We start from the raw sequence: 144,179 nt of genomic DNA on the forward strand, positions 1-144,179 counted from the left end.
CATGCTAGGCTGTATCTTAGTTGCATTTCATGCATGTCATGCATATTGCATCGTGTTCGGAATAGGAGTTAGCCCGGGCACGGGAAACGAGGTGCGTTTCGTACTCTGAGTGACGGAACGTGTCTCAATTCCCCAGTCACCGACACTCCGGATCATCCATGATGGAGTTAGGTCTTGTTGTGTTTTCATGTGCATTCATCTCATATTAAATTGCGCAATTCGGCTCCTCGGCCATCATGCATCGATATGCGTGATTGGTGGCACGAGGATCGAGGAACGCATATATCTGTGAAAATACATTGCTATGCCCCTTTCCTGCTCTCTGTTGCAGCAAAATGAAGAATCAGCAACTTTTCGGAGCTTGGCACGTTTTCCAAGGATAACTGCTAAACAGAGGCTAATTGGGGCATCCCGGTAGATTTCCGCGCAAGACGACCCGGACATGCATCATCCATCAAAAGCAAGGCAGTCCCTGGCTTGCACGCCAGTTCTATTTACTTTCTTAGTTAATTCATTAATTAATTAGGAATTTGTATATTATTTGGACTGTAATATTTGGACTGTAATATTCTTTCATTCGGGACTGTATATTTATTCGGACCCTCTGCGCGAGGGCACAACTGTAATAAGTGTGCGTGTGTGTGTGTTGTATGTCTTCCAACCCCACGTCTTTCTCCCTTTTATTTATCCGCTTATGATGGTTAGATTAGGGCATATTTCAATTAGCATACAGTATGACAGCATGTTTGCATCATTCATCTGTTTTGCATGCACCGGGCTCGGCGCATCATACTAACTGCATTTGTATTTCAATTCCAAATTGAATACATGATAGTTGTAGCATTCCATATACCATCTTAGAATAGCCGAGCCTGCTGTTATTGCATTTTTGCATGTGTTGCATTAGGCATTTCTGTATACTTAGGATTCATGCATGATTTCTAATGAGTCTTTGTTTTGGCTTGGAGTACCCGGTGAGCTTTATGCTTTAGCATCCTTGCATGCGTGTGAGTGATTGCCATGAATAGCATGCTTACCATGAGGCAATATGCTTATGTGATATAACTGCCTGAATACCTGTGGGTGAAGGTTGGGTTACTTGGATTGGAATAAATCATCAACTGTTTGTTTCAAGCCCACTAGATAGTGGCAAAACCATCTTTTCCAAGCCCACCTGCGGGTGGCAAAATCTGCATTTTAAGCCTACTTACGAGTAGCAAACCATCTCTCAAATAAACGAACATGAAATGTTTTGTTCCAATTCGGGCGACCCAGTCTATACTTATATGCTGTGTGCATCACATAGTAACCTAGGCTAATAACCGGAATAAGAACACACAAAGTTTTCAAAAATAGATATCACGGTTAGTAGAGGCCGATCTTTGATCGGGCGAGCGGGGGTGCTCACGAAGTGACCTTCCCCAATCGTACCCAAGTTCCCGAGCCTAGGCAACTTTGGTGATGACGGACACGTGGCCTTTTGGCACCGAGTCAAGGTTTCCTAAATTTCCCAAAATAAAATATTTAGGTGGCGACTCTGTATCTGGCAAAGCAGTCCATGTTTGGCACTTCTTTCAAAAATCTGTTTTCTCAAAACGATTTGCCAGATTTGGACTCTTTGGTTCAGACTTAGAACCGTGACACAAATCGAGTCCGAGCTGTAGCGAGGTCCCCCCGCGGGCTTGTTACAATTTTCTTCGAAGATTCATTTCTAATATTGCAGGAAAAACTAAAGTATTTTCCTCCTTGTTAAGGCTAGAAGATGAAGAGGAGTTTGTGTGGATAACAAAGCATCTAACTGTTTTTGAAGGAATCAAAGCCAAGTTGGCCAACCCTCTGGTGCTGATGCCACCAAAGGGTGATAAGCCCTTGAAGTTGTACATAGCTGCAGCAGAGGATTCATTGGGAGCTTTCTTAGCCCAAGACAATGAAGAAGGCAAAGAGCAAGATGTTTATTACCTTAGTAGGTTTCTAAATTCTTGTGAATGTAAATACCCAGCTACAGAAAAGTTGTGCCTTACATTGTATTTTGCTGCAATGAAATTAAGATACTATCTTTTGCCTACAACTGTTTTGGTAATTGCAACCACAAATTTGGTTAAATATATGTTATCTAGACCCATGTTGAGGGAAAGAATTGGCAAATGAATACTAGCTTTATCAGAATTTCATCTAGAATATGTCCCCCAAAAGGCAGTAAAAGGACAAGTTTTAGTTAATTTTTTGACAGACCATCCATGTCAAACAGAAAGCCAAGAGATAATGGAACTTGGTATGGCTAGTGTTGAACCATGGCAAATGTGGTTCGATGGATCAAAAGCCAATGGTTTAATTGGAATTGGTATAGTAATTAAGTCACCACAAGGAGTAGAAACCACGCATGGTTTCAGAGTGGATGAAATTAATTGTTTCAATAATCAAGCTGAATATGAAGCCTTAATAATGGGACTGGAAATACTTATTGGATTATAAGCTCACGCAGTTGACATATTTGGAGATTCTCAATTGGTAGTTAACCAGGTGAAAATGATTTTCAAATGTCAAAATATAAGCATGTTGTCATACTATGTTGTTGCATTACATCTGCTTTCTCAATTTCAGATAGCAAATGTAACTCATTGTAGACACCCCATTTTTGATCGTCCTCAAGACTTAGACGTCACCATTTGAACACTCGATGATCATCCATGTTCGTGTTCGTTTTGAGTTCCCGGAGGTCTCGGCTACGCGCCTTGCCTCAGGATCTCTTAACTCGGTTGTCTTGTGCTTGGTTTGACCAAACACTTGTTGGTTTTTGCTTTGGAAGGTAGAGAATGGCTTGTTGGCCATCCCCACGCCTCACCGACCACGGCTTGAGGCCACCGGCCGTGTCTTCTTGCCACCGGCCATTGGTGATGGCCGGTCGGCACTTTGTGTGGTCGGCTGACCATTTATTTGGCCGATGGACTCATTTTCTGGCCAGTACCACCTTTTTGCCTTTTTCAGGCATTATGCATGCCAGCTGTGCCAGCTGGAGTGCACGGATTTATCCATACAAGTGTATGGAGGAATTACACCCTTTGCACCCTTTTGGTCCTAGCTTCCTCAAGAAGCTTGGACCCTTTGCTCAAGCTTCTTGAGGAAGCTTGACCTTTTGTCTTAGCTTCCTCAAGAAGCTTGGACCTTTGGGTTAGCTTCCTTAAGAAGCTTGACCTCCTTGACTCTTTTGTTTAGCTTCCCTTAGAAGCTTCAAGCCTTCATCTTCCTCTATATAAGAGGACCCTCCTCTTCCTTTGAAGAGGTTCAGCAAAACTAGAGATAATACATATATATCTGATATATAAACCACTCTCTCTCTATATCCCCCTCTCTCTCTTCATTTGTGTGTGTTTGAGAGTTCAAAAATGTGTTTTGTTCTTAGTTTTGCACTAAGATACATAGTATTACACAATACTTCGGTTCTTGAGGTGTTGAGAGATTGTTCTTGGAGGTTTTGGGTTGGTTTTGATCAGAAAAAGGGGCTGGACTCGCTGTTCTTCAAGTGTTCTTCAAGGGTGAGTATAGTTGTTTTATATTCCCCATTCTTGCACTAGTTTTTAACCTATCTTGCATACTGATTTAAGCTTTGTGTATAACTGAAAAAAGTCTTGTATTTTCATGCTTAAGATCTTTCATTAAGGTCTCTTTTGTGTTTGAGGTCGACCTCCCTCTCTTAGGCCTTGTTTGGCCCCTTTTGTGCCTTCTTTTGTTGAGCTTTGGAACCTTTTGCGTATTGGCCTTCTCACCACTGAAATCCAGTGGATTTTCAGTGGTGGTGAAGGGGTCTTGAAGTCTTTCATGGGGGAGGGACACCCTTCTCCCTTGGTCTCTCATTTGTTCATTTTTTTGGCTCACAAGGGTAGCATGCATGCTTAGTTGTTTTTGGCTCCATTTCAGAGATTTTTGGATGTTATTTGGTGATATTATATCACTGTTTTTGGTCATATTAATGGTCCATTTTATGCATTATATGCTTGCCTTGTAATCTCATGTTTTGGTCTAATATGTATTATGTTATGAGATGACATTCTAGCATGATTTTGGTTTGGTTCCAAGAAGGTTTTAGCATTATTTTGCCATGCTTAAAGTCTATTGGGTACTGATTTGGCCATGCTTTACATGATTTGTATAGCCTCCATGCATTTTGGCTTGTGAGCCTTGGGTGTGTAAGTCATAAGCATGTTTTAGTTGGGCTATTTCAGTGATTTGGAGTCACTTATTATGCCATTTCAGTTCATGTTTTATGCTTACATAATTGCATTTGTTACCCTTTCAATGCCTTGAAGAAATGTGGTCTTATGCTCCATGTTTGGGGCTTTTGTGCATGCCTATGTGTTTGAGGCTTTGGGCTACCATATCAAAGGTTTTTGGGGCTCATTTTTGCATGATAAAACTCTATTTTGCATTGAAAAATCCATGCCATGTTTGCTTGGGGTAGGTATTAAGTAATGCTTTCTTTGTGGCCTTGAATGTCTTCTATCTCTCACCCATTCCCTAGCATGTTTTGGCATCATCCTTTGCATGCTTTTCAGAGTTTAACATGAGTGCTTAATATCCATTTTTGTCACCTTTGAGTGTTCTTGAGAGTTGCCTTTCATGCCTTAGTCTTAGGCCCTTCGGTTGGCATGTTTATTTTGCATGATTGGCACCATTATTTTAGTATTCTTGGCCACTGTTTTGGGATGGGCTGAGGCCTTCCTATCTCGGTTTAAGTCCATCTTTGTATAGAATCGCATGTTTGATATGTTGCATTGCTTTGGTATCAGGCTTGCGTTGTATCATGTTTGCACATTTGCATATTGTTTAGCTAGTTGCATTTCATATCCTAGCTTGCATGATAGATTGCATGGCATTGCATCTTGCATGCTTGGCACATTGCATTTGGCATGTTCATTACCTTAGTCCCATATGGCATACTTGAGCTACTTCGCATGTTTGAGCCATGCTGCATACATGCATTACATTTTGCTTGGTTTGGGGTGTCAAACCAAGCAAGAGGGGTGAGGTGTGTTCGTACTTCAAGTGACGAAACACGTCTCAACCCTCGGTCGCCAATGCCCTTGATCTCAACATGATAGGGCATGAGGCATTCATTTGTTTTGTCACATGCATTTACATTGATTTGCAAGCTTGGTACCTTTGGCCATCATGCATCGAAATGCGTGATTGGTGGCCCGAGGACCAAGGGCCACACTCCCTTGAGTCCATAGCATGATTGGGAGAGTGACCATGCACACATTGCTTTGAAATTTCCATTCCATGCACTGTCTGTCCTCTACTGCTGTCAAAACAGGGTTCTGCAGGAAGGAATGGCCGGCCGGCCACTTACAGTGCCGACCGGCTACCAAAGTCCAGCCGGTGGTTCAATTTTTAGCCGATGGCCACATCCTCATAGCCGGTAATGCTCTATCACGGCCGGTGGCATCCCACAACACTCAGGGAGTTATTTAGAAGGGTCCTAGAAACTTTCATAATTTTCAGAGGAGTAAGGCAGTGTAAACAGAGGCAACAGTGGCATGGTACCGGGTTTCCTAGCAAGGCGAGTCAAGCATGCATCATCCACGCATTTCGAGGCAGAGCTGCGGCGGTCTCTTTAGTTTCATATTTAGGCTTTTTTTTGTTATTAATTTGTTAATTAATTAGAAATTTTGTAATAATTAATTAGTTAGGATAGTTAATTCATTATTCGACCTGTATTATTATTTCGGACCCTCCGAGCAGGGGCAATTCAGTAATAAGTGTGCGTGCGTGTGTGCGTGTCTTCCAACCCCATTTCTTTCTCCCTTTTACTTATCTGCTTTCAATGGTTAGTATTAGGGCATATTTAAATTAGCATATCTTATGCTATGCATGCGTGCATCCATACATTTGTCTTGCATGCATCGGGCTCGGCACATCATACTAACTGCATAGTATTTCAATTCCGAGTTGAATACGTGTTAGCTATAGCATCATCATATGCCATCTTAGAATAGCCGAGCCTATTGTAGTTACATCTTGCGTATGTTGCATTAGCCATCTTAACATGAACTAGGATCATGCATATGATTACTAATAAGTTTCTGTTTTGGCTTGGAGTACTCGGTAAGTGTTTATGCTTTAGCATCCTTGCATGCGTGTGAGTGACTACCATGACAGCATACTTACCATGAGGCTACTTGTTTATGTGATATAACTGCTTGAATGCCTGTGGGTGGAGGTTGAATTACCTGAATTGGAATAATGCATTAACTGTGCGTTTTAAGCCCACTAGATAGTGGTAAAACCATCTTTTCTAAGCCCACTTGAGGGTGGAAAAACCTGTATTTTTGCCTACTTGCGAGTAGCAAATCGTTTTCAAAACAAACATGAAATGTTTTTTTCCAATTCAGGCGACCCAGTCTATACTTGTTTTGCTGCGCGCATCACATAGTAATTCTAGGCTAATAACCGGAATAAGAACGCGTAATTTTTTCAAAACTCGATATCATGGTTAGTAGAGGCCGGTCTTTGGATCAGGCGAGCGGGGGTGCTCATAGTTGACCTTCCCCAATCGTACCCAAGTTCTTGAGCCGAGGCAACTTTGGTGATGACGGACACGTGGCCTTAGCCAAACGAGTCAGGGTTTCCTAAATTCCCCCAAAATAAAATATTTAGGTGGCGACTCTATATCTGGCAAAGCAGTCCATGTTTGGCACTTCTTTCTAAAAAATCTATTTTCCAAAACGATTTGTCGAATTTGGACTTTTTGATAATTCATCTGTCTTGCATTGCACTTTGTGAGATTAGATACAGGACTGTGACAATTTGAGTCCGAACTGTAGTGAGCCCAATATGAACAAAACGGGATTTCCCTCCCGGGACGTTCGGGGACGATATTACAGTTTCTGGCGACTTTACTAGGAAGTTAGAGAGCTTGACTCGAACTCATGGTATCCTGTTTTGATTATACTTATGTGTTTCTTTGCATTGCATGTGCATTGGTGTGCCTAAGTCACAGTGTTTTCCGTCTGCTATTCCTGAACGATTTGCCGGAGGCTCGCTTCGAGAAGCGTGCCATAAGGCTGACCGGTTACAGGCTCTGCCACGATGGGAACACAAAACCCGGTTGTCACCGGGGTGCCCTTCTTGACCATTCGACCTAGTGCATATTCAGAATCCATAGTGACCATTCTAAGCTAGGACAGGTTGCTTACCTGATTATAGGTTGTTTGAAACCACTGCGTGTGTAGTGAAACCCTAGCTCCTGACAAAGTAGGACAGGGAAACCCTACCCCAACATAGGGATGTTTTGGCTCTCACTTGTTTGTTTTGTGCTTTAGAGTTGGGCTCTACAAGAATGTATGTATCAGCTCACAAGTTTGGGTATCAGGCCTGCGGGCACCAGTTCAGTATTTTGGGAATCAGTTATCTGCGGGTATCAGATTCAGTTTTCGGGAACAGTGATTCGGGGACAATAATCAGTATTGAGGAATAGTGTATTCAACTTATCAACCGTGTGTTGTAATGCCCAACTGTGTGTTATATGTTTATTTTACGCTATTATGCTGTCCGTTTGTCTGGTTATTTATTTCCTTATTATTGCTTTATTTATCTTTTTGGTAGGTAGTTTAGCACAATTACTTCCGACCCAGCAGATATTTCCCAAGCACTCTGGACTAGAGGTCGCCGACTTAATTGATTTGAGGATCTGGTCGACGGACAACCAATGTTTTATTCTCTACCCCCGGTTATCAGAGAAAGGTCAAGAAGACGCAGTGTATCCGAGCAGAGATTGCCAGAGCAGTGGTCAACCCTACTAGTGGACAGTCAGGCCGAGGCCTCAGTTTTCACCACAGAAAGGGAATATATACCGGTAATTCAATCAGAGCAGAGTAGTATGGCAAGCTTAGAGGAGATGGTGCGCCAGCTCCAAGAGAGCATGAAAACTATGCAGCAAGACGCTGTCCGACAGGTAGAGTTCGCCAAACAACAGGCCACGATTATAACTGAACAAGCAGAGTTAATCATAAGGCTATAGCAGCAAGCCGAGGCATTTGCCTCACATCAAGCTCCTCCCTCACCAAGGGTTCCGATACTCGAGGAGACACCAAATGTCCAGAATATCCAAAAGGATACAAACATTCCAATGGGGCCGGCTCCGCCACCGATTCTACCGCAATTATCCAAGGCGCCCACGCTTACCAATGTACCGGATTCTCCCTTCGAGTTCGAAGTGGACCCCATAACATTAAAGCTGAGCAAGCTGGAAAAGATGTTTAAGAAATCCCAGGGAGTCAAGACCATCCCAGATATTGAGGATGGGTATACCGACGCAGCTGTGACGCTACCGGACCGATTCAAGATGCTGCATATTGACCGATTTGATGGGTCCGGGGACCCCATGGTGCACCTGAGGTTGTTTTTAGATATCTTAAGGCCGATGGGCCTCACCAGACTACAGAAGCTATCTTTGTTCGGCCAGACCCTGTCAGGTGTGGCGGCCATCTGGTACACCAAATTAGAAAATGATGTTAAGAGAAACTGGGATGAGTTGGCCGAGGCGTTCATTGCACAGTACTCATATAACACGTAAATCGAGATTATGACCTGTGATCTCGAGACGACAAGGCAGGAGCCTAAGGAGAGTTTTTCGGAGTTCGTAACCAGATGGAGGGCCAAGGCCTCAATGATGACCCTAAGGCCCACCGATAAAGATCAAATTCGGATGATTGTGCGCAATCTCCAGCCTAAGCTGATGCAGAAAATGATCGTGCTCCCCTTCCCTACCTTTTCAGATCTGCATGAGATGGGAGTACAGATTGAGGATGCCTTGAAACAAGGCTTGATCGACAATGACAGAGAGCAACCTAGGAGAACCTTTAACCGCAACACTAATGCAGGCCCGAGCAGCGCTACAACTACAAGAGCCTCAGAAGTGAGCATGGTCACCACCATTCCCCCTCTAAGAACCATGGCAGCTATGCCATTCTCCGGTGCGTCCGGAAGCAATATGCAAACAGCCAAATACCCGCCCAAAAATCAATGAACCTTCACTCCACTATATATGCCCCTGTCCAAAGCTCTAGGGGTTTTAATCAGAAAAGGGCACTTGAAGCCCCTAGAGCCGTGGCTATTGCCGGAAAAACTTCCCCCTACCCACAACCCAACCAAATATTGCGTATTTCGCCAACAGCACGGTCATGACACCGACCAATGCTTCCGATTATGTCGTGAGATCCAAGATCTCATTGATAATTGGGTGATTGTGCCTCCCGAAAAACCCAATGTCACAACAAACCTCTCCCACCGCACCACCAAGCTCCACCTCCCAAAAGAATCAACTTTATCCAGATTGGGGTCGTGTCTTACGATCGTAGCATATATATCACCCCATCCCACCTACCCAAGCCGGAGGTGCTCCTTCCTAACTGCACTGACTTGTGTATGTTGGACATCTTCAGAGCCCAACCTGAACCAATGGTGGTGACTGTCGAAGACAGAACAAGGGAGATTTCAGAGGAGAATGGGATTGTTGAGTCAGAATCTGAGGAATCTGGGAGTTTTTCCGGAGAGATGTACAGTCCGAGTGACTACATTTTGTCGGTAGGCCAGGATAGATCAAGTGTGGAATTGCCAGAAAGGGCAGAGCTTTGTGTCATACAGGGGGATAGATTTGATCAGAGATCAGAGGACTTAGCGGCTGTGGAAGGGGACTTTGCTGACCTCCAATTTTTCAACGAACAAGGCCCAGGGGACATGACCGTCAACTGGTCAGATTTCGAGGAATCAGTAGAGGTTACCCGGTGGCTTGATGACCTACCAAACATTGTCGAAGAATTTCAGTTGGAACGGGGCCCGTCATAGGCAAGGACATCAGTTGTGGCCGGAAGGGCCGAGGATCGGAGTGCATCGCCAGAGAGCGCCAGTGTTAAGAATTTCACTCGGGATCTGGGCACTTTGAATACGGGAATTATGAAACAGACAGCTGTACTGACGCAGTTGGAACAAGAAAGGTTTGAGGATTCTGAGAGAATCAGAAAAGCTAAAGCCCATGAGAGGACTGAAAATACTGTGAGTACAAGGACAGTAGAAACGGAGCCGGACAGGTGTCTGTCGGTTGCTGATGGAATGTGGTGGGAGGACGATGATTTATGTCATGCCCACACGAATGAGGATTGGGGGAGCAATCAACCAGACGATACCTGGTATATTGGTGAAGTCGACCATATGACTAGGAGTGGACGGTATTTCAAGCCTCCACACCTAGATCAGCCAGAGGCGTCTGGGAAAGATAAGGAGGCAGAGAAGCAAAAAGAGAAGCAACTTGAAGATGAGGCTGTACTGAAACAGTTGAAAAAGATACAAGCAGACATCTCTATCTGGGGATTGCTTATGGCATCGCGGGTGCATCGATAAGCTGTCTTATCGGCCATGGACAAGGCCAAGCTCGCAATAGACACCACGCCTGAACAACTGGTGGGCTTAGTTTTTCCAGGAGGAGCTACCCTAATGTTGGCTTTTTCCGACAAGGAATTGCCACCTGAGGGTGTGAACCATAACAAGCCACTCTACATCTCTGTGGAGTATAAAAACAAATGGATACTCGTGGTACTTGTCGACACAAGGTCCGCCATCAATGTGTGCCCGGCAAGAACTGCATATGCAATCGGTTTAAAAACCATGGACTTTGTGCCAACAGCCCAGGTGATTCGGGCATATGACAACACGAGTAGAGAAGTAATGGGAACAGTGAAAATTCAGACCAAGGTTGGCCCGAGACAGCATGAGATAGACTTTCACGTCCTAGAGGTTCCCGCCACTTTCAATCTACTCCTGGGATGGCCGTGGCTGCACCAGGTAAAGGCAGTTTCGTCCACCTTGTATCAGATGGTGAAATACCCCCATGGGAAGGGAGTAGCCATTGCTTTTGGAAATTCGTCGATCCATCCACCACCAGAAGTATCTACGCCAGTTTTGGAAATTGAGCACGGTATTGAGGGTGTTCATGTCAGGTTTTACCCTTGCCGAGGCCTAGGTTGTACAAAATATTTTGGCTGTTAATGAGGAGTTGTATGTCAATGCTCAATCAGTGTACCTCATGAACAAGCTCCAACACATCCCCGGGATGGGATTGGGATAGAGCGACCAGAAGGGCATCGCAGCATTGGCCGAAGTGCCACACAACCCGCATACCTTTGATTTGAGTTATCTGTCCACCAAAGAGGATTGGTTAAGGAAAGGCAAGGAGATGACTGGGAGAGCCAGAGCGAAGCAGGCAGGGAAGCCTTTTGAGCTAATGCACCGGCCCATCCAAGGTACCCTAAGTGGACGCTTCGTCCGAGAGAGGGAGGACTTTTTGTTTTGTGGCTTCCCAGAGCCGTGGCTGAATACGGAGAGGAAGCGCGTGCCAGGTTTTGAGATCTTTTTTGACCTGCAATTATCTGGGGATGATGTTGCCGAAGAGCAGACATACCCAACAGTTGAGGTTAAGCAGAGCAAGAAAGTGGAGTCTGAGGACGTCGAAAGTGAAATGGGGATAGCGTTGGCATGTCTACTTTCAGATCCTCCGATCGAACAAAAATGCTTAGGGGATAACTTCTCGATGTTCATGATCGAGAATGAAACGGCTGCAGGCCTACCAGCAAACATTTTGGATGCATCCATCGCACCTTCTCTCATTTGGCATTATGAAGAGGGATTTTTGTCAAGCAGCACCGGGTCAGGTAGTGAGCCGGAATCTGATTCAACCGAGTCTTGTGAGTCGGAATCAGGTTCCAGCTCGACTGAGTTTGAGTCGAGTAATCCTGGGGATGATAACCCGGATGCCACAGTCCTGTCTAGGTTGTCTTTTTCTTTCTCTTTTGAGTTTGTTGTAACAGAAGAATCGAACGGTTTGGATGTGCTTAATGAGAATGATATGGATGTGGTTTTTGAGTACTTTTCTGTGCCCTTGATTTATTGCATTAACTCAGACTTCCAAAATTTTGATGAAAACGACGAGCAAGAAATTCCTCCGGTTTTGCGACGCTTAATTGAACAAGAGCAGGAAAGATTTGTTAAACCTTTAGTTGATGAAATCACTACTGTGAATGTTGGTACTGAGAAGGACCCGCGGCTGGTCCAGATCGGGTTCACGTTGTCTTTAGAGGAACGCGAGCGCTTAGTCGCTTTATTAAAAGATTTCAAAGATGTTTTCGCGTGGTCCTACGACGACATGCCTGGAATCGATCCTGAGATTGTACAGCACCGGATCCCTCTTGACCCCAAAGCCCGACCCATCAAGCAGAAACTTAGAAGGATCCGCCCGGACTGGGCCCTTAAGATTAAGGAAGAGGTCACCAAGCAAATTGACGTAGGGTTCCTGCTGGTTTCTGAATACCCGACTTGGTTGGCCAACATCGTTCCGGTGCCGAAGAAGGATGGCAAGATCAGGGTATGCATGGATTTCAGGGATTTGAACAGAGCTAGTCCGAATGACGACTTTCCCTTACCGCATATCGATGAGTTGGTGGTCTTCACAGCGGGGCATGCTTTACTTTTGTTCATGGATGGCTTCTAAGGCTACAATCAAATAGTGATGGCACTTGAAGATCGAAAGAATACTGCTTTCACTACCTCGTGGGGGACATACTGCTACAGAGTAATGCCGTTTGGGTTGACGAATGCTGGAGTTATATATCAACAAGCCGCGACCACGATATTACACGACATGATCCACAAAGAGGTTGAGGTGTACATGGACGACATGATTGTTAAGTCCAAAGAAAGAGAGGGCCACTACACCGCCTTGCAAAAGTTCTTCCAAAGGATCAGAGAATTTCGGTTGCGACTGAATCCTCAGAAGTGTACGTTTGGTGTTACAGCGGGAAAAATGCTAGGGTTTCTGATTACACAGAGAGGTATCGAAGTCGACCCTTACAAAATCAAGGCCATCTTAGAAATGCCACCACCAAGGACTGAAAAGGAGGTGCGAGGCTTTCTAGGTAAAGTGCAATTCATAAGACAGCTTATCTCAAAATTAACCCTGACTTGTGAACCACTTTTTGGCCTCCTGAAGAAAGGAAAGAAATTCCAATGGGACGGCCGATGCCAAGCTGCTTTTGAACAGATCAAGAAATACTTACAGAACCCACCCGTGTTGTCACCGCCAGAGTCGGGGAGACCGTTGATTTTGTATCTTTTAGTAACTGAGACTACAATGGGCTGTATGCTCGCGCAAGAATCAAAGGACAAGGTGGAGAAGACTGTCTACTATCTGAGCAAGAAGATGCTCAAGTATGAGACTCGCTACACACCGTTGGAAAAGGCTTGCTTAGCCTTGGTATGGGCTACCAAGAAGCTGTGGCACTACCTGTTAGCTTACTCTATAATGTTGGTTTCAAGATTAGATCCCATCAAATATCTTTTCGAGAAATCGGTACTTACGGGTAGGCTAACTCGTTGGTTGCTATTGCTCTCTGAATTCGATCTAAAATATGTGACGCGCAAGTCAGTCAAGGGAAGAGCAGTAGCAGAATTCTTAGCCGATCGTCCAATGGAAAGGGGTGAAACAGTTGAGTACTTATTCCCAGATGAGGCCATTTTGCATATCGACGATGAAACTTGGACGATGTACTTTGACGGAGCATCAAACCAGTACGGGTATGGGATAGGGGTGTTGCTGATAGCACCCGACAATTCCCGTATCCCTCTAGCCTTCAAACTCTGGTTCGAAGCCTCGAACAACGAAGCAGAATATGAGGCATACATTGCCGGTCTAGAAGCAGCCCTGGAACTAGGGGCAAAGTGGTTGGACGTCATCGAGGACTCGAACCTTGTTGTGTCTCAAGCAAAAGGAGACTGGAAAGTCAAAGAAGAAAAGATGATAATGTACCACCAGACCTTGGACTTGTTAATTCCTCGGTTTAAGAAGCTAAATTTCGCTCATCTATTAAGAGAGAACAACAGGTTCGCAGATTCACTAGCAACTCTATCTTCCATGATAGACATCCCGTTTGGAGTCCGGATGCGTCCGATCATCATTGACCAGAAGTTTGCGCCAGCGTATGAATCAATTGCTGCCATAGATGAGGTTTAGGACGAGAACCCCTGGTATTACGACATTTGGAACTTCTTGGAGAAGGAAGTGTATCCACCAGGGGCAAATGCCAAGGACAAAAGGGCAATCAGAAGAATGGTCGTTCAGTTTATCATCTGTGGGGGTAAGCTATATAAGAGAGGTCATTTGGAAATGCATAAGCTGTGCGTAGAAGCCGAAGAATCGAAGCGCCTAATGGAGGCCATCCATGGAGGGGAATGCGGAACACATATGAACGGGGTAATGTTAGCTCGGAAGATTCTCTAACAGGGTTACTATTGGTCCACCATGGAGGAGGATTGTATCGGCTTTGTTCGGCGATGCCACAAATGTCAGATCCATGCAAACCGCATGAACATCCCGCCGTCGAAGCTGTACAACATGACTTTGCCATGGCCATTTTCAGTTTGGGGAATCGATGTGATCGGGGCTGTCACTCTGAAGGGGTTGAATGGGCATGAGTTCATTATGGTCGCAATAGATTATTTCACGAAGTGGGTTAAGGCCTAGTCTTATGCGGTGTTGAAGGCTTCGCACGTTGCAAAGTTCATCAGAAATAACATCATCTATCGCTACGGAGTCCCAAATGATATAATTTCAGATAACGGTTCCCACTTCAAGAAGGAAGTGATTGACTTGTTAGAGAAATACAACATGGCTTTTCATAAGTCATCTACATACCGGCCGCAAATCAATGGAGCAATTGAGGCCGCCAACAAGAACATCAAACACATACTGCAGAAGATGGTGGAAACCTACCGGGATTAGCCAGATAAGCTGTCGTTTGCTCTGTGGGGCTACTGGACCTCAATTAGGACTTCTACTAGAGCGATTACGTATTCATTGGTTTATGGGATGGAGGCCGCTCTACCTATCGAGATTGAAGTTTCGTCATTGCAAGTACTGGCCGAGTGTCAGATGGCCGAAGCAGATTGGTAGCAGAGCAGATTTGAAGAACTCATGCTCTTTGATGAGAGAAGACTGAAAGCACTGTACCATGTTCAAGGTCATCAGCGCAGAATTGCCCAAGCTTTCAACAAGAAGGTTAAGTCTAGGAATTTGAAGGAAGGAGATTTGGTGCTTAAGGACAACCGAGCTCCCATCCACGACCCTAGAGGCAAGTTCAGACCCAATTGGACGGGTCTCTACATCATCAAGTCTATCTGGTCAGGTGGAGCTGTGGTTCTGATGGACCTAGATGGCCTAGAGTTCTCCCAACCAATCAACATGGACAAGTTGAAGAAATATTACCCCTGAGAGGCTCGCTAGGCCGAAAACCCGAAAGGGCGACCTAGGCAAAAATTAGAGCATTGAAAAAATTTGAAATAATAAAAACTGAGCTCGCAAGGTTGAAAATCGGCAAAGGGCGGCATTGGCAAAAGTTAGAGCGTAAAAGGAGAGTGAAAACACCCGAGTGAACCCAAGCCTGAATTATATAAGGTTTGGTTCCCATCTTTGGGATACGTAGGCAACTTCATCCTGAAGTTCAGCCATAAACTTTTCCCCGATCAACTTTGTCCATTTGATCATCTCGGTCATCTTTGTCTATTCAGCATTCAAGAGTTCGTTTGTGATCTCCGGTACAGCGCTATTCAGACTAGGGGCAACTTTCTAGTTGCTGGGATCTGGGGTTGTGCATCTCAGTGACAGATCTCAGGCGTGTCCAGTTCTAATCCATATTGAAAATGGTTTTGAAAAGTTTTGATAAAAGTTGACTTTGTTCAAATTAACCTTTTTACAACTTAGACCATTTTTGGACCAAAGCGGAAAATTTTCAGTACCCACAACCTTCAATTTCATTGATTTCAATACAGAGTTCTCCTGCTCTTGCATACAAATTGAAGTTGCTTTTTATTACATTCATAAAGAAAACTTGAAAGTGCTAATAAAGCAATAAATCCGGGGCATAGAGAAGTCAGGTGTTCCTGCACCCCTTCCCAGAGCTGGTCGAAGCCTCTGATGCCAAGCTGGGCCCAATCTGTGCCTCTTCATTGAGCCAATCTGTGCACTTATCAGACAAAGTGCAACTGAAAGTGGAAGCGGGGGCCAGGAGCTCTCTAGTTCCCCACACCGTGGCATATCGAGCAAGCTGTGCACCTCGGACCAGAAATGCAACTGGGTACTCTATCCCCTCTAGCGGGCAAATATGGTCATGGCCGAACTGGCGCTGGAACCGGAATAGGAAGTAGAACACATAGTGCGTTAAGCCAATCAACCGAATCCCAGTCTGCCGGGACATGTTGTAGCCCATTGCCGGTAAATTGAGCCAATGACACCGCCAAGCAATGCGGTCTGCAGACAAACTGCACATCCAGTCGAACCACCAGCCCTCATCAAGGGCATTGACTAAGCGCTGCCAGAAGAAGTAGCCACGAGCTGAGTATGCTGGGCAAGAGTCCACAACCTGTAACTTGTCCATCAACCACACCTGGGAAGGGATGAAAAACGAGAGAATAAAGAATAGAGAGATGTACGTTGAGAGAAAAGTGAGAAAAGGGTTTTGTGAGAAAAATCGAGCCTGAGGCCCGAGTGATGTGAGCAAATACATATGTGAGATTGGGTGGGAAACATTACCTGCAACAGTAGCGGACTCCCCGCAAATCTGGTCGTCTCTCGGCAATAAAAGGCATCCAAGCCCATCAACGTCTCAACCAGAGTCATGGCAATATAGGTCTTGCCCTCTTTTAAGCCTGGGGCAACCTCGATCAACCAGACACTAGACCCTCCGGAGCCTGAGGCAAGCAAAAAGTAAGATAACATGCACAAATAGAGGGCGTGTCGCCGAAAGCCCTGCCAATGATGGTCGCCGCGGTCACCGGCATTAGAAAACCGGCAAATCAAACTCGGAACATCCAGCATTCCGTCACAAATCAAAGAGCGAGCATCGTGCATCGTGAGCCCACATATTCGCCCTAAGGCTTGGGCGTGGCCGAAACGAAGCTGAGGCAAGACTTCTTCGTTGCGCTCAGATTCCATCAAAGCTTGGAAATCCTTGAAGGTAGGACATACCTCTTGCCCGCCAAAGCTAAAGACATGTGTTACTGGGTTCCAAAACCTTGCCACGGCATGAAGGAACGGAAAGTGCAGCGGGGTACGACTCAGAGTGAATAGTGCATTTATGTCGAAGCTCTGGAAATTCAGCTTTTCCGAGCCATCCAAGTTGGCAATCCAAGCCATGAGATTCTGGGCAAGAAACTCTTCCATTTGGAGCAAATCAGTGTTGAATTGAGAAAAACTACGAAGCTGAGGCCTTTTGTAGAGGATAAGGTGGGTGAAGGACAGGTGTCAACATTCTGGTGGTTCTTGCCATTTTTGACCGGCCGGCCATAAATAGTGCTGACCGACTGCCATGTTTGGCCGATCGGCTAGTTATAATGGCCGGTGGCCATTTATTGTGGCCGGTGACCTCTTTATTTGGCCGGTGGCCTTCCCTCCTATCCTCAGAGTTATCTATCTGCTGAAAATGCTGAAAACTTGTGACTGGTTCCACTTCCAGTATCTTTAGTGATTGATTTTGCGGAGTCATGTCTATTGGCTTATCGAGTTGTTGTATATTTGCTTATCGAGTTGTATTTCACTCTCTTTAAGTCTTTGCTTTGCTTATCGAGTTGTACTCGCACTTGGTTAGCTTATCGAGTTTCTTTGTTTTGCTTATCGAGTTGTAAGTCGGTTCACTACCTAATTATTACGATGCAAGTGCTTAATTTTCAAACGAAGTTCAATTTCATTCACATTGTTATGTGATGCCACGCGATGCGATGCGTAGAAAGTACAAATGTAACACCTTTTTGAACAAAATAGTTGTTTCATTTCCATCATGTCTTTGCAAAAATATACAATCTTGAAAAAGTAAAACCTACCTGAGGCAGTGCAATGTGCTTAAAACTAACAGTAGTAAAGGAAAGTAAAGCAAAAGGAGAGCAGGGTAGCAGAGTGTCTAGATTAATACCGGTGGCCTCCTCTTGTGATCGATGCACCTCCCGCGCCTTTGTTCGGGTCAATTATACGGTTTGGCACCTTCATTACTCGAGATAATACAAGAAAGTGCGCTTTGGAATGTTAACTGGTCTTCGTGTTGACCTCGAGCCATGTCTTCTGTGTGTGATGCTCGGTGCGCGCAAAGTGTATCCTTTCCCGTATCCTTTTATCTGGCGAGTTCCGCATGTCACTATAATAAGCACGCTCGTTACGCGTCTTGCTTTCAACAAATGCCTCGTCTCGATTTGGTTGCATCTCAACAAATGCGAGTAGCATGCCTTCACTATACTTATGCTAAACATGTGTTCATACCTTGCTTGCTTCACACATTACATGCGTTTCTGCGTGTGCTTTAGTTATATGTGTTTATGCATCTCACAGGAGGTTACACATTGCTTGCGTTAACCCGCATGCTTTACTTACATGTGTTCAAGTTCCTTTTATACACATTGCATGCGTTGTCGCGTTATGCTTTACTTACATGTGTTCAAGTTCCTTTTATACACATTGCATGCGTTGTCGCGTTATGCTTTACTTACTTGTGTTCAAGTTCCTTTTTATACACATTGCATGCGTTGTCGCGTTATGCTTTATTTACATGTGTTCACGTTCTTTTTATACACATTGCATGCGTTGTCACATTATGCTTTACTTACATGTGTTCAAGTTCCTTTTTATACACATTGCATGCGTTGTCACGTTATGCTTTACTTACATGTGTTCAAGTCCCTTTTTATACACATTGTATGCGTTGTCGCGTATGCTTTACTTACATGTGTCTACATCTTCATACATTGTGCACGCTGTCACGTGTTCTTCACTTACATGTGTTTATAGCATTGTTATGCCTACCCCAGATCGCATTGTTATGCGTCCTACTCGACTTGCGTTGTCACGCAGCTTCAGATTGCATTGTTATGCATACTGCTACCGATATTGTACCTGTTAAGTTTTCTTTCTCTTATAGGCACGATATTGTATGAACGGTTCATTTGAAGCTGGCGCGACCAGACGAACCGCACAGGTATTGTATTCTCCGCGTGAAATGTAGCGAGAATTACATAATTCTCTTACATCCTTTCTGCATTGTAATGTAGTTGGATTTATGTTAGATTGCTTAAAACTATTGCATTTATTGTATGTATATGCTTCGTTACATCTTTCTTTACATGATCATAAGTTATGCTCGGCTTTGTGCAATGTCATGCATTTTGCCCCAGCCTTCAGGCGCATATCTTTGCTTGCAGCTTGTATGCTTTGTCTAAGACTTCGGCCTTGTCAAAAATGGGTCGTGTCTGGGCTTTGACATTCACTCCCATCATTGTTATGACTTTTGAGTTCTGTCAAAGAGGGGCAACTGTAGACACCCCATTTTTGACCGTCCTCAAGACTTGGACGTCACCATTTGAACACTCGGTGATCATCCATGTTCATGTTCGTTTTGAGTTTCCGAAGGTCTCGGCTACGCGCCTTGCCTCAGGATCTCTCAACTCGGTTGTCTTGTGCTTGGTTTGACCAAACACTTGTTGACTTTTGCTTTGGAAGGTAGAGAATGACTTGTTGGCCATCCCCACGCCTCACCGGCCATGGCTTGAGGCCACCGGCTGTGTCTTCTTGCCACCGGCCATTGGTAATGGCCGGTCGGCACTTTGTGTGGTCGGCCGACCATTTATTTGGCGAATGGACTTATTTTTTGGCCGGTACCACTTTTTTGCCTTTTTCAGGCATTATGCATGCCAGCTGTGCCAGCTAGAGTGCACGGATTTGTCCTCCATACACCTTATGGAGGAATTGCACCCTTTGCACCCTTTTGGTCCTAGCTTCCTCAAGAAGCTTGGACCCTTTGCTCAAGCTTCTTGAGGAAGCTTGACCCTTTGTCTTAGCTTTCTCAAGAAACTTGGACCTTTGGGTTAGCTTCCTTGAGAAGCTTGACCTCCTTGACCCTTTTGTTTAGCTTCCCTTAGAAGCTTCAAGCCCTCATCTTGCTCTATATAAGAGGACCTTCCTCTTCCTTTGAAGAGGTTCAGCAAAACCAGAGACAATACATATATATCTGATATATAAACCACTCTCTCCCTATATCCCCCTCTCTCTCTTTATTTGTGTGTGTTTAAGAGTTCAAAAGTGTGTTTTGTCCTTAGTTTTGCACTAGGACACATTGTATTACACCAGGACACATTGTATTACACCATACTTCGGTTCTTGAGGTGTTGAGAGATTGTTCTTGGAGGTTTTAGGTTGGTTTTGATTAGAAAAAGGGACTGGACTTGCTGTTCTTCAAGTGTTCTTCAAGGGTGAGTATAGTTGCTTTATATTCCCCATTCTTGCACTAGTTTTTAACCTATCTTGCATACTGATTTAAGCTTTGTGTATAACTGAAAAAATTCCTGTATTTTCATGCTTAAGATCTTTCATTAAGGTCTCTTTTGTGTTTGGGGTCGACCTCCCCCTCTTAGGCCTTGTTTGGCCCCTTTTGTGCCTTCTTTTGTTGAGCTTTAGAACCTTTTGCGTATTGGCCTTCTCACCACTGAAATCCAGTGGATTTTCAGTGGTGGTGAAGGGGTCTTGAAGTCTTGCATAGGGGAGGGACACCCCTCTCCCTTGGTCTCTCATTTGTTCATTTTTTTGGCTCACAAGGGTAGCATGCATGCTTAGTTGTTTTTGGCTCCATTTCAGAGGTTTTTGGATGTTATTTGGTGATATTATATCACTGTTTTTGGTCGGATTAATGGTCCATTTCATGCATTATATGCTTGCCTTGTAATCTCATGTTTTGGTCTAATATGCATTATGTTATGAGATGACATTCTAACATGATTTTGGTTTGGTTCCAAGAAGGTTTTAGCATTATTTTGCCATGCTTAAGGTCTGTTGGGTACTGATTGGGCCATGCTTGCCATGATTTGTATAGCCTCCATGCATTTTGGCTTGTGAGCCTTGGGTGTGTAAGTCATAAGCATGTTTTAGTTGGGCTATTTCAGTGATTTGGAGTCACTTATTATGCCATTTCAGTTCATGTTTTATGCTTACATAATTGCATTTGTTACCCTTTCAATGCCTTAAAGAAATGTGGTCTTATGCTCCATGTTTGGGACTTTTGTGCATGCCTATGTGTTTGAGGCTTTGGGCTGCCATATCAGAGGTTTTTGGGGCTCATTTTTGCATGATAAAACTTTGTTTTGCATTGAAAAATCCATGCCATGTTTGCTTGGGGTAGGTGTTAAGTAATGCTTTCTTTGTGGCCTTGAATGTCTTCTATCTCTCACCCATTCCCTAGCATGTTTGGCATCATACTTCGCATGCTTTTTAGAGTTTAACATGAGTGCTTAATGTCTATTTTTGTCACCTTTGAGTGTTCTTGAGAGTTGCCTTTCATGCCTTAGTCTTAGGCCCTTCGGCTGGCATGTTTATTTTGCATGATTGGCACCATTATTTTAGTATTCTTGGTCACTGTTTTGGGATGGGCTGAGGCCTTCCCATCTCAGTTTAAGTGCATCTTTGTATATAATCGCATGTTTGATGTGTTGCATTACTTTGGTATCAAGCTTGCATTGTATCATGTTTGCACATTTGCATATTGTTTAGCTAGTTGCATTTCATATCCTAGCTTGCATGATAGATTGCATGGCATTGCATCTTGCATGCTTGGCACATTGCATTTGGCATGTTCATTACCATAGTCCCATATGGCATACTTGAGCTACTTCGCATGTTTGAGCCATGCTACATACATGCATTACATTTTGCTTGGTTTGGGGTGTTAAACCAAGCAAGAGGGGTGAGGTGTGTTCGTACTCTAAGTGACGAAACACGTCTCAACCCTCGGTCGCCGATGCCATTGATCTCAACATGATAGGGCATGAGGCATTCATTTGTTTTGTCGCATGCATTTACATTGATTTGCAAGCTTGGTACCTTTGGCCATCATGCATCGAAATGCGTGATTGGTGGCCCGAGGACCAAGGGCCACACTTCCTTGAGTCCATAGCATGATTGGGAGAGTGACCATGCACACATTGCTTTGAAATTTTCATGCCATGCACTGTCTGTCCTCTACTGCTGTCAAAACAGGGTTCTGCAGGAAAGAATGGCTGGCCGGCCACTTACAGTGCCGACCGGCTACCAAAGTCCAGCCGGTGGTTCAATTTTTGGCCGATGGCCACATTCTCATAGCCGGTAATGCTCTATCATGGCCGATGGCATCCTACAACACTCATGGAGTTATTTAGAAGGGTCCTGGAAACTTTCATAATTTTCAGAGGAGTAAGGCAGTGTAAACAGAGGCAACAGTGGCATGATACCGGGTTTTCGAGCAAGGCGAGTCAAGCATGCATCATCCACGCATTCCGAGGCAGAGCTGCGGCGGTTTCTTTAGTTTCATATTTAGGCTTTTTTTTGTAATTAATTTGTTAATTAATTAGAAATTTTGTAATAATTAATTAGCTAGGATAGTTAATTCATTATTCGGCCTGTATTATTATTTCGGACCCTCCGAGCGAGGGCAATTGTATAATAAGTGTGCATGCGTGTGTGTGTGTCTTCCAACCCCATTTCTTTCTCCCTTTTACTTACTTGCTTTCAATGGTTAGTATTAGGGCATATTTAAATTAGCATACCTTATGCTATGCAGGCGTGCATCCATACATTTGTCTTGCATGCACCGGGCTCGGCGCATCATACTATCTGCATAGTATTTCAATTCCGAGTTGAATACGTGTTAGCTATAGCATCATCATATGCCATCTTAGAATAGCCGAGCCTATTGTAGTTACATCTTGCGTATGTTGCATTAGCCATCTTAACATGAACTAGGATCATGCACATGATTACTAATAAGTTTCTGTTTTGGCTTGGAGTACTCGGTAAGTGTTTATGCTTTAGCATCCTTGCATGCGTGTGAGTGACTACCATGACAGCATACTTACCATGAGGCTACTTGCTTATGTGATATAACTGCTTGAATGCCTGTGGGTGGAGGTTGAATTACCTGAATTGGAATAATGCATTAACTGTGCGTTTTAAGCCCACTAGATAGCGGTAAAACCATCTTTTCTAAGCCCACTTGAGGGTGGCAAAACCTGCATTTTAGCCTACTTGCGAGTAGCAAATCGTTTTCAAAACAAACATGAAATGTTTTTTTCCAATTCAGGCGACCCAGTCTATACTTGTTTTACTGCGCGCATCACATAGTAATTCTAGGCTAATAACCGGAATAAGAACGCGTAATGTTTTCAAAACTCGATATCATGGTTAGTAGAGGCCGATCTTCAGATCGGGCGAGCGGGAGTGCTCATGGCTGACCTTCCCATACCCAAGTTCCCGAGCCAAGGCAACTTTGGTGATGACGGACACGTGGCCTTAGGCAAACGAGTCAAGGTTTCCTAAATTCCCCCAAAATAAAATATTTAGGTGGTGACTTTATATCTGGCAAAGCAGTCTATGTTTGGCACTTCTTTCTAAAAAATCTGTTTTCCAAAACGATTTGCCAGATTTGGACTCTTTGATGACTCATCGGTCTTGCATTGCACTCTGCAAGGATCGTGACAATTTGAGTCCGAACTGTAGTGAGCCCAATATAAACAGAACAGGATTTCCCTCCTGGGACGTTCGGGGACGATATTACACTCATGTCCCAAGATTCTTGAATAATAAAGCTAATGATGTGGCTCAAAAAGTTTCGAATTTCAAGAGAAGGGATAATACTCGAAGGGATATAAACCAAACAACATATCAGAAAGTAATATCACCCTTGAATAAAAGGAATGTGGTCCTGGAAGTCAATCATAATGACTTACAAGAACAAGATTGGAGGCATCCAATAATGCAGTATCTGGCTGGCCCATCTTCGAAAGCCAGCGGAAAAAATAAATTGCAGTCTATGCGATACATAATGTATGGTAATGCTCTTTACAAAAGAGGGGGAGATAGATTATTATTAGAATGTTTAGGCCTAAAGGAAGCATTGATAGCTATGGCTGAGGTTCATGAAGGCATCTGTGGTGCTCATTAGCTTGATGTGAAGACGAGATGGCTGCTTCGAAGGCATTCCTACTATTGGCCAACTATCCTTAAAGACTGCATAGAATATGCAAGAGGTTGCCAGGCATGCCAAAAGCATTGCACAATAAGGCACGCGCCCATAACTGACCTGCATGCAGTTGTGAAGCCTTGGCCATTTAGAGGATGGGCCATGGATATGATGGGGAAAATACACCCACCCTCTTCGAAGCATCATTATTTCATCTTAATGGCCACTGATTACTTCACTAAGTGGGTTGAAGCTAAGCCATACAAGGCTGTAGACCAGACTGAAGTCATTGGATTCATTAAGGATTTAATCCATAGATTTGGTATCCCATAGACTATAACTGTTGATAATGGGACTGTATTTGATGGGAAAATGATAAAGTCTTTTGTGGCAGAGTTTGGAATTAGCCTTGTTAATTCCACCATCTATTATGCACAAGCCAATGGTCAAGCTGAATCATCCAATAAGTCTTTAAAAAAAGGAATACAAAAAGTTGTGGAAGACAATCCTAGAGATTGGCATAACTTATTATTGGATGTATTGTGGGCCTATAGAACTTCTCCAAGGTCAAGTATAGGAATCACTTCTTATGCCTTAGTATATGGGCATAATGCAGTGCTACCTGTGGAAATTAATGTTAAGTCATTGAGGGTGAGATGTCAAGACCAGTTAGATCTTGAGCAATACCATCAGAGTATGTGCTTGGAGTTAGAAAGTATAGATGAAGCTAGAATTCTAGCATTAAATAGCATTTTTTTCCAAAAGAAGAAAGCAGCCAAAAACTATAATAAGAAAGTCAAACACATTGGTTTTGATGAAGGTGATTTGGTATGGAAGACAATACTTCCAATAGGGATTAAAAGCCATAAGTTTGGCAAATGGTCACCTAACTGGGAAGAACCATATCAAGTTCATAGAGTCCTACCTTTTGGAGCATACCATTTGAGAAATTTGAATGGATATGTACATCCCAAAAAGATTAATGGCAGATATTTGAAGCCTTATTATCCAACCGTATGGGAAACACAAGGAATAGAATAAGTGCCAAACAAAAGAACATGAGAACACTTCAATGATAAATAAGAATTTATTTCATAAAGAGTCAAATACATGTAGCCATAGATTGGCCCAAAAGTCAGTACAGTGTTTAAATTGTTCTTTTACAATATATGCTCTATTCTTGAGGGATGGAAATAATTGAATGGCTGTAGTCATTTCTTGCTTTCGATTAGCTAGCTCTTGATTAGTGATTTGCAGCTTGGTAGTAGTTCGATTCAAAGCTTGGTTAACTGCTGATAATTCTTCCTCAAGTTGAGCGTTTTTTTCCAACAATTGGGCGACAAGGGAATGTTGTTCTTTCAGTTCTGACACTTCAACATGAACTTTAGAAACAAAACTCTGATCTCTCAGCAACTTCTCCTCTGTAGCCTTAGCAACATGACAGATGTAGATGTAAAAATCTATGGTGGTTGCTGCTTGAGATAAATGACTTGAAACGGTCATGCCGAATTGTTTAATAATCTTACAACACTGCAGGAAGCCATTTTTTATTGTAGGTCTTTGTAAGGCTTCAAAAGGAATCCTCGAAAAGGTTATAAGCAACTCTAGACAGCTGTCCAAGTCTATCGAAGGCAAGGAAGTCTTACCACTGGAGGAAGAGCTCTTAAAAATTTCTAGCAGAGAATCAGCTAGAACTAATGGCTCAGTCTCATTGCTAGTCATTGGAGAGGTGGAAGGTATGTCAGAAAGACTAGCAAGTCTAGCCTCAAAGATATCCACCTCATCCATTGACATGGAAGGTGCAGGAAGAGCTCTGGTAGAAGGACGAAATAACTGCATAAGAATAGAAGAAGTATGTGGAGTATCCGTAGCAGTCTCTATAGTTTTGGCTACCAGTTGGTCAAGAGAAGAAGGACTGGAGCTAGGCAAAGATAATGAATGACGGATTAGAGAGCTACCAGTACCTTCTCTATAAGAATCAGCTACCATCAAAGATGAAGTGACAGCTGGAATTTCCTTAAAAGGGGGAGGAGAAGTAAAGCTCGAAAGAGAATCAAATTGAGTAAAATCAAAAGACAAGTGAGGGAGATACGAACTTAAGCCAGAAGAAAGAGGAGCTGGAATACTTAGCCTCAAGAAGGGTATGGAAAATATAGGGCCAAGAAGTGGGAGAATTATTGGAATAGACTCCACATCCTAAGGTTGTTCAACTTCAACTGAAACTGATGGTGTCCTTATTGGAAGAATATGCAAAGTAGTTGTTGCTGCAAAAAAAGAAATACAAAACAATGTTAAGTTTCAATATTAACAATTTGGGAAAAGAAAGTGGAGACATGAAAGGAAATTACTGGTTCCGGAGATAGTGGCAATAACGGGAGAATTACGGAGGGAATAATGCTCGGCAGTGTGTTGCATTCTCACTGTTTCCCTTTGGGTTGCATCAGTGGTAGCTGCTTCATCCCTTAGTAATTGTTGCTGTCGCCCAGGCTCCACATTTCGAGGTTGTTCAACTTCAACCGAAATTGAAAGAGTCCTTATTGGGAGGATAGGCACAGTAGTTGTCATTGCAAAAGAAGAAATACAAAGTAATGTCAAGTCTCAATACCAAGAATTTGACAAGAGAATAAAAGAATAGAGGTATGAAAGAAGTTACTTGTTTCAGAAGTGGTAGCAATGATGGGAGAGCTACGAAGGGAATAATGCTCAGCAATGTGCTACATTCTCGTAGTTTTCCTTTGGATTGCATCAGCAGCAGTAGCTTCATCTCTTAATAGTTGCTGTTGCCGCCTTGTTTCAGCTCTTTGAAAAACAATTATTTCTTTGGAATGTTCCTCCTCTACTGCTTTGGCAGCTGCCTCATGAGTGGGGTCTTCGACCAAATCAGAAGGAAAGACAGTCATCTTCTTTCTCTTTTTTCTCTGTAATGGTATTTCCTGCTCTTTCTCAATCTCTCTCTCTTCAATCCGAGATTCAGACTCTTCAGGAGTGAGTATTAGCTTCATTTTCTTTTTCTGCTGATGTTTATCCTTGAGAGTAGTTAGAGCTTCAGCTCTCTTAGGAGATTCTTCTTGTGGAGACCCTACACCAAGAGGTATAAATGTAAAGGAAACAAACAAAAGAGTCTAAAAGAGAAGAAACCTGAAAATACATACCTTTTTTTGAAGCAACCTTGGTAACTCTAGCAGAAGGGAGTGAGGCTGCAGGAACAGTCTTGGCAGCTGTGGAAAGAGAGGGAATGTTCTCGACTCCTGTTGGTTTAGCCTTAGAAGGCACACCTAGTCCTATCAGTAAATCATGAGAATGTATAGCTAGATGTACTTCCATATTGGCTGTTCACCAATTTTGAAATCTCTTTAAAGCTAAACCAAAGGGGATGACGGGTGTAAATTTGAATTCACTCAAGTTTTTCAACAGCTTAAATGTTGCCTCTTCTAGTTTGGATTTGGTACTTTTAGATCTTTGGCTGTGAGATGGACATTCGAGAGACTGCAGAATGGAATGAGAATTCATTGAGTAAGCCCAAATTGTCTGGCAAACTGAGAAGGGCAATATACCTCAAATATGCATTTGTAGGCTCGAGGGTTTAAAGTACCAATGACCAATTCCCTCGGCAACAAAATGGAAGCCCACATATCTTTGTGTGGTGGGATGGAACACTCTTTATCAGCCAAGAATGTTTGCAGCCAAGTTGGTCATTTGTTGGCATCAAAGGGGCAAAAGAAGGTGGCAGTTGGAGAAATAGGAAGTTGATGAAAAAAGGTAAGGTAGTAGGCAAAGGAAGCAGGATAAAGTGCAACTCTAGCATACTTTTCTCCGTAAGTACTAGGGTCTTGAACTAAAAACTTCAAGCACTTAGGATGCAGGTTAGTAAAGTATGTAAAGAGCCAAAGTTGAAGAACCCAGAGAGGGCCTCCCTGATTGATGTCGAGAGGTCTTTCACAAAATTAGGAGCAGGCTCTATAGACATGGCCTAAAAGGTAAGGGCCAAGGCTATTCGTTTTTTCGAAACAAGGGCCTTCGCAAGTGGGGCGAACTCAGGCATGATCCGCTGAGATGATGTACAAAAGAGAAATTTACACAACTAATATAAAATAAAGGAAAAGAGTTCTCGATCTCTCACGGGGCCTTCCATTTTATTTTCAGCTTTTACAAAATCACTGAAGGAGGAATTTAAGAGTGGAAGGGAAAAATTAACAGAAAGGTCTGGGTAGCTGGGTGTAAAAGGAGTACCAAGTGGTGAAAGCCCTAAGAGATGGCAGATATCAAGAACGGTGGGGGCCATCATGCCACACCGAAATTGAAAAAAATTAAAAGCCATGTTCCAAAAGCAAAGAGCAACAGGAATCAAAAAAGAGTCTTCAGGAATGATAAACCTGGAAAGACGAAAGGGCGTCGAGAATACAGAGCTCTTGCAGGTCACATTCTCTTACAGGCACAACTCTGTCATACCACTCATCCCATTCAGCCCTCAATGTCGGCCAGCAACGATGAGGTCAGTTCATTCTCCAATTTCCCCAGTTGAGCCCCCCTTCATAGAGAAGAAAGTGGTCCTCCAAACGAGGATATAAAGCTGGAAGTTGAGCGGGAGCTTCTCGAAAGATGAGACCTAGGACATATTCTAGTTTGTCGCTATGGCGAGGAACAAAGAGGCGTCCGTCTATGGCACTTGACCCATCAGTTGTAAATTTGGCGATCTCTTCCTCAATGCATCGTTTTAAAGCCATGGTTGGGCTTATACGTTCGCCAATTGGTACTTTCAGAGAAGAAGAATCCATTGGTGGCAAGCAGCAAGGAAGAGAGGGTTAATAGAGGGGAAGGGTTTGTGTGTTGAGCAAACGAGTGAATTCAGAACACGAAATAAAAAGGGTTCTAAAACCTTTGTGTCTGGAAAATATATTGTGGAATTCGTAAAGAAGTACTAAAAGTACGGATGCGAAGAGTTTCCCTCAATATTGATAATTTCTTGAGGGAAATACATCTCAAATACTAATGTCAGCTTCGAAATAAAATATTTGGCTTCGAAGCCAATTTTTGGTGCTAAAATGAAATGACAAACGGCTTCGAATGTCGAAAGCTTACTTCGAAGCACATTCCATGCCTCACGGTGAAAGAGTGTTTAGATATTTGCTTACTTCAAAAGGATTAAGAACCTATTTTATGGATTCTTGGTGAAAAATAAATCCTTCGAAACAAAACTTGAGATCCCTTAAGGATGGAAATTGTTGTTCGAAGTATCAAAACCAATAGTTGGTTTTACACAAAAGAGATTGCTTTTTCGAATTAAAACAGTGCAGTCCTTGAGAGGGGCTTCCATATTTTTGAAAGTATGGACTGTTGTTTGAAGCAAAAATGGTCAATTTAAAACTGATTGATCGTGCTAACCATATGACCATATGTTGGATATGATTAAAACAAGCTTTAAGGGGCAAGATTGTTAAATTCGAAGCACTGATTTTAAATGAAAACCAGCAAAAGTTGTCAACTATATTCCATGAATTGGAAAAGTTTATGTTGGTTTTTCAGTGTTTTATTTGAGATGATTGAATCTAGATTCGAAGGATGAGATTGTTGAGTTCGAAGCCCTAAATTTGCTTGTAAAGACAACGGAAATAAAGTCAAGCCATGCCAAACAAAGAGAAAAGTCTTAGCTGTATTAAAACAAAAGCAATTACATCAAAAGGCCCTCTTTGGGTACAAATTCGAGTTCATAAAAGTAAGGAATAAAATAAATAACAAGATCATAGAATTTGGTCCAGCTATGGTCAATAAATTTCTGTTCCTTTTTTATTCTATCTTCTATTTTCTCCAGGCTTGGTTGCTGAAGTTGATGTGCTCTTACTTGATAAAAAGAGTTCTTCAGCCTTTATTTCAAACGCTGTTTCTTTTAACCCTTGTTCCAGCTCATCCATATCTAAGTCATCCCAGTACACAGAGTTTTTATTCTTGAAGTCATCATATTCTTCGATGAGGTTCTCTGCTTCGTACTGGGTATGAACTTGAAGGGATGAAAGTTGATTCAAAGATTAGGTGGTGGCCACAGAAGTCCGGTGCCAATGAAGAAGCAACGAGAGTTGGTCCAAAAACATTTGGAGTTCTGCTTGGGCAATGGGATTGAGGACGTGACCCCGAGTCATAACATCACAAGCCCGTCGAAGGTTCTTGAGAGGGACATCGTCTTCAAGAACATTGAAAGGCAAGTGAGAAAAAGCCGCAAGCAGAAGTTGGGCTTGCTTTCGCTGAGCTGGAGTAGGGGGGGTGGAGGCTTGTAAGGGGGAAAAACCTTGTCTGCAGAGAGGGTAAGCCTCAGTCTCTCTATCTAGCGAGAATTTTGCGAAGGAGGAGGTATAGAAGCTTCCATTTCGAAAGAAGGAGGAAACTAAGGGGCATTAATACAATCAAGCCAATCAGAAGAGCAAAGCCTCGCTTTCTGGGCTAAGAACGATGGGTTATACCCTTGTGCCTCTTCTAGGAGTCGGGTAGCTTGTACTATCTTTGTAGGCACATAGGATGTGTACCATGCTATAGGTAGATTGTCCTCTAAACTGTGTCGGCGGTCGATGGGCACGTAAGGATAAACCACCGAACTTCGAGCATCAGAAGGGAATTCTAGAGGATCAGTGAACTCGACAAAGTGATGATTAACTCGCTCCCTTAACTCACATACCTCAGGTTCTGACCAGCTTCTCCAACCAGAAGCCCCAGAGGAAGAAGAAGCCACAGCCTCATCCTATGTAGAAGATTGTGAATTAGAAGAAGAGCTTCCAAGGTCCATTTTTGCAAAGTTTTGGGTTAATCAATCAATAGAAGAGAGAATTGATTTGGCCATAAAAGATGCATCAGTCTATTCGAATACTAAGATGGTGGGGATGTTCAATGGATTAAAAGAGAATTTAATGCAAATGATAAATGACAGTTGCATTTCTGGAAGAATGCAAAGCCCATGCACATTCTAAGACGTGGATAAAAGACCTTAATCCACTAATATCACCAAGTATTGGGTATATTAGTGCGGGGGGTAATGTTGGTTACATATTTTGTATGAGCCAATTATAATTCAACGTGTGACAGAATAAGGGCAATACGGGAAGACTATTCAAGTCTTCAATCATAATCACACATGTGGCAGTCAGCATTGGTTATAATGGATTTGCGTAACATTGGATTGGCAAAGGGATTTAAGATGACGTGGCTTCAACGGTTACACACATTTAAATTTAAAATCAGGAGGGAAGCCTAACTGCAGGTATTGGCATAATGGAGCTAACTATAAGGCAACATGATCAGCGATCATGGAGGAGCGTTTCAACGGTTAGAAGTGTAGTTCGATGGTTATCCTTGAGAAGTATAAATAGCAGAGAAAGTCCCAGAAAAAGCCCCAGACTCAGTCCATAAAACCAGTTTTATCAACTTTATTTCTTTTCCAGTTTTTACATTTCCTGTTGTTTACATTGCTGTACTTTAAAATTCATGCACTGCACTTCGTTCATAGGAGTAGTTTCAAGTAGATTGTTGCTGTAAACCTCTACGAGGCTGAATTGGATCATTGTAAGTCTTTCATTTTTACTTAATGAAATGCTGCAATTGTTCTTCATTTAATCATTGTCAGTTAATTCTCCTAAGTAAAGCCACCAGTAAAAGTCCTCTTCATTGAGGCTGAAAGAACTAAAACACAATCGCCTGATAATTGGTTGACAATTAAATTTCTGTAAGGACTGATTAATCCTTGCTGGCATGCTCAAAATTACTGTAATAACCTTCGAAAGCCAAAAAGCCAACAATATTATGAATAATAATTCATAATTAATGAAAATTAAATGATATAATAAATAAATGAGTGAAAATAAATATTAAATCTAAATTTTTTTAGAGAAAGTTAGTTTAAGGTCTCTACCCCATTTTTAGTAATAGATAAGGTCTACAATATTATTTTGTGATGTCAAAGGTCCCTCAACCCTGACCTCATATATCACAGAGAAATTGATTCTCTTTCATGCCAACTTCCAAACCCCCCCTCTCTCTCTCTCTAACTCCATGGGAGCTCATCGATCTTTGGGACTTCGTTCATTGATCTCAACGATCATTCCTCTTCTTTTGACCTACAATGCTTACTCCTTCTACCTTCTTGGTGTCACTCCTCTGGACTTTGACAATGTCACTTCTCTCTCTCTTTCTTTCTCTTATTTTGAATTCACTATGTGTCAGTATGGTCTAGAATTCCATATTCTGCGCTTTCTCTGCTCTTTTTCTATTTCAAAAATATTTGATTTGCATCTATTTCTCATATCTTTGTTGGTAGTAATCTCACATTATCAAAAATTGATTACTGGAGGACGGCTGAACCCTAGCCAACTACAACATCTCGAAGGAGTCTACCTTTCACCTAGTGCTCCGCCTCCGCAGTAACACAAAGAAGCGCAAGAAAAAGACCTATACCGAGCCTAAGAAGATCAAACACAATAAGAAGAAGGTCAATCTCGTAGTTTTACAGTTCTACAAGATTGATGACTTCGGCAACGTTCAGAGGCTGAGGAAAGAGTGCCCTAACGTTGAGTATATGAGTAAATCAGATTGAATTTTCTCTGGACTGTGTGAATTTTCTTTGGATGTGTGAATTTTTTCTGGACTATGAATTTTCTCTGGATGTGTGAATTTTCTCTATGCCAACTTAGTTTTCATACCTGTGTTGGCATAGAGAAAACCTAAAAGCTAAGCAGGTGTCCAATAGAAACCCATATTCATGTTTGTTCTTTTATATACATATATATCCAAAAATTTGAGCCTTGTATTTTTGTTAATATAATTCAAAAACATTTAACGATTTATTCACCAGTTCAGTTTGTTAAAGTATAAACATTTACATATATACATACAATCAATGAAAAATCAAAAACAAAAAATACAGATTGTGTGTATTTTGGTTTGATGTAGAAGTACTCACCCATGGTGTGATTTGAAGTAGATATAATTTCTCTCATTATTTGTAATTTTGTAAATTTTCTCTCATTGTAGTCACTGTATGAATTTTCACATTGTGGGATTTTGGAGAGTGGGAAGTCCAGAGAAATTCTTTAGATCGAGTTTTCTTTGGATTGATGTTGAGGGATCTTAAATATTATAAAAATATTGAATATCTTTTATGCTATAAAATCCTAATATTAGGAACCCTAAAAGAAATCTCTATTTTTTTATTATGTTAATTTTATTATATCAAAAAATTAAAGAATATATATATTTAATAAACATAATCAGAGTGAAAGCGAGTTAAAATATCGTGAGTGAAGCAAAATTTATTCCCAACCCACTTCCTCGTCAGGATGGAAAAAAATTTGGGGAAACAAGGCAAGATGCAGAGTGGCAAAAAAAGTTGTCATTTATAATTCCAATACATATTTGTATATTTTAATTTTTTCTCATATTTTATATATATATTTTTATACACTTTCCAACATCAACAATAAGTAGTGTGTTTGGTTTTAATTTTTTAAATTCAGTTTTTTAAAAATTGAAATTTTTATTTTTTGTATTTTTTTTATATTTTTAGTGAATATTTTTAAAATTTTAAGTAATTTTTTTATTTTTTTAGATATACCTTACTTAGATGTATTTAAATAATAAAAAAATAGTGAAAAAATATTTAAAAAAATTAATAAATACAAAAAATACGAAAAATGTATTAAATTTTTGTATTTTTTTATATTTTTGGTATTTAATGAATTTTTAAAATATTTTTGTTCACAAATATTATATTTTTTAAGTATATTTATGTTAAGTATTTCTAAAAATTAAAAAAAATTATTTAAAATATTAAAAAAATACAAAAAATAAAAAAATAAAATTTTCTAAAAAATAGGGATTTTTATTGATAAGTCCAATTTAGAAGTGTTTTAACCCAAGAAGTCCATGAAGGAATTTTTTAACCCATTTAGTCCCATGTATGTATAGTTTTATTCCATAAAGTCCATTTTCTTGATTTACACTATTTTCTTGGACACTTATGCCTTTATATTTAATTTTGATACCCTTATAAATATTTTTTCAACGATTAGCAATTTAATGATGTGAACATTTATATTTTAAAATTCACATTTATAGGAATGTAAATTGGCCCGTGAGCGGCCCGCAACCCGTCGGCGAGCCAGGGCGAGCCCGGCCCGTTGACAATGTGAATATTCACATTGACATGTTAAAATTCACATTAATAGGAGTGTAAAATTGGCCCCCGTCCCATGGCGGCGCGAAACCCGCTCGTGGCCTATGGGCGGCCCAAGGCGGGCCCGGTTCGGCCCGTTGACAATGTGAATATTCACATTGACATGTTAACATTCACATTGATAAGAGTATAAAATTGGGCCACGGCCCATGGGGGCCAAAAGCTCGCCCGCAGCCCGGGGCAGGCCCGGCCCGGCCCGGCCCGTTGACAACGTGAATATTCACATTGACATGTTAACATTCACATTGATAGGAGTGTAAAATTAGCCCACGCCTCGTAATGTGAATGTTCACATTGACATGTTAACATTCACATTGATAAGAGTATAAAACTAGACAGAGCCTAGGGCGGGCCCCACTCAGCCAGACCCGGCCCATTGACAATGTGAATATTTACATTGACATGTTAACATTCACATTAATAGGAGTGTAAAATTGGCCCCCGTCCCGTGGCGGCGCGAAACCCGTCCGTCGCCCATGACGCGGCCCGGAGCGGGCCCGGTCCGGTCCGTTAATAATGTGAATATTCACAATGACATGTTAACATTCACATTGATAAGAGTATAAAATTGGCCCGCGGCCCATGGACGGCCAAAAGACCGCCCGTTGCCCGAGGCGGGCCCGGCCCGGCCCGGCCCGTTGACAATGTGAATATTCACATTGACATGTTAACATTCACATTGATAAGAGTGTAAAATTGGCTCGTAGCCCGTGGGCAGCCCGAAACCCGACCGCAGCCCGGGACGGGCTTGGCTCGACCCGTGACAATGTTAATATTCACATTGACATGTTAACATGCACATTGATAGGAGTGTAAAATTAGCCCGCGCCCCGTGGCTGCCCGAAACCCGTCCACGGCCCATGGGCGGCCCGGGACTGGCCCGGTCCGGCCTGTTGACAATGAGAATATTCACATTGACATGTTAACATTCACATTGATAAGAGTGTACAATTGGCCCATGACCCGTAGGCAGCCCGAAGCCCGACCTCGGGCCAGGGCGGGCCCGACCCGTTGTCAATGTGAATATTCACATTGACATGTTAACATTCACATTGATAAGAGTGTAAAATTGGCCCGCAACCCGTGGGCGGCCCGAAGCCCGATCGCAGCCCGATGCGGGCTTGGCCCGACCCGTGACAATGTGAATATTCACATTGACATGTTAACATTAACATTGATAGGAGTGTAAAACTTGTCCGCTGCCCGAAACTCGCCCGCGGCCCAGGGTAGGCCCGGACCCAAACCCGGGCCACCCCAGGCCGCCCACAGGCTTCGGGCCGCCCATGGGACGCGAGTCAATTTTACACTCTTATCAATGTGAATGTTAATATGTCAATATGAATATTCACATTGTCAACAGGCTGGGCCGGGCCCGCCTCGGGCTGCCCACGGGCCATGGGCGTGTTTCGTGCAGCCACGGGACACGGGCTAATGTTACACTCTTATCAATGTGAATGTTAACATGTCAATGTGAATATTCACGTTGTCAACGGGACGGGCCCGTGTCGACCCGGGGCCGGGCTTCGGGCTGCCCACAGGTCACGGGCTAATTTTACACTCTTATCAATGTTAATGTTAATATGTCAATGTGAATATTCACATTGTCAACGAGCTGGGCCGGGCCCGCCCTGGTCAGCGGGCGGGCTTCGGGCCGCCCACGGGCCACGGGCCAATTTTATACTCCTATCAATATGAATGTTAATATGTCAATGTGAATATTCACATTGTCAACGGGCCGGACCGGGCTCCCCCGGGCTCGCCCATGGGACACGAGTCAATTTTACACTCTTATCAATGTGAATGTTAATATGTCAATGTGAATATTCACATTGTCAACAGGCCGGGTCGGGCCCGCCCTGGGCCGCCCACTGGCCGTGGGCTAGTTTCAGGCAGCCACGGGGCGCGGGCTAATTTTATACTCTTATCAATGTGAATATTAACATGTCAATGTGAATATTTACATTATCAACGGGTCGGGCCGGGCCCGCCCAGGGCAACCCACCAGCCGCAGGCGGGTTTCGGGCCGGCCACAGGCCGCGGGCTAATTTTACACTCCTATCAATGTGAATGTTAACATGTCAATGTGAATATTCACATTGTCAACGGGCCGGGCCGGGCCCACCCCGACCAGGGCCCGGGCCCGGGCTTCGGGCTGCCCACGGGTCATGAGCCAATTTTACACTCTTGTCAATGTTAATGTTAATGTTACTATGTCAATGTGAATATTCATATTATGAACGGGCCGGTTCGAGCCCGGCCCGGGCGACGAGTTGGTTTCGAGCCGCCCACGGGCCGCAGGCCAATTTTACACTCCTATCAATGTGAATGTTAACTTGTCAATGTGAATATTCATATTATCAACGGGCCGGGTCGGGCCTATTTTTTTGGCTTGTGGGCCGGCCCGGCCCGACTCGAATTTTTCCGGGCACCCACGAGGATCGATATGAGCCGGGCCCCTACACATTGACGATATAAACATTTATATTGACGGTGTGAACATTCACATTAAGGGTATTTTTGTAATTATGTCACCCATAAGACTTATTGAAACATAAGAAAATAATGTGAACTAAATGGAACATAAGTAGATGAAAAGGGTATTTTGGTCTTTTTATCTCAAATTGGACCTAATGGAATAGTAAAAAAGTATATGGGTTGGATGAAATAAAACTCCTAGAAAATGGATTTATCAAAAAAGCTCCCTAAAAAATATTTCCTAAAAACCAAAACCAAAATTCTATTTTTTTTTTGGAAGCATATCCCTGAATATAAAGTCCTAATTTTTGTTTTTTTTTTTTGTTTTTTTTGAAGCATATCGCTAAATATAATAAGTCATAAAAATTACGTATATATGTAGTCAACCATATATATATAGTCAACCGGTAATATAATAGTCAGATCCTAGCTCGTGTAAATTGCGCATTGCGACTCTCTCTCTCTCTCTCTCTGATTCGCGATCTCAAAGGTATGAACTTGCCATCATCTATTAGGGTTTATTAAATCCAGTTACAATAAATTATGGTTCAAATCTTCCTCTAATCTTTCATATATTAGGGTTTTATGAAAATACCCGTTTGATTTATTTATTTCAATCCTCATGCGCGTTTTGCTGTTGTTGGGCTCCGCTGATATATATCTGTATGTGTAACTATATATGGATGAGTATTTGGGTTAATTATATCTATGTGTTTATATTGGGCATTGAAGAAGTTGTGTTTGAAAGATTATTATTGAGTTCAAAGATTTGGATTCTGATATACTGGCTTGTTGTCATTAGGGGAAGTTTTAATTTAAGCTTATAGTGTATATAGTTGTTTAGTGATGCTTACAAGTGGAACTTCACAATATATACCCGTGCTGGAATTTAATAGCTTTGTTATTTTCGTATCCTGTGGGTGATTTGTTTTCTTACAATTGGTGCTATAGTTTCTATAATGGTGTAAAAATTGTTGTTTTCTATAGTGATGGTCATTACAAGCGGAACTTCATGATCGTGTCAGACAGTAACAGTTTTGTTGTGTTTGTATCATGTGGGTGATTTGTTTTCTTGGAATTGGTGCTATAGTTTCTATAATGGGGGAAAATTTGTTGTTTTCTATAGTTTTTCAATGATGATCTTGCACTTACAAGTTGAACTTCACGATATATAGCCGTGCCTGAAATTAATAGCTTTGTCCTTTTCGTATCATGTGGGTGATTTTTATTTTCTTGTAATTGGTGCTATAGTTTATATAATGGGGTAAAGTTGTTTTTCATAATGGGCCAGGTCATGGGTGGAAAGAAAGTTATCGCTATATGTCAATCGGGCGGTGAATTTGAGACAGATAAAGATGGCTCATTGTCTTATAGAGGTGGGGATGCTCATGCTATGGAAATTGAAGAGCATATGAAGTATAAAAATTTCAAGGTGGAGGTGGCAGAGATGTTCAATTGTAATCTTGGTAATATTTCCATCAAATATTTCCTCCCAGGTAACAAAAAGACACTCATCACGATCTCCAATGAAAAGGATCTCAAGCGCATGATCAAATTCCATGGTAACTCCGACACTGCTGATATATATGTCTTGACTGAAGAAGTGGCTGCCGCTGATGTCTCAAACATGCCTGCCAGTAGGTAGTCTTCTTGCTGTCTAACATGGGATTTAAATGTTATTGTTTTTGGATGTAACATTGGGAACATTTGATCTTGCAGGTCGAGTCATACAACTTTGTCTGAATCAGGGGTTCTAGTTGATGCCCCCCTCAGTGTTGTAGAGGACGATGTGGATAACACAACCCAGCCTGCTGACCTGCTCGATGCATCATTTGTCATCCTAGATGATACTGCCCATGTCGATGACTGTATTGATTTACCCACTGAAATGCCTCTACCCCTTTGTGTTGGTTTCAATGATGAGAAGCATATTAGAGCTGCACAGCAGTGGCAGAATACTATCACGGGTGTTGGCCAAAGATTCAATAGTGTTCATGAATTTCGTGAGGCCCTACGTAAGTATGCTATTGCGCATCAGTTTGCTTTTAAGTATAAGAAGAATGACAGTCATCGTGTGACTGTCAAATGCAAAGCAGATGGTTGTCCATGGAGAATTCATGCGTCAAGGTTGTCAACAACTCAATTAATTTGTATTAAGAAGATGAATGCCACACATACATGTGAAGGGGCTGCTGTGACAACAGGGCATCAGGCAACAAGAAGTTGGGTTGCAAGTATAATCAAGGAGAAACTGAAAGTTTACCCTAATTACAAGCCAAAAGATATTGTCAATGACATTAAACAGGAATATGGAATTCAGCTAAACTACTTTCAGGCATGGCGCGGGAAAGAGATTGCTAAGGAGCAGCTCCAAGGTTCATATAAGGAGGCATACAGTCAGTTACCCCTTTTCTGTGAGAAGATAATGGAGACAAATCCTGGTAGTTTAGCTACTTTCACCACTAAGGATGACTCAAGCTTTCATCGCCTCTTTGTATCATTTCATGCCTCTTTGTATGGCTTCCAACAGGGTTGCCGGCCTTTACTTTTCCTTGATAGCGTGTTCTTAAAGTCAAAATACCAAGGCACATTGTTGGCGGCAACAGCTGCTGATGGGGATGATGGCTTTTTCCCTATTGCTTTTGCTGTAGTAGATGTGGAAACTGACGATAACTGGCATTGGTTTTTATTACAATTGAAATCTGCATTGTCAACAGCTCAGAGCATAACATTTGTGGCAGATAGAGGGAAGGGGATAAAGGAGTCAATCACTGACATATTTTGTGACGTGGATGTGCAGCATGGATATTGTATACGTTATCTTTCAGAACAACTTATTACAGACTTAACGGGGCAATTTTCTCATGAAGTGAAGCGTCTCATGGTCGAGGATTTTTATGCTGCTGCTTTTGCACCTAGGCCCGAAGGCTTCCAAAGGTGTGTTGAAAGCATTAAAAATATTTCACTAGAAGCTTATAATTGGGTGATGCAAAGTGAGCCTGTGCACTGGGCAAATGCATTCTTCCAGGGTGCAAGATATAACCATTTGACGGCAAACTTTGGAGAGTTGTTCTACAGTTGGGCATCAGATGCACACGAATTACCAATAACCCAGATGGTTGATGCAATACGGGGTAAGATTATGGAGTTGATTCATACAAGACATACAGATTCCAACCAATGGTTGACGAGGCTAACCCCATCCATGGAGGAAAAACTAGAGAAAGAAAGCCTTAAAGTACGTTCGCTTCAAGTGTTAATATTAGCTGGTAATAGGTTTGAGGTCCGTGGCGAATCTATTGAAGTTGTCGATATTGATCACTGGGATTGCAGTTGCAAAGGGTGGCAGCTTACTGGTTTGCCATGCTGCCATGCCATTGCTGTCATCAGTTGCCTCGGTCGTAATCCATATGATTATTGTTCTAGATACTTTACAGCTGATGGCTACAGATTAACATATTCAGAGTCAATACATCCTGTTCCCAATGCAGAGAGGCCCATGCAGAAGGATTCTTCTCAGGGTGCGGTGACTGTAACCCCACCTCCCACTCGTCGTCCACCAGGCAGGCCTACCACTAAGCGATTTGGATCACAAGATGTTATCAAACGTCAACTCCAATGCAGTAGATGCAAGGGTGCTGGGCACAACAAATCAACTTGCAAAGAGTTTTGTTAGAGTGCGGAACTATGTAAGTAAATATCTTATTTTTCTTTCCCCTCAGTCAGATAAACTTTCTCTATGTATCTGTTTTCAGCTCAGCGGCATTGTAACAAAGTTGCATTGCAATTTGGTTCCATGCTCCTACATACTTCTTTGTCTTTGTTGTGTATTGGTTTGATATAAATTCAATTCATTATCTATTTGCATTGCAGATCCATGGCTTGCCCAGAAATATGTTGTGGTTTGTAGGAACTAGGAACATATGCAAGCTTTCTCCTGGTTTTAATTTTGGATTTATCTAACTGACAATGCATTATTTTTTGTTTTTGAGTACATGTAATAAGCACCAATTTTGTGAATAATGTATTGGTGAGGGTACAATAAAAAATTTGACTTGTCACTTGGTGTGTATGACACATGGACATGTGTGTCTATGCTTCCTAAGCCTACACCCATTTTAGGCATCTGCCAACCCTTCGGCAGACTCAATGATCGGATTCCTCCTTTGCCCTTCACAACTTGTGTGGTCCTCATCTGTGATGAAGACATCAAAACAACCCAAAACCAATTGAATTCACATTCTGTAGTGATTCCAAACAAACATGGAATATGATAGAATTCTACTAATCCCCCACCTAATCAAGGGCATTCTAAATGTGGGATAGGATATGTAATCCTGAGGGATTGGTAATGCTAGTATTATTGGTGTCAGAACTAATAGTCTCATGTAATCCAATCTAATGAAACAAACAGAACATCAAGTCCATATATTGTATGAATTTCTAATTCCATGATGCAAAAGGCATTCAAGATGGTTTGTCGAAGTTAGGGATGAGCTTGTAAGATTTTTGAATGTTTTATGTATAATCAATTGTGTATAATACAAAGAGTACAACCAAGTTATATAGACCTAATCTAAAAAAAGAAATAAGAATAAATTTATATTCTTACAATCAATCTAATATTCACATAATCAATCTAATATATTTACATAATTAGCATAATATTCTTATACCTCTGCTCAAACTCGAGGTGTTTTAGCAGAAAATACTGAGAGTTTGCCAAGAAGGAGTAGAAAATGAGCAGTGGTGTAAGTCTTGGTAAAGAAGTCAATAAGTTAAAGTGTCGAAGAGACGAAACAAAGCGAGATGGAACCAGATTGCAGATGTTGACGAACAAAATGATAATCAATTTTAATGTGCTTCGTTCGCTCATAGAAGATAGTGTCATGGGCAATTTGAATAGCACTATGATTGTCACAGTAAAGAGAGGTCGGAGAAGACTGAGGTACACCCAAATCAGATAAGAGACAACGAAGTCAAACAATCTCAGCAGTGGCATGAGCCATAGCACGGTAGTCAACCTTGGTAGTGGAACGTGCAATAACAGCCTCTTTCTTGAACTTTCAAGGAATCAAGGAATCACAAAGAAACATGCGAAAGCCAGAAGTAGACTTGTGATCAGTAACATCACCGGTTGAATCAAAATCAGCATAGGCAACCAAGTCGAAAGAGGAAGTGGAAGACAATAGTAAGTCCTGAAGTATAGTACCCTGGAGATAGTGAAGAATGTAAACCAAAGCAGCGAATGTGTAGAACGAGGAGCAGAAACGAACTGGCTAACCACACAAATAGCATAGGCAAGATCAGGGCGAGTGACAGTCAAATAAACTAAGCAATCCATAAGCTCTCGATATAAAGTAGGATCATCCAGAAGGACACCATCAAGTTAAGCCTCATATTAAGTTCAAATGCAGACAGTTCATCCTCCATAGCTTGAACCCAATTAGGATCCTGACAGGCCTTCTTGTAAGATTAGGGTTCTAAATAAGAGTGAATAGTAGATAAAAAAGTGCAGTATAAAGGAGAAAAATATGTTTTGAGTAAAACCAAGTTGGACTACCTGTTTACGGATGCGAATGGGATATTTACGGTTGGTAAGATTAGAGTCATCAGAGGCAGGAGGATTACCGTAGGGGTAGAGACAACTGGTGGAGGGAGAGCTTTGCAACGAAAATAGACTAACAACGGAGGATGATGAGGAGATGGAGATGGAGGAGAAGGAGAAGAGGGAACAGACTCGGGAGCCAGTGGAGAGGGATTCAGGTGGAGTGGTGGTAGAGGGGACAAGCTCATGGGAAACAGTAGGGATGTATTCATCTGGAGGGACCTCAGAAGGAAATGGATCAATGTGAACCAAATCTTCTTTGGAAACTGGTGTAGTGATAGGAAGAAGTTGAAAATAAGATAGACATTTGAGAAATGCAACATGGCGAGAGACATGAAGGCGATGTACTCATGGGAAATAGTAGAGGAGGGACCTCAGAAGGAAATGGATTAATATGAACCAAATCTTCTTTGGAAACTGGCATAGTGATAGGAGGAAGTTGAAAATAAGATAGACGTTCGAGAAAGGCAACATGGCGAGACATAAAAGCGACAAGAAACAGGGTCATAACAACGATAACTTTTATGGGTAAGACTTTAGTCCAAAAAGACACAAAATAGACCGGGCACTAAGTTTGATCCTGTCTTCATAGAGAAGGACAAAACAAGCAGACCAAGAAACACGCAGGAGGGAGTAATTGGGAAGTTAGAAGAACATAATATCATGAGGGAAACGACCAGAGAGTAGGGGAGTAGGCATATGGTTTAGCAAAAATGTAGCAGTGAGAGCTGTTTCATCCCAAAAAGGGGCCGGATTAAAGGCAGAGAAAAGGAGAGACCTAGCTGTTTCAAGAAGATGACGGTGTTTATGCTCAGTGCAACCATTTTGGATGGGTGTATCAGTACAAGAAGTTTGGTGTAGGGTACCCAAATTGGCCAAATACTCACATAACTCAGTTTTAAAATATTTCCCACCCAAGTCAAACCGTAACAATTTAATGGTAGCCTCAAATTGTGTAGTGATCATAGACTAAAAGGTATGGTATATTTGGTAGAAGTCAGATTTATAAGTCATAAGATAAATCCAAGTATAGGGGGTGCAATCATCAACAAAAGACACGTAGTATGCAGAACCCCTTTAGTGAGAACATGTGAGGGTCCCCAAACATTAGTATGCGCAAGAGAAAAAAAAAAAAACAAAAATAGAGGTACTTTTATTAATTGGTAAAGCTGACATTTTGACAAGTTTACACTCCCAACATTCATCAATTTGAGTAGGTGAAATTTTACCTAACTATCCTGACTGGGCTAAAGATCGTAAGTGGTTAATAGACAAATGACCTAGGCGAGAATGCCATAAATAAAATTGACTCGACTGAGAATCTAATTGAAATGAGGAAAGTGCAACTGGAGAGGTGGATAGAGGGAGATGCAAACTTGCTATCACATAGAGATCTCCAACTCTACGACCTATCCCAATATGCTTCTTAGACACCCGATCCTGCACACAACAGACAAAAGAGGAAAAGATGACACCAAAACTAGAAGCATCAAGTTGACAAATAGATAATAAACTGACAGATAGCTGAGGAACATAAAAAATAGAGGGAATAGTAACCGTAGACATGGCAAAAGGTAAGACAGACCCAATAGATAGAACAAGCATACTAGACCCATTAGCAGTATTAACAATACTAGGAGAGGGAAGGAAGATACAGTTTTGAAGTAAGGAAATGTGAGGAGTCATATGATGAGAGGTACTAGAGTAAAAAAACTAGACAAAAGAGGAGATACTTGAAGAGGATCCAAACCAACCTGAATAAAGAGAGGTAAGAGCAGTTGTAGATGGGGATGGTTGAGAGGTGGACAAGAGATTTTGAAGTTGAGCAATTTGGGCACTCAAGGAAGTCATGTTAGGATCTGAAGTCGGAGTAAATGCAGTATAAGCGGCGGGGGGCTGAAAATTATTTTGAGGAGCTCGGGATTGTGATTGAGATTGTTGAGAAGATGCACGTCCCTTCTTGGGATAGTTGTACTTCCAATGCCTCTTTTAATGGCAAAAAGCACACTCATCTTAAGTTAGGGCCCCTTCTTGGGCATTGCAGTGGCCTGAAGCTGATAAGGAGGGGTAGATATCAGTGGATGTTGATTAGGAGCTAGGAAGACAGATAGAGACGAAGTCTGACTGGCCGTCATAAGACGAGTTTCCTCGAAGAGGAGCTTACGAACAATAGCATCTATAGAGAGATGAGGAGATCAATGAAGGATGCCACTGTAGATAGTCTCATATTGAGGGAAGAGAGCTGTTAAGAATTGCACTAGATGACCCTGCTCTTGAAATTTAACATAAGCATCTAGAACCTTGAGGCTAGATGGTTCCATAAGAGCTAACTGATCCTAGAGACATGTCATCTCAATATAGAAGTCCTGAATGGACTGATCCCGCTGACTAGCACCTTGAATAGCTGTTTTCAATTTATATCGCTTGGCAAAGTTAGACTGCTGATAAACACCTTGTAAATAGTCCCACACTTCCTTCGCAGTGTTATATTTAGAGAACATCATTCCAATACAGTCATCCACAGAATTATGAAACTAGGTCAGAACTTGGGCATTATCACAATTCCAAGTATTATAGGAAGTTAGATATCCTTCTTTTTTAGGTCTGATGGACGGAGAACAGAACTAGAAATGTAACCCCACTTTTTCTGACCAAGATTTTTTTTTTTCATAACACTGGCCCAGTAGGCATAATTGTCACCGGTGAGTTTGCATTTGATGGCTTGGATTTTAGTGTCCGACATTGTAATAAAACAAAGATGATGGGTCAAAGTATAATAACTCAAAAATGATACCAAATAACCAGATAATCACAAACTGAGGGGCTGAAGTGTAAATAAAAGCTTTATTTACTAGATCAAAACAGTAAATCAGCAAAGGAGAAGAGAGGACAGAACCAGAGGTTACACGTCTTCGCAAGAGAGAGAAACCTTTGACAGAGAGGGAGAGAAGCTTTGCGAACCGCGAAGAGAGAGAGATGACAACCAGATGGGTCGAAAGAGAGAAACGAACAAGAGAACCAGCAGGGCAAACCAGAGAACTAGGGAAGATGAATCAGAAGTCTTTGAACAAGATCAGTGGCTGAAGCAGCAACCAGAGAGGAAGATTGCGATTGTGAGTCGAGAGGTCACAATTGCGATGCCGGCAGCAAACAGCGACTACTGATGAGACGTCACAGAGGAGTCGACTTAGAGAGAGACAAAGCCAACAAATTTGGACCAGCGAAGGAGAAGCTGAGAGCTAGGGTTTCAAACCTAGCTCTGATACCATGTAAGATTTCTGAACGTTTGTTGTATAATCAATTGTGTATAATATAGAGAGTACAACTGAATTATATAGACTTAATCTAAAAAAAGAAATAAGAATAAACCTATATTCTTACAATCAATCTGATATTCACACAATCAATCTAATATATTTACATTAGCATAATATTCTCACAGAGCTGGTGCTATTGTTCATATTTGTTGGAGGGGACGGTAGTTTTTCACTCAGTGTCGTCATGCAGCAAGGACATTCTGGTTCGGAATTGGAATGTTTATGAATATGAACTTTTGCTTTTCTTGGTGAATGTTTTGGTTTTGGTTTTGGAGATCTGGGTTGAAAATAAAAGCTTGTGGAGCAAGGTTGTGGTTTGTAGACTTGGGAAGTAGTAGGAGATTGCTGTTAAAGAAATTAGGGCTCAGTTTGGTCTTGGGCTTTTGATGTTTTGGCTGATAATTTGAACGGGGTGGGCTCAAGGTAAAAACCATTAAGAGCGAGAAAATTTTGAGTACGAACTTAGCTTTTCTTGGTGAATGGTTTTGGTGTTTTGTGTCGGGAAAAAATGCCTTTGGAACAAGGTTGTGGCTTGTAGACTTGTGAAGTAGATTGAGATTGGTGTTAAAGAGAAATGAGGGTTCAATTTGGTCTTGGGCTTTTGAAGTTTTTGGATAATCAATTTGAATGGGGTCAGTTAACTTCTTAAGTGGTGGGTTCATGGTAAAAACTGGTAGATGAGAAAATTTTGGAAGGATTATTCATATGAATAGAATTGGAGTTGACAGATTTCCGGGCTTTATTTTGCATAATTGTTAGCATTTAAGAATCTGTGGCAGAGAGGGATACACTGGAATTCCCTTTCAAGTTCCAAATATTTTGAGCTTGAGGTAGTCATGTTGTTTCTGGACATCTTGCTGCAGTTTCGAGGGAGGAAATTTATTTGCTGCAGTTTCCAGGGTTCCCTGTGTTAACTTTATACATGCTGTCAATTGACTTGAGCAAACTTGGAATGTGAGGCATTTTAAATACACTAGTTAATATGAGTTTTTTCTCAGAGCAACTCTGAAACAAAGAGAGAATGTTTCAGAGTGGAAACCTCCAGTCTAGGCTTCATAGAAATTGTTAACTACGCAGCCTATGGTTGATGAACACCAAACACCTCCATAATTATATGGGAGCCTTCTCAACCATTATTCAATTATCCTCTTTTTTTAATCCCAAATCTCATTTGATAAATAGCCTTGGCCAAACACACAATCTTTGTCTACTTGTATTCTTCCAATGGTTACAAGGTTGTTTGTAGCGGGACTTCTTTCAACATCCAGATTTGCATCAGTAGTGCTCAATTTCTTTTTCCATTGTGATTAAGAAGTTGCATTTGAATGGTGCCGTAACTGCATATTGTTTCTACATGGGTAATGCCATTCTATTAATTACTTTTCCATTCTTGAGGAAATTTGTTAACGAGTACCACCCTACATCTTCACTTCTATTTACATGAAAGGGACTAGTGTGTTGTAAGTTGTCTAGCAATGTGATGATTGTTCAGAACTTAACTGCAAGTACATCATGCATGCTGACTCATGGAATCTAGGTCAGTTCTCTTAATGCATAGATAATTGGAATGAAGAAATATATCAAGTTATTTTGGATAATATGCTGAGGCCATTTTGTGGCCTAGCTCCTTGTGTTCATGTTAAAATTGCTGAGAAGGTTTATTGTGATCTTTTGTTATGTGATTGATTACTGGTATTTGTCACTTGAACTTTGTTTTGGATCGGATAGTACCATTTTCTGAATCAATTACCTAATTGAATCCCTTTTCCTCTACTCTTAGCAGGTTTGCATCAATGGGGAACACTGTCCGCGCCCTGACAACTCTTCGAGAAGGCTAGAAGGTGTACCATATTAGTCAGCGTCTCACTGTTAATAACTAGTCATGATACCTGATGTGCTGCTCCGTAGAAGTCTTCTTTCTTTGTATTTATCATTCTTTTAATTTGTTTTTCTAACTCCAGTACCTTGTAGTTTAAAGAATTCAATAATCTTTGTTAATGAATTATTCAAAAGGTTCTCTCTAATTTTTTTCTCATCTGATGTGGCTTCTTTTTGCTGATGTAAATACCAACAATAAACCGTTGCCTAACTTTTTTTTTTGTTTTTGTTGAAAATGTGAGAATTTATCACATTGAGTTTAAGCCTTATTTTTCTAAGAAAGAAAATGAAAATATTAAAAAAATACTCAAAATCAAGCACAGGTGAGTTTTTATAGAATGGTTGCTAGTGAGGATGAGTCACAGTGGTATAAAAAAGTACTCGGGGCAAAAAAAAAGAAGCTTCCATCTGTTTTTTCAAATTTTTTTTTGGAACATATAAGGCTCTGTTTGGTAGAGTTTTAGAACTTTAGTTCTATCCTTTGGTTTGCACATAATGTTTGTTTACAGTTTTTAAAAATTAATTTCATATTTATTTTTGAAAACTTTGGGTTAACCGATCGTCCTTTTGGACGTCCGGCCGGTTGACCGGAACAGTGCATTTTATTTTTATTTTTTTAACAATTGCCATCTATTATTTTTTATATTTTAAATAAAAAAAAATTGAAATTTTTAAATTTTTTTATGAGTTTTAAATAGAATTTTGAGTTGTGTGTTTAGTTATGAATTATAAGTTTTTATATCAAATATTTTATGTCACATCAAAAAGTTTTCACACAATTCAAAACTCTTTTTAAATTTTATTCACCAAACAAGTTTTTCACACTTAAATTATAATTTCAAAACTCACAAATTCAAAATACAATTTCTATTATCAAATTATATTTAGAAAACTCTATCAAACACTTTCTAAAAGTTTCTTAGCTGTTTTCTAAAACACAAAGCTACTAACTCAAAAACTTAATTTGAGCCCGAAAATGAATGTAAAGCCTAAATTTAGGCCAAGTTTGGCATGATTGAAAAAAGACAAAAAGTCAAAAAGTCACTATCCTATTTAAGTCACATCATCTTATTTAAATCATATCACCTCTCTAACACATAACTTCAAATCCAATCCAAACCCAATCCATATTTTATAAAAAGTCAAAAGTACACTTATTTAATCTTCCCAAACTAGGCCTTAATCTTATATAGTTAGAAAAATGAATTTTTACAGTTCAATATATTTTCTTAACATTTTTAAAAATTTTCTTTTTTGTTTACCTATAACTATCGTTTTTAAAAGGTAGCCAGCCTAAAAGGGTCAATCAAGCATTGTTATGACAGTTAGGTTTCTTTGAGTTCACCCAATGAGGAGTACATTCGTACTTTGGATAGTACACTAAAATTGAGTCAAATAAAACCAATATTTGTAGTACTACCACTAGAATATGTACTGCAAATTTTGTTTTTTTGGTTACATCGGAATAATGTGCACAACAGTTTAGCTACTATTCTCTCTATAAAAGTTCGCCCGCCAATGAATACAATAACAACATATTTGACAAACAAGTTCCTTTGAGGGTTGGGATGTTTCTTGGCAATAATTGGCATTGGTGATAGATTCTCCCCGGATATTTCATTCAAGAAGGCTATATTGGGTAATATCGTAATGATTGAAGAGGGGAGACGGGGATGAGACAGAGCATGAGATGGGATTTTAATTAACACATAAAAGTTGTGTTGTTATTCTTCTCTTGCACTGCCTCTTCCCTGGCTCTCCTCTCTCTTTCTCTTTTATTCCTTCTCTTTTATGTCTCTTATATTTATCCTAAATAAATGAATCATTATTCATAGGTCATTCTCTCATACAGGTCAAATTCTTTGATATGCAGATATAGTTATGATTTAGTAGATCAGTGATTTTTAGTCATGAAAATAATTGCTTCTGCATAAATTTATATTTTGTGTAAGGTAATAATTAAATCAGAATATTTTTGTTTTGTTTTGTTTTGTCTTTTATTTAGATCTCTTTCACTGTAGTAAGCATCAAACAAGTTAAACTTGAAAGTATTTTACAAAAATTTTGTAGTAAAGTTGAAATTTTATGTGTTCTAATTTGTAAGGGAATTTGATCTATCAACAAAATTTACAAGTACAATGAACTATAACAAACTAAAGGCTTAAAGTTGCAAATGCTACCAGGGTTAATGCTTACATTTTGCATGAGGCAGTAGAATTGTGTACTACCTATTGCATCAACATGTAATTTTCTTCTTTTAGAATGCCAATCTCTTCCTTTATGTAGCATTTTCTTCTTTGCTATTCTGTTGCTTCATCTGTTTAAAGGTCAATTATAATTCTTTTATCAATTTTTACTGAGAAATTTAAAAAATAATAATATTGAACCTTCTGTTTCCACGCAAATCTAGATGCTCACCAATTTTATGTGAAAATTGATCTATTTTTTTGGGTTATTGAATTAAGAATATACTTGCTTTAGGCCCGTTTGATAGAGCTGTGGAAAAGTGATTATAGATTATAACTTAACAGATTATGACTTATAGCTGTGAACATAGGCTGTTAACCTGTTTGGTGCAGCTGTGAGATTATGAATTTAAGCAGCAGAGTAGTGTTTGGTTAATAAACTGTAAAATAACTTTTTACTGTATAATTGTCCTTTCTGCCCTTATATGATATAAAAATGATTATTTTGTCATTTTTTTCAGTTTTGATTTTACAAAAAATATTTCATTAATAAAAGTTAATATAATTAATATCAATTAATATAAAAATTGATACATTTGCTAAAAATGTAATGGAAGTATTATTGTCACAAGTATTTTTCATTATAAATTAATTAGTATCAATTAATTGCTTAATTAGTATTAATTAATACTAAAATTATTAATTAGCATCAATTAATGGCTTAATTAGTCTCAATTAATACTAAAATTATTAATTAGTATAAATTAATATTAATATTTAATTTTTATTAGTATCAATTAATATTAATAATCAACAATTGTTATTAATTAGTATCAATTAATAATTAATTCATTACAAAAGTATACAATATTAATTTATTAATAATTAATACCAATTAATATTGATTTTTTTTCTTTTTCTTCAGAAATATACAATTTTTAATTTTTTTAATTAATATAAAAATATACAATACGAATTTATTAATAATTAATACCAATTAATATTTATTTTTCAATTAATATTGATTTTTTTCTTTTTCTTTAGAAATATACAATTTTTTATTTTTTAATTAATATTAATATTTAGATATTGACGAGGGCATTTAAGTAATTTTAGCCCCCTACACTAGCTGTGCGCTTAAATAAAAAATTTAAGCACTTCCTGACCAACTTTTGAGATAAGTTGAGAAATAGCTTAATTTAAGTTATAAGCTGGTTAACTTAAATTGTACCAAATATAATATTTTAACTTAAATTAAACTAAAAACTAAAATAAACAACTTATAAATTTTACCAAACAGACCTTTATTCTTGTTTGACTATTGAATTTGTACTACAATTCACAACTATGTACTACTATTATAATCGCCAATTAACTAGTCAGTGATGTTGACTGACCATAACAATAAATTTTTTCATGGCAATAAGATGTTGATGGCCAATGTGATCATTCAAATCAAAGGTAAATTACAAGGAGACCCTTTTCTACACTTTTGAAATCACATTGGCATCTGATCAACAAAAAAAAAAAAAAAAAAAATCACATTGACATCTTCTTTATTATTATTACTATTTTATAAGAACTTCATTGTAATATAAAAGAAAGCATACATAGGAGTTTTCATATTACAAAACCATTCAAAACAACCCAACAAACTAGAAAACAGAAGAGAAAAGTTACACCGAGAGAAGAGACCACATCAAAGGCATGTACCACAAATGTAGCAAGCTACTATCCCCAGAGGCGAAACCAGGAATTTGGTTTGGAGGGAGTCAAGGTATGTATGCAAAATATATATATATATTACATATCTGAGAGGGTAATTTTGATGAAAATTGGGCCGAGCTATGAGATGGACTTTATGGCCCAAAGTACGAAGGACTGGGTAAAAAGGCCGAAAAGTTACTCCGGCCCAAGAGAGATAAAGTTACTCCGGCCCAAGAATTGTAAAGTTACTCCGGTCCGGAAGCAACTTGGAGTTAGGCCGGTCTCAGAGTTAGTCCGGTCATGACGTATTGAGGTTAGAACGGTCAAAACCTTGCTACTCAGTAGCTCGGTCTAAACATACCATGGTTTGTACATGAAAGAACCGAGATAGGGAGTAGAAAAGAAAGAACCGAACTAAGGATAGTTCGGCCTACTCTGTGGCTCAGCATAGTCAGTATTATTTCGGTCATGTGGTAGTTCGGCCATGGTAAAAACCATCTCACTTGGTTTAAGCAGTGAGGGGGGTGTTGAAGGATAGGCATTATCTTTCAGGAGTATGAATCCTAGGAGGACTCTGCTTGGAGAAGTAAAAGTCCTACTAGGATTGTGCCACACGAAACTTATAAAAGCTCACAAATATCACCTTGGAGGAGGTAACACACAACTTTGCTTTCTGAATACACAGAGCTTTTGTCTATTTGTCAAGCTTACTGACTTAGGCATCGGAGAGGTTTCCGGCACACACCCGCCGGCTAGTTCACGTTTGTGTTTTCAGGTGATAAAACGACGTCGTACGGAGGAGCACGGACTTGATTAACAGGATTATACGAGAAGGTTTATTTCTTTCCCGTACAATTGGCGCCGTCTGTGGGAAGAACAGACAGGACAAAACCTCTTGATTAAGCTCCTCCTTTTCAGAGACAATGGCGCACATTGAAGAATTGCCACAGTCCGCCATCGACGGACAAACTCCAGATGGGGGCGCAAGGCGTGAAGGACTACCTTCTATCCCTCCCATGGCAGATTTGGAGCCCCAACGACATAATACCAGGAGGGATACTAGGGGAAGGCGGAATAACAGCCCCCATCGCTCTCGTTCGCAAAGTCCTGACAGGCAAAGACGGAGGATTGATCCTTAAGCTCTGGAAGACCGCGTGAAAGAACAAGATGAATTAATAAAAAAGATGGCGGCGGACATGGAAGCTTTGAAGCGCCAGATGAAGGGAAAAGAAGTGGCGATAGGAGAGGGGCGCAAAAACAAGACGCCCCCTCGCCACTCAGAAAATCGGAGTAGGAATACCACACCCTCGCAAGGAGAGAGTAGAAGCCTCAGGACAAGCGATACTCAATCCTAGTCTTCCAGAACTCGTCACTCCAGGTCTGAGAGGACGAGATCTGAAAGATCATATACTGAAGGAAGCACGTATTGGCCCTCGCATTCGCACCAAACCAGATCTAGACAGACGGAATTACCCAGATCATCCGAGTTACGAACCGTGCTCGAAGAGAAAGCACGATGCAAGGAGGATGCCAGGGTGCGGGATCCGCACAGAGTTTCTCCATTACAGCGGTTGGTTCCTCGAACGCATGGAAGCGTCGAGGTTGGAATGCCAATACCGCGCCCTGCCTACGAACCAACGGACAAAGCATTAGCAAGGCTACAGACTTCGCCGTTTGTTCCGGCGATTGAAAACGCGCCCCTACCATCAGGCTTCCTTCAGCCCAAATTCACTACATATGAAGGGAAGACGGACCCCTACTCACACTTTCGCCACTTTCGCCAGGTCATGGCTGTGTACAGGCGAAACGAGGCCTTAATGTGTATACTCTTCTCATCAAGCCTTGGCGACCTAGGCTTGACTTGGTTTGAAAAACTTCCAGAGGGCAGCATAGCCTCCTGGGCACAATTGGCAGAGGCGTTCGTAACAAGGTTCCGAACAAACACTAAAACCCCGGTGGAGATCGACCAGCTACTCTCCATCGACATGGGCGATAAAGAGACCCTGAGATCTTACAACAGTCGCTACTGGGAGACATTCAATCAGATTGGGGACTGCCCCACCAATCTCGCTATCACATAGTATAAAAGAGGCCTTCCAGTCAGGAACAGACTAAGGGACTCGATCACCATGATGCCACCCCTCACCATGGAAGCCCTGATGGAAAAAGTGCATCAGCACATCAGGGTAGAAGAGGATGGCGCACGCGCCAAAGCAAAATCTGGTACGACCGCAGTACCAGAAAAGAAAACCTCAGCAAAGATCAATGCAGTAGATCGTCAGAACAGAAACGGACGTGGCAGACGAGATAACGGAAAAGACCCAGATAAAAGATGGTTGAGAATCCGCACTGCCATAACCACGGTGTTCAAGAAACCGATATATCGGATTCTGAGCGAAATAAGAGATGAGCCTTTCGTCAAGTGGCCAGCCAAGCTAGGAGAAGCCCAGAAAGACTATGACGAAAGATCGCGGTGCACCTTCCACAAAGAAAAGGGGCACCGAACTGAGAATTGCACACCATTGAGACAACACCTGGAGGAGTTGGTGGCGGCAGGTCACTTGCACAAATACATTGAAGGAGGAACGCAGCCTGCCCCCCAGGACCATAATAACCCCAATGGAATGCCAATCGACGCCCCACCTCAAGGCATTATCAATGTGATACATGGAGTCTTTGAACCTGAGCGTGTATGCGAGTTCAGGGGATCAATCAAAAAGGCTGAGTACTTTAGAGAGGTGCTAAGTGCCCAACCTGCCATCAAGAAGGGAAAAATAGAGGCAACAAACGTCATGTCTTTTTTGGATAAAGACTTGGATCGAATATACTGTCCTCACAATGATGCCCTAGTCGTCACTCTCCGAGTCAAGGATTTTGACGTCAAGCGGATTCTGATTGACCAGGGTAGTTCATGTGAAATCATGTACTACGAGACATTTAAACAATTGAAGCTGCAAGACAAAGACTTGGCGCCTGCCGTATCTCCCCTAATTGGATTCAACTCCATGCCAGAATGGCCTGTCGGTAAGATAATTCTTCCAGTTAGAGCAAGAAGCGTGACAAAATAAGTGGAGTTCTGGGTATTGAAGGTCCCCTCTACTTACAACATCATCTTGGGCAGAACATGGCTGCATGCCATGCGATCGGTGGCGTCATCCTACCACCAAGTAATGCGGTTCCCCAACGACACCGGTATAATTGAAGAAGTCTATGGAGATCAGATCATGTCGAAGCAATGCTTCGTCACGGTGAATGGCAGTCGCGCTGCCAAAGGATACGTTCATTCGGTGGAAGAACCTGAAAGTAATGAGCTATTCGCAGATGTCGGCAAAGCGGCGGATCAGAAAGCAGTGGAGGACTTGGTAGAGGTAAAAATAGATGAAAAGAACCCGGATAAGTTCTTTTTGCTCGGTTCGTCGTTGTCCAGCACTGAAAGATTAGAGGTCTTAGAATTCTTAACCTCTAACATCGAAGTGTTCGCCTGGACGTCCTACGACATGCCAGGCATTGATCCAAACTTCATCTGTCACTGTAACAAGCCCGCGGGGGGGCCTCGCTACAGCTCGGACTCGACTTTCGCAGTCACGGTTCTAAACCTGAACCAAAGAGTCCAAATCCGGCAAATCGTTTTAGGAAAACTGATTTTTGAAAGAAGTGCCAAACATGGACTGCTTTGCCAGATACAGAGTCGCCACCTAAATATTTTATTTTGGGAAATTTAGGAAACCCTGACTCGGTGCCAAAAGGCCACATGTCCGTCATCACCAAAGTTGCCTCGGCTCGGGAACTTGGGTACGATTGGGGAAGGTCACTTCGTGAGCACCCCCGCTCGCCCGGTCATAGACCGGCCTCTACTAACCATGATATCAATTTTTGAAAACATTGTATGTTCTTATTCCGGTTATTAGCCTAGTTTACTATGTGATGCTCACAGCATACAAATATAGACCGGGTCGCCCAAATTGGAACAAAACATTTCATGCTTGTTTTTGAAAATGGTTTGCTACCCGCAGGTAGGCTTGAAACATTTGATGATTTATTCCAATTCAGATAACCCAACCTTCACCCACAGGCATTCAGGCAGTTATATCATATAAGCACGTAGCCTCATGGTAAGCATGCTATTCATGGCAGCACTCACACGCATGCAAGGATGCTAAAGCATAAAACTCACCGAGTACTCCAAGCCAAAATAGAAACTATATTAGAAATCATGCATGATCCTAAGTGTACAGAAATGCCTAATGCAACACATGCAAAATGCAACTATAGCAGGCTCGGTTATTCTAAGATGGCATATGGAATGCTATAACTACCATGTATTCAATTTGGAATTGAAAGTACAATGCAGTTAGTATGATGCGCCGAGCCCGATGCATGCAATACAGATGAATGATGCAAACATGCTGTCATACTGTATGCTAATTGAAATATGCCCTAATCTAACCATCAAAAGCGGATAAATAAAAGGGAGAAAGACGTGGGGTTGGAAGACATACATCACACTCACCCACACTTATTACAGTTGTGCCCTCACTCGGAGGGTCCGAATAAATAATACAGTCTAAATATTACAGTCCCGAATAAAGAATATTACAGTCCGAAATATTACAAAATTCTAATTAATTAAAGAAATAACTAAGAAAACAAGTAAAACTGGCATGCAAGCCAGGGACTGCCTTGCTTCTGATGGATGATGCATGTCCGGATTGTCTTGCGCGGAAATCCACCGGAATGCCCCAATTAGCCTCTGTTTACACCTGTTATTTTTTGAAAAGCGTGCCAAGTCCCGGAAAGTTACTGATTCCTGGTTTTGCTGCAACAGAGAGCAGGAAAGGGGCATAGTAATGTATTTGCACAAATATATGCATGTCTCGATCCTCGTGCCACCAATCACGCATACCGAGGCATGATGGTCGAGGAGTCGAAATGCACAACTCAATATAGGATGAATGCACATGAAACTACAACTAAAACCTAACTCCATCATGGATAATCCGGAGTGTCGGTGACTAGGGAATTGAGACACATTCCGTCACTCGAAGTACGAAATGTACCTCGTTTCCCGTGCCCGGGCTAACTCCTATTCCGAACACGATGCAATATGCATGATATGCGTGAAATGCAACTAAGATACAATCCTAACATACACAATGCTATGGAAATGAGATGTCTCGAAATGCGTGCACACGGGCACGCAAACCGAGAAAATGGCAGAATGCTATGAAAGTGAAACGCCTCAGAATGCGTGAACACGGGCACGCAAACCGAGATGCCTCACAATACGTGCACACAGGCACGCAAACCGAGAAAATGCAAAATATGATAAAAATGAGATACCTCGAAATGCGTGCACACGGGCACGCAAACCGAGAAAATGACATGTCTCGAAATACGTGCACGCGGGCACGCAAACCGAGGCGATGATATGTGTCTCGAAATACGTGCACGCGGGCACGCAAACCGAGACTATGATATGATATGATGAAGTGACATGAAAATGGCAAATGGGCTTATACCAACATGAGTGAGCCTCAGCCACACTCACATAGGATGCCTGCAGATAAAAATAGAGTGCCTCGAAATGCGTGCACACGGGCACGCAAACCGAGGCGGTGACAGAATGCAATGAAATGACATACAGAATGTAATATGGACTTATACTAACATGAGAGAGCCTCAGCCGCACTCACATAAGATGCCGATGGCAGAAAATGAGGTGCCTCGAAATGCGTGTACACGGGCACGCAAACCGAGGCGATGCATACGCAATGCAAATGGCATACAGAATGCAATATGGACTTATACTAACATGAGAGAGCCTCAGCCGCACTCACATAAGATGCCGATGGCAGAAAATGAGGTGCCTCGAAATGCGTGTACACGGGCACGCAAACTGAGGCGATGCATACGCAATGCAAATGGCATACAGAATGTAATATGGACTTATACTAACATGAGAGAGCCTCAGCCGCACTCACATAAGATGCCGATGGCAGAAAATGAAGTGCCTCGAAATGCGTGCACACGGGCACGCAAACCGAGGCGATACTAAAATGTGATGAAATATGGCAAAGATGATATGCAAGCATACTAATGGAATTTCAGCACTAAAATATGGGGGAAAACAGTCCCGAAATGAAGCGAAATGACATGAAATGCAAGGAAACGTCCCGAAATGCAACATTAGGCACCCGAAATGGCCTATAGCTATGCCAAACATGCACAATATGGACATGTAATGCAAAGACAGAAGCTAGACAGTCCCAAAAGATGCACTTTCACAGTTATAAACATGGCCAAACAGCAAATATAGGTAGGGGAAAAATAGTATGCAAGAATACGGTATTTTCAAGAGGTAATGAAGTAAGTGGCATAAGCAAAACTCAAACTGAAAAATTTCCTTCTACAACACTGAAGATGGACCAAAAATATGAACATTTACAGTATATGGCAGCCCCAAAATCAGTATACAAATATGCTAAAAATATGATGCAAAACAAGGCTCAAAAGGTGCTATAACATGAAGTATGCAAAATAATCACCAAACAGCCAAAGACCCTTGATAAACTATGTAGAATGGACCAAAATAAGAACTTTTCCAGAACTGTAAAATGGCCAAAAACCTAAGCATGGTAGGCTAACAAAACATGCAAGAAAACGAACCGAAAGTGAGATATAACATGAAGTGGCTTATGGAGGTCCCAAAACATGAAAGACCCTAAACAAAACATGAAGAATGGACCAAAACAAGGACCTTTTCAGAACTGTAAAATGGCCAAAAACCTAAGCATGGTAGGCTGCCATTGCATGTAAGAAAGGGGAAGAAAAGAGGGGTATAACTACAAGTGACACATGGAGTCACCAAACAATGTTGAGCCCTTCTCCAATATTGAAGAGGGGCTCAAAATAAGCCTTATATCAGTTTATAACATGCTCAAAAACAGATTTCTCATGGGCCAAAGATAGCATGCAAAATCATGACATACAAGATGATCAATGAAGCAAGTATATTATGGAGGGCTCAAACAGGGTTGAGCCCTTAATGAGAAGTGAAGATGAGCTCAAAATATGGCCCTTTTCAGTTAGGGCCGGAGCTTGAAACCAAAAAGAAGTGGGGCTTAGAAATAGATCAAGGAAAAGGGTCAAAAGGTTAAAAGTGTAACTTACCCTTGAAGATTCAAGCTTTTGTTGCTTCTTGGATGGATTTGCAGCTTCTTTTACCTTCTAGAAACCTTCCTTGCTGCTGGAAGTGATGTGGTGGTGGTAGAGCTTGGTGGTGTAGAAGGAATGAAGGTTAGGGACTTAGGGTTTTTTGAAGAATTGAGAGGGAAGAAGATGGAGTTGGCTATGGAGCTTTTAAGAATAATTTTTCTAACCCTTACAAAGAAGGCCACCAGCTGGTTATAAGGATCAAAAATGGGGTGTAAAGGTGGGGGAGAAGGAGGGCAAAACTCCCCCACAAAATATCCCCCGGATACAGAAAATATCTGGGGGATATTGCCCCACAGCTGGAAAGGGCACAGTGCAAGGAAGCAGGCCGGCCTCACACTTTTGCTGGAGGTGGCCGGCCGGCCACACCCCCTAGCCGGCCGGCTAGGGGTCAAAAGGGTCAATGTGATTTTCTGGCCGGCCAGCTACTGGGGAGGTAGTCCTATGTGTGTACAACACAACCATGTAGTTGAAATTCCAAGAAAGTGGGCCCAAGGGGTTCAACAATGGCTCGGAAAGAGGGGGTCAAAAGGGTCAAGTTGACTTACTGGCCGGCCATGAACTTTTAGGGGCCTCTCATGTGTGTACATCACAGATATGTGGTTCAAAGTTCAAGAAAAAAGGTCCAAGGGGTTCAACATTAGCCCGGAAGGAAGGGGTCAAAAGGGTCAGGTGACCTTAATGGCCGGCCATGAACTTTTAGGGGCCTCTCAGATGTGTAGATCACAGATATGTGGTTGAAAGTTGGCAACACTAGCTCCAAGGTATTCAACATAAGCCCGGAAGTGCGAAAAACGGGCGCCGGGAGGCTCCGGAAGAGAGATAACTGGTTGCTGCAACAATTGCTGGCCTCCCACCCTTCAGTGACCTTCCCTGTGATAAAACAGAGGTACCTGCCAAAAATGAACGAAAACCGTTGTAAAACGAACGTTCCGGGGCCAAAATACGCAGTTCGGGGTCCCGAAAATGGGCTGTTAAGCACCGAAAATGGTATTCGACCTCGAAGTGGGTTTCTCAGCCCCCAGTGTCCCTCAAAAGGGATGAAATAAGATGTATGCCAAAAATCAGAGCAATAGGAGATGGTTAAGCGGTCCCGAACCGAGGCACACGGCCTGACGGCTCCGAAAACTGGGAACCGGACTCCGAAATGGGCAAAATGGCCTACGGCCACCAAATGTAGCCTTTGGACATTGAGAGATGGTCTACGGGACCTCTCCCTCCCCTCAGGAAAAGAAATAGAGAAAACCGAGTCTGGTTCGCAAACCGAGACAAGGCACAGAAGAGGGTTCGGAAGTCCGGAGGCAGGGCTCACGGCCGCGACTCTGAAACTTCTGAACAAGCACATTATGCAACATCACCTAGCGCTCAATCGGTGACGTCTGAGTCTTAAGGTCGGTCAAAAATGGGGTGTCTACAGTCACCAACTCAATGTCCACCCATCAGCCAGACTAGTCATTCAGCGCACTCGCAGATCGGCACTTCACCATGCCGAAATAGTGGCAGAAGAAGTCGGAAACCTGCTGGAGGCAGGAGCAATTAGAGAAGTGCACTACCCAAAATGGATCTCCAACATGGTCGTAGTACCAAAGAAGAATGGCAAATGGCGTGTCTGCGTCGACTACAAAACAGTCAACAAGGCATGCCCAAAAGACAGCTTTCCTCTACCAAGAATAGATCAACTGGTAGACCTAACGGCGGGGCACAATCGACTTAGCTTTCTGGATGCATACAGAGGCTACCACCAGATTGCTATGCATGAACCAGACCAGGAGGTCACATCCTTTACAACTCCAAGAGGACTATACTGTTACAAGGTCATGCCCTTTGGCCTAAAGAACGCAGCGGCAACATTCCAATGGATGGTCACCAAGATGTTTGAACCATTGTTAGGCAGAACAATGGAAGCTTACATCGACGACATGGTGGTCAAGAGCAAGGATGAGAATGACCATCTCAAGGACTTAGGAGAAATGTTTGAAATCCTGAAGAACCACAAGTTGCGCCTTAATGCGTCCAAGTGTGCATTCGGAGTAGGATCTGGCAAATTCTTGGGCTTCCTGGTGACCAACCGGGGTATAGAAGCAGACCCCTCCCAGATCAAAGCAATCCAAAATTTGGAGAGACCAAACTCTGTGAAAGAAGTGCAGCATCTCACCGGCATGGCAGCTGCACTCAACCGATTCATAAGCAGGTCGTCAGATAGACTACGACCATTTTTTCATGCCCTAAAGGCCAAGTTTGAGTGGGATGAAGAATGCGACCAAGCTCTGGAAAGCTTGAAGGAATATATGTCTTCTCCACTACTGCTTGTTACCCCAGTACCCGGTGAAGAACTCTTCTTGTACCTGGCAGTCTCTCAGCACGCAGTTAGCGCAGTGTTGGTTCGAGCAGAAGGAATCCAACACTTGCCCATCTATTATGTCAGCAAGACATTACTGGGAGCCGAAACAAGGTATTTGCCACTGGAAAAACTGGCATTAGCCTTAATGATGGCCTCTAGGAAATTGGCACACTACTTTCACGCCCACACCATAGTTGTCCTCACAGCTTTTCCACTAAAAGCTTTGTTTGAGAGGGCGAACTTTTCTGGGCGAATCTTGAAGTGGGCAGTAGAGTTGGGCCAATTCGACATCAAGTTCCAACCCAGGACCACAATAAAAGCCCAATCTTTGGCAGACTTCGTCGCAGAGTTTACTCCTGGAAGTCATCATATCTGCCCAGTCGACCTAACTGACACAACCGAACTAGGGATGGAAATTGACGCCGGAGTAGCACAACCCCTAGCAGAAGGCACTCAGTTAGACTCCAAGGCAGACCAAACTAAAAACAGCAAAGTAGAAGCTACACCAAACCAAGGCTCTCCAACAAAAAAAGACTTGGTACAATCAAATAGCGAGGGGCAGACAGCAAGTACGGACCTTGAAGAAAGCGCCAGCAACATTCTTGACCCCACGATATCATCTGACCCCTCCACTTGCTGGAAGTTGTTCGTTGGTGAGATGTGGAATTTCTTTGTGGATGGAGCATCCAACCAGCATGGTGCAGGACTCGGCATAGTCCTCATCTCACCAGACGGCCTGGTTGTAGAACAAACAATCAACCTTGGCTTCCCAGCATCAAACAATGAAGCGGAGTACGAAGCGCTTCTCGCAGGACTCAAATCTGCATACTACATGAAGGCCACCGAACTAATGGTCTACAGCAACTCACAACTGGTGGTAAACCAAATTTTTGGCGACTATGAAGCAAAGGATGATAGGATGGCCAAGTACTAAGAATTGGTCAGAACAGAGATCAAGAAATTTGAAGTAGTAAGGATAGAACAAATCGGCAGGGAGGAAAACAGCAGAGCGGACGAACTAGCAGGCCTCGCCTCAATGGCAGATACCTCCATACCTCATCCACTACTGATCGACTACCTACCTAGACCAAGGATAGAAGACCCCGAAGCAGAAGAAGTATGTTGCGCAGAACTAGGCCCCTCTTGGATGGATCCCATCATCCTGTTCTTAAAAGACGGCATCTTACCAGAAGAGAAAAAAGAAGCCAACAGAATAAGAGCAAAGTCGCAGCGATTTTGGCTCTCTCCATCTTTGGCATTATACAAGAAGTCATTCTCAGGGCCTTACCCAAAGTGTGTTCACCCCAGCAAAGTGGAAGCATTATTGTTCGAAATACACGAAGGAGTGTGCGGAAGCCATCAAGGTGGAAGATCGCTAGCTTACAGGGCCATTTCACAAGGATATTGGTGGCCATACATGCAGGCAGACTCGGAGAAATATGTGAAGAAGTGCGAGAAATGCCAGAAATTCGCGCACCAAATACACCAACCAGCTAGAGAACTCCTACCATTAACTAGCCCACGGCCTTTCGCAATGTGGGGTTTGGACATAGTAGAACCACTTCCAACAGCACCCGGCAACAGGAAGTTCTTTCTCGCAGCAACAGACTACTTCACAAAGTGGGTGGAAGTAGAAACATTGGCATCAATCAAAGAAAAAGATGTAAAGAAGTTCGTTTGGCAGAATATTATCACTCGGTTTGGCATACCAAAAGCCCTAATCTCAGACAATGGCACTCAGTTCGACGGCAGAATCTTCAGAGGCTTTTGTGAAGAGTACAAGATAGAGTTCTACAATTTTACACCGGCATATCCCCAAGCAAATGGCCAAGCAGAAGCATCAAATAAAGTCGTCTTGGATGGATTGAAGAAAAGGTTAGAGAAGGCAAAAGGCAAGTGGGCGGACGAACTTCCTCATGTTTTATGGGCTTACCGCACCACACCTCGGCGATCAACAGGAGAAACACCATTCTCCTTAGCCTACGGAATGGAAGCAGTAATACCACTGGAAGTTGGCCTCCCCACAATTCGAAGCGAGAATTTTGCTCCAGACTTGAATGGAGAAGCCATAGCATTGGAACTCGACCTTGCAGAAGAAAGAAGAGAAAGAGCACTGGTTCACATTGCCTTATACCAACAAGGGTTATCCAGAAAATACAATAAAACGGTGCATCCAAGACAATTCAAGATTGGAGATTGGGTACTGCGCAAAGTGATGGGAAACACCTTGATACCAGGAGATGGCAAGTTAGGGCCAAACTGGGAAGGTCCTTACAAAGTGGTTGGGTTAGCAGGCAAAGGGGCATACCACTTAGAAGACAAGGACGGCAAAGCAATCCTTAGGCCATGGAACACGGCCAATCTCAAGTTATTTTATTTTTAGCTTTTTTCTTTTCAAACATGTGTAATTTCTTTTTCTTCAATAAAACAATCGATTCTTTTCAGCATGAATTGTTCTCTGTAAAAGTTAGCTTTAGTGAAATTAGGAATATTGCAAACATTTTATTCTAAGTTAGATGGAAAAACTAACTTAGAGGTTGGCTGGATTAAACCAACACCCTTTCTAAGCCCAAGATAAGGATCCAGGCTGTAGGACGTTTGGTCGGAATAACCAAACATTATTCTAAGTTAGCTGGAAAAACTAACTTAGGTTGGCTGGATTAAACCAACACCCTTCCTAAGCCCAGGATAAGGATCCAGGCTGCAGGACGTTTGGTCGGAATAACCAAACATTATTCTAAGTTGGCTGAAAAAACTAACTTAGAGGTTGGATGGATTAAACCAACCCCTTGTACTCTTCAGCCGAAGTAAGGGTATGGCTGAAGAGTGGTTGGCTGGATTAAACCAACTCTTTGTACTCTTCAGCCGAAGTACGGGTATGGCTGAAGAGTGGTTGGCTGGATTAAACTAACTCTTTGTACTCTTCAGCCGAAGTAAAGGTATGGTTGAAGAGTGGTTGGCTGGATTAAACCAACCCTTTGTACTCTTCAGCCGAAGTAAGGATATGGCTGAAGAGTGGTTGGCTGGATTAAACCAACTCTTTGTACTCTTCAGCCGAAGTACGGGTATGGCTGAAGAGTGGTTGGCTGGATTAAACCAACTCTTTGTACTCTTCAGCCGAAGTACGGGTATGGCTGAAGAGTGGTTGGCTGGATTAAACCAACTCTTTGTACTCTTCAGCCGAAGTAAGGGTATGGCTGGATTAAACCAACTCTTTGTACTCTTCAGCCGAAGTAAGGGTATGGCTGAAGAGTGGTTGGCTGGATTAAACCAACTCTTTGTACTCTTCAGCCGAAGTAAGGATATGGCTGAAGAGTGGTTGGCTGGATTAAACCAACTCTGAGTACTCCTCAGCCGAAGTAATTATGTCGGCTAAGGAGTGGTTGGCTGGTAAGCATAGTTAGTTTAACCAGCTAAAACCAAGATAACAGTTGAAACTAAGAAAGATCATGGAAAAATCATAACAAGTACAAACGTACACATCAACCGAAGTAAGAGTTAATGAAAATTTTCATTCATCAGGAAGCAAGTATAAAGGAGGGGCGTAGCCCGGTTACAAGAAGTAAAAAAGTAGCAAATAAAGAAAAAATACAAAATCAAGAGAAAAGATCATCAATTTCGGCATCAAACGCAGCATCGGCATCAACACGAAGACCGGTCTCTGGCGGGAGCTCGCTCTCGGTCACAAGGGTGGTTTTGGTCGGAACCACGGTTTCACCTGGTAGTTCAATAGTCAGGTCCTCCACCGTGGGCTCCAGCCGAACTGACTGGTCCGCATTGACAATCGGAGTATCCTCAGAGGCAGAGTCTTCGTTAGAGTCTGAGCCTTCAAGAAATTACTGCTGAATAGCTTTAGCATACTCCACTAGGGAGTCCGGTATGAAGTAGGTTGGAGAGTTGAAAACCTCGGTCTGTGGATCGTGACCGAGCTTCTCAACAGCTGCCCTCCAGCCGCACTTAAAGAATAGTTCCTTGGCGGCTTCGCACTGCTTGATATAAGCATCCTCTGCCTTCTTGAAGCCTTGCTTTTCGGCTCCTTTTGCGCTCTCCTTTAGCTGGGTTATCTCGGTATCTTTCTTTTTTCGAGCTTCACTAGCTCGCGCAGATACTTATCCTTTAGCACAATGGCAGCCTTCTGCTTTTCTACTTCAGCCGAACTAACCAGCCCGGCCAGTCGACCGTTCTCAGCCCGTAGCTCGGCCATTTGCTTTCTGGCCTCCTCTAGCTCGGCCGTCTTCGCTTCGGCTTCTACCACGGCTTGCCTTGTTGTTTTCCTGAGCTCTAACACTTTCCTGTGAGTGATGTTGTTTTTCTGAATGGCTTGACAAAACAAAGACTTCCCTTGAGCTGAAGTGAAAGTTGGAAAAATTAGACAAAAAAACGGACATAGATACTTACCAGGATCATGGATTTTGTTGAAGACCGGATGGCCTTCAGTTCGGTGTTTAGTTGCTTTTGTGGTGCTCCATATCTTTGGGAAGGCACACACTCTTGGCCAGGTTGAAGGCCAACTGGTGATCCTTGTCAGCAACAACCGAGTCAGAATCTTGGATATCTCGGTTGTTGAAGGTAAGTTTTGGTGCCCAGCTAGTGGTAGTTCGGTCAGAAGGCTCCGGTTGGGGGCTCGGTGGCGGACTCGGTGGAAGGGCAATCTCGGCTTCATCAACCAAGTGTTGTTCAGTTTCGGTAGTCCGGGCGCGCTTGGTTCGGCGGGATGAGGACGGTTGTTGTGTAGGAAGGGCCACCACCACCACTTCTTGGGTTTGACTTGATGGTGGTACTTCGGCCCTGTTGGTCTCAGTCAAGAGGGCCCTGACTCTGTTTCTTTTAGCCATTTCTTCTTCGGCAGTTAGTGGAATTAATCTGATTTGTGGTAAGGTTGGGTCCGGCTCTAGTGCGTCTTCAAGAAGAAAATCAGTCACTCTGGCTTTTCGGCGACCACTGTATCTGTAGGTCGGCTCGAACTTTAGCAATTTGGCCTAACTACGTTCTGGATACCGTAGTGCGGCGCACAAAGGAGCTAGGTTTGGGTAGCTATATAAAGAATGAAGGTGGGCAGAATCTGCGAAAGAAGACAACAGTTAGTTCGGCTGAAAGATTGAAAAACCGAAATACAAAAAAGCAAACAAGGAAGCCGAAGTAAGTATACCGGGTTCTCCTTTTTTCCAGTTTATACATCGGCCAGGAATCTGGGCTTGATGATCCTCAAAGTTCCCAGACACCCAGAAAAAGTCATCGTTGTTTAAGTCTTTATCCGGTGTATATTTTATTATCTTCTCTCGGCAGCGACATATTCTTAAATAGTAGACCCACCCATCTTCTTTTGAACCAATGGAGTACTGGTGGAAGATTTCGGCCAGGCCAAGGTTTAGACCGGCTTGGCGGTTTAGTTCGGCTATCCCCATTATTATGCGGTATGAATTGGTGGATAGTTGGGTAGGGCATAATCTAGTTTGCCTAAGAAACTCGTAGATTAAAGGTTGGACTGGAAATCGTAGTCGGGTTTCAATAATTGACAAAAGGGTGAAGGGGACAAAGCCTTCATTACCCCAAGGAATAACATCCTTTCCGGCTAAAATCAGGTGAACGTCATCAGGTATATGGTAGTCTTTTCTGAATTCGGCTAGGCCGCCCGGAGTGTCTACTAGATACCTATACTTCCCCATTTATTGTATAAATTATTAATAAATTAGTTCGGTCGGAAGAATGTGCTCGGTAGCTCGGTTGAGCGCGCAGAAGAATGCTTGGGCAATCTAAGTCTGCAAAGTGGAAAACAAAGGTATTAAGCACAGATCGCAGACCGTGCTACAAATCAAAGCAAAGTTAAAAAGTCCTACTTCGGCCAGTAGGGATGCTGTATCTCGGTTCAGCAAAGTGCTTGGTAGCTCGGATTGAGCATAAGGTTCGCGAGATCGGTTTTCGTATGAGGCTGGTTATCTCGGTTTGATCTATGGGTTTAGTTACTTCGGTTGAGCCTCTAGGGGCAGCTTTCTGAGTTTGGTTTAGAAACTAAGAAAGCTGGCTTAGCCCCAAAGGCTTAGCCCGGTTGAATGCCGAGGTTCCTAGTTTACTGAGTTCAGAACTTCGTTCGGTGAGCTTATCTCGGCTAAAGTGAATCAGGATTTGGTAACTTACTGAAACTACTGTTATTTCTACGAATTCTAGTTCGGTTATTGTCTGAATTGATCTACATAAATAGCACAAACAGTCTCCTAGTTCGGTTGGGACAAGATTCTGGATCAAAAGCTAGTTTTCTACAGGATATATCATATACTCATACGTTCTACTGTTAAAGTTCTTTCCAGTAAAGTACAGGGCAAAGAAAATGGGAAGAATATGTTTTGCAAAAACACACGAAACAAACTACATGGAAGTAAATAAAAGCAAAGAAAGATAGATAGATTCTAGTTGCTTACCAAACAAAGACGTAGAAACACTGAAGATGGAAAAATGGCAGCAAAGTCACAGTCTCTTCAAATGCAACGGAAGAACAGCAAGAACACAGGGTGGAGAGAGAAGAGGTGTAATAGTAGAGTGGTTAATCCAAAGTATAGAGGGTGTTTTGTGTAAAAGAAGGGACGAAAGAGAAAAAGCGGGAACTGTTCAAATTTTTCGTAGTACGAGGGCGGCGTGACAGCTGCCCCCAGCCTATCAGAGCCTGCCATGTGTCACTGGATAGGGAAGCGTTACAGTCGCTGTGGTTGAAGAGATGTTTTGACCGGACAAGTAGAGCCCGGAGAGAAATAAGCTCGGCTGGAAGGCTAAAGAGTTTTTAGCTCGGTTGGAGAGGCTAAAGGGTTTTTTTAGCTCGGCTGGAAAGGTTTAAAAACTTCAGCTCGGCTGGTAGACAGGTAATCCCAATCATGCTGTGCAGATGGAATTAAGGGGCAATTAAGAGGGTAATTTTGGTGAAAATTGGGCCGAGCTATGAGATGGACTTTATGGCCCAAAGTACGAAGGACTGGGTAAAAAGGCTGAAAAGTTACTCCGGCCCAAGAGAGATAAAGTTACTCCGGTCCGGAAGCAACTTGGAGTTAGGCCGGTCTCAGAGTTAGTCTAGTCATGACGTATTGAGGTTAGAACGGTCAAAACCTTGCTACTCGGTAGCTCGGTCTAAACATACCATGGTTTGTACATGAAAGAACCGAGATAGGGAGTAGAAAAGAAAGAACCGAACTAAGGATAGTTCGGCCTACTCTGTGGCTCAGCATAGTCAGTATTATTTCGGTCATGTGGTAGTTCGACCATGGTAAAAATCATCTCACTTGGTTTAAGCAGTGAGGGGGGTGTTGAAGGATAGGCATTATCTTTCAGGAGTATGAATCCTAGGAGGACTCTGCTTGGAGAAGTAGAAGTCCTACTAGGATTGTGCCACACGAAATTTATAAAAGCTCACAAACATCACCTTGGAGGAGGTAACACACAACTTTGCTTTCTGAATACACAGAGCTTTTGTCTATTTGTCAAGCTTACTGACTTAGGCATCGGAGAGGTTTCCGGCACACACCCGCTGGCTAGTTCACGTTTGTGTTTTCAGGTGATAAAGCGACGTCGTACGGAGGAGCACGGACTTGATCAACAGGATTATACGAGAATGTTTATTTCTTTCCCGTACAATATTGTTTAATTTAAAAAGAATAATAATAAAAAATGACATGTACCACTTATATTAATAACATCAATTTGATAAAATTTATATTAAGCCTCCGTTTGGGAAGTGGGTTGGCTTTTTGGCTTTTTGGCTATTTTAGCCTGGGCTATTTTAGTCTGGTTTGGGAAGGGTTTTTTGACTTTTTGGCTTTTTTGGCTTTTTTTGTGAGAGAGGATTGTAATTATTATGGGTTGGATTTGATGTTTTGTTTTTTGTGGCTAAAATAGCCTATTTTGTTTTTTGTGGTTATTTTAGCCAAAAAAGCCTGGGCTTTTTCTTGCCAAACGATCATGAATTATACATTGTGAAATAATATTAAAATAGATAAGTTTTTTTTTTTTTGATTGGCTATTGAAATAAATAGTAACTAAAGTATTTTTAATCTTATATATATGCTGCAAATACTAATAAAGTATAAAAAATAATGTGTAATTTTCCAAATTGGGGGGCGGGGCCACTCCGGTCCCTTTGTAGTTCCGTCCTGACTATCACAAGGAGAAAAGATACTTTGAAAAATAGGTTGAAAATTGATATTTTAATTTTTTATTTTATTTTTAAAAAAATGTAAAAAAAAAAATATAGATAATATGATTTAAAAAAAATAAAAAATTGATTTTTAACCCAATTATCAAAATAGGCCAAAATCGCAACTAACGACAAGTAGGGCCGGCCCTAGGCATAGGTCCACCAGGCCATGGTCTAGGGCCCCTCAAAACAGACCCAAAAAATGGACCCCTTCTTATTATAATTCAGTATAATATATTAGGTATAGTTTAAATCTAAAAAAAATTAAAAAAGCGCAAACTAATTTTAAATAAATTGACTCATTAAAAAATTGAAAGGCCCATTCAAAAAAATTATTATTGTTATCCATTAAAAATAGACCAAAAAAAGAGGCCTCCTTATATTATAGTTTAGTGTAATATATTAGGTGTGTTGCAAGTCCAAAAAAAATTAAGGTTCAAATTAACTTAAAATAAATTGACCGATTAAAAAATTAAAAGACCCATTTAAAATAATTAGCATTGTTATCCATTGAAAATGATTTTCCAAAAAAACTAAATTATGCAAGTATGATTGATTTATTGGTTTTTAAAAATGCAAGAAAAGCGAGAATCAAGCGATACTTATTAGTTGTTGTAATGTAATGCTAGTATTTGTTGTGATTTTTGACATAATTTTTTTGTCCTTTACCTTTAATTTTTTTTTCATTCAATGAAAAAAAAATATGAAGGGTCCCAGAAATTTATTAATTGATTATCAATTTTAGGTCCCGAAAATCTCAGAACCGGGCCTGATGCCAAGCACAAGAAAGCCTTCCAAAGCACGAAGTGGGTTAACACCCTGCAAAACAAAGTGGTGTTTGGAAAGTTGGTAAAAAATTAATTTTTAAATTTTTTTATGACTTTTTAATTTTTTTATAAAAAAATAAAAATGTGATATAATCTAAAAAAATAAAAAAATAAAAAAAAACTTTTTACAATGTTGCTAAAACGCCCCAAAATATGACAAAAAGCACAACCATAATAAAATGAATATACGATTAGATATCCAAGGTCAGACACTGAGTGGCTGTGGTCAGTGCAACTGTCTTTTTCTGTTTTCGTTGTAGCATTGAACAGTGCAACAGTCCTATTTTCTTGGTCAATGCAACACATATTTCTTGATGTTATATAAGGATATCTTCCACGCTCTACTAAATATTTTATTAAATTTAAGTAAAAATTTGTTAAATTTTTCTATCTGACATCAAGTTTTTTAACGGTAAATTTTTAGTTGTTCACAAAACATAGGTTGTTCGGGGGACGACCGACCGGTCGACTGGCAAGTTCAATTCAAAAAATCTGTAACAACTTTTTTGGATTTGATTTGATTCTGTACAATTTAACTTTTCTGAGTAACAACTTTCATTTTTCCTCTCTATTCATTTTCTGGGTGAAAGCCCTTGTTTTCCAATGCCTCCTTAAGATTTGTTGTATTCTTATAGGAGAGATTGAAATTCTCTATCTGAATTTTCTCAGAGTGATATTGAAGTCCCCAACAATGGCTACTTTGGTCCCTAGTGTTCTATTGAAGCTTCTACAACATATGAACATAGATGTGAAGATTGCTGGTGAGCACATGTCATCTCTATTGCAAGTATAGTGAGCGTTGTCCCTGAACTAGCTAGTGGTGAACTCTTCCCGAACCAAGGGTTTTACCTCAAGGTATCATATTCATCTCATACCACCTATGTTTCTCTACCTGATGAACATGATGATCTAATTCTTAGTGATAAACTCTAATTGTTTCGATTCATGCAGGTTGAACGTGATGATAGTAGTACTAATGGTGTACAGGTAAAAAAAAAAAAAAAAAAAAAAGATGCGGAGGTGGTCATTCGAGAGGTCGATCGGTCAATATAAATTTTTCACAAATTTTTGTCTTGAGATAGTCATCTGGGGGACATCCGGCGGATGTCCGGCAGGTCGTCTGGTGGATCACCACTCAACAGCTATGCACAATTAATTGCTAAAAAGTGCAAGATATCTTCAGTTTGGTGAAATAATTGTTATATTCTCAATTTGATACATGTTTGATGAAACCATTGGAGCACAAAAAAAGAGACTTTTTCACCACATTTGAATTTGGTGATGGATTTGGTGTAGCACTATAGATGACCTAAGTTGACACCTTGGTTATTACAAATACAAACTACCCCCGTTTAATGTATGTGGATTTTACTAAACCTCTATGTTGTCTCACATTTTTCATTTTGTTTTCTAATTCCTATTTCCATTTCTTTTTTTTGAATGCCACCGTTTCCGCCTCTAACATGTACCATGAATGACCAAACCCACAACCAACTCCACCATTAAACCCATGAATAGCAGATTTTGTAAATGGGATTGAATTACTATTATTTGTCTACAACTGGGTTTTTAAAAAGAGCATTGATAGAGACCCCTCCAATCACTACCTCCACCATCCTCACACACACGTGGAGGGTGGTGATTAGAGGAGAAGGAAAAGAAAAAAAAATAGGAAAGAAAAACTGGCCAATTGGAGGAAAAGGGGATCAAGGGGATGAGAGGGAAAGGGGGTGTAAAATATTTTTGTTTTAAAAAAAATGTTCAACAGTAAAAAAGTTGCACAAGCTAATAGTTAGTGTAGAGCAATTCTAATGGACTCTTCAAATGAGACTTCTTAGGTAAAATAATTAGCTATTTTTATTTTTTTTATTGCTCCAACAGGCTCTCTAAATGCTAAGTTAATTTAGCTTCTTTTATTTTATTTTATATTTTATTTATATTTTTATTGTCTTCATTTAGAGAGCCGTTGAAGGCCCTTCAAACTCCAAGAAACACTCTATCTTCTTTCCTTTCATCTCTAACGTTGATGTGGCATGCCATAAAATACTATCATCCATAAGTTAGTTTGGATAGAGAGCTAAATAGAGAGTAGCATTAGAGTAATTACCAAGGTAAAGTGACTAGTTAAAATAAAATTGGTACTTTTTATCTCATTCAGCTAGCAATAAATGATTAGCATGGTTGAAGTTGCTCTAGCATGTGGATTACATCTAAAAATCTATATAAAAAAATCACATATCCATTTTGTTAAATAATTGGCGTCCTAATCCCCAACGTCATAGTCATAGTTGAAATCGACCAATGCTATTGTCCAACACAGTCAGAGCCGGCCCTGAGATTTGTGGGGCCTAAGGCGAACTATGAAAATGGGGTCCCTCTAATATATTTTTTTTAAATAAAAAATTTATGATTAAAATGATAAGTATTCACAAATTTTTTATTTAAATATACTTGCACATATAATCATTAAAATTACAAACTAAAATTTACTTTCATATATTAAGTGAACAATGTTGTATATTGTATGTATAGTTTGGGTTGGGCCCAAACACTTTATTTGTTTTTTATATATTTTATTTTAATAAATATGGGCCAAACCACATAAATATGGACTGAACTAAACATGGGCCCAATAAAACATTTTGGGCCCTCTAAATTGATCCTAAAACAAAAAAAAACAAAAAACAAACAAAAAAAAGTTGGGCCTATAACAATTTATTAAATTTGGGGACCCTTTTTTTAGGCCAAAATTGTGGAGCCTAAGACACAAGCCTTATTGGCCTTAGGCCAAGGCCGGCCCTGAACACAGCCCCTTGTAGCCTTATTTACAGCAACTCAACCCCATCTCGGGCGCAGCCCAATGCCACCAATGTTGCCATAATCAACGCAAATCCTGTGATCCCTGTGATACAACACATTCCCATCTGGTTCTCTAAAATTTTTGGAAATTTGCTTAGTTTGTACGAGTGTGATGCACCACATTCCTATCTAGTTCTCTAAAATTTTTGGAAATTGGTTAAGCTAGTACAAGTCTATAACATAGTTATGTGGGTTAAAAGTGTGGTCTTTGGTAATGAAGACAAAGATAATACGAGTATGAATGCTTGGCTGTTGGCATAGTATATCCTTTCAAGAATAACATGGTAGGTTGCTAAAACAAGTCTATAACATAGTATATTCTTTGAAATATCATTGCTTCGAAATATCATTGAAGGAAAGCAATGATATTTCAAAGAATGTCAGTGTAATTTATTCAAAATAAAACAATTATCATCTATATTATAAGATAAACAATTTTATTGAACCGACCACATATATATTTCTCTTACTGCCCTTCTCACTTGTTTCTCTCACTTGGGTTATTCACCTAACTTTTTTTGTTTTGGTAAAACAATAAATATTATAACATAAAGTGAGATTACAATATTCTAGGGTAAGTTACCCCTCTAGCATCAGCTGCACGTTGCAACGAAATACAAGGAGGAGTAGAAAGGAATACACATAATTCTTCAGCCAAAAACATCTTATATTAGCTAAGAGATCAGCACAAGCATTAGCTTCTCTGTAGATGTGATTAAAGGTGCTCGCTTCTAACTCCTTCAAGAGGTACCTGCAGTCGTATATGAAATTCAAGAGCAAGCTGAAGTCCATCTCTCAAAGCCTAGAATCCCACTACCATGCTAGAGCAACATCCAATGTTTTTTCTACAACCACTTCCCCATCGTCCCAAGTGATCTCGAATTAGGCCACCAGCAGAAGTTTGACCTGGGTTTTCTTTGGAGGCTCCATCAGTATTGAGTTTGAAGGAGCCTTCTTTGGGAGCTTTCCAACAAAACGGAGATAGTTCTAGTGTGCTGGGTTTGGGATTGGAATTAACTCTCTCTCATACACTACAGGAAATTAGGGTTTTAACGGCGTTTCATTAACGGCGTTTTAGTAAACGTCACCTTTTCTAATAATTAACGACGTTTTTTAAACGTCGCATTTGTTATAAATTAAAACGGTACCGTTTTGTGAATGGAAGACGTTTCAAAAGCGCCTCCAAATCCGGTTTCTCTTCCCACCCTCTTTTGTCTCTCCAAACCTTTATTTTGAAAACCCTATTTTGAGCACTGCCGTCAAGACGATCGAATCCTGTCTCACTCACTCTCTTGCTCTCTCTCTCTCACAGAATCGAATCTGTTTCTCCAAATCTCTCTCTCAGAGGATCGATTCTTCCCAGTCTCTTACTCAGTGATTCTTCTTCGAATCTTCATCAGTTCGGTGATTCATACCGGGATTGCGATTTCGAAGTTTGATTTTGAGCACAGCTCCGTGATTTATGTCTTCGATCAGAGGTTGTTTTGTTTGTGATTTATCCCTGTTTTGGATCAATGTTTTGCTTAGTGAATACTTTTGTTTAGGGCTCTATATAGGTCTTAAGCCCTTAGGGCTCTCAATTCTTCTTCACTCTCTTAGTTCTTAGTGATTCTTCTTCGATTCTTCTACAGGTCGGTGATTCATCTCAGGATTGTGATTTCGAAGTTCGATTTTGAGCACAGCTCCATGATTCATCTCCGTGGATTTGGAACTCTTTGTCTTCTTCGATCAGAGGTTTGTTTTTCTTTTTGATCTATACAAATTGCATATATATATATGTATATATGTGTATGTATGTATATGATTGTGTTTATGAAGTTTAATTTGATTGTTGATTGTTTGTTATTTGAGCTTCAAATCTGTGATTCTGTCTGTTTAGTTACTGAAAAACAGTTTGCTGGAATAATTTTTCTAGAATAAATCACTTAATTATTCGTTTCTGATCTGTTCTGTTTCTCTGTGATTATTTTGATCGATTCAATTCCTTATTTTGTTTGTTTGTTTGTTAGTTTTTCTATTTCATTTTTTTTTTAAGAAATGCTTGATTTTGTCTGCAGTAACATTGTGGATGTGAACTCATATAATGAGTTGAAAGATGCAATTAGTCAGGGGAAATGGGCAAGGGGTCCACTGCACTTGTAAGGTTAGTGACCCAAGTCAAAGCAACATTGTGGATGTGAACTCATATGATATCTTTTTATTTGATTCTTAAAATTGTCTTCTGAAATGTTCAGTAAATGACATTCCTAGTTGTCTTAGACCAATAGTTGTCTTCTTATGAAATACATGTTTTCTGGAGGAGAATATTTCCGATTTTATGTTGCAGCTTATTCCCTGTAAATTTCTTCAGTTACAATGTTAATAAGATATCATAAATAGCAGGAAGAAAAAGATGGAGAGGTTCCATGGGTTCTGCATCTGTATACAGCTGAAAGATTATCATCATTTGGAGAGCTGGCACTAATGTGAGTTCTCTTTCTCTCCATTAAATTTTCCTGTATCTGGATTTAATTGTTAGTAGCATATTTTCCATAAATGCCGTTCATGTTTACTTAAATGAATAAAACTCTCTCCATTAATAATTTTCCTGTGTCTGGATTTAAGTGTCAGTATCGTATTTTCCAAAAATGCCATTCATGTTTACATAATGAGTAAAATGGTGTATAAATAATTAGCCCTTTGAATAAGCAAAAGCGAATCATCAGCCACTACATTTGTGGATCCCACCTAATCATTGATGGGTTGACTTTACATACTCTTTATTGGTACCTAAGATCAAAAGCTCCAGCATAATTTAAATCAGAAATGATTGCAGACATGTTTTGATCAGGATTATTTCTAGTGTTCTCAAACAAACACAACTCTGGTGATCTTAGATCCATAATTATTTTCTAAGAAACATGGTTCATTTCATGACTTATTGTGAACATTTAGGATCATGATTTCCTTGAATTTGTTAATGTTAACCATGGTAGTTTCATTCTTACTGTATGTGGTTTCCTCCGGTACATTTCACTTAGGAATAACAAACCACTCCAGGCCTCTGTCCGTGCTGTGACAAGTGGAACTCTTTGGGCTTTAAAAAGGGAAGATTTTCGAGGAATTCTTACGTCAGAATTTTCAAATTTATCATCATTGAAGTTGCTTCGATCAGTAGATCTGCTCTCGAGGTTGACAATCCTACAGCTGAGTCACATTGCAGAATCTCTTTCTGAAGTTTCCTTTTCTGAGGGGCAGATAATAGCTGATAGGGTAAATATTCTATTTCGAATTAAATGCCTTATTTTTTTTTTAATCTTCCTTCCCTTACATTTTGCCGTGTATGAAGGATGAGGCTTTCTTGGGATTGTACATTATCAAGAAGGGACAAGTTAGAATTACTGTTGATTACATTACGGAGAAGTAATTTGATTCTGACGATACAATTGCAGCAAATAAAAGCTCTTCTTCAGAGTGTTGGGACTTCTTTCTGCCCTGATTATTTAGACTGGTTTGGAAATGGTGCAACTGATTCACATTCCAGAAATGCTGATCAATTTGTTCTTTCAAAATTTTTACAAGCACATCCTGCTGATTTTTCTACCACTAAATTGCAGGTCAGGCCATACTTTTTGCAGATTTTTCTGAAGTATGAATTTACTTTTCCTACAATAGTTTCATAATCTGCTTAGATAATGTTATATCTGTTTCATAAACTGCTTGATCTTTATGGCTTCGTAATGTTATCTGTCATTTGGTCCATTGGTTCTTGAAGTGACTGTCTATTGAGTTATAACAATTTTATTGAGCTTATCAGACATTATTGTTTAATATTGCTTTTAAGATTTGATTGATGTCTAATATTTGCATTTGGTGTTTGTATATTTTGTGGTTGTCTTTGGGTATGATGCATCTAATATTGTATAATTTGTTTCTGACTTAGAATTCTTCATTTCCTGTAATATTAACCTTAAGTTTTTGTTCAAGCCAGGAAATGATTCGTTTGATGAGAGAGAGGCGTTTTCCTGCTGCTTATTGGTTCTGTATCTAGTGACAACCTGTTCTTCAAAATGGTCATCCATGTCCACAGCGATTCAGCATTTCGACGCTATCAGAAAGAGATGAGGTCCTATTTAAACTTAAGCTTGTAATGTAGTGATTTATCTGGTACTTGGTCGACGTATAGAATGGTCCCTAAGTTACGTGTGCATCAGTCATGTTCATGACTTGTTTAATACAACAACAATACCATAAATTTGTGCAGCATTTGCTGCTGAGTATTTGAGATAAAAATGTCCAATATCTTCTTGCAACAAAAGTCTTACCCAAGAAATTCTCTGTTCGATATTTTCAATTTTCAAAGATTATTTCCGTCCCAAAAAAGAGAAACCATATGAATTTGAGTTTTTTTTTCCTTCTTATACCAAACTAGTTTTGAATTTTTTTTAGAGATCAGATTTTTAAGACTCAACCAAAGTATTAATTCCTTTTTCTGCAATTTCCATTTGACCTCTACCATTTCTATGGATCAGAAAGTAGAGATTTAATCCCACTGAGATTAGACAGAAACTTGTGAAGTGCATCAAACCTCATCAGAGCTGCCGATATAAGATTTGTCTATCATCTCTAATAAAACTTTCGATGCATTCCTTGAAGTGATCTGTGATTTAGTTAATAATAAGAAAAGGAAAAGCAACAAAATTTAATAACTTTACAGTTCAGTTCAATTATCGTGAAAACAAAATTGTGAAACCTTGTCATACTTCTTCATGATCTTAGAGAATGCCAATAGATTCAAGAAATGAAACATCGATTATCCACATGTCAGTTACGCTTAAATTACAGAAAAGAATAGAAATTAGTTTATATATATTAGCAAGCGGGGAAAGGGATGAAGGGGACTGCATATTACCTGCAATTACTCTGTTTACTACACGGGTAAGAAAGAAGATTTAGGTATCAAATGAGTAAAATCACGATAAACCCTTAATAAGAGGCCAAAATAAATTACACATTCAAACTGCAAAATATGTTCTTTACATCACTGAAAACTATATTTTCCAAAGAGGACTACAACAAACAAGCACACAATCTTCAATTGACATACAAGAAATCAAATTCAGTTACTTCCTCACAATCAGCTTTGCCCTTGCATGCCCTTCACTTATTTGAAATTGACTCCCTAACCCAAAATGAGCCATCAACAGCCAAACCAAAGTGATGAGCTGCCCACCTTTGCTGAGTTGTGAGGCATGGGTAATGGCTCTGCAACGACACGCTGCATAGGACAGCAATTCGACCCAAACTTTGCTTATTATCTCCCATTTTTTTTCCTCTCCTAATTTATTCATCTCTTTGGCCAACATGGATGCATCAAACAACACAGATTTGCTTCTATCTCCTTTAACAGCAACTGGTTTTACTGCTGTATCAACACCAAGGATACTATTGCAGGCATGTTTCTGCACTTTATCTGGTACCGAATCCCTTTTGCAACAGCATATCTTAAAGCAGCAAAAGATATTCAAGCATGAGCATGTCGTTTCCTCTAGCTTTTTTATTTACTTTTTGCCATTGGATTAGATTCAGATATAGTGACTGTATTTGTATTTACTTTTTTATTTGATGCTTTGCATTTCATAAATTTTCTAGCTTTGGAATGGATGGTATGGTAGACATTGTGTACATGATTGTTGGATAAATGATGCAGGGATTGTCAAACAGGAGGACAGGTGCAACAAGTATATATTTGGTTGTGTGTAATGTTAAAAAAGAAGTGCTGTGGCTGCTGCCTGTCATGTAACATATGAAGGTTTTATTCTGATCTTGTGTCAAGATACAGTCATTTTTCCCATGCTTATTGCTGTTATCTATGTGTTTTGCAGGAACTTGATAAACATTCTGATCTTGTGTTTTGCAGGAATATATCTTTTTGTTTTATGTTTTGGTGGAAAACACATGATTCTATGCTTTGATGCAGAGGTGGCTCAACCATTAAGCCATTTACCCTTTCACTCAAGACCCGCCTAAAAAATATGTATATAAAAAAATCTTATTAATGAAGGTCCCAATTTTCCGAAGATAAGGCTTCATTTAGATGTTTAGCCTGAAGCTTCAAAAAACCTCGGGCTGCTACTTTGTTCGGTGCCTCAAAGATTGGATGAGATGAGGCACACAGTTTCAGATTTGTGAACTTGTGATGCTTTTTTTCATCACCTGGTTTTGTTTGTGTGAAAAAAGGTTTTTTCACAGGGTAATGTCTCCTTTAACAGGCTTAACATGGCAACTCTTAGAAATCTGAAAATCAAGACGTCTACTTGCAAACGTATCGTTAAGGAGATGCATTCCTATGAGAAAGAGGTTGAGAGAGAAGCTGCAAAGACTGCTGATATGAAGGAGAAAGGAGCTGATCCTTATGACCTGAAGCAGCAGGTATTTGGGCTTCTATTTTTCTTTAGATTTGCATAAAAAATTTGGCAACCTGTTAAATATTAATGAGTTCTAAACTTGTGGTCACACTATTAATAGGCCACCCGTTAGGTTGAAAATAGTCTTAGTCTTAGTTTTAAGAGATTATTTCATGAGGCAAATCATAATATTACTCCTTTTGATTGGTGTTTATTCAAAGATGTTTCAGCTACTGCTAGCTGCTTATTCAACAATAAGCATTCAAGATGCTTCTCTCTTCTTGGGAATGAATGAGGATGATGCTACAAACTGTAAGTTTCTAGTCTTTCTTGTGTTACAAACTGTATTCAACAATAAGCATTCAACAATAAGCATTCAACATTGGCCCACATTTTTGGTTGGATTCAAATTTGAAAAGCGTTTTTATTTTTATTTTTATTTTTTCTTTATATGTATTTAGTGCTTCTTGGTATGTGATAAAATCTTCTTGTTAGTGCTTCTTCAAGTTTTAAGTACTATTTATAAGTATTGGGTACGAATTCTTCAATTTGTGTTTATTTTGGTGAATCTCATTACAGTTTATGTTATGATGCAGGCATGTAGACCAGTGAAGACTACAACTTTAATGCTAAGACATGATTTTTGTATATATGTTAGTTTGTGGTTAATGTTAAGACATGATTTTTGGATATATGTTAGTTTGTGGTTAACGTTTTGGATTTTGGATATGTTAATTTTGTGGGTAATGGTGATTGGATATTAATTGAATGAGAAAGTGAATTAATGCTTCATTACAACTATTTGAATGGGAGTTGTTATTTTATATTAGTGTTATTACAGATATTTTTTTAGTTCAATCAAATAAAATTAGTACAATTTCCAAAAAAAAAAAAAAAAAAAAAAGGATATGACGGCGTTTTTACAAACGCCTCTGAAACCTTACATGCTAACGGTCATATTTGTTTAAAAAGATATGACGGCGTTTTTCAAAAAACGTCGCTAAATATCGTCAGTGACGTCAGCGTGTGTTTAGGAGGACATTTGGCGGCGTTTTTAAAAACGCCGCCTATACTAATATCACGACGTTTTTAAAACGCCATAAAGCTATAGCGACGGCCGCGTCATCGGCGTTTGGCGCTAAGCGTCACAAAAAGAATTGGTGGCGTTTTTGGCACTTTTAGCGGCGTTTTTTAAACGCCACTAAAAGCTGAATTTCCTGCAGTGATAACTTTTTAGTTTATTTCCTCTCATTGTTCCTGTTATAGTTTCTTTCCTCTACCATTCTTGTTTCACTCTTTTCACTTGGACATCCATCCCTATTTATAATTAGTTAGTGAATTGTGAAAGTTATTCTAGCTATATATTTGTGACAGATCTTATGGTGGAGATTTATATTTTAAGAAAGGAATAGGATAATATCTAGAGTGATGGAAATATGAAGAATGGGAGAGGCCTAGAAGATTCAAGAAATGGAGAGTCATGGGTTGATTTTCAACAAGATTGAGAGCATGTTCCTTTTTTTTTGGGTAAATTGCATTGATCTCCCCTTCGGTTTAATGAAAATACACTTAACCACACAATTTTGACATAAGTAATTCATCCACCCTTAAATTTTAGCTTCACGTAACAAATTCGTCCACATCATTAGGCAACTGTTAATAAAAGCACGACAATTGCTTATGTCATTCCACATATTAGGGGTGAGCATAGTTCGGCTTGGTTCGATTTTGACAGCAACTAGGTTAGTTATTATGTTCATCTTTTTAGGTGTTAATTCTATCTAGTGCACGTGTTCTTCGACTTTGTTCTCGAAATGTTTGGAGGAATATTCAATTTGGTTGTGTGGTCAAATTTTAGCACACATAAGTTCAAATGCACCAAATCTGATATCTGATGTATTGCAATAACATAAAATTTGTTTTCATTTTGTTCTTTTCTCTCACCAACTCAACTACTAGCAAGACTCATAGTTATATCAGCTCATTATTCATCAGTTATCAAAGTGACCTCTCTAACAAAACATGAATTTTCTGTTTCCTTTTAACATTCACTGATAAGAATTTGTACATGAATTTAATTTCCATTGATTGACTGTAACCATGTTTCAAATAATTAAGTAAATGAGGAAAGCACTAAGGAGTACTAGTAAAATTATGAAAAGTCAATTGCTTTTAATCATTTCAAATTTGTAGTGCATGTATATAGCTAAAAAAGGACCTCAATAGTTATGTGAACCAAAAAAAATATCTGGATTATATAAATATCATTAATTTTTATGTGTTAGGTTTCATTCACATTACATATGCTTTGGATGCTACCATAAGAATAGAGACATAATTTGCTCATGATTATTTTTAATGGGAATTTTTATAATTTTTTATTGGTTGAGTGTTCAATGGAAGCTAATATAAATTATATTATAGTCTTTTTTTTTTTTTTTTTTTTTTTTTTTGAACAGGGGAAATAACAGCCAAGCAAAGAAAGCAGAACAACATCAGAAATCAAAAAAACTAACCAGCACCTAATAAAGCAACAAGGGCAGCTGGTGGGTTTGGGACCTAGTCCGGAGGGAGATGACCATGCAGCGAGGCTTGTGCCACCCAATGGGCTACACGATTTGCAGCTCGAGGTCTCCATTGAAGGCGTAACCCTTCCTGAGAAGCCAATCTCTTAATATCATCAATAATCAGTCCATACTCCCAAGGAGGAATAGTCTCTGATACGCTGAGGAGGATGACTGATTTGTTATCTCCTTCTATAATCGCCCCTGGTAAACCGCAGTTTTGAGCAAAGAGACATGCCCATCTGCAAGCTAGAGCTTCACCTTGGAATGAAGAGGAGATAAATTCTTTCTTGGATAAGCCATGCAGAATCCGTCCCGAAGCATTCCTTAATACCATTGCAATAGAGGCTTGGGAGGAACCTTTTTTCGTAGCCACATCCCAACTGATTTTGAATTGGCCTTGATCAGGGGGTATCCAGTTGCCCACTGCAGTTGGGTTCAGAGAAGGCCTGTGAGAAAAGGAAACAACTGGGCTTATCGTTACATACTCAAATTCCGCCATTGCCATTCGAGCTCGATGTAAAGTCGAGGAGGGCTCCACAGGGTGATGGTTGAAAACATAATTGTTTCGATCCTTCCAAATGAACCAGCCAATCCAAGCTACTTTACCGAGGCAGGAAGCTCGGTCCTCCTCATTCTTGAAATTTGCCACCAGCTCACACAACCATTTTTCAATCGATTGAATAGCTCCACAATCAACTTTGAAGTGCAAATCACTCTCGAACCAAACGGTTCTAACCTATCCACACTCGAAAAGCAAATGTTCCACCGATTCAACTTTGCATTGACATATTGGGCAAACATTAGAAGGGGCACACCTTCTTCGAAACAAGTTTTCTCTGGAGGCCAACACATTCTTACACGCTCTCCACCAGAAATGGCAGATTTTTGGAGGAACTTTGAGAGACCAAATCAACTTCCAAAAGGTGTCTGGGGGGCAAAAAGAGGAAGAGGGTCTCTGAATCCACTGGTTTTGCGTTTTTGACAGAGCTACATGATATCCAGATTTTACTGAATAAACCCCTATTGAGTCAAAATGCCAAATCAGTGCATCTTCTGTAGGTGCCAATGGAAAAGGAATTGTCCTGATTGCTTCCATTTCAGATTCAGAAACCAGGGTTCGAAAAACATCAGCCTTTCATCTCTTACAGGTAGAGTCAATAACATCTTCTACTTTCGAGATCACAGATCCATCAGGAACAGGAGTGAAGAGCTTGAATTTAGGGAGAGTTGGCACCCATTTATCTTTCCAGAACTGAACATTTGCACCGCTGTGAATTTGCCATCTCAACCCTTCCATAAGCACATTTCTTCCCTGCAAAATACTAGCCCTACGCCCATGAAGCCCTACGCCCTTTCACCGCTTCCAAGAAAGAGGAGTGAGGAAAGTAGATACCTTGCAAGATGCGAGCACAAAAGGAGTTCAGATACTTCAGTAAACTCCAACCTTGTTGAGCTAAAAGGGCTAAATTAAAAGCTTTGAAATCTCGGAAACCTAGTCCTCCTTTAAATTTTGATAGCGCCAAAAGGTCCCAATTGATCCAATGAATCCCTCTGCCTTCTGGATCCCCACCCCACCAAAATGTGCTAATATATGCCTTCAACCGTGTACAAATCCATTTTGGAAAAGCGAAACATGCCATAGCGTATGATGGGATTGCTTGTACTACTGCTTTGATCAAAATCTCTTTCCCCGCTTGTGATAACAATTTTGACTTCCATCCTTGTAACTTGGAGAGAACTTTTTCTATTATGAATTAAAAAGCTTCCGCTTTTGACCGACCCCAGAATGAGGGTAAACCCAAATATTTGGCATTAGCAGGGGTAGTTTTGAGACCCGAGAAGGCACAGATTGAGTTGCACACCTGTAGCTAAACATTTGTGGAGAATTGCACACTTGATTTGTCAAAGTTGACTTGTTGACCAGATGCCCTGCAGTAAATGTCCAGAACCTCCAACACAGATTTACATTCTTGAGTATTAGCCTTAAGAAAGAGAAGCACATCGTCCGCAAAAAATAAATGCGAAAGAGTTGGGCAGTGCCTTGTAATTTTCATCCCCGAGATCTGATTTTGAGTGAGACTCCGGTTGAGGAGTTTTGATAGAACATCCGCCACTAAAATAAAAAGATATGGAGAGAAGGGATCACCTTGTCGGAGCTCTCGGGAAGGCATAAAAGAGGCTCTTTTTTCACCATTAGCAAAAATAGAGAAGCTGACAGTAGTAACACATTCCATTACCCAATTAACCCATTTAGAGTGGAACCCCAACTTTTGCAGAACAGCAGCTAAAAAGTCCCATTCGATCCGATCATAGGCCTTGTTGAAGTCGAGTTTGATAGCCATATTACCAACAGCCCCTGATTTTTTTTAATTTGAGAGCATGGAACGCTTCATGGGCCACAACTACATTGTCTTGAATCATTCGCCCCGGAACAAAAGCTGATTGGTTTGGAGAGATAAGGTGTTTCAGGATTGGCTTCAGACGATTGGCAAGGATCTTTGTAATGATTTTCAGGTTGAAATTACATAAGCTGATGAGGCGAAATTGGGATAACAACATCGGATTGCAAACCTTGGGAATCAAAATCAGATTGGTGTGATTGAGTTCTTTGAGCAGATATCCTCCCAGAAAAAAACTTTGCACAGCTTCACAGACCTTTACTTCCACTTCATCCCAATAAGTCTGATAGAAAAACCTTGGAAAGCCATCCGGCCCCGGAGACTTCACTGCCCCTAATTGGAATACTGCTGCCTTGATCTCTTCATCACTGACCGGTTGAATTAAGCCCCTATTCATAACATCGGAGACCATAGGCTCCACAACAGATAAGGCCTCCATTAAGTTTCTGTTTCCAACACTTGTGAATAAAGAAGAGAAGAAACTCAAGAGATGGTGATTAATATCCGATTCCGAGTTTATCCATGTCCCATCCTCTGTTTGTAAGCGAAGAATCTGGTTTCGTTGGATCATCGAGGCATGAAAAAACGAAGAGTTCTTGTCTCCATAATTTAGCCATCGGATACGGGATCTTTGATGAAGAAACATTTCCTCCTTAGAAAGAGCTGTCTGAAGATCAGAGGTCAATTGGTCTTGAGCCTGCATATTAGCCTCTGTCCAGGGTTAGGACTGAAAAGACAAAAGCTTAGATTTTATAAGAGTAATGTTCAAGCTATTGTTTCCGAAATGTTCTTTACTCCACCTTCTAAGCCCATCTTTACAGCACTGAAGTTTCTTTACTAATTGGAACATAGGAGATCCAGCCTGACTGACAGCCCATTTGGAGCGGATAACCTCCACACAATCAGAACTCGTTGACCACATGGTTTCAAATTTAAAGAGCCGAGGCACCCGTTTGAGAGGTACGCAGCAATTTAACACCACAGGACAATGATCTGACCCAACAAGAAGTTCATGGAATACCTAGGCACAAGGAAATAGAGCTCGCCAATCCACAGATGCAACTGCTCTGTCTAACCTTTCATGTATATTAGCATCTCCACGTTGGTTATTTGACCAGGTAAAGGGAAGGCCATTAAATTCCAAATCCATGAGAGCACAATCAGATAATAAAGCTTGAAAGGATTGTAGCTGACTCATCCTGCATTCTGCACCTCCAAATTTTTCCTCCAGAAGCCCAATTTCATTGAAGTCCCCAATACATAACCATGGATATAGATTTTCAGAAGCAATTTTCCGAAACTAATCCCAGAAAACCCGACGAACTGATCGTTGAAGAGGAGCATAAACAAACGAAGCAGCCCAACAACTAGGATTACTATTGGAGGTTATTACTCCTCTGATCATATACTGTGACTTGTAACGAATATCCATCTGAATTTCATCCGTCCACCATAGGGCCAGACCCCCCTGAGGCACCTTCAGGATCAACATAGCATTTCTGAATAAAAGAGAGACGTCTGCAGAATGTTTAGGGTCATGAAATTAAAGACAAATTTTAGTAACGAATAAGAAAAAACAAAAAAAAGAAAAAAAAATTATGCCAAAATTTATAGCAACCTGCATTAGTAGCATTTTTCACATGATAATTTTTAACTTAATTTGTCAAGTTTGTAGGACAAATAGGAGATGGAGCATTAACATACTACTATAATTATTACTCATTGAATTCGTATCTGGCATTAGGTTGGGTAATTCTTCAAAATCTTCTTTTTTTTGCCTCAAAATCTTATAACGACCTTGTTTAAATTAATAAAAAATAAATAAAAATCTCTCTATTTTGTCTCACTATTTTTCCTTTGTTTTTCTAATTCTCATTTCCATTTCTTTTTTTGAATGACACCACCACTCCCTAACGAATGATCAAACCCACTACCAACCAGGACATAACCTCTTCCCTTCTCACTTGTTTGTCTCACTTGACGTTCTTTTATCTCACTTGATTAGTTTCAGTTATTAGCTTCTCTCCTCTCACTATTTTTGTTTCACTCTTTTTACTTGGACATCCTTATATGTAGTTAGTTGGTGAACAGTGAAAGTTAATTCTAACCGTATATTTTTTATAGATCTTATAACAACAATGATTCATGCCACTAAAAAAAAGACTACTAATAATATTAATACATTGAGGATGTCAAAAAAAAAAACAAAACAAAACAAAACAAAACAAGGCACGCTCACTGTCACATCACCACTTTTAGTGCTTTCAACTATTTTTTGATCTTATAATGGATATTTATTTTTTAAGAAAGGAATAGGATAATATCTAGAATGATGGAAATATGTAGAATGAGAGAGGCATAGAAGATTCAAGAAATGGAGAGTAATGGGTTAATTCACAACAAGATTGTAAAAAATATATAGATATATATATTGTAAATTACATTGACCTCTCATTCCATTTGAAAAAAGGCTCACATAGGAGTGTTTTAGAAAGTTGGTAAAAAATCGATTTTTTGACTTTTTTAATTCTATTTTGCCTTTTTATAGGTAAAAAATGTGAGAGATGATATGACAAAAAATGAGTAAAAAGTTAAAAATTGAGTAAAAAACTACTTCCCAAAAAACCCCATAATCACATAATTTTGATATAACTAAACCATCCACCCTTAGATTTTAGTTTCATGTAACAAATTGGTCCAGATCATTAGACAACCATTAATATTAGAATAATTCACTAAAAAAAAATTTTTTTTGAATTCAAATTGAGAAAATTGTTTTTAAAAATTTCAAACCAAACATATTATAGGCATTTAATTTCAATGGTAAATTATTCTCACCTCCCTTAAAGTTTTAAAATATTATATTTTTAACATAATTATTTGGATCTTTCCTTATTGGATGGTTAGCTCTTTGTCAGATGTAATGGCCACGTTATGTTTAAAGACGATCGTCGGATCTTACCTGATTGGACGATCGTTTTTCTATCAAAGATCTTTTTGATAATGGCCAACTTATTTTAGTCCCTAGCCATTAGATCTATGCTGATCGGATGGTTATTATTATGTTAGTGGTCAAGTTGAACTTTGGTCTTTTTTTTTCTGATATGCCATGGATCTGGTCAACTTTTTATTTTCCTTAGGTTTACCTAACTTACTTAGATTTATATCCCTAATAGACTGGGTTTGGATTTTCATCTAACACAATGTGGGTGTTTAGGGGAGTGAGTTTTTATATAGGTTTTTTTAGTTATAAAATATTATTAGATAAAATTTTTTTGATATTTAAGAAGATAGTTGAATTTTTTTGTAGTTGAATGTGATATTTGTAAGAGAAAAAGTGAAATGATTATGAGATTATATGTGATATTTTGTTTGAATTTATTTTTTTTAATTTTGCAAAAAGTTTGTATTTTAGTGTTAAAAAAAAAAAAAAAAAACCCAACTTACAAACTTCCCAAACAGCATCAATATCTATCTACTATTTGTATTAACTTTGATCGCTTTGACACTATTAGAAGAAAAATTAATATAATTATATAAAAAATATGAAATTAATTATATATATTTTTTAATTTTCGAGTGTAATGTATCCTAATTTCAATAAATAGATTGCCACCATCCTGCCACGACGTCGTTATATGTGTTACACATATCTCATTTTGAGACGTCTCTGAGGCAATGATCAAAACAGTCCAAGTTTCGCGACATCACGACGACGTTTTCTGCCAAGCACTCAGTTCATAAGCTCCTCTTCTCTCTCTTTCCCATCTTCCTCATTCAATTCCTCTCTTAAAACCCTAATTACTTCTGCAAAATCATATCTTGTAATCTAGGGTTCAGCTTTTAGGGTTTATTATATATCTATCTATCTCTCCTCTCTCTCTCTCTCTCTCTCTCTCTCTGTGTTGAAATGTTGATTGATTTTTCGATGAAATGATGAAGCAAGAGACCACCAATACTCCGATCCCAACCCCCACAGCCCCCGTGTGCGGCAACTGCGGGGTGGAGGAGTGGCGGCTCCTCCTCCACGTCCGCCACCGCGCCACCCTCCGGCGCCTCTGCACTTCTTGTGTTCTCCGCCTCCACCCTCAGTCCTTCTGCCCCACCTGCTTCCTCGTCTTCGATCGCCAACCCCCCTCCAATGACACTGTCACCTGCTTCAAATGCTACTCTTATTCTCACTCTCGCTGCGTTCCCCCCAATTCCCCCAAACCCTACATTTGCCCTCCCTGCTCCAACCCTAACGCTCCCATCTTCCTCGCCAAGAAGGTCAAGGCCGAAGATCCCCCAGATGGGGATGGAGATGGCTTTTGGAGAGAGATTGATAAGAAATCGGCCAAAGTGCTTCTTGCTGCTGCTAGGATTGCCGCCAATTCGATGGGTAAAGCTGCGCTGGCTGCTAAGGTCGAGGCGGAGAAGCGGGCCAAAGAGGCGTCCTTTGCGAGGAAGAAAGCGAGGGAAGCGTTGGAGCACGTTGCGTTTCTTGTGGCGAAAGAGAAGTTGAAGCGTAAGGATTTGATGTCGGCGGAGGTTTCTGGGTCTGGTAATGTGGTTGCTCAGGAGAGGAATCAGAAAACTGGTACTAGTGTTAATAGTGTTGGTATTGGGAATGCAGTCGTGGTTGCAGAGCAAAACCGGATTGGTAATCAGCGTGCGCGTGTGGGTGCGGGTGGGGTGGATGGAGTGGATGGTCCGAATGAGGTTTCGGCGCGTTTGAATGCTGTGGGATTAAGAGAGGAGAGGTTGCAAGTATTTGGGGGACGCAGTGTAGTGTCAGGACCACAGAATAATGGTGGAGTAATGGCTGTGGATGGTAACGAAAGACCGAGAGTGAATTCGGGTTCTAATGTGGGAGGCGCGTTCATTCAGAATAAGGAAAATGAGAGGTCTGGTTATTTGGGTCACTCAGAGAACAATAATGCACAGGGGGAGAAAGCAGACATTGGGTTGTATTCGGTTCCTCCTGTGGGAGATGAGCTGCAGCATATGCAAAACAACCATGGTATGGAAGAGAACATTGGCTCTCAACAATAATTTATGGTGACTTGGGAATTATGGGCAACATGATAAACCCAAGGTGGAAAATTTAACTATGGTGGTGTTTTTGATAGATTAAAATTATATTGTTTTATTAATTATATATCATTGTTTGAATTGCAGGTGTATAAAGTTTGCGACGCTAGTTCTAGGGTTACTCTCATGGGATTGTGAGCAAAATGAGATACCTTCTGAGAGTTGTTTCTGCCGGACCCAGTGATGTTTTCTTGGTACATACCATTTGTCATTCTAGTTTGATGTCTAGGGTTATGTAGAGATGTTAAGAAAATTTTATGTGATTTGTCTTAATTGCAATAGTCAAATTTGATATTCTGTTTTCTGCAGTACCTTTCCTAAATTTCTTTGTTTTCTCCTTTTCTCTTGGTTTTCTGCATCCCTCTTTTCATCTTAAACCCCAGTAATTTGTTTAGAAGATGGGTATTGTGTTTCTGTCGAATCAGTAAAAGGCAGTTGCTTTTGATAAATGATCCATATGTAAGCTAGAATGAATTTTGAAGCAGAAAAAACTTGAACAGTGCTATTAGGAAGCTGATAACATTTCAGTCATGCATGTCCATTGCTTGATTAGAGAAAATATATCCTCCTTTGCAGCTAAAAAAACCTATGTTTTGGACCTCACACCACTCATTCACTCAAGAAGGCTTTTTGGTATATAGAAAATGTTCATAGTAGTTGCTTTAATCATTAGCTCATCATTTGAGTTTGGCATGATAGGTTAATTTGGTAGTTCTATAAGATTTGGAATGTGTAGGCTGAAGATTTGTGGGTGCTTGTAATAAGTCTGCTAATTTTCATTCTTGTTAAGGAATTGATCAAGTCATTTCTAGAATTTAGAATATCTTTTCTGCTGAAATTATCTCATTTTGGTGGGTTCTATCTTTTGCGTTTCTATTTTCTAAATTTTTTTAGTGCATTGTTAGTTTGAATGCAACTAAGATATATAGCTACATTTTCTTAGAAACACTATGCTTTTCATAACATTAAGTCCTGTTCAGTCTTGCTTTTGGGTTTTCCCCCCCTTGTGTAGCAAGTTTTCAAGGGTATAGGAACGGAGTATAGTACCAGAGAGAAATCAATGGGTTGATATTGATTATGGAACTTTGGTTTGCTGCTTTGCTCTATTTTTTATCTTCTATTTTTTCTCCTTGTACATCTTCGTATTGGTGTCTAGAAATTCCAAAATGGTATTTTGGGAAACTATTAATAATTTTAAAATACAAAACACAATTTGTTCCAACCCTAAGCTTTAAAAAGTCTTAAGCACCAAGAACCATAAGCTGCAGCTGGCTTTAGCCCACCAAAGAAGCAATTGTAGGCATTGTTATTCAGAACATATGATAAAATTACCTGCTCAAACTTAATAAAGCATTGGAACTCTTGAAAATGCAAATTTTAGCAAATTCATGATGCTATTTTAATATTGTTTCTCAAACTTGTTAAGCATTCCTCTAAACTTTTATGTAGTTAATTAAAAAGGGTTGCAGGTATTGAAAATTCAAACTCAAGGAAACTTCACCCAGTGTTGTTTGTGAGTCTTATTTTATGTAAAGTTCTTCATGGACTAATATAGGATGAAATTGTAATTGATTAGAAGAAATGTCCTGAAAAATAGGTGAAGGGATCTAGAAGGTGGCTTAGCTTTTGATTGGTGGAAGTGGAGAGAAGTAGAAAATTGATGAGGCTATGCCATGGAGAATATCCCTTTGGTTCAATACAACCGCCTTTTGATATTTTTAAGAAGTGTAATCATTCCCAATGCCTGGCGTTGATTACATTTTTTTAAAATATGTGGTTGTTTAGTCTGTTTGAGTTCATCGATAAACACTTTGAGACACTAGTGTTCACAGCATAGGCTTAGAGTGAATTGTGAGATCAATTGAGCTACGTAGGAGGCAATATGGTTTGTGTAGGTACGATTGTTGAGGCCTGCCACAACGTTGCCATTATATTCTCTCCATAAGAAAGGTACCACTTTTCACCCCAATTGTAGGCTTCAAATCCCTCCCGGCAAGGATGAGTTGCTCCAAGTCAAAGCAAGTGCACATGAAGCCCATTGCCTCAGTAGACTTCCACGATACTAAGTAGCTCCAATTCACTTTGGCATTGTTGTTTCAACTTGAATAATGTTAACCATAAATTTTAAGTCTAGTTTCAATTTAGTCATTCCATTTAAATTACTCTTAATTTTTTCTACATGTACACCTCATGTAAGTGACTCATGTCAATGGTAACTTGGATGGAAGGTCCAAATTGAGACTGGATTTAAAGACACGGGTAAACATTGTTCAAAGTGTAACAATAAGGATTCATATGAAATTTGAGTCAAACTGTTGGGGTGAAAAGTGTAATATACTCCCAAAAGATCTACATTTGTTGAATTAGTTATTTTCTGGATTGCTTCATACTTAATAGGTCCCTTGAACATTACAAAGTGCACACAAGATCCCAGTAATTAGCCTATTTGTACTTTGGATCTAAATAATTACCAACTCGTGCCTTCTCAAATTTGGAGCTTTAATTTCTTTAAATTGTTCCTTTGCCGTAGCCTGTAATTGTTTGAACAGATAATACTTTTTTTAAGAACATATAATTGTGATGGACCTTTTCCTAGATATCCATTTTTATTGTTGAATTTAATTCTTTTAAATAAATGTTTAGCCTAACATGCTTAAAGCTATTGACTTTGCAAAATTTGTGAGTAATTTTATCAATATTCCGAACTAACTTTTCATCCTATATTTGTGTTGGTAATTATCTTTGGTTATGCCCGTGCATCATGTTGGATTTCCCTTAGCATTTGCATTTGTATTTAACTGCTTAATTACTTCCTAGAAAGTTTCTGCCCACTTACTCACCCTGTGGAGTGTGGACATATTTTGGAGAGGGGATCTTCGCCTCATTTTTTTTTTTGCTCATTCATCAGCAGCTCATTATTCCGTGTGCACGTGCATCTCTGTCTATGAACACTTCAAATTAGTTCCTCGAAAAGTTTCTTCCAAATTTTTTTCTTGTTTACTTGCTTTTTTTCTTCTTTTTCCTTTAGGTTTTGCCCTTCATCTAAATACATATAATGATGAGCACTCAAGTATGATTCAAATGGCTATTGGTGCAATATGTGGAGGATCATGATGGAATTATCATCTATGGAGACATTAGATTTATAGATTATTAAGTTAAACACCTTTTTCAGCACCTGTATTATGAAGCAAAGGAAACTTTCAGCATAACTGCATTCTTGAAAAACAAATTTAAAATAATCTGTTGTGAGAAAAAATATGAAGTTGCCAGAGCACTTCATAAATTTGATGTACTGCTTTGGAGTCGCACATTCTTTTCCAGATTATGCTCCACAACTTTCAAGCTTTTCTTCAACGTGTCTACTGTGCATCTACCTTCAACTTCATTGAAAATGTTGTTTTTCAATGGCGAAAACATCTATTACCAGTTGTTTTGTTTTTTAACTTTGTTTCTGCTTCTGCAAGTATTCCCCGCTAGAGTTCGTCTCTGTTCTTCGAGGGACTTTTCTCCTTCGAGAAAAATTCTCCCCATTCTACGATATCGCCCTCTTTCTGTATATACTGTCGACTTGTTGTTGAAGAATGGAGTTTTTCCATATTTGGATGATAAATCCTCCCGTTCATTCCAGTGAGATCGAAAAATTGCAGGTTGGAGGTTTGGATCTTCTTCGTGCATTGAACCATGTCATGAAGGTGAGGGTTTCCATCTTCGTGGAGCTCTCTTGCGACAAGTATGTAGTATGGCTGGCATGCTAGTTGGAGAAGAGATTGGAGAAGTTCCAAGAGTTGTTCTTTCAGACAAGAGCATTGTGGGTAGGTGGGGAAAACATTCTTGGCGTAGAAATGGAAAGAGGCTTGGTGAGGTATTTTGTAGTGGTAAACAGTGAACTTACACCAGGTGTACAAGGCCTTCCTATTAGTTAAAAAAACCTAGTGTGATTGGGGGGGCGTTGTATTAATATTACCAACGCCCTCTCTCTCGCTGATCTGGGTCGTCCATTGTTATACTTATGGACACGTGTATGGATGAGTTTAAAAGGAAGGCACACCCGGGCCCAGGTGTGAGTGGTGTGAATACTTCTGATTCCTTTGCCAAATAGTGTTATACACGTGTCGTGTTTCGTAGTTTGCGTGGTTGTAAAGTAAATATTCTTACAGAATGATAAACATAAAGCAAAGGCGGGAAAATAAATGTGTTTAAATTATTTTGAATGGGGAATCTTCGTACTTAATCACGGGATAGTTTTGCTATTTATTTGGTACCAGAACACATTTGATGGTATAGAGGAATATGCTTTTGCAGTGGGATAGCTATTGTTCTGAAGTTGTTTTATGGTACCTTGTTTCGTCCATCTTTTTCAGTATTTTTTTTTTTGTTGATTGTTTTGGTATACAATGTTGTACTCCTTGGAAGAGTATCCTGAGATACGGGCAATTCACTCAAATGTATGTAGATCGTTTTTTGACGTGACAAATAGAACTGTGGGAAGAGAGGCGGTGGTCAGTTTCGGCGAAGTTTGTTAGTGGGTACGAGGAGCAGAGGGAAAAAATATTAAAGCTAAGGTGTCTGAACAGAAGAGTTAGCAGAGGTAAAAGGATCTGCAGAATTTGTAAGATAAAAGATTTGGAGTGTTTTATGAAAAATGGAATGAGTAATGAGCAGCCAGTATCGGACTCTCCTTGCGTATCGCCGGTCAAGGACACCTGTGGCCAATGGATATAAGTGTAGCTACCGTGGTTGTGCATCTTTTAAGGCAGCGTACATTCGCAGACGGTATGTTCAGAATATTCCCCGATATGTTAAGAAGACTAAGAGGGAAGTAAGGAAGTTATAACTGTACGATGAACAATTAAGGAATGTTAAATTTGATAATAATGGTGTGGCGAAATTGCTTAATGGTATTGAGTTGGGTAATAAGAGATGTGACTGTCAATCAGACAAGATTGTGGCTAAAGGTATAAAATTAATTGAGAATGGTCAATTGGGACAAGATGCTAAAGATGAAGTCGTGGTCCACCATATATTGTTTTTCGTCATAAGTGACAATAGTCCGTCAGATTCCGTCCCCACACCTGACAAGATATTTATTGGAGTTGGCGAGGGTAATCGTAAGACTTGGATTGTTAATCCTGACCAGTCCGACCGGTTTCAGATGCTAAAGAAAATTAGATTCAAGTTTGTTGGTGGCGAGAACAAAGAGTACGTTTGTTACGGGATAGAAGTTATGGATCAGTTTTTCCCAGTTGATGTTTGGGCGGACTACAAAGATACATTGTTGGGAAATGTTTGAAGTATTCAGAAGGGTGCCATGTATTTAGTGCCTGATACTGTTAATGGAAAAGAATGCAAAATTACGTTAATGAGTCAAATGTATTTTAAGACTGTTTAGAATTATAATTTATGTATTTTTATTTGCAATATTCAGGTTTTGAATGGAGGTGGACGATATAAAAACTGGTGTTGTTGAAGGTATTTCAGTAAATGATTTCAGTTATATTGAACTTGCATTGCCTAATTTATTTTCGCAGTTGAGGTTAAGATACAAACAAAAGAGTATTAAGGTTGATAAAAAATTGATAAAATATTCCCCCCTTTGCGCACTCAATGCCAGTGGGTTGGTTAGTAAATGTTCATGATCGGAGGTTAGATGGTAATGACAGTCTGCGAACGTGATTTCTTTTCCCTGTGGATTGCCAATGCGAGTTAGTCTATTATGGAAATGGTTATTGTTCAATTAACGATAAACAGGTGCCATGGATGGTGAAGTATCTAAGTTGGGCCGAGCTGCGAGTTGGGCTTTGAGGCCCAAAACGCGAAGGACTAAGTAAAAAGGCCGTAAAGGATACTCCGGCCCAGGAGAACAAGGTTATTCCGGCCTTGGGGAGACAAAGTTACTCCGGCCCAAGGAGGTGAAATTACTTCGGCTCACAAATGATAAAGTTACTTCGGTTAGAGGATTGTAAATGTACTTCGGTCTGGGAGCAACTTGAAGTTAGACCGGCCTTGAAGTTATATCGACCTTAGAGGTATACCGGTTTGGGAGTTATACCGGTCGAGAGTCGTTGGTTCGGTCCAAACACACCATAGGTTGAACAAATGAGAAACCGATATAAGGGAGAGTAAAGGGAAGGGCTGAACTAAGGATAGTTCGGCCTACTTTACTTCGGTCAAATGGTAGTTCGGCCATGGAGAAAACCATCCCACTTGGTTTAAGCAGTGGGGGAGGGTGTAAAAGGATAAGCATTATCCTTAGGAGTATGAATCCTAGGAGGACTTTGCATGGAGAAATACAAGTCCTACTAGGATTGTGCCACGGGAAACTTATAAAAGCCCACAAACATCACCTTGGAGGAGGTAATTGAACACAATTCTTTCTGAGAACATAGAGCTTTGTCTATTTGTCAAGCTTACTGACTTAGGCATCGGAGGGGTTTCCGGCACACACCCGCCGGCTAGCTCACGTTTGTGTTTTCAGGTGGTAAAGCGACGTCGTACGGAGGAGCGTGGACTTGGTCAACAGGATTATACGAGGAGAATTATTTCCTCCCCGTACAATTGGCGCCGTCTGTGGGAAGAACAGACAAGAACAAAAACCTCTTGACTAAGCTTCTCCTTTCTCTCAAATCAATGGCACACATTGAAGAACTACCACAGTCCGCCGTCGACGGACTCACTCCAGACGGGGGCGCAAGGCGTGAAGGATTACCTTCTGTCCCTCCTATGGCAGATTTGGAGCCCCAACAACATAACTCCAGGAGGAGTGGCAGGGGAAGGCGGAATAGCAGCCCTCGTCACTCTCAAAGTCCTGATAGGCAAAGGAGGAGGATTGATCCTCAAGCCCTGGAAGATCGCGTAAAGGAACAAGATGAACTAATTCGGAAGATGGCGGCGGACATGGAAGCATTAAAACGCCAGATGAAGACTAAAGATGTGGTGACAGGAGAGGGGCGCAAGCACAAGACGCCCCCTCGCCACTCAGAGAATCGTAGTAGGAATACTACACCCTCCCAAGGAGAGAGCAGAAGCCTCAGGATAGGCGACACTCACTCCTTATCTTCAAGGACTCGTCACTCCAGGTCTGAGAGGATGAGATCCAAAAGATCATACACTGAAGGAAGCACGTATTGGCCTTCACATTCACACCAAACCAGATCTAGACAAATGGAGCTGCCCAGGTCATCCGACTTACGAACCGTGCTCGAAGAAAAAGCACGATGCAAGGAGGATGCCAGGGCAAGGGATCCACACCGAGTTTCGGCCTTACAACGGTTGGCTCCTCGGACGCATGGAAGCGTCAAGGTTGGAATGCCAATACCGCGACCGGCCTACGAACCAACGGACAAGGCATTGGCAAGACTACAGACTTCGCCGTTTGACCCAGCGATCGAAAACGCGCCCCTGCCATCAGGCTTCTTTCAGCCGAAATTCAATACATATGAAGGGAAGACGGACCCATATTCACACCTGAGCCACTTTCGCCAAGTCATGGCTGTGTACAGGCGAAACGAGACCTTAATGTGCATACTCTTCCCGTCAAGTCTGGGCGACCTAGGCTTGACTTGGTTCGAAAAGCTCCCAGAGGGCAGCATAGCCTCCTGGGCCCAATTGGCAGAAGCGTTCGTAACGAGGTTTCGGACAAATACTAAAACACCGGTGGAGATAGACCAGTTACTCTCCATCGACATGGGTGAAAAAGAGACCCTCAGATCTTACAACAGTCGCTACTGGGAGACATTCAACCAGATTGGAGACTGCCCCACCAATCTAGCTATTGCGCAATATAAAAGAGGCCTACCCGTAGGGAACAGACTAAGGGATTCGATTACCATGACGCCACCCCTCACCATGGAGGCCCTGATGGAGAGAGTGCATCAGCACATCAGGGTAGAAGAGGATGGCGCACGTGCAAAAGCAAAATCTAGTGCAACCGTAGTACCAGAAAAGAAGACCTCAGCAAAGGCCAATACAGTAGATCGGCAGAATAAAAACGGACGTGGCAGACGAGATAACGGAGAAGACCCAGACAAAAGATGGTTGAGAATTCGCACTGCCATAACAACGGTGTTCAAAAAACCAATATATCGGATTCTGAGCGAAATAAAAGACGAGCCATTTGTCAAGTGGCCAGCCAAGCTAGGGGAAGCTCAGAAGAATTACGACGACAGATCACGGTGCACCTTCCACAAAGAAAAGGGGCACCGAACTGAGAATTGCACGCCACTGAGACAGCACTTGGAAGAATTGGTGGCAGCAGGCCACTTGGACAAATACATTGAAGGAGGAGCGCAACCGGCCCCCCCAAGATCATAATGACCATCCCAATAGAATGCCAATCGATGCACCACCTCAAGGCATTATCAATGTAATTCATGGAGTTTTTGAACCTGAGCGCGTATGTGAGCTCAGAGGTTCAATCAAGAAGGCTGAGCACTTTAGGGAAGTATTAAGTGCCCAACCTGCCATCAAGAAGGGGAGGACAGAGGCAACAAACGTCATGTCCTTTTCGGATAAGGACTTGGAACGAATTTACTGCCCCCATAATGATGCCCTGGTTGTCACTCTCCGAGTCAAGGATTTTGACGTCAAGCGGATTCTGATTGACCAGGGTAGTTCATGTGAGATCATGTATTACGACACGTTCAAGCAACTAAAGCTGCAAGACAAAGACTTGGCGCCTGCAGTTTCTCCCCTGATCGGATTCAACTCCATGCCAGAGTGGCCTGTCGGCAAAATAATCCTTCCGGTCAGAGCAGGAAGTGTAACAAAACAAGTGGAGTTCTGAGTATTGAAGGTCCCCTCCACATACAACATTATCTTGGGCAGAACATGGCTGCATGCCATGCGTTCGGTAGCGTCATCATACCATCAGGTAATGCGGTTCCCCAATGACACCGGTAAAATTGAAGAAGTCTATGGCGTTCAGATCATGTCAAAACAATGCTTCGCCACAGCGAATGGAAGCCGAGCTGCCAAAGGATACGTTCATTCGGTGGAAGAACCAGAGAGTAATGAACTATTCGCGGACGTCGGCAAAGAGGCTGATCAGAAAGCGGTGGAGGACTTGGTGGAGGTAAAAATAGATGAGAAGAACCCGGATAAGTTCTTCTTGCTTGGCTCATCGTTGTCCAGCACTGAGAGATTAGAGGTCTTGGAATTCTTGATCTCTAATATCGAAGTGTTTGCCTGGACACTTTACGACATGCCAGGCATTGATCCAAACTTCATCAGTCACCAACTCAATGTCCACCCATCCGCCAGACCTGTCATTCAACGCACACGCAGATCGGCACTCCACCACGCCGAAATAGTGGCAGAAGAGGTAGGCAACCTGCTGGAGGCAGGAGCAATAAGGGAAGTGCACTACCCAAGATGGGTCTCCAATACAGTCGTAGTGCCAAAAAAGAATGGTAAATGGCGTGTCTGCGTTGACTACAAAACAGTCAACAAGGCGTGCCCAAAAGATAGCTTTCCTCTACCAAGGATAGATCAACTGGTGGACCTAACGACAGGGCATAACCGACTTAGCTTTCTGGATGCATACAGAGGCTACCACCAGATCGCCATGCATGAACCAGACCAGGAGGTCACATCCTTCACAACACCAAGGGGGTTATATTGCTACAAGGTCATGCCCTTTGGCCTAAAGAACGCAGGGGCGACATTCCAAAGGATGGTCACCAAGATGTTCGAACCATTGTTAGGCAGAACAATGGAGGCTTACATCGACGACATGGTGGTCAAAAGCAAGGATGAGAATGACCATCTTAAAGATCTAGGCGAGATGTTCCAGATCCTGAAGAAACACAAGCTGCGCCTCAATGCGTCCAAATGTGCATTCGGAGTTGGATCTGGCAAATTCTTGGGCTTCCTGGTGACCAACCGAGGTATAGAAGCAGACCCCACTCAGATCAAAGCAATCCAGGAGTTGGAGAGACCAAACTCAGTCAAAGAAGTGCAGCATCTCACTGGTATGGCGGCTGCACTCAACCGGTTCATAAGCAGGTCATCAGACAGACTACGACCATTCTTCCAAGCTTTAAAAGCCAAATTTGAGTGGGATGAAGAATGCGACCGAGCTCTGGAAAGCTTGAAGGAGTACATGTCTTCCCCACCACTACTGGTTACTCCAGACCTGGTGAAGAACTCTTTTTGGACCTGGCAGTTTCTCAGCACGCAGTTAGCGCAGTGTTGGTTCGTGCAGAAGGAATACAACACTTGCCCATCTTTTATGTCAGTAAGACATTGTTGGGAGCCGAAACAAGATACTTGCCCTTGGAGAAACTAGCATTAGCATTAATGATGGCATCCAGAAAATTGGCTCACTACTTTCACGCCCACACCATAGTCGTCCTCACAGCCTTTCCACTAAAAGCTCTGTTTGAGAGGGCGAACTTTAGTGGGCGAATCTTGATGTGGGCAGTAGAGTTGGGACAATTCGACATTAAGTTCCAACCCAAGACTGCAATAAAAGCACAATCTTTGGCAGACTTCGTCGCAGAGTTTACTCCTGGAAGTCATCATATCTGCCCAGTCGACCTAACTGACACAACCGAACTAGGGACGGAAGTTGACGCCGGAATAGCGCAACCCCTAGTAGAAGGTAGTCAATCAAGCACCAAGGCAGACCATACTAAGGACAACAAGGAAGAGACAAACAAAGGCTCACCAACAGTCCAAACAGAGGACGAAGGACAGACAGCCAACATGGACCTTGAAGAAAACACCATTCTTGACCTTACGACATCATCTGATCCTTCCACTTGCTGGAAACTATTCGTTGGAGAGATGTGGAAGCTCTTTGTAGATGGAGCATCCAACCGACATGGAGCAGGGCTTGGCATAGTCCTCATCTCTCCAGACGGCCTGATTATAGAGCAAGCAATCAACCTTGGCTTCCCAGCATCCAACAATGAAGCGGAGTATGAGGCGCTTCTCGCAGGACTCAAGTCAGCACACTTCATGAAAGCAACCGAACTAATGGTATACAGTGACTCTCTGCTGGTTGTAAACCAAATACTGGCGAATACGAAGCAAAGGACGACAGAATGGCCAAGTACCAAGAGTTAGTCAGAACGGAGATCAAAAAATTTGATGTAGTAAGGATAGAACAAATTGGCAGGGAGGAAAACTGCCGAGCGGACGAACTAGCAGGCCTGGCCTCAATGGCAAATACATCAATCCCTCATCCATTACTCATCGACTTCTTACCAAGACCACGCATAGAAGACCCCGAAGCAGAAGAAGTATGTTGCGCAGAATTAGGCCCTTCTTGGATGGATCCCATCATCCTGTTCCTGAAAGACGGCATCCTACCAGAAGAGAAAAAAGAAGCCAACAAAATAAGGACAAAGTCGCAGCGATTTTGGCTATCTCCATCTTCAGCATTATACAAAAAGTCATTCTCTGGGCCTTACCTCAAATGCGTTCATCCCAGCAAAGTAGAAGCATTCTTGTTCGAAATACACGAAGGGGTGTGTGGAAGTCATCAAGGGGGAAGGTCGCTCGCTTACAGGGCTATTTCACAAGGATATTGGTGGCCATATATGCAAGCAGACTCAGAGAAATATGTGAAGAAGTGTGAAAAATGCCAGAAATTCGCACACCAAATACATCAACCAGCAAGAGAACTCCTACCCTTAACTAGCCCATGGCCTTTCGCAATGTGGGGCTTGGACATAGTAGGACCACTTCCAACAGCACCTGGCGGCAGAAAATTCTTTCTCGCAGCAACAGACTACTTCACAAAGTGGGTGGAAGTAGAGGCATTGGCGTCAATCAAAGAAAAAGATGTGAAGAAGTTTGTTTGGCAGAATATCATCACTCGATTTGGCATACCAAAAGCACTAATCTCAGACAACGGTACTCAGTTCGACGGCAGAATCTTCAGAAGCTTTTGTGAAGAATACAAGATAGAGTTCTACAATTCCACACCGGCATATCCCCAAGCAAATGGGCAAGCTGAAGCATCAAATAAAGTCGTCTTGGATGGACTAAGGAAAAGGCTAGAGAAAGCAAAAGGCAAGTGGGCAGATGAACTCCCTCACGTCTTATGGGCTTACCGCACCACGCCCCGGCGATCAACTGGAGAAACACCATTCTCCTTAGCATATGGAATGGAAGCGGTGATCCCACTAGAAGTTGGCCTCCCCACAATTCGAAGCGAAAATTTTGATCCAAACTTAAATGGAGAAGCCATAGCCTTAGAACTCGACCTTGCAGAAGAAAGAAGAGAAAGAGCACTAGTCCGCATCGCCTCATACCAACGAGAGTTAATCCGAAAATACAGCAAAAAGATTCATCCAAGACAATTCAAGATTGGGGATTGGGTACTACGCAAAGTAATGGGAAACACCTTGATCCCAGGAGACGGCAAGTTAGGCCCAAATTGGGAAGGTCCTTATAAGGTGGTTGGGTTAGCAGGCAAAAGGGCATACCACCTAGAAGACAAGGATGGCAAGGCAATCCCTAGGCCATGGAATACGGCCAATCTCAAGTTATTTTACTTTTAGCTTTTCTTTTTCAAACATATGTAATTTTCTCTTCCTTCAATAAAATGAGAAATTCTTTTTAGCACAAGTTGTTCCTTGTAAAAGTTAGCTTTAGTAAAGATTAGGCGCATTGCAAGCATTTTTTTCATTCTAAGTTAGCCGGAAAAACTAACTTAGAGGTTGGCTGGAGTAAACCAACACCCTTCCTAAGCCCAGGATAAGGATCCAGGCTGCAGGACATTTGGTCGGAATAACCAAATACTATAAGTTAACTGAAAAACTAACTTCGATGGTTGGCTGGAATAAACCAACTCTTGTTACTCTTCAGCCAAAGTAAGTGTATGGCTGAAGAGTGGTTGGCTGGAATAAACCAACTCTTGTTACTCTTCAGCCGAAGTAAGTGCATGGCTGAAGAGTGGTTGGCTGGAATAAACCAACTCTCGTTACTCTTCAGCCAAAGTAAGTGTATGGCTGAAGAGTGGTTGGCTGGAATAAACCAACTTTTGTTACTCTTCAGCCAAAGTAAGTGTATGGCTGAAGAGTGGTTGGCTGGAATAAACCAACTCTCGTTACTCTTCAGCCGAAGTAAGTGCATGGCTGAAGAGTGGTTGGCTGGAATAAACCAACACTTGTTACTCTTCAGCTGAAGTAAGTGCATGGCTGAAGAGTGGTTGGCTGGAATAAACCAACTCTCGTTACTCTTCAGCCGAAGTAAGTGCATGGCTGAAGAGTGGTTGGCTGGAATAAACCAACTCTCATTACTCTTCAGCCGAAGTAAGTGCATGGCTGAAGAGTGGTTGGCTGGAATAAACCAACTCTCGTTACTCTTCAGCCGAAGTAAGTGCATGGCTGAAGAGTGGTTGGCTGGAATAAACTAACTCTTGTTACTCTTCAGCCTAAGTAAGGGTATGGCTAAAACTAGACTGGCTAGATTAAACACTTTGTACTCCTCAGCCGAAGTGATTATATCGGCTAAGGAGTGGTTGGCTAGTAAGCATATTTTAACCAGCCAAAACCGAAATAACAGTTGGAGTAATAGAAGACATTACAAAGCACAGACATACATATCACAACCGGAATAAGAGTTGAAGCAAATTTTTCATTCACTAAAAAGTCATTACAGAAGGGCACAGCCCGGTTACAAAGACAAGGTAACAAAAAATAGAGAAAAAAGTACAAAGTCAAGAAAAAAGATCTTCGATTTCGGCGTCGAAGGCAGCATCGGCGTCAACCCGAAGACCGGTTTCGGGCGCAAGGACGTTTTCAGAAGGAAGAATGGTTTCGGCCGGAGCCACGGTTTCACTTGGTTGATCAATAGTTAGATCTTCCACCATGGGCTCCGACCGAACTACCTGATCTGCATTCACAAAGTAAGCATATTTTAACCAGCCAAAACCGAAATAACAGTTGGAGTAATAGAAGACATTACAAAGCACAGACATACATATCACAACCGGAATAAGAGTTGAAGCAAATTTTTCATTCACTAAAAAGTCATTACAGAAGGGCACAGCCCGGTTATAAAGACAAGGTAACAAAAAATAGAGAAAAAAGTACAAAGTCAAGAAAAAAGATCTTCGATCTCGGCGTCGAAGGCAGCATCGGCGTCAACCCGAAGACCGGTTTCAGGCGCAAGGACGTTTTCAGAAGGAAGAATGGTTTCGGCCGGAGCCACGGTTTCACTTGGTTGATCAATAGTTAGATCTTCCACCATGGGCTCCGACCGAACTACCTGATCTGCATTCACAACCGATTTATCCTCAGGGGCAGAGTCTTCATCAGAGTCTTCATCGTCTGAGCCCTCAAGGAACTGCTGTTGCATGGCTTTGGCATATTCCGTCAGGGAGTTCGGTATAAAGTAGGCTGGAGGGTTGAAAACCTCGGTCTGAGGATCATGACCGAGCTTCTCAACGGCTCCCCTCCAGCCGCACTTAAAGAACAGCTCCTTGGCAGCATTGCATTGTTGGGCATAAGCATCCTCTGCCCTCTTGAAGCCTTGTTTGTCAGCTTCATTTACCTTCTCCTTTATTTCGGCATCTTTCTTTCTTTTGAGCTTCACCAGCTCGCGCAAGTACTTGTCCTTCAGAGCAATGGCAGTCTTTTGTTTTTCAGCTTCGGTCGAACTAACCATTCCGGTCAGTCGGCCGACCTCGCCTCGAAGTTCGGCCAGTTCCTTTCTGGCCTCTTCCAGTTCGGCCGATTTCGCCTCTGCTTCTGCCGCTGCTTGCCTAGTCACTTTCCTCAGCTCCAGTACTTTCCTATGGGTGATTTGGTTTTTCTGAATGGCCTGACAAAGCAACAACTTCCCTTTAGTCGAAGAAAAAGTTGAAAAGAAGAGGAAAAATAAACAGAAAAGCGACCGAAGTTACTAACCAGAATCATGGATTTAGTCGCAGACCGGATGGACTTCAGCTCAATGGTTAACTGTTTTTGGTGATGCTCCATGTCTTTGGGCAGACACACACTCTTGGCCAGATTGATGGCCAACAGGTGGTCTTTCTTAGCAACAACCGAGTCTGTATCTAGAATGTCTCGGTCGTTGAAAGTAAGTTTTGGTGCCCAGCTGCCGATGGTTCGGTCGGAAGACTCCGGTTGGGGGCTTGGCGGTAAGCTCGGCTGAATAGCAGGTTCTTCATCAACCAAAACTTGTTCGGTTTCGGCAGTTCGGGCACGTTTGGTTCGGCGGGAAGAGGATGGCTGTTGAGAAGGGAGGGCCACAACAGCAGGCTGCGATTGACTGGGAGGCGTTACTTCGGGCCTAGTTGTTTCGGTGAGAAGGGCCCTAACTCTGCTCCTCTTCGCCATCTCTTCTTCAGCGGTTAGTGGGACAAGTCTTATTTCGGGCAAAGTTGGGTCCGGCTCTGGGGCTTCTTCAAGGAGAAAGTCAGTTACTCTTGCTTTTCGGCGACCGCTGTACCGGTAGGTTGGCTCAAAGTTCAGAAGCTTTGCCCAACTTCTTTCTTTAATCCGTAGTGCGGCTCGCAAAATTGCAAGGTTTGGATAACTATATAAGGAATGAAGATGGGCGAAATCTGCAAAAAAGAGAAGTGTTAGTTCGGTTAATAGACTAACAAAAACCGAAATAAAATACAAGAAAGAAGACCGAAGTTAAATTACCAGGCTCTCCCTTCTTCCAATTTATAGGTCGGCCAGGAATTTGGGCTTGAAAATCCTCAAAATTCCCAGAGACCCAGAAGAAGTCATCATCATTAAGGTCTTTGTCCGGTGTGTGCTTAATTATCTTCTCTCGGCGGCGGCGGATCCTAAGGTAATAGACCTACCCAGCATCTTTCGAGCCGATGGAATACTGATGGAATATTTCGGCAAGGCCAAGGTTTAAACCGGTTTGGTGGTTTAGTGCGGCTATTCCCATAATAATACGGTATGTATTGGTGGACAGTTGGGTGGGGCATAACCTAGTCTGCCTAAGGAACTCACAGATCAATGGTTGGACAGGAAACCGTAGTCCGGTTTCTATTATGGATTGAAGAGTAAAGGGGACGAAGCCTTCATTATCCCAGGGTGTGATGTCTTTTTCGGCCAAAACCAGCTGGACGTCGTCAGGTATTTGGTAATCTTTCCTGAATTCGGCTAGGCCGCCCGGGGTCTCAACTAGATACCTATACTTACCCATCTGATGTATAATTTACTTATGAGTTATATCGGTGCAAAAATCGTGCTCAGTAGCTCGGTTGAGCGCACACAGGAGTGCCTGGGTAACCTAAGTCTGCAAAGTAAAAAAACAGAGGGAGGTTAAAGCACTGATCAACGGACCGTGCTACAATCTAAAAAGCAAGGTATAAAAGCCCTACTTCGGCCTCAAAAGACTAGTTCTATCTCGGTTCATCAAAAGGGTTGGTAGCTCGGCTTGAGCAGATTGCTCGTTAGACCGGTTTATCGTCTAGGGCCAGCTTTCTGAGTTCGGTCTAAACAACTAAGAAAGCTGGTTTAGCCCCAAGGCCTAAATCGGTTGTAGTGTGAGTATAGTTACTTCGGTTAAGCCTCTAGGGGTGGCTTTCTGAGATAGGTTTAGGAACCAAGAAAACCGGCTTGGCCCCAAAAGCTTAGTTCGGTTGAAAACCGAGGTTCCTAGTTTGATATGTTCAAAACTCGGTGATCTTATTTCGGCTAGAGTGAAGTGAGACGTTAATGACTCTTTGAGCCTTTCAAGTTCTAGTTCGGTTATTGACTACAGTGATCTACCTATCTGGGGCAAACAGGATCCTAGTTCGGTTGCTATGTGATTTTGGATCTAAAACTGGTTTTCTTCATAAATAGTTCATGCACACATGAAGCTCTACTGGTTTTTTCATGAAAGTACGAAAGCAAAGCAACAAATGGAGAAAAGTGTTTTCAAAAGCATACAAAACAAAAACAGATGATAAAGCAGGCGAAAAAGCAAGAAGGATAGGCTTGCTTACCCGTATAAAAGAGAAGCTAGAGATGAAGGCAATGGCAGCAATGGAGGCACGAACACAGCAAGAACACAGAGAGAAAATGAAGAAATGGCAAAAGTGAAGAGACCTAGCCTCAGGGATGGTTTTTGTCCAAAATTTGGGCGGGACTGTTCAAAATTCACGAAGTACGAAAGACGGCGTGACAGCCGTCCTCAGCCTATCAGAATCTGCCACGTGTCATTGGAAGGGGAAGCGTTACAGTCGCTGTGATTGAAGAGACGTTTTGACCGGACATAGTGAAGCCTGAAGTAAAATTAGCTCGGTTGGAGAGCCCGAGGGTTTTTCGCTCGGCTGGAGAGGCTAAAGGGTTTTTAGCTCGGCTGGAAAGGCTTAATAAACTCTAGCTCGGCCAGTAGACTGATAATCTCAATCATGTTGCGCAGATGGAATTGAGGGGCAATTGAGAGGGTAATTTTTGGGAAAAATTGGGCCGAGCTGCGAGTTGGGCTTTGAGGCCCAAAACGCGAAGGACTAAGTAAAAAGGCCGTAAAGGATACTCCGGCCCAGGAGAACAAGGTTATTCCGGCCTTGGGGAGACAAAGTTACTCCGGCCCAAGGAGGTGAAATTACTTCGGCTCACAAATGATAAAGTTACTTCGGTTAGAGGATTGTAAATGTACTTCGGTCTGGGAGCAACTTGAAGTTAGACCGGCCTTGAAGTTATATCGACCTTAGAGGTATACCGGTTTGGGAGTTATACCGGTCGAGAGTCGTTGGTTCGGTCCAAACACACCATAGGTTGAACAAATGAGAAACCGATATAAGGGAGAGTAAAGGGAAGGGCTGAACTAAGGATAGTTCGGCCTACTTTACTTCGGTCAAATGGTAGTTCGGCCATGGAGAAAACCATCCCACTTGGTTTAAGCAGTGGGGGAGGGTGTAAAAGGATAAGCATTATCCTTAGGAGTATGAATCCTAGGAGGACTTTGCATGGAGAAATACAAGTCCTACTAGGATTGTGCCACGGGAAACTTATAAAAGCCCACAAACATCACCTTGGAGGAGGTAATTGAACACAATTCTTTCTGAGAACATAGAGCTTTGTCTATTTGTCAAGCTTACTGACTTAGGCATCGGAGGGGTTTCCGGCACACACCCGCCGGCTAGCTCACGTTTGTGTTTTCAGGTGGTAAAGCGACGTCGTACGGAGGAGCGTGGACTTGGTCAACAGGATTATACGAGGAGAATTATTTCTTCCCTGTACAATTGGCGCCGTCTGTGAGAAGAACAGACAAGAACAAAAACCTCTTGACTAAGCTTCTCCTTTCTCTCAAATCAATGGCACACATTGAAGAACTACCACAGTAATTGTGTCGTTTGAGACTTCTGGCCCAGGCGGTTTTTCCTGTTTTTGAGGATCTTTCGAGGTAGAGGGAAATTGGGCGGATGGGCCGCTGTTCTAATTCCTATTATCAGAGGAGGAGGAGAGTTCTTTATCAGTATATAAATTGTTGATATTATTTTTGTGTATCCCTAATCTAATCCAGTCGTCTTCCCTCCAAACGAAGAGACAACAATTTTGACATAACTCGTATTGTACAAAATTTCAACTTACAAACAAAATATTTTTTTTTGTCCATTTTTTTACTTCTTCATTTAAGAAAGGAAATGAATTAAAGGGACTAATATACGGGGGCCTCTCTCTTTTGTAATGATTCTTCGAAAATATTTTTAATTGGGGGTATTTTGTGACGTAATCGATGGGATACACAAATAATATCAACAATTTATATACTGACGAAGAACTCTTCTCCTCCTCTGATAACAGGAACTAGAACAGCGGCCCATTCGCTCAATCTCCCTCTACCTCGAAGGACCCTCAAGAACAAGAAAAATCGCCTAGGCCAGAAGTCTCGGACGACACAATTACTTCTCCGGCAGAATAAACTTCAAGGAGTATGATCAAGATGTCGTCTACAACGTCATAGACGACATCAAATACTTGACAGTCCCTACTGAATTAATGAAAAATTTAGTAGGTTGCCAGAGAAACTTCCATGTATTTGTTAAATTCCGACCAGATCTCACTATTAGAAGAGGAATTCCTTGTATTATATTAACTAATGGGGACAATAGTTGGTTAGATGCAATGTCTTGGGGTATTTTTGGATCCTTTATGCAGAAGTATGACTAATGTGCATTTTCAAAGTATCTTTAAGCAGTGCTTCATATGGCTGCAGAGAAAACCCATTGGTGAGAAACAAAAACTTGGAATCTTTCAACAGATTGTGGATTGAATTGTGTATATACATAGATTCCTGGGTTATTTAGGAGTAGTGCATGACATGTCTGCATACTTTTCAACAGATTGTTGATATCATGCTGCTGTTTGTCTGTTGAGTGTATGATATGAACTCCAAAGCTCTTAGCAGCATATTGATATACATGTTGACAGAAGTGAAACGTTGAGGGAGGCATGTTTGTCTACCCAAATGCACAGTTCTTGACCCCTCTATACATTTCTCATTTGATGTTAATGTTTATATCTGATGGCATCATATAACTTCGATGTCTACATCTATTAAATTTAATTCTTACCTTTATTTTTATTTTTTTTTAAAAATATGCTTGCTTATTTTAAATATAGAAACTAAAAAAGTGAAAGGTGGAATGTTGTATTTCTGTCTGCTCAAATTTTTTTTTTTAATAATAAATTTTGTAGGATTTATGGAAATGCATTACAATATTTATTATAACACATGATGCAAAAAAGTTTGGTGGACTTCAACACATCTACAACTTCAAATTTCATCATAAGAGCACCTCTGTTAAAATTGTGTTGTTATTTTGTACATGTAAGATTAACTGAGGTCTAATTTTATGTGTTACAAATTTGTTAATTTTACTTGGATGGGTGTGCCAATAAAGATATTTAGCATGTGGTCCACTTAAATGTGTATACAAGAAGAATAAAATAATTAAAATTTTAAGTAGTAATCCCAGGGGGGAATGGGGTGGCTGTTGTAAAAGCATTCACTGCTATTCTTTCAGTGGGGGTTCACTTCGAGTCCTATCTCGATGATCTTAGCATCCAAGCAGGTGAATTAACAATGCTTGCTAGCTTATTAAAAAAATGTGAAGTTTTTTTTTAAAAAAAATTATAAAATGGCCTTGAATCTTGGCCAATTGGCCCGTGAAGGGCAGTCTATAATCTTGTTTGTTAGTCTATTTGGGTCAAATTTGTTGGGCAGGGCTTTTGGGCTCTAGGTTTGGGTCTATCGTCGACTAGGTCCGTCCCAATGCAGACCCTTAAACTCTTCATTAAGTGATGGGGCTTCTGGATGTGGGATGCCTCAACTTGCACTTGAAGCAATTACTTTAGACATACACTTCACACTTTCAAGCATGAACATTTAATTGTGAACAAAATATTAAATAGTTGTACATTTTTCAACTGTCAACGTCTAACAATACCAACATTACTTTGGTTGGAAATTCTGTATAAAAAATTTTGTATGATTAGAATTTCCCAAAGCCTAATAGATCCAAAAGGCCTCACATCCTCTCTAGCTGTGACCATTCCTACCACGACTTTGTCGCTCTTCACATCTTCTTCTTCTTTGCACCAGAACCCCTCTTTTGCTTCTAACCCCCATTGTGAACTCCTTTTTCAACCGCTAAACCCTATATCTAAAAACCCCATATCTAGGGTTTTCAAATTTAAGATTTAAGGAAAATAGTGAAAAATGGGGTGATGATAGTTGAAGCTGGGAGAGAGAAAGAGTGATTACGAGATTGTGAGGGATAGGAGCTAAGAAGCACGGACACTTCTAAGAAGGTGACGTATCCGTGTCGTGTCCGTGTCGGACACCGACACTCTTTGGACACTCTTAGGACACGTGTCCGATACTCTTCAAAACGTGTCCTATTTTTTAAATATTTTTAAAGACCCGGACGCTCTTTGGACACTTGGAGGACACACGTGTCAATTGTTTAAACACATGTGTCTATTGATTATACATATGTGAAACTAATTATAAGTTTGAACAAAACAACTTAAGATACAATAATAAAACAAAAATCATATAAATTTATAGGAAATAGTGCTATATTGTATTTTTTATTATCTTTGAATGATATATTCATATATATAATATATAATAAATATATAAAATTATATATTTCATGCGTGTCCTCCACGTGTCGTGTCCTGCATTTTTTTAAAATTAACGTGTCGACGTGTCCGTGTCGTATTCGTGTCGTGTCACGTGTCCGTGTCCATGCTTCTTAGGGTAGGAGTCGCAAAGGCATAGCATTGTGGTGGTGGTGAGCGGTCACAATAGTGGCACTGGCGGATTAAAGGAGAGGCTAGAGAAGGGATGAGGATAGCATGTAAGGCTAAAAAGGAGTGGGGGTGGCACCTGGGGAGGAGCAACTCAAGGTGGCAATGGCGATGGTTGGGTAGGAGGATTAGGGTTAGGATTTGGATGGGACTAGAAAGGGCATTTTGTGGAAGGAAAAAATTATAATAAAGAATTGGAAAATGAGTGGGAGCACTAATTAGTGCTACCACTAATGATGTGGTAGTAGGCCCCGCCATGAATGATTTGATGTTTTGGTCTTGGTGTTGTATTTTTTTTCTTTTTTTATTGAATGCCATGTCATTAGTGGTCTTTTTAGAGCTCCAAAATTAGTGGTCTCTATCATTGTTGTAAAGAATTTTAGGAAGATGGGAGATCCTAAAAAATAGTGTGGTTTATCCCACCCTTGAGGGGTATTGATAATTCCATAAAATTAACAATTCCATGACATCTTATCACAACTAAACATGAATTTAATATAACTCACAAATTATTAGCTCAATCCCATCTTCTCTAGAGGCCAAACAAACATGCCCACCAGTTGGTAGTGCTGAGATCAAATACCACAACCTCTGAGAGCAGGTGAAACTAGGCAGATTCTGTGCACCTAAAAATGTTAATCAAAACTGACTCACCATCACTCATAAATCAGAGTGTGCAGCGTGGGGTTTTACTAAGCTATGAGTGATGGGTAAATTTTTTAATAAGCCTTTTCATACATCAAATCAAAAACAAAGGTTAAGATTACCTAATCTTCACCTTTTTCTTTTTCTAATTTTTTTTTTTTTTTTTTTTTTTTCATCCACTACCAAAAGTGCAAGCTTTATTCAGACAACTCCACATTCATGAGCGGTTAAAACTGATAGATTTGAAAGCATCCAAAAATCTTGCAATTTTTTTGTTATTTAAAACATTCCTTAACAACATCCTTTATAATATATTATTATTCAGTCACAAAAATTATTCAAAGAGTTGTTGACTAGAGTTAACAGGTATTTTAATATTATAATGTGTTATAGGTTGTTTTTTTTTCTCTCTCTCCAAGTCTCTTCGAGTCTTCATCAAGTCCACCATGCTTATCCATCCAAGTCCTCATCCGTTTCATATCCACCAAGGCACCTCCAAGCTTTATCTCCTATATATTTGAGCTTATGTCCTATCTTGGTGCAAGGGTGAAGAAGTTTTGGTTGTGTTGTTATGTCTTGAGTGAGATTATCAGGCAAATAAAAAGGGTGTGCGTGATAAAACTTTGGGTTCAACTAATTGTGCAGTATTGGTGAACCATACGACTTAGTCGGGCTGTTGTATCTTGAGGGGGACAAGTCAAGGTTTTTTTGCTGCACCGGTGTGAGGCTTTGCCTAACCGCAGAGGACTTGAATCTCCTTAAAGAGAGCGATTTTTCCATGCCTCAGCCCTTATATCAGTCATTGTAACTTTTATTTTATGTAATTTCTGATGTTTATTTGTAATTATCACCAACAATTTTAAGGAGATTCAAATAGTAAAAGTTCATGGAGCTAGTACTGGAGAAGCTCAACGAGAATACCGGCGATCTCAACAAGCCCTTCCGGTTCAGGGGAGCCCATTTCAAGAGATGGAAAGGCAAGGTACTTTTCTACCTCAGTCTCCTCAAGGTGGCTTATATCCTGACCGAGAAAAATCCGAACAAAGTCCCCAGTGAAGAGATGATCGACGAGGAGTATGCTGCTCATCTTGAAAAAATCAAAAAATACAACACAGATGAGTATAAATGTCGACACTATCTTTTGAATTGTCTTTCAGATCAATTTTATGATTATTATGATACTACTTACACCACTACCAAGAAAATTTGGAAAGCCTTGCAGAACAAATATGACACTGAAGAGGCAGGCGCTAAAAAATATGCTGCAAGCTATTTTTTCCGCTATCAGATGATAGATGGAAAATCAGTGGTGGAGTAAGTTCAAGATTTTCAGATGTTAGTAGCTGAAGTTAGATCTGAAGGCATCAAAATTGGAGACAATCTTGTTGTAGCAGGTTTTGTTGACAAACTTCCATCATCTTGGAGGGAGTTCCAGAAGTCAATGCGTCACAAGCAAAAAGAGACGTCCTTAGAGACTCTAATCACACGGATTCGGATGGAGGAGGAAGCACGAGGACAGGATGCGCTTATGACACAAGAGCATTCCACTGCAAAGGTAAATTTAACTTCTGGAAATACTTTACCTAAAGGTCGATTTCATAAAAATAGCCACTTGAAGCCAGTTAAGAAAATTTGAAAAAATCCTGGAAGGCCACAAAATAAAAATTACTCGAGGCAAAAGAAATGGAACCAAGAACCCCCTTCACAAGATTTGACAAATGTGACATGTTTTGTGTGTGGCAAAAGTGGGCATATTGCTCGAACTTGCAAATTTCGGAAACAACAGCCTCGACCACAGGCTAATGTTACCGAGGAACCCTTTGTGGCTATGATCACAAATATTTTTATGGTTCAATCTGTAGAAGGGTGATGGGCAGACTCTGGTGCCAATAGGCAAGTCTGCTATGATAAAGATTGGTTCAAAGATTTCACTCATTTTAATGAGGAGAGGACTGTTATGCTTGGTGACTCCAGTTTAACCAAGGTGCTCCGGTATGGGGATGTTGAGCTGAATTTTACCTCTGGACGTGTGCTTGTTTTAAAAGATGTGTTGTACACACCTTCCATGAGAAAAAATTTGATGTCAAGTTATTTACTCAACAAAGCTGGTTTCAAACAGACTATTGAATCTGACCAATATGTAATCACTAAAGAAGGCATATTTGTGGGGAGAAGAAATCTTAACTACATGTTATGTTATGAATAGAGTGCCACATAAAAAAATAAAAGTTACACCTTTTGAGTTGTGGAAAGGGCATAAACCAAATTTGAGATATTTGAAGGTTTGTGGTTGTCTACCTTTTGTTAGACGTGTGGATCCTAAAAGACCTAAATTAGATGTGAAAGCTGTCACTTGTGCTTTTCTTGGATATGCAACAAATAGTACAGCCTATAGATTTTTTGATATAGAAAACAAAATAATTTTTGAATCAGGTGATGCAATTTTTCATGAAGAAAAATTTCCTTTTAAATCTAAAAATGGTGGGGGTCAAAATTATCAAGAAAATATTTTATCTAAAACTAGTTCCTCTACTCCTCTTTTACAAAACGAAGACACTGTAGTTTTTGAACCTAGAAGGAGTAAAAGAGCCAGATTAGAAAAAGATTTTGGCCCTGATTATCATGTTTTTAATGTAGAGGAAACTCCATTAACTTTACAAGAAGCTTTGGCATCTCCTGACTCTGTTTTTTGGAACGAGGCTGTAAATGATGAAATGGAATCATTATTATCCAATAAAACTTGGGTATTAGTAGATTTACCACCAGGTTGTAAAACTATTGGCTGTAAATGGGTTTTGAGAAAAAAACTTAAACCGGATGGAACTATTGATAAATATAAAGCAAGACTTGTTGCAAAAGGTTTTAAACAACAAGCAGATCTTGACTTTTTTGATACATTTTCTCCGGTTACTAAAGTTACATCCATTAAATTATTAATTGCAATGGCTGCAATTCATGATCTAAAAATTCATCAAATGGATGTTAAAACAGTCTTTTTAAATGGAGACCTAGGTGAACAAATCTATATGGATCAACCTGAGGGTTTTATGGAACCCGGTCAAGAAAGTAAAGTGTGCAAGCTAGTTAAATCCCTCTATGGCTTAAAACAGACCCCTAAACAGTGGCATGAGAAATTTGATTCCTGCATGATTGAGAATGGCTATAAAACGAATGAATGTGATAAATGCATTTACTATAAATCTGAAGAAAATTCACATGTCATTATTAGCCTCTACGTGGATGATTTACTTATATTTGGCTCTAATTTGCATATCATCGTGGAAACTAAAAATATGCTTAATAGCCATTTTGATATGAAAGATCTTGGTGAGGCTAATTATATTTTCGGAATGAAAATTACCAAAATTTGTGATGGTATATTTCTTGATCAGTCGCATTATGTTGAGAAAATTTTGAGAAAATATAACTTTTATAACTGCAAGCATGTTCTTACTCCTTTTGATCCTTAAGTGCGTTTATTTCCTATTGAAAATGATGAGGATGTAATTAATCAAAAGGAATATGCTAGTATGATTGGTAGCTTGCGTTATGCGACTGACTGTACTAGACCTGACATTGCCTATGCAGTTGGAGTACTTAGCAGGTTTACTAGCAAGCCTGACAGTGATCACTGGCTAGCCATTGAGCGTATTATGAAATATTTATCTGCTGCCATAAAATATGGCTTGTTTTATAATAAGTATCCTGCAGTACTTGAAGGTTACAGTGATGCTGATTGGAATACCTTATCAGGTGATTCATTATCAACTACTGGTTACTTATTTACATTGGGAGGTGGTGCTATAAGTTGGAAATCGAAAAAATAAACCATTATTGCTAATTCAACAATGGAGGCTGAGCTTATTGCTTTAGCTACAGGTAGTGAAGAAGCAAATTGATTGAGAGATTTGTTAAATGAAATCTCTTGTTGGGAAAAACCGATTCCACCTATATTAATTCATTGTGATAGCACCGCAACAATTGGTTGAGTTAATAACCGTTATTATAACAGTAAATCTAGACCTATCAGAAGAAAACACAGTACTGTGAGATCTTATATGAATAATAGCATCCCAAATATGGATTATATTAAATCTGGTGATAATCTTGCAGATCCATTAACTAAGGCCTTAGCAAGAGATAGAGTCTGGAATACATCGAGGGGGATGAGGTTGAAGCCCATTGAATATAGCAGGAGCCATGTATGAGGATACTCAACCCAGGGACCAGAGATCCTGTAACTGGGTTCAATGAGAAAAATGATCATATGATGGCCGTGAGAAATGCACTAAATTACTTTTTACCCATCCCTATGATGTAAGTGCATTTATCCTGTAACGTTGTAGAGGTTGAGTTATTAAAAAACTCTTAATGAATTTCTGTAACTCTTATTGAGTGGGGTGTCATAGTTACAAGAGCACCCTTGACAGAATTCACCTATGTGAGTGTGGTAGTGGGGCCGCTACTTATGAGATTTGGGCTAATTCTCAAACACACTCATGAATCCTGGGATCGCACAAAGCCGTAATGTGCTAGCTTTTAAAGCTTTTGTGAACACCTGTAATATTATGTGTGTGCAATACTTATTTATTTCCTTTAAGTAGTCATAGTTCAATGCTGAGCATACTATTGGCTTTGAAGTAGATATTATTATTTCACTAATGGAGGTTCAATGCAGAGCACACCTACCATGATGCATAATATTCTTATTTGCCTAATAATCTCAGTTTTGGTTACCTATAATATTAAAATAGGTGGGGGAATGTTAGCATGTATTTTAATATTATAATGTGTTATAGGTTGGTTTTTCTTTTCTTACTCTCTAAGTCTCTTCGAGTCTTCATCAAGTCCACCATGCTTATCCATCCAAGTCCTCATTCGTTTCATATCCACCAAGGCACCTCCAAGCCTTATCTCCTATATATTTGAGCTTATGTCCTATCTTGGTGCAAGGGTGAAGAAGTTTTGGTTGTGTTGTTATGTCTTGAGTGAGATTATCAGGCAAATAAAAAAGGTGTGTGTGATAAAACTTTAGGTTCAACTAATTGTGCAGTATTGGTGAATCATACGACTTAGTCGGGCTATTGTATCCTGGGGGGGACAAGTCAAGGTTTTTCTGCTGCACCGGTGTGAGGCTTTGCCTAACCGTAGAGGGCTTGAATCTCCTTAAAGAGAGCGATTTTCCCACGCCTCAGCCCCTATATTAGTCATTGTAACTTTTATTTTATGTAATTTCTGGTGTTTATTTGTAATTATCACCAACAACTAGCGTCACATCTTGTTGAGAAATCGACTAGAAGCTTTTTTTCTTTAATTTTTATTTTATTTTATTAATAATCTTTACTTTCCTTTTCCTTTCTAGTTATAAATCCCTTCACAAATCCAATAAATACCATAAAATCTTCTTAATTTATTTAAATTGTAAACATGAGTTTATATGTGATAAAATTATGATCCAAAAACAAATTACATGACTTTTGACCCCCACGAGTCATTGGGCCAATTACATAAAAAACAACTTTATTCGTATGTTTCTCCTCAGCAAGAACACATTTAAGTCCTCACCACGAACATTGCATGTATATATACAAACACAGCAACAGAATATAACTGTCTTTCATAAACCCTAAGGTTGTGTTTGGTTAGAAGATTTGATAAGAGAAATGGAAAGAAAAAAAAGAAATACAATCCTACTTTTTGTTTGGTTGTAATGGAAAATACAAGGGAAAAGAAAGTGAGGGGGAAATGTAATCCCACTTTTTGTCTTTTGGTTCACTTGTGCTATTTTGTTTTTCCATTTCCCAACTCAACTAAACATGGCTTGGAATTCGAATCTTATCAATTGTTTTTCCATTTCTTTCTATTTCCTTTTCTCTTTTCATTTCTCTCAACAAATCCTCTAACCAAACACAACCTAACAGAAATCCTGGTTCGATTTCCAGCATCTACTAACAATACTTCATGACTCTGCAAACTGCTATTTAATCGAAACATATACAAGCATGCATACCTTAGTATTGTGATACATGGCATTACCTAGCTTCCACCTTAAACTCATCAATTTTAGAAGCTAGAAAATAACATTTCTATGTTCACTAACGCTGTGTTCGGTTGAAAAATTTGGGAAGAGATTTGAAAAGGTTAGAGGATTTAGGAAGGGATTTGAAAGGGAAATAGAAAAGGTAGGTGTAATGTGAATAAAATATACTTACATTTCACCTAGTTTTCACATATCTTTTCCCTTTCTCTTTCCAAATTTCTTTTCAAATCTCCTAACTAAATACAACATAAGTAAACCTCCTTCGTCTTGATTAAATTTCGACATTAGACATTACTTCCACCTTAATATTGCAAACTGCGATTTAGGACCACTTCCACTGCTAACTCCACAATCATTGGATGTGATGCTCCGATTTTTGTAATTTTTTGTTAAACTCTACTTTTAAATTATTTATATAAAAATTTTCAATTTTTACTCTAGAGTTGAAAACACGCGCTCACTGAAAACTCGCAAATCTTAATCAAACCTGGGAACTCATAAATTATATCCAAAGCTATAATAATAATTAATTAACTCCTTAATTATAGAATTATCACTTAAAATCTTAAGTTTCTGCTCTCATCACAATTCGCCGTTTAATTCAAAACAAAGAAGCTTTAACCAAATTAAATTCCCGAATCCTAGTTCAATTAAATATCACACTTAAATAAAATTTTCAATTTATAAATTAAAGCCCTCACCTTTGAGTTATTATAACAAAAACTCTTAATTTGTCGTTTACTTACAATTTTAACCCTAGAATCGAGAACGCATCCCGATCGAAACCATGCGAATCCTAATCGATCTCAATAACTTAGGAATCATTTCCAATATCCTAATAATAATTAATTAACCCCCTAATTATAGAATAATCGCTCAAAACCCTATATTTCCGATTCTCATAAGGCTCGTTTAGTCGATCGTCTTTTAATTAGAAAATGAGAAATCTAAACCGAATTATTTTTTCTATCATTAATTTAATTAATTCTACACTTGAAATAGATATCCTAATTCATAAATTGAGCCCATACACTCATACTTTATTAATATTGCACAACAGCCTCAAAATCATTTCTTTATATATATATATATATATATACATACAAGTACAATCAATTATAATAATATTTTTCACAAAATATTTACATTATTTAAAGATGGCTATGGAAATTTTGTGTAATACTTTTGAAATAAGTTTTATGAAATCATGGAAAAAAATTTGATTAATGGAAAAGATTTTGACTAATGGTACAAATTGGGACAAATTGCTTAAATCATGGAAAAGTTTTTGACTTTGGTAGAGTTGTAAATATTCAAATTTGACCAAGGACATTTTAGACAATTTGCACCATTTTTTTTCTATAAAAACACTACCACTTTCCACATTTTACACATCATATACACTCACCAACAGACACATTTCAGCATAGAGAGGGAGAGAGGAGAGGTAAAGAGAGCTTTGGTGGTGGAGGAGGAAAAAGAAAAGAATTTTTGAGGAAACATTACACTAGGCATTCAAATAAGTTACAACACAACCCGTTCTTTCATTTTCTCTTCTAAATACGTGGAATTAGATGTTTAGAATGTTATTTTCAGATTGTATGCATGGTGCTCTTGTGTTAAAAAATGAAGAGAGTTGAGCTTTATTCCACCATTATTTGTGTTTCCTCTTAATCGGTGCAAAACCATTTTTTTTTACACCTATCTCACATAATTTCCAAAGGAATATCTTGAGTCTAAAATTCTCCTTAACCTCATTTTTTCTTTTATTTCAAGTTTTGTATTCAAAGAACTGATTTTTACAGCCCACTTGAAAAAACTCTAGACAAATGCAGAAAAATCTCCTTAACCTCATTTTTTTTTTTTTTATGTCAAAACCTTCCTTCAAATGTTAGCTTTCATGGAAAAAATAATTTTATCAAAAAAGAGTGAGCAGTTTGTGAGAAAATTCAATGTTTGCAACGGTTGACGAATTTAGACAGAACTGGCGTATTTATTAAATAACTAAAATTTTAGGAAAGTTATATCACTTCTAAAAAATGTTTAAAAAATTATATAAAATTCTCTACAATCCATGGCAAGGCCAAGTTTGGAAATTTTTTAAAATGTCTCTTAGATTGTGATTTTTAAAATGTATCTAATCTGAAAATTTATGTTTGTTAGTGATCTTATTTTATTAATTTTATGAATGTACTTCTTATCACTTGTTTGACTTTTAATATGACAATTACATATGTTGTGGCTATATTTCCTTGCAATGGTACTTCGATGATGCTCATACTTGTATGGAAATTATTGTCTCTATAAATTGTTCTAACCTTAACTTAAAACATTTAATACAATGGGAAACTTAATTTTGGTGGTAGTTGTGTTTCGATCACTTGAATTATATTATGAGAAAATGTTGTGTTTACATTGAATTGATGGTGGGTTGTGTTTCTTATTTGAAGCAAAGTCTTGTGCAAGCAGTTGCATTAGAACCCTTGAATGGATCGGTTGCATTCGGACCCCAGGTGTTTATAATGGATAAGGTTGGAAGAGGTTATGAGCAAGACCCTTATTTTTACCGTCTCTTTTGAGGTCCTCGGTTGGCGCTACACGGTACATAACTGTTATAGATATCCGGGATAAGGTCTGCAAAGCAGCAAAAGAGAGAGCATACTGAATAATCCGAATCCAATTCTTCTGGTTGGGAGGATGAAATCTCTTTGGGAGATTTCTAGATTATAACACCTAACCTTGTGACTCTCTAAGGTGTCGTTTGGTAACACTTACGTTTTCAGTTTTCTGTTTATATTTATAAAAATTTAAAAAACTCAAATAAAAACTTGTTTGGTAAAATTTTTGAATTATAAATCAGTGGTCTCAGTTTATAAATTTTGCCAAAAAATGAAAACACAAAAAATGTGTTTCCATTTTGAGTTTTCAGTTTTTTTTTTTTTACCACCCAACACTAGCTACCACCCGCCACCATTTTCCACTACCGTCTTCCGCCACCACCACCACCACCACCACCACCACCACCACTACCCACCACCCACCACCCACCTGCCATCCACCCGCCACCACCCACCACTCGTGACTACCATCCACCGCCCGCCACACCACCTACTTGTCACCACCATTCACCACCCACCTGCCACCACCAGCAGCCACCACCAGCCACCTGCCACTCACCCGCTTCCACTACCCACCACCCACCACCCACCACCACCACCACCATCACCATTACCCACCACCCACCCACCTGCCACCACCACCACCACCCGCCACCCGTCACCACCACCCACTCGTTACCACCTACCACCCGCCACCGTCACCCACCCACCCACCCACCACCACCACTACCACCATCCGCCACCTACCCGCCACCGCCGGCCATCCGCCACTCACCTACCACCACTACCCGCCGCCGCCGCCGCCACCACCACCACCACCACCATTACCCGCCACTGTCACCCACCCACCCACCATTACCAACCACCACCACCCGCCATCCACCACCCACCTGCCACCACCCGCCACCATCACCACCACCATCCACTCGTTACCACCCACCACCCGCCACCGTCACCCACCCACCCACCATCACCACCCGCCACCTACCATCCGCCACCCACATGTCACCATCACCCACTCGCTACCACCCACCACCGTCACCCATCCACTCACCATCACCACCCGCCACCCGCCACCACCACCACCCACTCGCTACCACCCGCCACCATCACCTATCTACCCACCACCACTACCATCTACCACCACCAACTACCCACCACCCACCGTTACCCATCCACTCACCACCACCTACCCGCCACCACCACCCACCACCCGCCACCACCACCACCACCACTAACTCGCTACTACCCGCCACCATCACCCACCCACCGCCACCACCACCCACCGTCACCACCGTCTTCCGTCGCCACTTGCCACCACTCGTCATTTCTTACTTTTTTTTTATATTTGAATTTTTTTTAAACATTTTGTCAATTACCAAACGCATTTGTAGTTTATGTTTTTCTAAAAATAAACAAAAAATAAATAAAAACCAGTTTATAAAATTTTTGTAAATATAAACTGAAAACGTAAACGTTACCAAACACACCCTAATTGTTTACTTGCTTACTTGTTCATCACGCTTATATATATAGTCGTATATTTGTGAGTGTATTGGACTGAGAAAAAGGGACAGCATATTTGTGTGTTTAATAAACATTCAAAACTCATGGCCTTTCATGCCAAGTGTTGAAGACTATTAGACAATCAAAGACAAAACTGAAGTATTTGAATAGGTATGTCCACCCTAAGAGAATTAGAAACTAGCTTTTGTTAAAGTCCCTTTTGTAACCATGTTGGGGTTGTAAGTGTTAAAAACTCTTGATGTAATAAAACATACCTCCTGTAATTATTATTTTGCTTATATATTAATATATATTATTTGTAACATATCCTTGTATTCCATCAACTTATGTAGACTTTATGTTAATACCTGGTAAAAATCTGTCACAAAGATAACTTCACTATCTAAGGTGGTTGGACTTAAAAGGGAGATTATGTTGACTCCTCCAATTTTCTTAAGATTTTCCTTGATTATTGACCAAATGACTCATTGACGATGTTTCCTTTGCTTACAACCTTACAAAAATCCTGTATTTATTTAATAATAATATTTGATGTTCCGTAATTTTTCGGGCGTCACATTGAATGTGACAAATGAACACAAACTACTCATTTTCAGTACAATGCATAAACATTAGTCTATGCCGGAATAACTAGCTTCAAGGTTTATTGACTTCTCCCGCAATGTTTCATTGAAGAGTTTGGTTTAGCCGCTAGCTATGCACATATTCTAATTCAACTTCTCGTGAAGTTGAAATATCTAATGATCGAGAAGGATAAATAAGCTCCAACCCTGTGTGAAGCAATGCATACCACAACAGTTGGACCTATATCAAACAACTAGCAACTTTACAACCTCCGCAAATTTGCCTCTATAGATATTAGCTTTGTACCCATTCTGCCCCTCCCAAACCTCCATCCAACAGGGGCTAAACTGCGCGTAACTAGATATCTAACCACACTTCATCCAACGAATCTTTCTAACTTCCTTAAGATTCGAACAAAACAAGAAGAACCTAATTGGCCACCTTAAATAAACGTCCAAAGCTAACCCATAATCGATAGTTCTGATTGAGCTCATGCACCAGCTACAGCACCCAATCAGAGATGGTCTCTGCAAGAGTGATGTTAACTGGCTGCCACCCTGATTGATTATGCGTGATCCATTTCTTTGCGTTTATCACCAGGTGTAAAATCTTAAGGATGTCACCCAAAGCAAGCTCTTTTAGGCACATCTTCTTCAGAATAGTAGCTGCTTCATACCTAAGAAGTATGAAAGAAAATATTTGCAGTTACATGAAATCCAAAGAAGCCAAAGTAACTTGAGGTGAACCAGTAGGCATTTACCTGCATTGAGAAGCCATTATTGCAGAGCGTCCAGCAGAGGATGTTAAAAAAAATTGGATTTCATCCCAAGTTGTTTTTGGGTAGTGCTCAGGATTACCCCTTGTGGGGTTCACAAAGCTCCATAGTTTTTCATTCTTACCGACATATACTTGCAAAGGACCTAAATTCCGCTTTACTACCAGCTGCTGCTCAATTGCACTCTCTAGGGCTTTCTTAACGTCAGGATTGCGGTGCTTGGGGTCTCCATAACGTATGCAATCAGCTATATTTTCTTCAGTTGGCTTGATCTTCTCAGTTTTTAGGGTATTCAAGGCAAGTAAAACTAACCCGATTAGGCCTTTAACATAGTCTGAATGTTTGGGGAATCCTGGAGTTCCCCATACACCATTACCACAGGTATTAGTGGTACCTGTAGCCGAGGAAGATGATGGAAGAAATTCTGGACCATTCGGGTACCTGTTGTTTGGTGTGTCATGGTAAAATGATGGTGTGTTATGCACAGTATGTCCTCCTTGAAGACCGTTTAAGTTCACATGATTCGGAGACTCAATTATCTTACTTTGTTTCGGCTCTACTCTGTTTCGCGGTTGAGAAATAGAAGGTCTGTAATCACTGCTGGGGTATCCAGAAATAGTTGGTTTACCGACGTCAGGCACATTTGTTGGGGGACCTGAAGTACAGCCTGGTCCATCAGGCCTCAGAGGCATAAAATGAGATGCATGGCTGTGTGGGTTTGGTCTTACAGGGTGCGAATAATGATTTTGATAAGTGCTCTGAAGGTTATTACTGTTGGTCCGGGAAAGGTCAGAATTGCCAGGAATGAAGTTTGGGGCAGGTCCACTTACGGAGATTCTGGGATTATAAGCACTAGATGGTTCCTGGGGGTCCTTGAATTGCATACGTTGTGTATATCCAGGTTGCCGGGCATTTGCATTGTTCTGATTTTCTTGAACCCCTATTGGCACACTTGAAGTACTTGAAATATTTGGTTGACTCGGGTTTCTCCGAATTGGTTTCCCTTTCTGTTTAGTTTCCATTCCGCTTCCCATATTTGAAAACTTCTGAGTTCCCAAATGAGGGGGGGTTTCCACAGTTTGGTTTATCTGACTATGATTAGAAACTGGAATATGTAACGAATTGCAATTGGGTAAATTGCTAGAGCCACTATCAACAAATTGACGTAAGTCACCATGTGATACCGGTGGTCCTCCAGCCAGGAGACTTGTCCAGAGCCATACAGTCTTTGCAGCAGCTACAAGTGGTGCAGACGCTTTTTGAGGTTGTGCTAGGAGAATATTGTATTTCCTCATGCGCAACTGATGCAGAGCATTGGAGAAGTCTCGATCACCAGAAATTAACAAATAATTAGCAGGCGCAGAATTGTCCACCGCCCAGAATAACATGTCCACCAGAATCTTCTTGTCGCTCGCATCTTTAACACCTATCACATTAAATCCAAGTCTTTAATTTTTCCCAATTTAACAAAGTCATAAATTTAAAGGGAGTACTAGAGCCTGCAGTAAAAAAGATTCAAACAAATAGTAGAAAAATGGCTTCAGAGAGAAAATAATAAAATCAATGGCACAATTGCCTCTTAACTGGAAACCTTTAACTACACCCATTAATGCAACAAGTGCACTGCCACAAAATCTCATGAGGCACAGATGCACAAATGCGTGCGCACATCTCTTAATATATGAAAAAGAAATCAATAACATCCAACATGAAAAAACAACCACAATTTGCTCCCATGAATGTGAATAATCTTCACAAGAGCTTCCTTCTGTCTCTACCAGAGATTTGATCTTTTATTATTGGTCATTATAGTTATGTTGGATGATGTGGGCTTCCATATAATTAAGGTAAGCAAAGGAGCCCACATGCTGAAAATTAGAACTAACATGTCAGTCATTAATGCCAATAATGAACTGCCATAAAACTTAACATTGAAGTCCAACACAACGGAAACTACAGATATAGAGAAATCAAAGATCTCGGCTTTAAAAAATTACAGTTTCTTGCTATTACAAGCTCAGAATCATTGGAATTAGTGGAATGCTGGACCTATTGGCTTCTTTGTTTTTTTTTGGAATTAAGAAATATACATAAATCATAACCTTCCTATGGCAGATTGTTAGTTGCATTGATGGTGCTTATTATTTCCAACACTTGGGCAACTCTTTCACAACACTGATATAAGGAACAAAACATGGAATTATTAGCCACTCATCAGAATATATGAGAGTCAATGATTTGACACAAAGATTCGAAGTTTATCGTAGTTTAAAGCAGGAGTTTCCAAGCCCACCTAAACAAAAACATTCTTTAGAAAGCAAAATTCAAGACAATTTTACGGAAGATTAGAGAGAAAAATAACATTATGGGCCATAACAAGGGCCGATCAATAGATCAGAAAACATGGAAATAAGGAATTGATATATTAATCAAAAGAAGGATTAATACAAAAAGAAAGGAAAAAACATAGTCCGGTAATTGATGACCAATCAACCATGCCTCAAAATATATTCAAGATCAAAACTTAAAAGAAAAGGATCACACAATTTCAGCACAAGCAAGGGAACCTTAGCTATAAAGAAAACATAGCAAAAAATAAAGAAATTTTTAGAGAGAGAAAGACTGGTCAAGAAACCCCTTTCCTGTTCTACAAAGAGAGATCTCATCATCAACAGAAACATAAATGCTCATGATTCTAAAATTTCACCCCAAATTATGAGATGCACACATTAAAGCCACAAACATGGATGTTAGAATCTTATAATTCACAACTGGATTCATACGATTTGATGTTAGTTTCAACAAAAACAATTCAATCGTGCTATTGAATATGAAATTGAGTTATTTGTATGATTCAATTTGCGATTCTCTACAATCCAGTTGTTTTATTTTTATTTTTATTTACATAATACATGAAACGAGGTAGTTTTCACCAAATTATCAAGATATATAAAAGAGACTAATTAGTTATATTGATAAATTACTTTATTTTGAACACTGTATTTTCATCTATATATATATATATACCTGCGTAATTCAAATAAGTAAGTATAAAAATAAATAATAAATAAATTAATATAATAATATATATCTCGTCTAAATGGTAAGAGCGTTCGTAATAAAATCAGGTCTTGATTTAAATTTTGCTCACACTTTTAAAAAATAATTTTTTATTTTATGATATAAAATTTGCCACATAAAAGAAGGAGAAAGCAAGACACTATTATTAGATATTAGATACAAATCATGTGCTCACATATTATATGTATAGATATAGATCAAAACAAACAACATGTACATAATTAAAGAATTCATAAAATTCGTAAATCATAAATATGTATGTATACCTGCAGGGACGTGATTTAAGGAGATGCCGGTGCTGTTGAGGGCTTGCTGGACGGAGGAGGGAATACCAGTGGTGTCGCCGTAGGCAGAGATGGAGACGGGGCCACAGTAGTTGATCTTGGCCAGTGAGGAGCTTATGTTCTGAGCGATCGCGTGTGGGTCGCAACCTTTCGGGACTTGGCAGTTCTCTATGTCCCACCACACCGATATCTTCGCTTTCTCGTATTGCGCCTCCGCCATCTCCGCCGCCGCTATTCCGCCGTTGCTGCTACCACCGCCGCCCGTTACCACGATAGCATATACAACATGCTACAAACTTCTCTCTTCTCTCTCTTTGTTTCGCAGTAGATGGCGAAGAGGAGCGAGTTATATTACAGTATATACCGAGAGAGAGAGAGAGAGAGAGAAGGGAACGTTATGGAGTCTTTCGTGGTCGGTGGCGGAGGATAATATGAAATTACGGTTGTGTACATGGGGTCAGGGGTCGTTGGTATTGACGTGTGAGTTGACTTGTACGGAGGTTTTTTTTTTTTTTTTTTTTTTCCAGAGTATCTCCAATCGTTTATCAAATTTTAGTTAAAAAAGATTCATTTTTCTCATTTTGATATAGACTGCTTCAATGGTGAGCATTAAAATAGGGGTCTTTGACCTGTTTGAACCAAAATTTTTGTAAGGGAATTGGTGGACCGATTGGTCAACCGGTTGGTCGACCAGTTGGTCTCCCCAACGGTCACGCACAGTGAAATGGTGAAAGCTGCGGCCTGTTCTCACTTTGATGAATTTTTTGGTGAATTCTCAATTTGATACCGATTTGGTGCAACTGTTGGAGCACCAAACAGTGACTTTTTCACCAAAATTCAAATTTGATGTCAAGTTTGGTGAACCGTTGGAGATGATCTCAGAACATAATTAAAAGTAATTTTTTTTAATTTTTTTTTTACTTTTTAAATTTTATTAGGTCATATTTTTTCTCTATTTTTTTTATATATTTTTTTTAAAAAAAAAGTTAAAAAATTAATTTTTAATCTACCTTTCAAAACAAGTCCCTATTGATTAGTCCTGAAACACTATCAAATGATGCTCTAATAGTGTTTTGATTGTGTTGGTTTTTTTGATTTTTGAAAGTTAGAAATGTAATTTGAGTGTGCCAGTAAAGATCAATAAATTTTTACAGAAGTATTAAATGTTAACTAATTAACCAAACGATTGCTTCAAAGTTCTTTTAATCTCAATAAAGAAGACTTTTACTGATAACTTATTTTTATGAGAAAATTAATAAGAATAATCAATATAAAAGAAAGAGGAAAGAACAACATCAGAAATCAAATTTCATTAAAGGGTTGTTTGGGATGTTCTAAATAAATGCACTATTTAACTTTTTACGAAATATGGGTTGGGTTTGAAGTGATGTGGTAGAGAGGTGATTTAACTTAAATAAGATGATGTGACTTAAATAGGATAGTGATTTTTTGACTTTTTTAGGAGATAACAAACAAGGCCTAAATAGACAAGAGTTTACAATTGTACTTTTGCACTTCCACAACGTCGAAGGTGATTACAGAGACAAACTAACTTAGAACTGCTTTAGGAATTTGAAGTGCAGTAGAAGAAAATAAAAGATTAGAAATTAAAGGACTGGAAATGTAAAAGACAGGAAAATGTAAAGTAAAAATAAACTGGTTTTTGAATCTTGTTCGGGAGGGACTTTTACTAGTAGCCTTCTCTTCTATTTATAGGCTCTAAGGATAACCGTTGAAAGCTGATAACTATCAAAGTAGATGATAATTGTCGAAGTGATCTCCATGATTACTAGACATGGCTTTAAACAGTTTGCTTCTACTATACAACTCTTATGCATTCCCTCTTAAATTTGAATTTAAATTGTAAGCAACTATTTGGTCATATCACCTTGTGTATCTTGATTGTTCCATGCATCGCAAATCCTTTGCCATCAATACAAGTTGCCACAAGTCTGTTAATGACGGGAGACCTTCATTGATTCTCAAATTACCTCTTATGGACCACGTGTCAAGTTGTGATTGGTTTGTACAAAATATATCGCCAATAAATTGGTTAAAAAAACATAAAATTCACTTACTATTGAGTAATTGAAAAATAAAAAAAAATATATATATAATATATTATAATTGATGAGAAGTATGAAAACCAAATAATTTTTCCTCACCCAAGACAGGTGAGTTATTTGTGAGTTTAAGGAATGTGATTGGTTTTGTTCCCGTATAGGTCTCCTTTTTGTAATTTAAACTTTTAATATTATAGATAAGGCTGAGTAAGAAATTTGTAAAATTCATAATTTAATCTAATCTAGTCTAATTTGATAAGTTTAGATTGATTTTTTGAATCCGTGATTTGATTTCGAATTGAAAAATTAAAAATTCATGATCCACGGGTCAATTCCTGTAACAATCCGAAAATTTAAATTGTCCCTTAAATTTTATACTAGTATTATGTTTGTATGTAATGATATATTGTTAAATAAATAATAATATTGATAATAATAATAATAATAATAATAATAATAATAATAATAATAATAATAATAATAATAATAATAATGGGTGTGGTAATAAAATAAATAATTAATTTTCTGTTAGTATACGATTGAGTGCAATTTAATTAGGGATTAATTTATTTATGCAATTATATTTTAAAAATGGGTCAAAGTGTAATTATCTTAAATATTTATTAAAGATAAGTATGAATCTATATAATTAATGGACGAATCTGTGGAATGATTTGGGCCTAGCCACGTGTTGGCCAGACAATGGTTTCACCCCCTATAAATAGGGAGGAGGAGATTCACCTGGAAAGAAAAGGAAGAGAGAATGAAAGGAAAAGAAGAAAGATGCTATTTGTCACGACCTGCTCCCCGTACCCAAGGGTTAAGTATTATGATGGTCAGTAACTGAAGTTACCTCCGGCCAATTCCTAAACAAATTAATAAACGTGAGCGGAAGTAATATTCAGGTGAGGGTACCAAAATAATCATTGGAGCTTCTATTTTTATTATAAAATTTATTGACCAAAAGGCCGATATTTACATAGAAAAATATCATAAGAGTGATGTGTGTGTCTATTCCTCAACCCGACTTTTCAAAAGCTATTTCTGAATCGCATTGTTTCCTGAAAATTGGTAAACAGCTATAAGCACATGACAGAGTGAGAAATATTATACTAAGAGTATAAAGGACACAAAATAACCATGAATTGTTATGTAACTAAAATATTTAAGATGACTTAGTCTGAACAAATAATCATTTAAGTAGCAAAATTGAGATTATGTAAATAAATAACCATAACCACATACCGAACAGAACAGAACAGAGGTCATAGGAGTGACAGTCAGAACAGAGATACGAATTCAATAGATGGTTCGTACGGATTATAAAGGTGGTACAGAACATAACATAACAAATGCATGGACTCAAGAGGTGGCTCGTACGAACTCTAGAGGTGGCTCCTACAACAGTGTAGCACTTAGCTCCGTACAACACTTGTTCCACACCAGAAATCAAAAGGTCAATGGGTTTAGAACAGAGGTATAGATTCAATAGGTGGCTCGTACGGATTATAGAGGTGGCTCTCACAATAATGTAGCACTTATCTCCGTACAACACTTTGTTCCGCACAGAACAGAGGTCAATAGATCCATGACAATAGAGGGCCACAAGGTGACCAAACAAAAGCCAATGATTATTTAAGTCTCCCAACGCGTGAGACTCCCGTGATGGTACTTACAAAACATAATTATTTATAAGGTAATAGTCAAATATTCTTTAAAATATAAACAAACATATCCATGAGATTCATTTTAAGCAAATAGAGTTCAGAAAATAATCCACGTAATCGAAACATTAATATAATTTATAATAATTTATAAAACATAACTTATATAAATACATTATAGTAAGTCAAAATATATGTAAAATATATTATAATAACTTAAAATATAATATAACTCACCTTAACTTTAATACCTTTCTCTTTTTTTTCTACCGCTAAAGACTCTCTTAACTTCTATTATTTTTTCGTTCCTTTTATTACTTCATTTCTTTGTGTTCATTCCTCTCTTTCTTTCCGTCCTTCCTTCCTTCATTTCTTTCTTTTCCTTCTCTTCCTTTCCTTGTCCTTTCTTTCTTCTTTTCCTTTTCTCTCAGGTTTGATGAACTCTTCCCTATTTATAAGAAAGTGAAACTATTCTCTGACCAACACGTGGCCTGGCACAAATCACCCCCACAGATTTGATGATAAATTCTTGGGTTTATATTTATCTTTAATAATTATTTAAGCTAATTATATTTTAACTCAATTTTCTAATATAAAATTAATTTCTAATACACTCATCATCATCATTATTATTATTATTATTTATTTATTTTTATTTTTACATTTATTTGTTTACTATCTTTAATTTTAATTTAACCCAATTACTATTATAATTTCGTATTTCTATTAATTTGGTCCCAAATAATAATCCATAATCAATCTCATATTTCATAATCAAATGCCGAATTAGATTCTGTATTTATTATTATTTATTTAATAATATATTATCACATATAACCATAATACTAGTATAAAATTTAAAAGACAACTTAAATTTTCGAATTGTTACAATCTTCCCTCTTTTTAAAATTTCATCCTCGAAATTGGTCATATGTGTAAACTATCCGTTACGCACTTTGATAAATATATATTAGATGATTAATCTGATAGAAAATATTACCTCAAAAAAAAAAAAAAACTTGACCAAAAACAACTTACTGTTTATTTGTTAAAAATTATTTTGGACCAAAATGAGAAACAATCAGTGACTTTAAAAACTTTTCATTAGTTTTGTCATAAAATAAAATAAAATAATAACACAATTAAACAAGCGACTGGAAATAAAATGACAGAATCATATGCAGGAGTTAAAAGAATTTGAGATGAACTTTCATTTCTTTTATCTGTGAACTTTCTACTGACGAAAAATAATTTCAAAATTAGTATCTTTATAATTTTGAACCCACTTTTAAAAAAATCGAAATGAATTTTTTTTTTAATACTGAACTGGGAATTCTATGTATTTAATTATATTATAATTTTGGTAGGTGCTTGAGCCCGACACCCTTTTGTTTCTTTTCCTCCTTTTACTATAAAAAATATAAATTATATCTAATATTCTTTGCAAATTATGCACACAAAAAAAATTATACATATAATATAAAATTATAATATAATTAAATCGACTAACAAAATATAATATTTATAGACTAATTACCCGCTATCCTACTTCTTAAATATGCGTGTGTCCTATGCTCCAATGACGATTTGTTTTATTATTTTATAAATCATTGCTCTGATACCACTTGTCATGACCCGCTCCCCGTATCCAAGGGTTAAGTATCGTGATGGCCAGTAATTGAGGTTACCTCCGGCTAATTCTTAAACAAATTAATAAACGCGAGAGGAAATAATATTTAAGTGAGGATACTAAAATAATCATCGGAGCTTCTACTTTTTATTACAAAATTTATTGACAAAAATGCCGATATTTACATAGAAAAATATCATAAAAGTGTTGTGTGTATCTATTCTGCAGCCCCACGTCTAAGACTTTTCAAAAGTTATTTCTAAATTGCACTGTTTCCTGAAAATTGGTAAACAGCTATAAGCACATAGCAGAGTAAGAAATATTATACCAAGAGTATAAGGGAGACAAAATAATCATGGATAGTTATATAACTAAAATATTTAAAATAACTTAGTCTGAACAAATAATCATTTAAGTAGCAAAACTGAGATTATGTAAATAAATAATCATAACTATGGTACCGAACAGAATGGAACAGAAATCACAAGAGTGACAGTCAGAACAGAGTTACGGATTCAAGAGGTGGCTCCTACAATAGTGTAGCACTTATCTCCGCACAGCACTTTGCACCACATAGAATAGAAGTCAATAGATCCATGACAACAGAGGATCACAAAGTAACCAAACAGAGACCAATGATTATTTAAGTCTCCCAAGGCGTGGGACTCCCGTGGTGGTACTTACAAAACATAATTATTTATAAGGTCATAGTCAAATATTCTTTAAAATATAAACAAATATATCCATAAGTTTCATTTTAAGCAAATAGGGGGTCAGGAAAAATCCACGTAATCGAAATATTAATATAATTTATAATAATTTATAAAACATAACTTGTATAAAATAAATTATGGTAAGTTAAAACATACGTAAAATATATTATAGTAACTCAAGACATAATATAACTCACCTTAATTTTAATACCCCAATCTTTCTTTTCACTATCAAAAATCCCCTCAACTTTCATTATTTTATTTCCCCTTTCTTCCTTTATTTTCCTCTCTTCTTTTCCGGTCCTTTCTTTCCTCTTTTCCTTCTCTCTCACGTTTGATCAACTCCTCCCTACGGAGGTGAAACCATTCTCTAGCCAACACGTGGCCTGGCCTAAATCACCCCCACAAATTTGATGAGGAAGTTGTTTGGAATGTCCTAAATAAATGTATTTTTTAATTTTTTAGACAAAAAGTTGAGAAAAAAATATGATTGTTTGGGTTAATTTTTTGACTTTTTATGAAAAAAAATATATATTAAAAAATTATATAAATTAGTGTATAGGGAAAAATTAAAATTGAGAGTTGTACAGCTGTAATTTTTGACTTTTGATAAATAGTGATAACTTTTTAACTTTTTAAGTACCTTTTTGACTTTTTTTAACTTGCCAAACTTGACCTAAATACATGGGTTTATACTTATTTTTAATAATTATTTAAGATAATTATACTTTAACCCAATTTTCTAATATAACTATATTAATAAATTAATCCCTAATTAAATTACACTTTATCATATACCACCAGAAAATTAATTATTTATTTTACTATCATACCCATTATTATTATTATTATTATTATTATTATTATTTATTTATTTACTTTTACTTTTACTTTTATATTTGTTTGTTTACTATCTTTAACTTTAATTTAGCCCAACTAGTATTATAATTCTATATTTCTGTTAATTACCTCAAATAATAATTCTTAATTAATCTCATATTTGATAATCCAATGCCGAATTAGATTTTGTATTTATTATTATTTATTTAATAATATATTATCACATATAACCATAATACTAGTATAAAATTTAAGGGACAACTTAAATTTTCGAGTTATTACAGTTCCGGATTGAACTCCATGGTTCCAGATTGGAACCGATCCGAACTATATACAAATAGCCTATATTTATATTATACACCCTCCAGTATAGTATCTTCTCTTATTTAATATAAAACCTAAACTCAAACCTAAACCTGCATAGTATATTCTTTTATTACTTTTATTTGCTAGTTTTTAGTTTTAATTTGTAATGGTCTAAATGCTTATGATGGAATCATTTTTCTTATAGTTGTTTTAATTCTAGAACAGCATGTCGTTATTATAGAAAGATATTTTGCTATTGTAGAACTAATATGATACTATGTTTATATTTTTATGAAATTAAAATGTTCTATATATATATATATATTTGTTATTTAATTATGTGACTCTGTGGTCCTAAATCAATCTACCATGTTTAAATAGATTCGTTCAGATTGGTTCCATGATTTAAAAGGATTAGATTTATTCTAATTTTTCAAGAACCGTAGATAACGGATTAGTCCTGATTTTATCTCAATACGGACCAATCTGGACCATGCTCACCCCTAATTGTAGAGGGTAATGTCATGTATATGTAAAGCTTCGTTTGACATTTGATTTTTGGCAAAAAATGTACAAAAAGATAAATTTGGCTACATAAACTAATATGACAAAATATCACATCCAAACCATAACCATCACACTTTTTTCTTTCACAAAAGTCAAAGAAGCCAAACCAAACGAGGCTTAAAAAGTTGCAACACAAAAAGCCAACTAAAAAGCCAATGCCAAGCAAAGACTAAATAAGGATATTTGTAAGTTTGTATTTGAGTTTGATCATCACAAATATTTATGAGAGTCATAATAAAAAAGATTAAATTATAACAATGTCATATCTCTTTAATTTGTCATTTCTAAACCATCCATAATAATGTGGTTTTGAAGTTAGACCCTCATATGATGAAATGCCTGACAAATTAAAATTTGACACTTCTCAGATACATAATTAAAAATAATTTTTAAGAGTGATAAAAATTAAGTATCTCAAATATTTTTTTATTAAATTATAACCACATATCATTTAAAATATAACTAAAAAACTTTTAAAAGTCATAACGAAAGACTAGAGAGCGGAAAGAAAAGGTGCATACCTTAAAATTTTGGGATTTTTATTGATAAATCCCATTTAGAAGTGTTTTAACTCAAAAAATGCATGAAGAAATTTATTAACCCATTTGGTCCCATGTATATATAGTTTTATTTCATAAAGTCATTTTTCTTGATTTACACTCTTTTTTTAGACTCTTATGCCCTTATATTTAATTTTGATACCCTTACAAATATTTTTTGAACGGTTAGCAATTTTATGATGAAAATATTCATATTTTAAAATTCACATTGATAAGAATGTAAAATTGGTCCGTGGCCCGTGGGCGGTCTGAAGATCGCCCCCGGGCTGAGGTGGGCTCGGTCCGTTGACAATGTGAATATTCACATTGACATGTTAACATTCACATTGATAGAAGTGTAAAATTGACCCGCGGCCCGTGAGCGGCCCGAAACCCGCCCGTGGCCCGTGGGCTGCCCGGGGCGGGCCCGACCCGTTGACAATGTGAATAATCACATTAACATATTAAGATTCATGTTGATAGGAGTGTAAAATTGACCCGCGGCCCGCAGGCGGCTCGAAACTCGCCCGAGGGCCCGGTCCAGCCCGTTTACAATGTGAATATTCACATTGACATGTTAAAATTCACATTGATAGGAATGTAAAATTGGCTCGCGGCCCGTGGGCAGCCCGAAACCCGCCCGTTGCCCAGGGCGGGGCGGGCTGTAAATATTCATATTTTAACATTCACATTGGCAAGAATGTAAAATTGGCCCGTGGCCCGTGGGCGGTCCGAAGCTCGCCCCCGAGCCGGGGGGAGCCCAGTCCGTTGACATTGTGAATATTCACATTAACGTGTTAACATTCACATTGATAGAAGTGTAAAATTGGCCCGCGGCCCGTGGGCAGCCCGAAACTCGCCCGCGGCCTGCGGGCTGCCCGGGACGGGCCCAGCCCGGCCCGTTGACAATGTGAATAATCACATTAACATATTAACATTCACGTTGATAGGAGCGTAAAATTGACCTGCGGCCTGTAGGCGGCTCGAAACCCGCTCGCGGGCCTGGCCCGTTTACAATGTGAATATTTACATTGACATGTTAACATTCACATTGATAGGAGTGTAAAATTGGTCCGCGGCCCGTGGGCGGCCCAAAACCCGCCCGCGGGCCCGGCCCGACCCATTTACAATGTGAATATTCACATTGACATGTTAACATTCACATTGATAGGAGTATAAAATTGGTTCGCGGCCCGTGGGCGACCTAAAGCCCGCCCGTTGCCCGGGATGGGACAGGCTGTAAATATTCATATTTTAACATTCACATTGGTAAGAATGTAAAATTGGCCCGTGGCCCGTGGGCAGTCCGAAGCTCCTACCTAGGCCGGGGCGGGCCTGGTCCGTTGACAATGTGAATATTCACATTGACATGTTAATATTCAAATTGATAGAAGTGTAAAATTGGCCCACGGCCCGAAACCCGCCCGCGGCCCGTGGGCTGCCCGGGGCGGGCCTGGCCCGGCCCGTTGACAAAGTGAATATTCACATTAACATATTAACATTCACGTTGATAGCAGTGCAAAATTGAGCCGCGGCCCGTAGGCGGCCCGAAATCCGCCTGCGGGCCCGGCCCAGCCCGGCCCGGCATGTTTACAATGTGAATATTCACATTGACATGTTAACATTAACATTGATAGGAGCGTAAAATTGGGCTGCGGCCTGGAGTGGGTTTGACCTGTTGACAATGTGAATATTCACATTGATAGGAGTGTAAAATTGGCCCGCGGCCCGTGGGCCACCCGAAGCCCTCCCGTGGCCCGGGGCAAGCTCGTTTGGGCCCTGGCCCGAGCCCAGCCCGAGAACTTGGGCTAGGACCTGGGCTATCACTTTGAAGCTTGGCCCGCATAAGGCCCATTTAAGGCTCGGCTCGAGGCCCGGCCTGCCAGAGACCCGGTGTTTTTTTTGTGGAAAATAATAAAATTTTGGGAGAAAAAATTAAAAAGAATTAAAAAAAAATGGGGAGGCTCACCCAAGCCCGACCCAAGCCCAAGTCTAGGCCCAAGCCCCTTAGCTCGACCGACCAGGGCCTCCAAAGCCTGAATACCTTTGTGCTAGGGGACCTAATTTTTTGGCCTGTGGGCCGGGCCGGCAAGCACCCATGAGGCTTTACATGGGTTGGCCCCGGCCTGGGCTGGGCCGAGCACCTACACATTGACGGTGTGAACATTTACATTGACGGTGTGAACATTCACATTGACAATGTGAACATTCACATTAAGGGTATTTTGGTAATTATGTCACCCACAGGATGTGAACATTCACATTAGGGTTGTAGACGCGCCCTTGGGCCTCACTACAGTTCAGACTCAATTGTCACGGTCTTGTATCTAATCTCGCAGAGTGCAATGCAAGACCGATGAATCATCAAAGAGTCCAAATCCGGCAAATCGTTTTTGAAAACAGATTTTTTGAAAGAAGTGCCAAACATGGACTGCTTTGTCAGATACAGAGTCGCCACCTAAATATTTTATTTTTGGAAAATTTAGGAAACCCTAACTCGTTGCCTAAGGCCACGTGTCCGTCATCACCAAAGTTGCCTCGGCTCGGGAACTTGGGTACGATTGGGGAAGGTCACTTCGTGAGCACCCCCGCTCACCCGATCAAAGATCGGCCTCTACTAACCATGATATCTAGTTTTGAAAACATTATGCGTTCTTATTCCGGTTATTAGCCTAGATTTACTATGTTATGCGCACAACATACAAATATAGACCAGATCGCCTGAATTGGAACAACACGTCTCATGTTTGTTTTTGGAAAATGGTTTGCTACTCGCAAGTAGGCTAAAATGTGAATTTGCCACCTTCAAGTGGGCTTAGAAAAGAAGGTGATTTGCCACTATCTAGTGGGCTTAAAACTCATAATTGATGAATTGTTCCAATCCAAATAACCCAACCTTCACCCACAGGCATTCAGGCAGGTATATCATATAAGCAGATAGCCTCATGGTAAGCATGCTATCATGGCAGTCACTCACACACATGCAAGGATGCTAAAGCATAAAACTTACCAAGTACTCCAAGCCAAAACAAAAGCTATGTTAGAAATTCATGCGTGATCCTAACTATACAGAAATGCCTAATGTAACACATGCAAAATGTAACTAAGATAGGCTCGGCTATTCTAAAGATGGCATATGAAATGCTATAACTAACAAGTATTCAATTTGGAATCGAAATACAATGCAGTTAGTATGATGCGCCGAGCCCGGTGCATGCAATACAGATGAATGATGCAAACATGCTATCATACTGTATGCTAATTGAAACATGCCCTAATCTAACCATCATAAGCTGGTAAATAAAAGGGAGAAAGACGTGGGGTTGGAAAATATACATCACACACACGCACACTTATTACAATTGTGCTCTCACTCGGAGGGTCCGAAAGAATAATACAGTCCGAATGATAATACAGTCCGAAATGAATAATTAAATATTACAAAACCCTAATTAATTAACAAATTAATCTAGGAAAGTGAGTAAATTGGCACGCAAATCCATGAACTGCCTCAACTCTGTTCCAAATGATGAATGATGCATGCTCGAGTTGCCTGGCGTGGAAATCCATTGCGATGCCCCGATTCGCCTCTGTTTGCAATTGTTTTCGGAATATTGCGCAACGCTCGAGAAGGCCGCTGATTTCTGATTTACTGCAACAGAGAGCAACAAAGGGGCATGGCAAAGTATTTCACATATGTATGCATGACTACTCTTCAGGGAGTGTAGTTTTCGATCCTTGTGCCACCAATCACGCATATCGATTCATGATGGCCGAGGAGTCGAATTGCACGGCTCAATATGAAATGAATGCACATGAAAACACAACAAGACCTAAACTCCATCATGGGTAATCCGGAGTATCGGTGACAGGGAATTGAGACACCTTCCGTCACTCGGAGTATGGAACATCCCTCGTTTTCCGTGCTCGGGCTAACTCCTATCCCAAACACGATGCAAATGAGATGGCATACACAATGCGACTAACATACAACCTAGCATACGCAATGCTATGAAATAGCATACACAATGCGCGATGTAACATGGCATACACAATGCTCTAACATGTAACTTAGCATACGCAACGCTATGAATTTAAAAGGGATACACAATGCATAATGGACTTACACCAACATGAGTGGACCTCAGCCACACTCACATCAGTGGCCATTAGATGAAAATGAGACAATCGAAATGCGTGCACACATGCACGCATAGCGAAGACCGAACCTAAGGCATTGAATGCCACTCTACCAAAGCATGGCAAGGATGAAGCATGGCATTTAAGCATGTAATTTTTAGCATTGAAACATAATGCTAAATGGTCCCGAAACATGGAAATATGACACCCAATGCATAGAATAAGCCCCGAAACCCAAAACTAGTCCAATGCATTGAACCACAAGTATACAAAGGAAGCATTATTTGATCATGATCCTAAAGACAGAGCCAAGGCAGTCCCAAAACATGCACATTTCTAGTTTAGAGCATGGCCAAAAGATGCTAACATGATGGACTAAAATAGCATGCAACATTGGCTAGCAAGCATGGTTTACATGGCACATATATGAAGCAAATGAGAACTCATCAAACCAGCCAAAAACAGTGAATAAAACATGCCAAAATATGCCCAAATAATCACTGAAATGCAGCCAATGCATGCAAAAATAAGGGGCTTCTTTGGAAGGCCATTTAAGGGGTTGTTAAGCACATATAAGATAGACACTTAGCATGACCAAACTAACTCTGGAAATGAGTTATGACATCCCTAAAGTTCACCAAATAGGCCCTGAAATCAGTCAAGGAAGCATACGATGAAAGGCCCCCTCAAAAGGCCTTGAATGGAATTGTTCTACACATGCATTGTAGGTATAAAATATGATCAAAAGGGCCTTGGACAGACCTAAGGCAAACCCTAAAACTCACAGAATGAGGCCTGAAATCAGACTTCGATGCATGAAAAATGAGGTCTCTTTGGAAGGCCCAAAAGACCCCCAAACAAGACAAGGAGAGAGGGGGTCACCCCCCTCTAATTTTGGCCCTTAAAAATGCATCAAAGCCACTGAAAATCCACTGGATTTCAGTGGCTAAGAGGCCAAACCATGGCCAATGCAAGTGCTCTAATGCATAGCCTTAATCATGAAAAGATGAAGCATGCATAGGGGGAATATGACCCCAAACAGAAATAGGACCTTAACAAAACTTGAAGTGGATGTCAAAACAAGACTTTTTTCAGTTTATAGAAAATCTCAAAAATGCTCACAAGTAAGGCTAAAATAGGATGCAAAAATAGCCCTAAAAGAGAGATAGAGGATAAGGGGAAGTAAATGACCTCAAACAGCAAAGTGCCCTTAAACAAAGTTAGAGAGGGGATCAAAATAAGACACTTTTTAGGTTGGGTCGAAGCCCAGAAATTCCTGTAAGTAAGGCTAACCAATCATGCAAAAAAATGCAAATTTAAGGGAAATGGACACTTACCCTTGGAGAGCCGACCTCCAGCAGCTTTTGGACCAAGTTGGTGAGCTTTCAACCTCTGGAAATGACTTCCAAGGTGCTGGAATGGATGATGGAGGTGTGGTGCTAAGGGTTGTAGTGCAAATGGACCAAGAAAGTGAGGGTTTTGGAGTTGTGAGTGGTGACAATGGAGGAGGGAGGTTATGAGCCTTGAGCAAAAATGTCTAACCCTTAATCAAGAAGCCAAGCCTCTGCTTTATAGAGGAGAAGCTTAAAAATATCTCCAAAAGACCCCAAGTATCCTCCATACAGGTGTATGGAGGATGCACCAAATGGCCTCCAGCTGGCACAGTTGGATTACACTTAGAAAAAGCAAAAGCAAGAAGTAGGCCGGCCAGTTCAAGTGGCCGGCCGGCCACTCCCCCTGGTCGGCCGACCAGGGGTCAAAAGGTTCAAGCAAAATTGCTGGTCGGCCTACCCAGAAAGGTGGCCTCCCAGATGAGTAGAATATAGCTGTGTATAGAAAAACCAGAAAAAGTGACCCAGGAGAGAGAAAAGCTAGCTTTTAAGCAAGGTTCAAAAGGGTCGAGATGAATTTCTGGCCGGCCTATTCATATTGGTGGCCTCCCAGATGAGCACAATACAATGGTGGTATGAAAAGCCAGAAAATGTGGCTTAAAAGTAAGAAAAACCAGCTTTTTGTCAGAAAAATCGGCTTTTGGAGAGAGAAAAAGAAAAAACTGGCTTTTCAGGGGAAAAGGTGGCCGGCCACCATCCTACTCCCTTCCTAACAATGAAAATAGGGTCTTTACCAAAAATGGACCAAAACGGATGCAAAACGAAGTTTCGACGGCCAAAACGCGCGGTTCGGGGCCCCGAAAACAGGCTGTTAGGCACCGGAAGTGGCGTATGACCACGAAGGTGGTCTCCCGGGCCACAGTGTCCCTCTAAAGGGAGGAAATAAGGTGTGTGCCAAAAACCAAAGCAAACGGAGGTAGTTAAGCCGTCTTGAACCGAGGCACACGGCTGACGGCTCTGAAAATCGAAAACCGGGCTCCAAACGGGAAAAATGGCCTACGGCCACGAAACGTAGCCCACGGCCACTGAGAGATGGTCTACGAGACCTCTCCCTCCCTTCGGGAAGAGAAAACGGAGGAAACAGGACCTGATTCGTAAACCGAGGTAAAGCACAAAAGAGCCCCGAAGTCTGGAGGCAAGGCTCACAGCCGAGACTCTGAAACCTCAGAACAAGCACAAAATACAACATCACCGAGCGCTCAACTGGTGATGCCTGAGTCTTAAGGTCGGTCAAAAATGGGGTACCTACAGTTGCCCCTCTTTGACAGAACTCGGAAGTCATAAGTGACAGGAGTGAATGTCAAAACCTAGAGACAACCCATTTTTGACAAGGCCGAAGACTTAGATAGACATACAAGATAACAAAGACGTGCCCGCAAGCATGCCCGCAGGCAGGGGCAAAATGCAAGATGATGTGCACAAAGCCGGATATAACTCATGATTATGCAAAGCAGCAAGCTGTAATGAAGCGCACACGCAACAGTTTTAAGCAAGAATGCAAAGCAACAACTACATTTCATGCAGTTTAAGAATGTGGAGAATTGTTCAATTCTCGCCACGTCTCACACGGAGAAGATACAATACCTGTGCGATTCGTCTGGTCGCACCAGCTTCAAATGAACCGTACATACAATATCGTGCCTGTAAAAGAGAGAAACTTAACAAGTACAATATCATTAGCAACACATGTTCAACGCTACATCGAATGCAGACAAACAGGGTGCCGATGGGAAAGTGCATCGCAATGCGAGAGACATGCGTGTGACAACGCAAGTTAAGCGTGAGGGTATAACAATACCAATGAAACGTGCACAACAATGCAGGCGGTATGTATGAGAATGCAAGTGATGTGCATAACAATGCAGGATAAGTGCAAATTCGAATGCATGTTTGACGCGAAACAACAAGCAAAGAAATGCAAATTTCGACGAGTGCGACTCAATCGCGACCTCTGGTTTACCTCCCGGAAGGGTCACAGCGTGCTCAAAAAGGATACATCTTGCTCTTAACGAGTGACGATAAAACACGCATCGAAAGTTGGAGTTGGAGTTCCCGCGGAGGGATTTCGCGACAAAAAGTGCACTTTTCTTGTACTTTCTCGGGTACTGAGGACTCCGATGACTACCAAAATTTGCAGAGACCTTGGAGACCACCTTGGGAACACCACCGACCAGGTTTGGAGTCCAGGGGAGGCCACCGACCAGGTTAGAGTGCAAGGGGTGGTCGGCCTACCAGAAAAGGTGGCCGGCCGACCTCCTAGCCCAAATCCGAGGCAGTTTGGTCTTTTTGCTCTCATTTCTTTAAATATACAAAGCCGAACACCTTTTGCTCATAACTTCGGCTCCGAAACTACCTTCTCCTCCTTCTTGGACCATTTTCTTTCTCAGATCTGCGCTTTATACGCGTTTTCCAACGCCCCACGCCAAGTTGTTTCGCGAAAACTTTCAGTTTTCTTCACTTTGAACCGATTAAAATTTGATTTCGGAGCTTCTTTTCTCATTTTCACCACTTGAGGTAAGTTTGTCTCAATATTTGGAAGATTTTCTCGGGAGTTGACTTTTGTTAACTTTTTCATTTCCCGAGAGTTGACTTTTGTTGACTTTTTCCAATTTTGGCTCATTTCGCTCATTTTTGCTCCTTTTTGTAGATTTCTTGAAATGGCAGGTCAATTTCCCCACGGCAGAGGTTCTCCAGGCATCGATGGCGAGCCTAACATCATGTCTTTGCATCCGAGGGTTCGGCCCTTCATCCCCGAGAGGTACGATCCTTCGACTCATGTCCTCGTGCGATTTTTTATCATTTTACCGACTTCGACCCTCGAGCTCCTGTAGACCTGCTACTGCGGGAGCCGGAGTCCCATCTCTCCCATTAGGCACGAGAGGTACGTACTTCACCTTTTCACATTTCCTACCTTAATTCTGCATTTTCCTTGTATTTCATGCTATGTATGCTTATTTGCTCGTTCTGAACACATTCGCATGTCATACTTCTGCTCATTCTAGTACACAGCTTGTTCTACATGCTTAGTCTATAACACAATACTCTGTCTTGAACACACAGCTCAATCACTCGAATCACTGAAATCTGAACACACAGCCCAAATTTAATTGTGAACACGCAGCCCACATTTGATTGAAAGTCGAACACGCAGCCCAAACTTTAAATTTCTGAACTCTGAACACGCAGCCCAAATTTGATTGTGAACACGCAGCTCACATTTAATTGAAAGTTGAACACGCAGTCCAAACTTTAAATTTCTGAAATCTGAACACGCAGCCCAAATTTGATTGTGAACACGCAGCCCACATTTAATTGAAAGTTGAACACGCAGCGCAAACTTTAAATTTCTGAAATCTGAACACGCAGCCCAAACTTTAAATTTCTGAAATCTGAACACGCAGTCCAAATTTAATTGAAAGTTGAACACGCAGCCCAAACTTTAAACTTCTGAAATCTGAACATGCAGCCCAAATTTGATGGTGAACACGCAGCCCACATTGAATGAAAGTTGAACACGTAGCCCAAACTTTAAATTTCTGAAATCTGAACACGCAGCCCAAATTTGATTGTGAACACGCAGCTCACATTTAATTGAAAGTTGAACACGCAGCCCAAACTTTAAATTTCTGAAATCTGAACACGCAGCCCAAATTTGACTGTGAACACGCAGTCCACATTTAATTGAAAGTTGAACACGCAGCCCAAACTTTAAACTTCTGAAATCTGAACACGCAGCCCAAATTTGATGGTGAACATGCAACCCACATTGAATGAAAGTTGAACACGCAGCCCAAACTTTAAATTTCTGAAATCTGAACACGTAGCCCAAATTTGATTGTGAACACACAGCTCACATTTAATTGAAAGTTGAACATGCAGCCCAAACTTTAAATTTCTGAAATCTGAACACGCAGCCCACATTTGACTGTGAACACGCAACCCACATTTAATTAAAAGTTGAACACGCAGCCCAAACTTTAAACTTCTGAAATCTGAACACGCAGCCCACATTGAATGAAAGTTGAACACGCAGCCCAAACTTTAAATTTCTGAAATCTGAACACGCAGCCCAAATTTGATGGTGAACACGCAGCCCACATTTAATTGAAAGTTGAACGCGCAGCCCAAACTTTAAATCTGAAATCTGAACACGCAGCCCACATTTAATTGAAAGTTGAACTCGCAGCCCAAACTTTAAGTTTCTGAAATCTGAACACGCAGCCCAAATTTGATGGTGAACACGCAGCCCACATTGAATGAAAGTTGAACACGCAACCCA

At 40.1% G+C, this 144,179-nt stretch overlaps 5 protein-coding genes and 1 long non-coding RNA gene across 15 annotated transcripts; 5 read left to right on the plus strand and 1 right to left on the minus strand.

Annotated features, from left to right (window-relative positions):
• The first annotated feature begins 37,123 nt into the window (after positions 1-37,123).
• Positions 37,124-47,696, plus strand: LOC114268176 (uncharacterized). Of its 6 annotated transcripts, none has more exons than XR_003631162.2 (5): positions 37,126-37,237; positions 38,039-38,388; positions 38,467-40,436; positions 40,621-45,624; positions 47,453-47,696. XR_003631162.2 is itself a non-coding variant. In XM_028209290.2 (4 exons), exons 2-3 carry the CDS (start codon positions 38,042-38,044, stop codon positions 40,421-40,423), a joined length of 2,304 nt encoding a protein of 767 aa, XP_028065091.2. In that variant the 5' UTR covers positions 37,124-37,237; positions 38,039-38,041; the 3' UTR covers positions 40,424-40,436; positions 47,453-47,696. The 6 variants fall into 6 exon arrangements, 3 of the variants coding, with proteins under 3 accessions (XP_028065091.2, XP_082770905.1, XP_028065092.2); XR_014361064.1 differs by having other exon boundaries at positions 37,128-37,237; positions 45,211-45,624; XR_014361065.1 differs by having other exon boundaries at positions 37,128-37,237; positions 45,211-45,624; positions 47,456-47,696.
• Positions 47,697-48,986: 1,290 nt separating this feature from the next.
• On the plus strand, positions 48,987-71,375 carry LOC114268175 (uncharacterized). Of its 2 annotated transcripts, none has more exons than XR_014361067.1 (3): positions 48,987-49,189; positions 70,669-70,854; positions 70,951-71,375. It is a non-coding gene; the product is annotated as an uncharacterized LOC114268175 (long non-coding RNA). The 2 variants fall into 2 exon arrangements; XR_003631161.2 differs by having other exon boundaries at positions 49,065-49,189; positions 70,635-70,854.
• Positions 71,376-74,018: 2,643 nt separating this feature from the next.
• LOC114259986 (protein phosphatase 2C and cyclic nucleotide-binding/kinase domain-containing protein-like) lies at positions 74,019-78,555 on the plus strand. Of its 2 annotated transcripts, none has more exons than XM_082914780.1 (6): positions 74,019-74,592; positions 74,916-75,001; positions 75,241-75,323; positions 75,879-76,110; positions 76,290-76,454; positions 78,292-78,555. In XM_082914780.1, the coding sequence occupies exons 2-6, from the start codon at positions 74,954-74,956 to the stop codon at positions 78,418-78,420; spliced, it is 657 nt and encodes a 218-aa protein (XP_082770906.1). In that variant the 5' UTR covers positions 74,019-74,592; positions 74,916-74,953; the 3' UTR covers positions 78,421-78,555. The 2 variants fall into 2 exon arrangements, 1 of the variants encoding a protein (XP_082770906.1); XR_014361066.1 differs by lacking the exon at positions 78,292-78,555 and adding an exon at positions 76,829-76,964 and having other exon boundaries at positions 74,454-74,592; positions 75,898-76,110; positions 76,187-76,454.
• Positions 78,513-80,045, plus strand: LOC114299471 (tubulin-folding cofactor A-like). 2 transcript variants are annotated; one of them, XM_082914781.1, is made up of 4 exons: positions 78,513-78,649; positions 78,758-79,269; positions 79,466-79,556; positions 79,841-80,045. In XM_082914781.1, the coding sequence occupies exons 2-4, from the start codon at positions 79,117-79,119 to the stop codon at positions 79,846-79,848; spliced, it is 252 nt and encodes an 83-aa protein (XP_082770907.1). In that variant the 5' UTR covers positions 78,513-78,649; positions 78,758-79,116; the 3' UTR covers positions 79,849-80,045. The 2 variants fall into 2 exon arrangements, with proteins under 2 accessions (XP_082770907.1, XP_082770908.1); XM_082914782.1 differs by lacking the exon at positions 78,513-78,649 and having other exon boundaries at positions 78,977-79,269; positions 79,475-79,556.
• A 7,358-nt stretch (positions 80,046-87,403) lies between these two features.
• LOC114268174 (uncharacterized) lies at positions 87,404-89,605 on the plus strand. 2 transcript variants are annotated; one of them, XM_028209288.2, is made up of 2 exons: positions 87,404-89,287; positions 89,371-89,605. In XM_028209288.2, exon 1 carries the CDS (start codon positions 88,144-88,146, stop codon positions 89,242-89,244), a length of 1,101 nt encoding a protein of 366 aa, XP_028065089.1. In that variant the 5' UTR covers positions 87,404-88,143; the 3' UTR covers positions 89,245-89,287; positions 89,371-89,605. The 2 variants fall into 2 exon arrangements, with proteins under 2 accessions (XP_028065089.1, XP_028065090.1); XM_028209289.2 differs by having other exon boundaries at positions 87,404-89,212.
• A 32,232-nt stretch (positions 89,606-121,837) lies between these two features.
• Positions 121,838-126,496, minus strand: LOC114268173 (uncharacterized). Its single transcript, XM_028209287.2, has 3 exons — positions 126,030-126,496; positions 122,668-124,108; positions 121,838-122,583 (listed from the first exon to the last, which is right to left on the minus strand). Exons 1-3 carry the CDS (start codon positions 126,265-126,267, stop codon positions 122,409-122,411), a joined length of 1,854 nt encoding a protein of 617 aa, XP_028065088.2. The 5' UTR covers positions 126,268-126,496; the 3' UTR covers positions 121,838-122,408.
• Between the last annotated feature and the right edge of the window lie 17,683 nt (positions 126,497-144,179).

The sequence above is a fragment of the Camellia sinensis genome, chromosome 2 (genome assembly GCF_055761805.1).
Source record: "Camellia sinensis isolate YWXY chromosome 2, ASM5576180v1, whole genome shotgun sequence".
Classification (NCBI taxonomy): domain Eukaryota; kingdom Viridiplantae; phylum Streptophyta; class Magnoliopsida; order Ericales; family Theaceae; genus Camellia; species Camellia sinensis.

What these genes read in the sequence shown, in the direction of transcription:
- LOC114299471 (XM_082914781.1), top strand. Translation starts at nt 79,117, where the DNA reads ATGGCAACTCTTAGAAATCTGAAAATCAAGACGTCTACTTGCAAACGT. An exon ending in CTTATGACCTGAAGCAGCAG is followed by an intron (nt 79,270 to 79,465) that starts GTATTTGGGCTT and finishes GTTTATTCAAAG; the next exon opens with ATGTTTCAGCTACTGCTAGC.
- LOC114268173 (XM_028209287.2), bottom strand. Translation starts at nt 126,267, where the DNA reads ATGGCGGAGGCGCAATACGAGAAAGCGAAGATATCGGTGTGGTGGGAC. An exon ending in CTTAAATCACGTCCCTGCAG is followed by an intron (nt 124,109 to 126,029) that starts GTATACATACAT and finishes TTAATGTGATAG; the next exon opens with GTGTTAAAGATGCGAGCGAC. An exon ending in ATAATGGCTTCTCAATGCAG is followed by an intron (nt 122,584 to 122,667) that starts GTAAATGCCTAC and finishes CATACTTCTTAG; the next exon opens with GTATGAAGCAGCTACTATTC.
- LOC114268174 (XM_028209288.2), top strand. Translation starts at nt 88,144, where the DNA reads ATGATGAAGCAAGAGACCACCAATACTCCGATCCCAACCCCCACAGCC.
- LOC114268176 (XM_028209290.2), top strand. Translation starts at nt 38,042, where the DNA reads ATGGGTGGAAAGAAAGTTATCGCTATATGTCAATCGGGCGGTGAATTT. An exon ending in TCAAACATGCCTGCCAGTAG is followed by an intron (nt 38,389 to 38,466) that starts GTAGTCTTCTTG and finishes TTGATCTTGCAG; the next exon opens with GTCGAGTCATACAACTTTGT.
- LOC114259986 (XM_082914780.1), top strand. Translation starts at nt 74,954, where the DNA reads ATGCAATTAGTCAGGGGAAATGGGCAAGGGGTCCACTGCACTTGTAAG. An exon ending in GGGTCCACTGCACTTGTAAG is followed by an intron (nt 75,002 to 75,240) that starts GTTAGTGACCCA and finishes CATAAATAGCAG; the next exon opens with GAAGAAAAAGATGGAGAGGT. An exon ending in GGCAGATAATAGCTGATAGG is followed by an intron (nt 76,111 to 76,289) that starts GTAAATATTCTA and finishes ATACAATTGCAG; the next exon opens with CAAATAAAAGCTCTTCTTCA.